A 104,764-nucleotide genomic window follows, 5' to 3' on the forward strand; every position below is an offset into this window, starting at 1 on the left:
ACCGTATTTGTGATAAAAAACATATTTTGCCTGTTATCTCTGAACATTTGATACAAGTACATATAGATACCATTCAAGTGTCTACCCTCAAATTATCAATGATGAGCTTTCAAATGAGACCATGACCATAATTTGTAAGTCACGTTTGACCATGACAAACATTTTCAAGGTGAAGAGAGAAAGGCTTACATTCTAGCTATTAAGATATTTAAGAGTTAAAAAAGCCACACATTATTGCTAATTATATTATAGCATTACCAATTCCAGTGAATTTTGTGACGTCATCGCTGTACATTATTACTGATAATGTACTCCATTATTGGGCATCGCGGCCCCGGAACGAGCATAACAATACAAGCTTATGTCCGTAAGGCAATAAAGGTGTGGGTATTTAAGAACAGGGAAATTATGGGGTAAACACCATAAGAATTTATTTTAAAAGATTGAAATTAAAATAAAACAAATTTGTGTCCACAGCAGTTCATTGAAGTGTATATGTATGTGTACGTGTACGTACGCGTGTCGCTATGATTAGTATTCAGCTTCCGGGCCGAACGTGGCAGACGATGTTCAGCGCTGTGTATATTATACGTTGTTTTGTGTTTCTCGGTCCACAAATTCACTGGAATTGGCAAACCTATAAAATAATAACAATAATGTACGCCCTCCCAGTCCATAATGGACTATTTGTCAGTATTTTTTTTTTCAAATGTAACCATTGAATAACAGGACCCAGGTTGAAAACCGAGAATGAGTTAGTATTCAAGGCAAGGATACATGAATTACATGAACATGCATGTAAATTGCCTTTCAAGTTGCTGAACTGACATGCTCTCCCACAACTTTACACATAGGACTTTCAGTGTTTGTGATTACCCATGCATGAAGTGTTGACAGTTAAGATCTCAAATGTCAACAGCCTTTTAACTGATTACCTGTTTACAGACAAGGACAATCTCAGCAATGAAATCAGTTAATGCTGAGAATGAGAATATTGTGATTTGTAAACAGACTATTCAACTGATGTTTAAATGACATAATTTGATGGGTTCTTTTTCAGTTGAAAGGTTATGGATAAAGGTGATTGATATGCCTGGTTGAGTTATCTAGACAGTGACAGTAGACAGTGTTTTTGTAAAGGATGATACATAGGTCAAATCTACCTAAGTTCCCAAAGTGTTTGACTGGGTTTCCCACCCTATTTGTGAGACAAGGTTTGGATATGCAATTGGACCATATCTCCTCCCAGAGTCCTTCCCCACTATCTTAACAGGGTTCCCAAACCATAGTGAAATACTGGTAATGCTGTACCTGTGGAATAGAAGGTTTGCTTCATATGTGATCACATATAGTATGATGTGTACAGCAATAGACAGACCATGGATGTATTACTTTCACCACAGACAAGAATCTATTCTTGTCTGTGCTTTCACTAATACATGTACGACCATGGTCAGACAGTCTCAGACAGTTCCCAAACTTGAGTGTGTATTGGATGGTTGACTTTAGAATATTGTACTATGGTCCAAGCACATTTATTGGTAAATTCTGATTAATTACAGGCAATAAAAGTGTACTTATCTAATTAGCTTTTATTTAATTAATTAGCTTTTATCCATCTGTGATTTACATTTTAAACCAGTCCTAGTATTGTAATATTTGTTGTAATGTTATGTTTGTCTCAGCATTGTATCTTTTTAGCATCATGTGTGTTTTGAATCGTTTGATGTGTTACATCAATTTTATCTTTTGCTTTTACTTTTCTCTTGCATTTGCTTTGCTACATTATATTCAATTGTTGTTTTCTTTCCAATCTTTAGTTTTCAAATTTGTTCGCCGCTTTTTATGAGTGCACGTGGAAAGCCAATTTCCAAAGTATTTTTATGCAAATGGCAATAAAGTTATATTATTGTTGTTATTAGGTATGAATCAATATATAAAGTTAAAAAAGGAATCTGGTTTGTACACTAGTCAATAGCTTTCTCTGCCAATATAAAGGGGAGGCAAAGTGTGAAAAAGTAGTGTTTCTGCTAAAAGTTTTGAGTGCCAAAATAAATATTTTCACACTCAGTTACAAAAACTATGAGTTGGGCAAAACAGGATGAATGTATGTCAGTCAATTTGTATGTGTTGTTTGTTGTATTAATTGTGAAGGCTCAATATTTGATCTCTGTCCTATACAGGGTTAGAAAATAGTAGTCCTTCTTAGAAAATATAGTCTTTGTATCTATAAACCTTGATTCAAAATATGACCAGTAATTTTTTTTTACCTCAAAAGGGTCAAAATAAAATTAATAAAAATAAGAGTTTTGATGACATTTCAATCTAGACACTCAGTTCACAAATTGGATCTGATAATGTGAAATTCTGACATGTTGAAATGGGTTTATTAAAAAAAATAGTAAAAGGACATTTACACAGACGTACAAATTTTAAATCTAATGCAAATGATTGACATATAAATTCTGAAAAAAGGTCCAAAGGTCCAATGTACTCAGGAATGCTCAGCTAACTTCCGGCAACTAAGATATAATAATGACTTTTGTCCTAAGGCTGCCTAAAGGCATTAAATTGAAATGTTACCCTTTTCCCCCAAGAGCCAGTATTTCATTATTCCTCATGTGAAAATGCTCTTCACTGGGTTATGTTTATTTTCTTATCCTTTCAGTGCAGTTGAAATGTATGCAGTCGGTGTCTTAGTACTGAAATTTGTTTCCAATCAATTAACTTGGTGTAGAATTAGTATATTAGAAATAGTCAATACTGAGTACAATAACACTTGTGTTTTCAGTGATTTCAATTTCAAATAAATGTAATTGGACAAATTCAATTTCCAAAAGGCTAATTAAATGAAAGTACCTGGTGTAATGCAATATATGTAGCTCTGGCCTTTGACCTGTAGGAAAAGTACAAATCGCGTTGTTCATTTCCTGTGTGTTCAATCCAATCAAAGCTAACCTATATAAATGTACCCTTTGCACTAGTAGATTTGTACTAACATCATCTCCGTGGATCCACGCATGCTTAATATAGATTTATCAGTTTTGTATTCAAACCTAGAATTAGATTATGATGTCGCACATTGAGGGTTCAAACCCAAAATGCAAATTGTAGATATGTCAAGTCCATCGTGAAATCTGTCCCTTTGTGATTGGCTGATCATGTCTACTTATAATGATGCTACTGACAGCATTTAACACAGACACAGTGGGTTGTAGTAAGACTTTGTGCCTGTTTTGTGGCCAATGCTTCATTGCAGTCAAATATTGAAAGAATTAGTCTAAGCTCTTTGGGATTATTTAGACAAATGTAGTTGTGATAATAGTACCTTACATGTATTTCAGGTGTTTGAAAGGATAATAATCTTTCTGGTAGAGTTAGTTTGGGTAACCAATACCGAGGTTATTTGTGATTACAAGTAATAGTAATACATGCATCAGTCATGTTTTTTAACAGAATGATACCACATTTCCCACAGTGCATCATTCAAGATGGTAGTCTTTGCAAATTTCATATAATATGTATTTTTTTTTAAATATAGAAAACTGGTTAATTAATTAAGAAAGCGTCCTGCTACTTCCATTATTATTATGATTGATGCTTTATTGAGTTTGACACTATGACACGCATTCGGTCAGAAATGCAATATATGACGAAAGAAATTAGCAAAATGACTGCTCTGTAATCTCATTATTAGTCGAATGTAATTTTTAGTATACAGTAGGTTTGTAACAAACTTGTTATTTTTTTTACTCATTCCAACGAACACTGTGCGTATACAAGTGTGTTTCGTACCCAATTTGAATCAATAACTCAAGTTGTCACAGCTTACAATACATGTACATGTAATTTCATAAGATGAAATATATGCTCAAACTCAGAGGTCAAAATAATATTAGTAATTGAAATTTCTATAACATTCATAAAAAAATAAAGCCTGAAGGAAATACACATACTAAATTGTTAATAGCTATCCATAAAATGTTCATTAGCCCCAATGAGCATCGCCTGGAGGGGGCTATTATATTGGGTTCCATCCGTGCATCTGTCTGTCCGTCGGTGTGTTCACCCTCATATTTCTGCCATGCATCAGCTGTTTTCAACAAAACCTGGCACAAAGGTAACATGCTGTACATATATCTGAGACAGTATGTACGCCATGTTTTGCGACCAAATCAAATATGACCGAATGCCAGCCATATTTTTGTTGTTTGTGTATTTACCATCTATCTATGCCATGCGCCAACTTATTTCAACCAAACATGGCACAAAGATAACATGCTATGTGAGACTTATATGTATGCACATCACTTTGTTTTGCAACTGAATAAACTATGGCTGAATGGAGGCCATATTTGTTGTTAAATTTCATAATATACAACATAACTTTGTAGGTATAATACATGTATGTAGTGACTCCATTCAAGTGCTCAAACTCATTATCAAAGACGAGCTTCCTTTTAAAACCTTGACTTTTGACCTTAAAAGTAGTTCTTCAAAGTTCAATGTCAAATAGCCAAAATTTTGTTATTCTCATAGCTGATGATATTTTAATCATGACTTGGGTTTGACCATGTGAGGCATACTAGTATGCAGGTCTCTTAATTTTGTGAGCTTGAACTGTATAGCAAAATGAACACCGTATTTGTGATAAAAAACATATTTTGCCTGTTATCTCTGAACATTTGATACAAGTACATATAGATACCATTCAAGTGTCTACCCTCAAATTATCAATGATGAGCTTTCAAATGAGACCATGACCATAATTTGTAAGTCACGTTTGACCATGACAAACATTTTCAAGGTGAAGAGAGAAAGGCTTACATTCTAGCTATTAAGATATTTAAGAGTTAAAAAAGCCACACATTATTGCTAATTATATTATAGCATTACCAATTCCAGTGAATTTTGTGACGTCATCGCTGTACATTATTACTGATAATGTACTCCATTATTGGGCATCGCGGCCCCGGAACGAGCATAACAATACAAGCTTATGTCCGTAAGGCAATAAAGGTGTGGGTATTTAAGAACAGGGAAATTATGGGGTAAACACCATAAGAATTTATTTTAAAAGATTGAAATTAAAATAAAACAAATTTGTGTCCACAGCAGTTCATTGAAGTGTATATGTATGTGTACGTGTACGTACGCGTGTCGCTATGATTAGTATTCAGCTTCCGGGCCGAACGTGGCAGACGATGTTCAGCGCTGTGTATATTATACGTTGTTTTGTGTTTCTCGGTCCACAAATTCACTGGAATTGGCAAACCTATAAAATAATAACAATAATGTACGCCCTCCCAGTCCATAATGGACTCAAGCAAACTTTGCACTCCATAATGGGCTCGGCTGTCGCCTCGCCCATTATGTCGTTCAAAGTTTGCTTTCGTCCATTATGGGCTGGGAGGGCGTACATTATTGTTTAATTATACTGAAAACCCAACACTACAAACATTTGCATACCTGGAAAGTCCTACAAAGCATTTCCATGTTAAAATTGCCAAAATGCCAAGCATCCTACCAAATACAACACACAAGTGGGGGGGGGGGGGGATTATGTTTTCAACTGAAGACTTGTCTCATTGAGCTTAGACAAACAAGCAGTTGTTGGGGCCACAGAGAAAAAAAATCAAATGTTTGAAATAATGGAACCACAGAGCAATGAACAAGCCAATAGCCTCAGAGACAGAAACAAGATTTGTTCAAAATTGCTGCATAATACAAAATTCATGGGCATTTATTGATTTGAGGTTTCTTTAAATTGGAGCTTTACCTAAATACAGAAATGTATCTGTAAATTATTGGAATCAGAATGCACTGGAAGTCTTCAATATTGATAAAAGTGTACAATTTATTCATAGCTTCTAGAAATCCACAAATTGGTTGTTTTATGTATGAACTTGTGCCCCTTTTCATGAAAAATATTTGAAAAATGACAGATGGTAAAGTCACTTAGAATGTTAGATGTAATGTGACTAGATAGTTTATGTACAAAATGTAGTGTCTTATATCATTTTGTGGACTGGCTTCAATTTGAGTAGTTTTAGTATTACATTATTTTACTGCAAACACACACACATGCCCACACTTTAAAAACTGACATCAACTTAAAAAGACAATATAAAACTGTTCTTCCAAGCTGTAATGGCTGTACATCTGATGGAAACTAACCAATAACACAGAGACCATTTGGAAAACAATGGAAAACATAACTACCTGAACTAGACACTAACATGTGAAAAAAAAAATATATATGTAAAAAAAAAAAAAAAAAAAATCTACCTACCCCACCTATTCTAAAATTGAGCGTAATCGGAACCATACAATTTTTTTTTGTTAGGCCTACCTAGAAATGAAAAATTTTGACTTTTGATATGATAATAATTTTTATCTTTAATGTTGAGTATTTCATTGCATTCTTATCAAGGAAAAAATGTTGAGGTCAAGGAACTGAATAAGAACTGAGATTACAACAAACGTATTCCGTAGAGTACACTGAAAATTTGTATTTAAAAGAAAAAAAATTGCAATTCCAAATTTTGGTACAGTAATCTTTGAATGTGGAGTGTTTTGTTGCATTCTGATTTAGGAAAATTCTTTACTTAAAATCAGTTAAAGACATGAATTTACTCAAACAGAATATACTTTGAAAATGTGTCTTTGAAAAAGATAAAAAGCTGAAATTCCAGTACAGTTATCAAATGATGGTCACAAGTCACAGGTCTTGTGATTTTAGAGAAAAAATTGGGATCCACACAGATTACTCGGAAAATCTGTATTGCAAAAAAAAAGAAAAAAAAGCTGAAAATTTGAAATTCCAAATTTTGGTTAACGGTAATCCTTATTGATTATTGCATCAGAAGAGGTTGTGTCATTTAGAGAGAAAAAATTGGGATCCACAGAAGTAGATTAGACATAATTTAGAAGTAATTTATTGTGTTGGAGAAGGACATGAATCATAATGAGTTTCTTTGTTGTCAGATGTTGATGTATTTATCATGCAGATCATGTAGAACCTTAACCATAAATCAGACAATGATATCCATTATGTGCACAGACTGAAATTAGATTGGACTTACTAATACATGTGTGCACACAGCGTATAGTACAGTCACTCACTGATAATGAGTAGGGGATCATTGTGTATGCAAAGCAGGCGTGCCATTTTGATTCTCAGCAGTGTAGTGGAGTAGTTCATGCAAGGCTCTGTAATCCATCTAGTGGGAGTGTGTAAACAGACGCTGATAGATACAACCGATAAAATGGATCAGAATGGCTAGATCCTCACCTAAGAAGGTAAGGGTTGTAATTACATGTAGATTTTCTACATCTCTATTATAATATAAACAGCTGACAGTGATACAGAAATGTTGAACATTTTCCTGTCGGTTTCTACCACCTCCATTTTTCATCCCAAGTATCAAAAAAAATTTTCTCCCCGCCTTATTTTTGAGTACAGATGAGGCGTTTTGTGGTTTGATGTCGTTGTTCAGCAAATTGGGGAAAGAAAATGGCCGTCATTTTGATATTTTGTGTGAAAATTGACGTGATTGAAACCTGTGAGTGACTGACAGAAAGATGTGTGTACGACAGTCACAATGACCTTTGTAGGAAGGAGCATGTCTAGCAAGTGTAGTGATAATACAGATGTAGTGTCACGTAGGACTACTACTAAATTCAATGAACCGTGAACAGGTGAGGTAATTTCTTTTTTCAAAACATGGCTCGTTTAAAAAAAATCACTTCATAATTACCGTATGCTAATTAATTAGCATTAAAAAACATCAATATTTATTATTATGATATTACAAACAGTTCCTCTATATTTAGGATGTACACATGTAAATAGGTACAGGTCATTTTGAGGTCACAATAGAAATGTATTGTTATATCCCAGAAAGACTAGAATACATGTAAATCTAAATTTGTTTTTTAGAGTCAAATTTTCATCCTCATTGTAAAAACGTTTCTGGGTGTCATCATCTATGACCTCATCTTGACTCTGTTGATATAATAATTACTGTACAGTAGTCTTGAGGCTATCATGAGACAATTCTGTGTAATCACCATGAATGACTTTCAAGTTCCCATGTGATTTTATGCTGGCTAATTCTAGGATATTGAAGATTGGATTATAAAGAGAAACTGATGTGTAATGTCCTGTCTCATAGTTTGTATAATAATATGTATGTCGGTCCAGATGTTTTAAGTCTGTATCTCTAAAATTGAATTCTTCTCAATAGACTGGTGGTACTACCTGCACATACACCACTGTATCACAGTTCATAGCATGTATATATGCTAGTGTGATATCATGGCTGCCCCCTTTTCCAATTGCACATACTTTTTTTTAGCACAAGCGAACCAAGTTTCAGTGGTGCTACAAGTACATGTATGGGCATTGTGAATCATGTACAGAGAAGAAAGCTTCATGGATGAATTGATGGATTGATTGATGGATTGATGGACAGATAGATGAATGGACAGATGGATGGATGAATGGATTGAGGGATGAATGGATGGATTGATGAATGAATGGATGGATGGATGGATAGATTGATGGATGGATGGATGGATGGATGGATGAATGAATGGATAGATTGATGGATGGAGGAATGGATGGATGGATGGATGGATGGATTGGTGGATGGATGGATGAATGGATTGAGGGATGGATGGATAGATTGATGGATATGGATGAATTGATGGATGGATGGATGGATGAATGGATAGATTGATGGATGGATGGATAGATTAATGGATTGAGGGATGGACTGATGGATATGGATGGATGGATGAATGGATAGATTGATGGATGGATGGATGGATAGATTGATGGATGGAGGAATGGATAGATTGATGGATGGAGGAATGGACTGAGGGATGGAGGGATGGATAGATTGATGGATGGAAATTGTATAAATATGTAAATGACTTGTAGTCAAAAAGTGCCAGACTGATTGCCAGGGTATTTGTCGATAGAAAGATTTGTTTGCAAATTGTTGATACAAAAAGGATCACACTGCAGGTGTGTGAATTACATGTACATGTAGGTAAAAAAAAGTGAATTTTGGTAAAAACTCTTTAAACTCAGAAACTACGAGTAGTTTGATTTGAAGTGTGATGAAGATGTTTTTATGTTTGTGTAGATAAATTATTTGATAACATGATGACACTAGTGTTGATATATACACATTCAGGTTAAAATGTGATATTTAGTCAAAAATCTTGATTTCCAAAGCTACTTTGCCTATTTGTCTGAAAAGTTTGTGAAGATGTTTGTAGGGATGAGTAAATAAGAATCTTCCAAATCTGCTGGGCAGATTTGGTTGGACGTTTTGTAAGATGTACATGTATGCAAAGTATCTTTAGAAATCAATATTTTCGACTAAATATCATCATTAAATGATTTCTCACCTACATCACCTAAGGTGAAAAATCATTCAATGATTCATGACATGATGACACTCCCCATCAATTATGCAAATTAAGTCTAAACATGTTATTTTTAGTCAAAATGTTCAACTTGCGGAAAAACACTCAAATGGCAAATGTAGGTTTGATTGTTTGTAAGTTATGTTCCTACACTTAATTAATGGTAAGGTAATCAACACAAGGTGATCTGAAAAATGTTATCGTGTGCAATTATGGTATACATGTATGTTGATTTTGGTCAAAGACTGCAAACTTATTGTATTGCAATATGCCATTGGCACTATTTTCAACATTGGTTTTAAGGGTCAAACACAATGTTAGGCAAGTACACATTACTTTTAAATTGACTTTATCTGATAGAATAACAGCTTTTATTGTAGTAAAATTCGTAATTGCTGTGCTTATGAAAGTATTGGCTGCAGAGAACATATCCAACACTCGTTGCCAATACTGAGAATACAACTGTATGTGACATGTCATACGTTGCAGTCACGCATCATGGGGTTCTGATATTCTGCCCACTTTCTATTTCATTGTAAGTGTAAACTGTCATCTTTCATTGCCATATCTCTATTCATCGACAAGGCAGGGTTTCCCTGAATCAACTAATTTGCATGCTGTCTATTCATCAACAAGGCAGGGTTTCCCTGAATCAACTAGTTTGCATGCTGTCTATTCCTCAACATGGTAGGGTTTCCCTAAATCAACTAATTTACATGCTGTCTATTCCTCAACATGGCAGGGTTTCCCTGAATCAACTAGTTTGCATGCTGTCTATTCCTCAACATGGCAGGGTTTCCCTGAATCAACTAATTTGCATGCTATTATCACTGTGACTGCTGTAGTGTCATGAATCACTGTTGATATCATTTACAGTATAGAGCTGAGATGTGCTATTGAGAAGTCTGACATTTTATCGTGTTTAGGCGTGTAATACCCTCTGAAGTTCTTACTGAGTTTTGGAAGGGGTGGGGGTGGCAAATCAGAAGGGCAGAAAGGGGTAGGGGCAGTGACGCAACAATAATCATCCACTGCTCAAGTTTGTTAGCATGGAATAGACTCTACTACATTGGAATAGTTGTGATAGTCTGATGGTACATGTATATGTAAGGTGATGAGCCCACTCTTGAATGTCATTACTTTCCTTTGGAAAAAATGATCTTTCTGGCACACAAAGGTTGTAAACGTTGAGTAAATATTGAAATAGTAGAGTGCCAAGTAGCAGGCTACATTGTATATGGCCATTGGCCAGTACTTAGCGAAAACATCGCCCTCAAGAATGCAAGTTTATGTTAATTACATCATCCACCTCTTAACTCAAAATTTGATACATGCATATACGGTACTACAAAGCAACTAAATGATGAATGCACCACTTAAACTAGGTAAAAGTACCTTCTTCAATTACTTTCACATTACATGTCATTAAGGCGTATAATCATCAAATAAAACCTTCTCACCTTTCTCATTAGGATCTTTTTCCAGCCCAGTGGGTCATCAATTATTTATTTATAGCATCTTCAGGCATTGTGCTAGATTAATATATATTTCATGTCCTCAAAGTGTCAAATTATTCAGGTTGAAATTAAGGAAAGCCAGCATTTGATTAAGATATCCTGATGTTCTTCAGCATTGTGTTGTGTTTGTTTGCTTTTCTCTGCGTCAAACACACCTGTCTAATTTGAAGGGACATGGACCAACTTGAGAGAGTTTTTGACGGAAATGTTAAATACCCATAAAATGTAAACCCATCTACTAGATCTACAGTATTTTAATTACATCAATTTTGAGAAATTTCTACAACTTTATGCATACATGTAGATTTTCTATATAATTCTAATGTCGATAATATTTTTAGTGTGTACCCAAAATGACATCACAGAATTAATCATGTACAGTTTGCCTAAGCTGGTATACATGTACATGTATGTATAGATCTAATGGTGACTAATTATCAAACCTGTTTTAGTGTATGTAAGTAATTCTCAGTACCTGAAATAAAATATTACTGCCTAAGTGCATCATAAAAATAACGAACATTCGATTTCTTGGTCGACACCATAACTTCCGCTCCATACGCTTCACATGCATTAGTATACATGTACAAATGGCGGGTGCACGTGAGAATAAGTCAACCTTCTTGTTCTATTTTGACCCTCTAGCATGAGGTAAAATGCTATTGTACGTACCGAGAATTCGTCATATGTAACTAAAATATCACAGGATGGTTTTCAGACCTTGTCTACTTTAAAGAGCAAGATGTAGCTTCAACTGAGTCTACTAGAGTACATGTACATGTGGTTGGATCTGTGACTCAGATGCCTGTGTTCGTTCATGAATGATACATGTATGGGTGTACTGAACACAGATCCAGCCCGTAGACAGGATAGGAATTGGCGTTTGAGAATCATCACTTTAGGATATTAAAAGGAATTAAAATGTTAAATGGAAGAGGTTGATTTTACTTGTGACTTTTTCTCACTAATACAAAGTATGACCATAAAATTGCAAAATTCTATTCTTTTGCATGAGAAAAGTATATTATGGCTACTAAACCTTAGAAAGGATTGAAAAAAAAAATCGATTTATTACCAAAGAAATAATTATCCATGTTTTTCTGTTTTTCATTAACCAAGTTGATTATGGTATTACTTATAAACAGCTTACATTGTACCTGCTTATAATATCAAAAGGAATTTGATATTATTACATTTCAATTTGCTTGACACAATCAATGGAAGTCATCTGCTGGGTATGTGTTTGAAACTAAAGTAATTTGATATTACTTTCAGCTCCCTAATCCATTTATCTTGCAGCTATTTATATGTAAAATATGATTGTCACCTGACATATCTTGGGAATAATTGAAAAACCTTAGCGAATTCACACATACATATTTTGTGGTGTACTAGCTGTATTGTGGTGTACTAGCTGTTCTAGACTGCAAACAAGGAATTGAGTATAAAGTGCTCTCACTCAAATTGGTGGTATCACCACCTCATAGTACCGTTTCTTAAGAGCTTTGTCCCTTGGTAGTCTGTAGAAGTGCAAATTATGGATGATTTTTCGTATTGTTCAGACATCGAGGAAAGCAGCAGTGCTCTATGGTTAACCAAGTGACCTACATGTATATACCATGTACATGTATACCCCAAGGTACACACAGACAGGAAGTAGAGCGCCACCATGGCAAATTTTGGAAAGGCGAATTTGTCAAAGACACATTGAAAGTCATCTGTTACAATATACAATGTAGGTCTGTGTTTGTAACTAACTAACTAACTAACGAACAGTTAGTTACACGTTAGCAATTTCATTTGATTCTTGAGGGAAAAGGAAATAAAATAAATATTACATGCTGGTATCACATTTTTCTGCAAATTAACTTGCCCAACATATGATGCATCAATCATCATGAACAAAACAAAGAGTCTTGGAGATTAGATGAATTTTATGTTTGTTTTCTACGACGAACTTCTCAATCATTGCCATGACTGAATCGATTGTCACAATAAATCATGTTGTCTGTGTGTTGCAGGAAAATGAGTTCGGAGTCTTTCTGTGTTTGACTTTGAAACTAAATTTTCCAGACAATTATTGAAATAAGGTTCAGAAATAGAGATACATATAAATATGTTTCTTGTGTAAGGCAACCCCCCCCCCCCCTCCATTTCTGGGTAGCGTGAGCATCACTTAAATACCCTCGTGTTGGTCCTTTTTTTTTTTATTTGTCCAGCCCATGCTGCTGCAGTCTGTAGATCAAGCAGGGGGAAACACAAAAATAATCCTCCCTACATGTACTTCAGTGAAGACAATTGCAGAGCCAATCGTGAACAACCAAATGACATCTGCTCCATATACACACTTGCTATTGTATGTGCACTATTACTAATTAAAAAAAACAGGTACTGCCATAAATACATGTAGTACATGTAGATTGAGTGACAGGTTTGTTGAGAATAAAAAAAAACGCATTGTCGCACCACTTTAGACAAAATGTCCTGACCAGAAACAATTTATTTTTTTTGGCCTAATACAGAATGAAAGCCAAGCTACATTTTACACTTGTCATGAAGTAGTTGTGGAAGCATCTGCTTTCAACATAAAGACATACATGTATGTATCATTATGATATATAATGTGACAGTGTACTTAGATTTCTGTTCTGTGACATTTTATCTTCCAGTCGAGGTAAAATTAAAATATGAAAGATATATACGGTAAGGGTTCCCTGTCACTGGTATGAGTCAAACAGGAGTAGTGATAAGACCCGTAGGTTATGAGTGTTTTCTGCTGAATGAGGACAAATATTGAAGAATATACATGTAATAATCATATCCTCACATGAATAAGAAAACCGTAAGGTAAAATAGTGATGACTTGTGTTGTGACTTAGAACAACCATGATATACATGACATATTTTCTGTTTCAATATGTACAATTTGGCTTGCACACATGATATGAATTATTATATCCGTATATAGATTGAATGTACTTCGGTGCTCAATATTTGATGGTTAGGGAAGAAATATCCTTCACAGCAGATGTGTGAGCGACAATTATTCAGAAAACCCCACCCATGCAATTGAAACAAAATTACAAAATTCTCTAGAAATTATTGATAATGCTTTTATTCAATACTGTGAAAAAAGATAACCAAAGCGTATCGGTGCGAGTCATGGGATTGAAAGACTTGAGATGCGTAATATTGACCTGTAACCTATCTTATCACTTGGGATATGTCAAATGTTAGAATTTGTGAGATACAGCTTCTAGGTATAAATTACATCCTATATGCAAATTATCTCTGTTCCTGTGTATGAATTGTTAAATATGTGTGTGTGTTTTTTAAAAACAATGAATATTTATGTTTTGGGATTTGATGTAAGGCTGTATTTAATATGTTTTATTTATTGAATATACAGAATTTCTATGTTGGCGTGATGAACATGAGTTTTGTATGTACATGAACAAGGTAAAATTCATTTTAGACCCAAATGGTGACACATGTACTAAATCTAATAATAGCAACTACAGACCAAGGATACACTTGTAATTGGTAATTTATGGTAAAAACATTGATGAAATCCAGGAATAAATCTCAGACAAATAGGGAAAATGTGATTATTCCCGGGAGAAATTACAAGAATGACATTTACAAGTCTTACTGTGGAATATGCCATTGTTGCTTTTAATGTATTAAAATTTTCTATTTTTGATGTCCCCTTTTAAAAAAAAAATTGTATTACCTGTAATCTATTTTTCACGGAAATATTCTTATCGCTTGTTCCTTTACAATATGACAATGAAAGTGAGGTATTCTAAATCTAAAATCTAGAAATCACGGTACCAACTTTCAATACATTTGAAATCTGAAGAATCTAAATACCTAAAAGCATATTAATGACCCTGCAGTTGTTGTCAAGTTACACGTCAAGTTACACTCTTCCATATAGAAATACATTATTTCACCCCAAAAACACACCATTTTGGTCAGTGTGAAACATGAAATTCACATTATATAGTTTTAGATGCTTATCATCACTGTTTACTGAGAATCATTCATTTTGAAATAGGTCATCATTGATCTCAAATGAACCACCATCTCACCTTTAAAGATGGGAGCGGAAACTTATTGTTGGTATATCAGTAAATGGTTTGTGCTTTCATGATTTTAGGACTCGTACAACACCAGAATTTGACATCAAAATGGCGCTAACTGTTTTTTTTAAATTGTGCTTGATTTTTAGGACTATGACATACAGCAGAAGATTGACCTTGAAATTAAAATGAGAGATGGAATTACCCGTATCCTTGCAGCTTGTAATAATGAGGTACAGTCAGTTGAGGCGTCTAAAGGTCTGCTTACTTCCAATGCCAGGATGAAGGCATTCATGGCAGAATTACAGAAACGTAGAACATCTGAAAGAAGTCATCCCAATACAGACAGTGATGATGGCAAACCATGCAAAGCTACATTAGCAGTCTCAGGTACATACTAGTATATTTTCTAGTCAAATAGTTGATGAATCTGAAAAGCGACAAAATTGTGATTTTAATGAATCTGTTTTTAATATACCGAAAAGTATGTTCTGCATTGTGATAATTATGACATCAATGGAGTTATATAAAATATTCTGGCGCTGATGTGTATAAATTCAGCATTCCGTTAAGATAACCTCCATACACAGCTGTATGGTGGACCTGGCAAGCCATTTCTTAACAGAGCCTGTAAACACAGTAATTCAAATTGTAGTATGTATGGCCACACCTTATAACATACTGTTACTGTTCCTTGCACCATCGAATATACAACCAATGTCATAACTTATTCTACCCATACATGGATGATGTACATACTGAAATAGTCAAGAAGGATACAGTTTCAAAGTCTGGTATTAGCAACAAGGATAAAGAGGATGTGCAAGCTTGAATTGTTAATCTCATCTGTTCATTACTAATACATGTGTTTTATCAATACAGATATAAGAATACCCTTGATGTGGAAAGAGGAGGATCATATCAAAAACAAAGGAGGTATGTACATGTATACATATCAAGTCTTTATAATCAGACAATTATGTATCATTCTCCATTATTTTACTTTGTTCAGCCATTGAAGAAAAATATAAGTAACCTACGGTGTGTAAGGGCCTTGTCACTACAAGTCACGTAGACAAGTAGTGACAAACCCTTATATCACGATATTTTCCAGCTGAATGAAGTAAAATATTGGGAATAAAATAATTATACCTCCTCAAGCATAATTTATGAAAAATTGTGAAATATATTTCGAGCACTGCAGAACCAGTGACATAACATGGGTTGTCTTGACGTAACAACGTAGAAAGACCAGCGTATATAATCCACATTTTCTGTTCAAAGGCAATATCTTGGCCTGTGCATGGTACAATCAATAGATATTTATTTTCCTAGCCCTGAATCCAAACGGTAATATCCACACAGCTATTTTCCATGAAATGGAATCATGACAGTGAATCAGTTCATCTTTCTGTTGTAGATCATAGACGATACTCTGTGTTCTGTCTCTGGAAGATTGGCACTGAAATCTACGATACAGCAATGATACGGAATGTTGACAGGACTTTGACTGATATGTGTCCAGATGATGTCATTGTTTTGTAAGTATCCCTTAAAAAAATGTTTATGCAAATCAGTATACTTCCACAAATTATAAGAGTAGTAGCTTACATTGGTGCATGTGCACATTATTGGTAGAATTTGCATTATTTCATACCTATGTACATATGAGTGTGTGATATTTCCATGTACAAAAAATTGCATTCACTTACTGTTATTCCTTAAAGAAACGTGTGATTTTGGATAGACATATGTACACATAATAACAAGAGAACCTCATGCAGCATGAAGCCAGTGGGAGTACTCAGGGTACTCGCACTTGTGGAGGCGATGTTTTCTGCTGCATTTTTGCCTGGCCTGCTTCACTCATGACAGTATGACCACAGAGAATAACACACTGACCCACTACTAAAATACCCCAAGTATGTCACACAGGCACTCATAGAAGCACTGGCTGATCAGTGTTATAGTTATGAAGGTATATATGGATGAAGAGACCAGGAATTCAACGAACAGCACCTGACCCCCCTCCCTATACCACATGTGTAATCTCTTGTATCAGAGCCTCCTGTACTTGTAGAATTTGAATTGGTAAGAGGTAGGTTGAATTTTTAGTGTAAAACGTACAAAAAAAACCCTAATGTGTGGGCTTTATATACATGCCAATTTGAATGTTTTCTCTTCATTTCAGTAACGATATCAGTCCTGATTTTGAGTGTGTACTTGAGGTGTACTGTTACAATATGCACAATGACTTAACTATAGCAAGTACCCCTAAGAGGATACGGAAGAGGCTCAATACCTTGTCTAGTTCTATGGGTAGAAGTATGGGCAAGAAAGTACAGTCTAGTATGGTAAGTAAGTTAGGAATTTGTACTATACGAAATTCTAATTATTTCAACAATATAAAGATGAGCAAAGTTGTGGAAATATTGAACACTGAAATTTTTTTCTTGAATACATGTTTATTCAAACTTATGTTTGTTTGCAACATTATCAAAACAGATTGTCAACTTTTGTGCTAGACTGTAAGATATGTCGTGTCATTCAGCCCTAATCACTCCTCTCGTTACTGACTGATAGCCATAGCACAACACGTCAAATCTTACAGATTACTTTGGTGTGTGATATGATGTAACAGAAACGTAGTGGTCTTTTGACACATGGCTATTGCTAATTTCAAACCTTGATACATATAGATGGAAACCAAATTATTATGGTACCAGTATACTGTATGGAAAGTAAGTACAGATTTTTGTATTTTGTATAATTTGTATATTCTTGTAATTTTTTTGCTTGTTTAGGAAAATGGAGAAGGTAGTCTTGGTCCCAAATTTACCCTGGTAGCCACTGCCAAGCTGAATATAGAGGATGTAGATAGTAGTATAAAGACACATGACTTGGTCTTAGAAAACACAGGTAGGAAATGACCCAACTACATCCTAGACTCTGACAGTATATTATAATGACGTCATCAGTCCTGGCTTTTCAGCAGTTTGGGGAAAAAGGAGATTAGACCGCACCCACAACGGCTGATCTGTCAGTCTAACTACAGCCCAGTTTGACAACCCAAATAGACTAGCTTTAGATTAGGTTAGCTCAATGTCGACACAGAGTCAGCATGTTGTTAACACTGGGCTGGACTGGCACTAACACCTCACCAGCATGTGTCTGCAATGTGAAATGGCAATGCTGACACCAGCCCAATGTTAAGGTGTTAACATTGAGTTGACATAGGAATAGCAAATGAAAAGTATGTAAAGCTGTGCTTCAGGGCTTTGTAGACAGGGGTGTGTTTGGGAAGTATCCAAGTGGGAGTTGTACACCAGAGTTTGTTGATAAAAGTAATCTTGATCAGAAAATCCATCCAAAGGATTCTGTGTAGGGTTTTGTAACTTCTCATTTTGGACAAATTTGTTGATATTGTGCAACCACATACATGTACGTAAAACTTAAACTTGCCTGGCACTAAGGAACCACCAACATAGTTACTTGTAATTAAGTTTGTGTGATTTCTGTCAAGGCATGTTATTACTATGGAAAACATGCTATCGGAAAAACTAAGATGGCAACAAACTTAAACTTTTGCTGTTGCATGTGGTAAATTACGCAAGTTACTACTTTTATATAATCATAATGTAATCAAAATAGTGTAAACAGGGGAAGTCCCCAGAAATGTGCACTGAAAGATCATGGAAGTGCTATCAAAATGAAACTTCCTGTCAGAGATGCGACTCTCTTGTGTGTGTAATTACTGTAGCATCAATATCCAAGATAGCTTATATGAATACCGGTATAGCGCAATGTTGATTTTAATTCATGTCTATATATTATGTTTGCCTGACGATAGTTGATCTGCCATTGTGCCATTGTCTTATTTTTTCTCAGTCAACTTTCATATACCAATCTACTGCTCCACACGGGGAGTTAGAAAACAGATTTTTTTTTTAATCATTGTCCATTTATTGCATCTGTATTCTGTTCATCCTGTAGAAAATACTCCAGTACATTTACCATTATTTGGACATTTTTGTTGTCGACTTGGTGCTCAGCCAGAGTGTATGGTTCAAGATATCGTCAGTGGTTTTCTAAACTTCCAAGTGAGTCTTTTAGGCCATATGATGATGTACAATGCACCAACACTTAGTATTGTCAAATTTATGTCAATGCATGTCAGTTAAAGTCTTTTAAAAACCATCGTCTGGTACCGTTAGTACAGTTGATGGCATAACACATATTAACAGGAGTTTCCCTACATTTTAGTATATGTATTACTAAATTACATTATATGTTTATCGAATCTGTTTTATACCTGAATACCAGGTTTGAGTTCTGCTGTTATCAAGTAATGAAGTACATATTATATTCTTCCGTAAGTAGTATACTCTAAGTAGGTTTTGGTGTGCAGCAAAAATCTACCCATAAATGCATAAACTCAACAGATGGTCTTGTTGAATCTTATTATAGTATATGCCAGGAGACATGATATGGATTAACGGACTAACAGTACCTAACCCGTCACTTCTCCACGTGATGAATGAATTAAACATGGTTGCTAGATCTAAGGTTCAGTTAGCTTATATACTGCAAACCTAGATATTTTCACTACTACAAAATTTTGAGATTTTACAGTCTTCATCAAGTTCTCAAAGATCAATTTCCTGTAATTACCAGACTGGTACATTGTGTTCATGTGAAAGAAGGCATTTTAGTCTCTACTTATTTTTGCGTCGTTGTTTTTCCAGCGAAATTAGCAAAAATAAGTCTTTAGCGAAAATTTCCAGGTTTACAGTACCTGTTATACAGACACTGCTGAAGAGTTGTTGTAAGTGTTCTAATTTTTACTGACTCTAGGGGGCAGCAGACTGGACTAGGAAATGGTGTGTTCTAAATCAGTCCAAGTTACAATGTTGGGCAAACCAATCAGACAGTGGAATCAGAAAACCTGACAGTACTATCACAGTTACAAAGGTATGAAAACAAATCACTTCATCATATTAGGAGAACGGATATTTCCACTTTTGCTTCTATATCATCATTTGTTTGGGCAAGGCTTCTTGATGTGTGAAGTTCCTAATGTTATTTGCATCCCATAATGCCTTGCCCCAGCATACAGCAGGCTTCCTTTAAGACCAGATTATACCATGCACGAGCCAGGTTCAACAAAAAATATGGAATATATACTCATTCTAAGGCATGACAACTTGCGTCTGTGTCACAACAACATGTGTCTACATCACTGGTTCTGCTGTGTTCGAAATATGAGTCAAAACATTCAAAATGGCCATTAATTTCCCCAGATTTTTCTTTGATATTACTGGCATTGGTATGATTATGTCATTCTCCAATATTTTTCTATGTTCAGCTTAAGAAAATATGAGTTACCTAAGGAGGCTTTGTAACTATGAGTCACTAGATAAGTAGTGACAACCCTTAGGTCACGAGTATTTTCTGCCTGAATGAAGAAAAATATAGGAGAATAACAACTATAAGTAGTCAATTTTACAACTCTATTTAAATGCAGGATTGGTGAAAATAACATTTCTAGTAGATCCCATAAATAAACATAAAGAAATACAGCTAAGGTAAAATCAGCCTCACCTTTTGTTCCCATTTCACATAAAGAAACTAAGGTCAGGTATAAATAAATGTCTGTGTTGTATCCCTTTCTTTGTGGTAATTAACAGGGTAGTCACATAGCACACAGGAATGGATCTACTATGCAAAAACCCAACTCATTTGTCCTGACCTGTCTAGAAGAAGATAAAAAGACACAGTACACAATATCAGCTGATAGCAAGTCAGAAAAAGACCAGTGGATCAAAGCACTGGAACAACAATTCCTAGATACAGGTGAGTCAAATACTCGTGACAATGTATGACTGGCTTCGTTTTAAATTCTCCAAGTAATAAAATGTATCAGTAGCACAAACTATATAATGTAGAAGCAATTAGCAGTTGACTGGCTACGCTTGTTTTCTGTTTAAGTTCCGATAATAATAATATAGTAAGTGCTCAAAGCACTTCACAATTATTACCCCTGTCATGAATCTATAGCGACACAACAACCCTTCATATAACTGCACTTCCCCAACTCCCTGGGGATCATACAATCAATTGCAGCCTCTATGAGTGTATAGGATTAAAGCATTTACAGTGTAACCTCTATCCTGCGGGAGCACAATTATGGTTCAAATCGTGCCTCATTCAGAAACAGACCACAGTGATGAGGCTGGAAACTTAACTGTAGATTACAAACCAGTCACTCTGCATTCGACTAACATTGCTCCACTCAGTAACAAAATATATTACAAATGTAATGGCGCAATTAGAATTCTAAAGATATAAGTTCATGTTAAAGTTAGAACTCAAATTGTTTCACCCAGAGTGACAAATTGATATTCATGAATAGTGTTTTTCTCAACCATAATATTGATAGCTATTACTGTAGTTTATGTAGAAGAGTTTATATTTTTCACTTGTGTGCATTTTGTTTTTGACTCCCTCTACTATTAGCTGCAGTGAACCACTTGATATGCCGACAGGGTTCAACTGTTTACTTGTTAATCTCCTTGTCATGGATATTGTTCACACTTGCTCTGAAAAAAAGACCATAGGGATTACTACCAAACCAAGAAGACTGTAGAGTGTATATTAGGTGATATATTGTCTTTACATCTCATGCAATATTTTTTGTTACGAATTACCAATGTACAGGCACTGATAGCTTGTACACACATGGAATGCTACATTTAATCTCACTGTAAACACAAGTAAACAGTTTTGTCTTATCTGTTTCATCCCGACAGTGATGTAGATTTATGTTCACAATGAGATAAAATGTATCATTTTTGTATATACTTGTGTGTTATCAGTGTCTGTATTTTGTTTTATGTCATTTGTAACAAAAAAACGTTGTGTGCGATGTAAAACACACTGTGCCACCTAATTGAAACTGTATAGTCACTCTGGTTTGGTAGTAAAAAACACCACTCCACCTAATTTAAACTGTATAGTCACTCTGATTTTGTAGTAACATTGTTGCCTAATTGAAACTCTATAGTCTCCCTAGTTTGGTAGTAACACCATGCCACCTAATTGAAACTCTATAGTCACTCTGATTTGGTAGTATTTATCCACTGTGACACCTATACATTGTAATTGAAATGCCATGGTCACTCTCATTTGGTAGTATTTATCTACATTATCTGTAAATCGCTAAATTTGATAACTGCAGATACTAGTAATGCATGTACATGTCTACACAAATATGTTTTACAAATGGTCTGATTTCCCTTTTCTAGCTGCTTGGCAACAAGCCTGTACAGAGCTAATAGATATTAAATCACCAACACCACGGAGACGGCTTCCAACAAGAAAAGGATCACTGTATGATGAAACTACACTCAAAGGTAAACAATACTATTAGTGTAACATAGACATTAATACTTGCATAATTAATAAACATCATTGCTTGATCAAAGTCTGTAGTAGATGAAGTGAAACATCGCAATCAGTTCAGATTTACAGCAAAGTGACTGTATTTTACTTCAAATTGACAATTTTTTTGGTCTTCCACAACACAAGGTCAATATAACCATTAAAATATGTACAAAAAGATAGAAATACAATGCAGGTACATCATGAAAAGATACTTGGAAAATATATCAAGCTTGTACAAGACTACAGGAAAAAGTATATCACATCACAAACACACACATAAGTGTCAATCACAATCACAGTTTGAAATCACCACAAGAGGGCGCTCTCACACATGCTTTACATGGCTAAATCTGGCAATAGATTATTGCTGGTATGGTTTAATTCTATGCCAAATAACACATGATCATCCAGACTTTATGTGTTATAGATCAAACTTCCCCTCTGTTGTCTATGGCACAGACAAGTAAGTACTTGTCTGTGTCTATGGTCAAGGTTCCCTCTATTATCTATGGACAAGGCCATTCAAAGTATTGTCTGGGTCAAACCTCCTCCAGCTGTTGCCAATGGTGAAAGCCATTCAAAGTATTGTCTATTAGATCTAAGTTATGATAGCCAAGACAGACAATGCCTCTATTAAAGCCAAGGGGTCACTGGTTTATTTTTGGAATTCAAGGCCAAATATATGAATAAATGAAAGAAAACATGATATACTTATGAATCCTTTTGCAATCATTCACTGTTGTTAAATCTTTACATAATTTCATGTACGATAATCGTACCTTTTTATGCTTTGAAAAAAAAGGAGAAGAGTTGGTATTTGATTGAAAGGTAACCAATGTACAAGTATGTTGAGATGGTTTCATTTATGGTCATCTCAGGGGGTATCCACAACTACAGAAAATTGTTCACCTCAATTGTTGAACTATCTAAACAATGAAAGTAATATAATAGCAAAACATTCAAAAGAAGTACTATAAATAATTGTATTATTTTTAACTGGCGGGTACTGTGGTATGGCATTTTAGCACGTCTAGATCTGTTGAACTTGTAGGTAATTTTAACAATGGCCTTGGAAAAAAGACAATTTCAAACTTGTGGACTTACTACAAGACAGAAAACAATTACAGAGAATCTCTGTTTCCATTTTCCATTCCATTTTATCACTAATATTTTTTACTTCAGAGTTGCGATTCAAGAGATAAATAAGTTAGAGATATTGTATGTACTTATTCATTCTTTCTCCCTTATTTTCCAATCATTACAAATGCTTCATTCTGTAGATTCAGATAGTGATTTTGAGTAAGTGTATCTACTGCTTTCACTGTGTGCATGCATATCTATGTTGTGTACAATTTATTGACAGCTTGTCTGCTTTCACATTGATACTGCTCTGCCAACTTTCCTACAAACAGTTTATTGAATTTGTAGAACGAATTGTTACCACTGTATTCCTGATTCTACACTGTAACTTCTTCATGACAATATGGCACAAAACAAAAATGTGCTATTATCCAGACCTTTTCACTGTGGGTCTGAGACTATTATGACAGATTCAAAATACAGATAGAGAAGTATGAGAACTCAATTATTACTAGTGTACATGAAGAAAACATCAAATTTGTTCATTTCAACATAGTCTATTAACTATGCGTGTCTGCAGTCTTTTTCTATAATCTCAGAGAGAGAGAGAGAGAGAGAGAGAGAGAGAGAGAGAGAGAGAGAGAGAGAGAGAGAGAGAGAGAGAGAGAGATCATAGAAAAAGACTACACATACATGTATGTATAGTTACTAGACTTTAATATTTCAATAGGATGTTCACCTGATAGTTTGTTATGAAGAACTTACAGTGTCTAAGTGATTATGTGTGGTGTATGCATTTTACACTTGTGTTCTTTTGTAAGTAACCCTGTGTACCATATGGTTGCAATGACTGACTACTTTTGCACCACAGTATGATTTACCAGTGCTGTATGTTTATCTTTTTACGTTTTCACAAAAAGGAACAAAGACAGCATTATGTGAAGTCAACATTTAAATTTAATTGTACCTACTTGTAGTTGGTGATTATCATAGGTCACCTTGAATAAAAAAGCTTCCATTGTAATGGTGTGTGTCAGCTGGTCTTCAGGGTTTGAAAAGGTATTCCTCCAAAGCCCCAATGCCTACCCTGAGGGCACATACATGTATGGCTCAATAAGTACTGATAGTCACCCTGGAGGGAAGGATGCAAAGTACTTTGCAATCAAACTTGTACAGATGCAACACAAACTGAAACTTTGTAGAAGTGCATTTAACCCAATATCTTGGATATAACAATAACCAACTGTTTGATGACCACATTGTACAATATCATCAATTATTTCATCTCTCTATAGTGTATTGTAGACTGCAAGATGTGTCATGCTGTTCAGACCTATCAGACTTTTGTGAGTGGTAGCTGATAGGGAGGCACAAATGCCATATCTTAGACGAGGTCGTCAGAAAGGCAATCATTGTTTGTGTCCACCACCATGTGCCCTGTCCATTTTGATACTTTGTAACCCACATTATTAAAAAACTCTTTTACAACACACTTTCAGTTTATAAATGTAGAAAAAAGTAGTTACCTTTATATATATATATACAACTTCATTGGTAGTGTGTTCTGAGGCTGTTCTGGTGATTTCAATGTGTCATTTGAAACTATTTTATGTAACAGGGACACCTGAACGTCAGAAGAACAATGTCCAGGAAAAGAATGGCACAGATGAGGATGACCCCTTCCTGGATTCTCCTGCTGCCAATACAAGATCTCGAAGAAGAAAGTCCATGCCAGCCAAAGGAATCCCTTATCCCAAGCCATGGATAGTGATGGAAACTGGAGTTTGAAAGATGACGCCATGGATAAATTTATTGAATCTACAAACACTGCACAGACACAACCTGTGTTATGAGATACACTAGTACTGGTTTTCATTTCGATGGCAAATAAGTGAAGTATATTTTGTATTTTATAATGAAACCAGCAGTTGTTGGGTTTGTAGCAGTTAGAGGAAGTACTAGAAATATACAAGGTTAGATGGTGAGAACTTGCTCCCATGAAATCTACAATTAGAGTTAGGAGGGGATTCAATAATTATGACATTAATATTTTTATGGGGAGGGGAAGAGGAATCCCATGAAAGTGACAGTGATGGGGAGGGAGGTTTCTCCAAGAAATTGATGTTTGGTTAGATTTGGATGGAAGAGATGTGCACGAGGGTGAGATAGGATAGGGCAAGGGGTCCCCTTAAAATCCCCAGAAATACTGCTTCACAGAGTGCTTATCAAGGTTTGCTGTTTTGCACTTTTTTCAAAAACCAGATGTACAGAGAAATCTAATAATATCTATGCTAAAGATATTATTTCTTGTGAGAAGGACATAAAGTATGTTTCATACAACTGCCATTTTTACTGAACAAAATTTGAATGTTTTTTAAAACTAACTGGTAGCTGTACCCAAATTCTCAATGATAGTCCTATCGTTTGGAAAGTAAATGTACAGGGAATTCTAATAATATCCATACTAAAGATGTTTTATATTATTTCTTGTGAAAAGGATAAAAGTGTGTTTTATAGAATTGCCATAATTACTGTACAAATCTAAATGATTTTTAAAGCTAACTGATAAAGGGAACCTGAATTCTCAATGATGGCTCTATTGTTTTGATTGAAGCAGCGTTACTTAAATAGTTTCATCAACTTTTATAAAACAGAATGGATTTTAGCTGCACATAAAAGAAAGCAAGTTTTTATTTTATGTAGAAAGTTGCGCACATAGTTTCTTTGATGTTGTGTAATATGTGAACAGCTACAAAGAAGAGTACATGTGCTTGTCAGGCTTCGAAGGGCACAATTTTACAGGGTATCATGTCGATAATTTATGCGTGGAAATGTATTGAGTTTAATCTGGATGATTTACATGTAGCCATGGAAACCAACATTGCGTTCGTTTCTTAACATAGAATGCACCTTGGAAATAATCTCTTTAAAATTGCTGTTACTTTGACTTTGTTCAAGAAAACTCCTACCTATTCTCAGTTAAAATCAATAAAAGAAATCTGGGGTTACCATACAAATTTTTATACCGGTAATAGTGGACAAAAATCATATCAAAATTTAGTCATTTTAGAATCCAATATGGCTGCCAAATACTGAGTTGACAATATTGAAGAATAAAGTATTTATGATTTCCTGAAAACAAGATGGTGGGAACCCCCAAATTTCTTTTATTATTTCTAAAGAACCAGGAACAAGCTTTCATACGGCAAAATTTGGAGAGTTTTTAAGAACTTTTGAGTTTCAGGGAAATTTGTTCCCAAGATGCATTCTACCTTATGTCATAATATGTATTACTAAAATCACAGGATCAAAAAGAATATGATCTTGGCAATTATGGATCATGTTTTACTTGAGCAAATAACAAGTTTTTGAATAGCATGAGGGCAGCATTGCGATGCTTTTCAGAGAGAAGACATTTGGTAGAGTGATATTTCCTATCAACAACACATTGCTATCATTATATGTGATAGTATACCTCAATGTGAAATACAATATTTGGTTTTATCAACTAACATTATTGGAGAAGATATACAGTTTACAGTATGTCGTGGAACTTCTATCTGTGTGGTGTCTTACCATCTTCTATACTAAATTTCAGAATACTGTGCAGGCTTTTCAGTTTGATGCAACCACCCAGAAACCAATAAGAAACTGCATATGCCTCATTTCAACAGCAAGATTGCATGTTTTGCTAAATTTTGTCTAAATGAAATAAACCATTTAAATGTATTGCAATTCCATTTAGACATTCGGGCACCAATGTTTTTTAAAATTTCCTTTGCGGTGTTCATTTGATGTCTGTATGATGTGTAGTTCATTTCACTTAGACAAACTGTAGCAAGAAACTGTACTCATTCTTGCTATCTTAAAGTATAGCATGTCCAGTTTCTTGTTGGTTTCTGTGTGCTTGTATCAAACAGTGTAAATGATAATCACACTGCGTTTCATAATGGCACTGCCTTTACACAATAATCTGTCGTCTTGTATAATTTTCAAGTTGATTTTGATTACCATCTGTCATAGAATTTAGAGTGACCTTTCCCTAGAATCTAAACTTTAATAGTTCTAGAGATACCCATGTAGAATATGTATACAACCATTGAACCTATCAGATGGTCCTTCAGATAATAACTCGCACACACACACACACACACACACACACACACACACACACACACACAACTAACTAAAACATATGGATCTCTGCAGGAGCTAATGATCTCAATAAAAATAATGTATCATAAGTTGTGCAGAAACACCATTGGTGCTATTTGTGTTTTTTGGTCCTGTAACTTTACACCAGCTCTTCTACCTCAATTATGTTATTCAATATTTAACTGCTGTGGACTATGCATCCTGTATAACTTAATATTGTATATGATATCACACAGCTAGATGTATGTGTTCACATATGTAAGGGTTGTGATAACATTGACATGGCAGAAATTGTTAGCATCAATGCTGACACACACACACACACACACACATGTACACATGTATGTATGTATGTATATGCATACATACATACATACATACATACATACATACATACATACATACATGTATACATTGTACTTACATTCATACCTCATACATACATACATACATACATACATACATACATACATACATACAGACATACTCTCTCTCTCTCTCTCTCTCTCTCTCTCTCTCTCTCTCTCTCTCTCTCTCTCTCTCTCTCTCTCTCTCTCTGAGCTGTTGGCAATCTGATGGGAGAAATATAGCTAGATTGCCTTATTTATCTCTATTTCCTTCATATATTGTTGTTTGTTTTCGATTCTTTTTTTGTTGTTGTTCCGGGAGTCAGTGCCAGACAATTATGGAAAGCAAATGAGAGTATATGAAGGAAAAAGTGGTAAATAAAGCAATGAAGCCATATTCCCATATCAGATTTTTATCAGATTGAACCTCTGGCAGAGGATGAAACAGCAATGTTCTTGTCTTAATGTTAAAAACCCCACTAATGGAAGTTTTCACCATACATTAATCCTAATATTGTAATATATATAGAATGAAATATCTCTTATCATTTTGTGTTTTCATGAACAAAATGTGACAATATCTGCTGCCCTGGCTTCCTAATAGAAATAGATTTGTTTTGTAAGAAAAGGAAATAAACAACTTGTAAAGATAAGCTGTGTCAACCTTTGTTTTATTAATATACTCAGAGTAGACCTACACCTGCTGAAATGCTTCAATGTTTAGATTTAGCTATGAATATTATGTTTGGAATGCATGGCATTCATCGTTTGCTTGATTTCTGTATGACTTTGATAAATGAATTTGTTATTGATAAATATAGTGATTTAGTTGACATTATGGCAGAATTTAAAATATGTATGTCATTTCAATCAATCAATCAAATTTCTATAGAGCCGATTTCCAGACCAATGTTCTGTTCAAAGCACACCATATGCTTTGGTGAACAAATAAGTCTTCAGTTTTGTTTTGAAACAAGACAGGCTGGAGGCTTGGCAAATGTCAAGTGGCCATAGTTTGGGGGCGACATACGAGAATAATGAACGACCTCCACGTGACTTGTCTGTTGTTGAAGGCAGATTCTTGTTGATTCTTGAATGTTTTGAGAACAATGCGTTTCATAGTAGTGCATGTGACTTTGGTGGTACATGGTTTGGAATGGGTGTGTGTGTGTGTGTGGTGGTGGTGGTGGGTTGGGGCACTGACATTTGTTTCCCGAGTTATGGCTCAGAATATTTCTATCAGAATACAATAAAATGACGATAATATCGTTAATATTGACGTATTAAACCAACACTATATGAAAGGGGTAAAATTACACTTGTTTCTGTGATCGCGCAATTTCACTCAATTTCGCATTGAGTGAAATTGCGCGATCACAGAAACAAGTGTAATTTTACCCCTTTCATATAGTGTTGGTTTAATACATCAATATTAACGATATTATCGTCATTTTATTGTATTCTGATAGAAATATTCTGAGCCATAACTCGGGAAACAAATGCCTGTGGGTTGGGGGGTTGGAAGAGATCATTGCCAGCATGTTGTCAACAGAAAATATGTGTATAATGATGGGCCTTGAATGATAATCTTCAATCATTTAAAATCACGTCTAATCATCTGATCGAAAATATGTAGCCCTGCATTCGTTACTACAAACCTTGAAACAAACGAAAGTGTGCCTCCTGTCTGACACGTCCCCCGGGAAACGTCCCTCACCCATCGATACATTAATATTCTCGTGTGGTGATTGCACTAATGATGTACCCGGTATATATACCCATCTCTTTTGATGAGCACATCAAGCCATTCTGGGACATGAACCATTAAAACTGCTATTCTCAATCATATATAACTTCAGCTGTGGGGAAAATGATAAAGCCTAGGTAAAGGAAATACAACTAGCATTAATATTGTATCTTATTTTCACATACACACCGAGTCTCGCACTCCCATTCAACCCGGGTCACAGTGTTCGGTTGTCAAGGGCAACATGGCATTATACCCAATATCTCAGCAATGTTTGTTTCGGTTTACAAATCAACCTGTTATGTTAATGAGGGCTATGATATAGAAATATATAAACAGCTTTATCCTTGGGGATTTTAAACTTGACCCCAATAACTGTAAAACGCAGAATTTCATCATAAATATAAAGGGTAGACCGTGGCAGACAAAGGTGCAAATAGCTGATGACCAGCAGGCTACTGCACCGTCCCCATATCACAAGGACTGTGCAGGACAATCCCATCGTCGTAAACCACAGCCTCTTTTACGGCACAGTCCAAATTCCAACCCAACCGTCAGAATTATAGTGGCAGTATCACCAGTGGAGATCGGCCTTGAGAGGCAGTTGATAACCGAGGATTGTTTCCGATCTGACCATCTATTATAATCTGTTAACATCTCCAATTAGCAGCAGTACAGTTTATACAAGAAAAAAACAAAATCATTAGGATTTTCTTGCTTGAGAAATACATTCAGATTCAATGTGTTGTTGCAAACACGTAAAGCCATGACATAGAGTATAGATGGATTCCTAGTCTAGTGCCTATCATACAGTATCGTTACCATTAGGTAGACCACGTTGGCATCCAGACTTAGTCTAATGGATTCCTTGACCTTACAGGTAAATCAAAGATGTAAATGCACCTTAATGTATTATATAAATTCCGTTTTATTTCTCGTATATTATTATTTTATTTCAGTTCTACACTAATGGTAGATGATACACGATTACCGAAATCTGAAACAACCACGGCTATTTAGTGTATTTCCATGAATTTCTCGACTAGGAAAATCCTAGATGTATAGTGTAATTCTCCTGTATTTCTTCGGAAACAAACAAACAAACAAACAAACAAACGTACACGTTACAAAGTGTCTATGACCAATCGCTGGAAATTCTATTTCTGATGAGTATTAGTTCAATGCATTTTGTCATTCGTTGCGAGATTCCTTGTATTACCAGTCGAGCCTAATGAACTTATCTGTACCTTGGAAAATATCTCTTAAAGGGTCTGTTTCTACCCCTATACTAATAAGACACGTACTTTATTCATATTATTTTTATTTTAATACTTTGGGCCCTATGACATTCCTCGTCATCATTTCTTATGCAGTTAGTGCACAATGCACTGTCGATGGGTGTAAAACAAACTGTACACCTGTACATGTAGTCTGGCAGCAATTTTACTGACGTTTTATTTTGCGGTCGCATACATAATAATCACAAAACATCAGAAACATTGACGAAATCATGGATGGGGGGAAATTAACCCATAGGCTAATGGGTCGTTGGACCCGTCTATCTGGCCCTGCTGAGAGTGAAACTTCAGAAAGTACGCAGGTCAAGAGTAAAACTTATGGAATCAATATTTCAAATGATCTTCAAATGTATTGCTGATTTTATAAGACTGTCCTTGTCTATACAGTCTGGTTATCTGTGGACCAGTAACCGCGCCAAATTTGAAATGTGTTTTACTGTGTGGCGTCATCAGTATTTACTGTTTGAAGAGCACAACACGGCATTTCTCTGGATCTGACTGTAAACAGCGTAAATGTAAATAATTATGTAAGTCTTGTATACACTTCATTCATTTGCACCGTACAAAGTTAGCTAATGTTTATGTAGGGGATGGATTAACAAGTGTTTATTAACATACATTTGTATGTTTAGTTACATTTTAATTACTCTTTGCTCTGGATCTCTCTGTCTTTTGATATTGGATTGATAAATTATTGACCTTGAACGATGTCTGCACTCCTGTCGTCATGACAACCATGACCAAGCAGTTATGCAAATAGACTCAGCGAGAGAGCACGTTCAAGGTAAGGTCACCTCCATCGATCGAGCCGGTCCGCGTAGTGTGATAAGCAGAGCGTTGCATCTTTGTCCTCATGTTTGATCGCCTGCGAACAGCCAAACCACATTACTTGGGGTTTGATAATTTCAGCTACAATCATTTGAAGACAAGTGCCTTGGTTTCCATATAAAGGAACCCCGACAGGAACAGTATTTCACAGCTTTCTAGCAACACAGTATTATAGGCGACCCAGCCATGTATTCGTCCTAGCTTGCACCAGCATATTCATTTGTCAGCTGATATAGATGTAAACATGGTGGAGAGAGCGGGATGTAATACTACTTTCGATGACGATGATCATGAGCCAGTGTATGGCAGCAAAACGACAAGTCGTTGGCGTCAACTCAAGCTTCTACTTTGGAAAAATTTCATACACAAGAAACGAAGTCCGGTGAGTAGTTTTAGTTTTATTTATAAGCTTGTGTTAAAAAGTATACAATGAACTTTTATAGACTGATATATAGTGCTACATTGAAAATTTATATATTCTGACCTTTTGTTCATTCATGACACACTCAACTAAAAGTTCGGCTTTACAGATCTAGCCAAAATTAATTGTAAACAGATAGCCACATATTAGTGAAAATATTATTTTCAAATATTGTATCTTTAATAACAGGTGGCCACAGCATGTGAAGTGTTCGTTCCCGTCATGTTATTCTTAGTACTTGCCGGTGTTCGCAGTACTCATCCTAGCTTCAACGTACCTTCAGGTAAACATGTCTGGGTTGAACGTTTATATTGTCCGAAAGTGAAAGAAGTCTTTTGAATAAATTTTAGATTTTGAACAAAATATCCCCAATGAAATGAATTACCATTGTCCACTCTCTAGAATGGTGATTCAGGACAATAGGGGCTTTTTATATGCAATAACCTTCATCTCCAGACACATTGTTGTCTGCTCAAGTGAGCGTACAAATTATACATAACTTCAATATTTACAATTTGGGTCACTAAATTTACGTTGGATACCCCAGGCTGTTCTCAAAATCCATAAAATAGCTAAAGCCACGAGAGTGTTTGTCTTTGTGTTTAGATGCATTTGTTTAAATACCGTACACTAAACTGTGTGTGATGAGGCAATTGTTGTCGTTCCCGCTATTGTTATAAGGTCACTCCATAATAACTTAGTACTGAGAAAATCGATAGCTTCATACCAAATCGAAACTGTTGAGTTGACGTTGAGTTTATCTGTATAGTCTCAGACCACTAACGAATATACAGCAGGGTGGCGTTCACATATCCGTGACCTTACCAGTCTATAATATTTTTTGGACTTTCAATGTTTACACTATCTTGACCATAGGGCGATCTGCACAACAATAAAACATCTGCACAACAGAGGCACCGCTATTACCCGGCTTATGTAATCTACCACATTGAGCAACAATAGTTTTAGATTTGTGTCTTTTAGTAAATGTTGACCTTAATTGCCGGCAGAGTAGTATATTCACAGTGATTTGTGACCTAATACGATATTCAATTAGCTGATATTCTATTCAAGGACGGTGATATACAAAATAATGACATTATTACGTATTTATGAATATTCAAAAAATACCAATCACCAGTGTTTGCATATTGGAAAAGAGTACTCTTTTTGGAAGTTGTTAATGTCAAATTTGCATTTAAAGTTCTATTAGACATTGGTATGTTTATACTCAATAAATGGAAGAGATATTAACATGGATTGACATGGAATAAAAACATATGTGAATAATTACAATTTACATTAAAAAATATGGAAAATTAGTCACTTCTGTGTATTTCTATCACTATAGCGATATCAAATTATGTTATTTTTATTTTAACTCCGGAGCAGAATATAACCAAGCTGTGCCACTGCCATCAGCCGGGTTGATCCCAATGTTACAATTCTTTTGTCCAGAAGTTAGCAGCGATCCATATGGTTTCCCTGACTATCGAAATACCAGGTTTGTTAACCCTATAGTAGTCTATGTGAATATGTTTTCCATGACCAGGTTGATCAATTTCAATTTTGTCATTGACACACCAAATTTGATATTCTTGTCCCTGGTAGAATGAAAACTTGCAAGTGACGGACTGGATGAATTAAAGGGAAATCCAGTCAGATTTATTTCTATCTTGTGTTGATTGCTACTATCTATCAACATACATTCTTAGTATTTGTCAAGACAAAGTGTGCGATAGAGCAAAATGATATCATCACTAGAGGTTTTTCAAAAACCCTTGCAGGAAATCCAGGGTTGTCTTAAAAGATTGCAAAGTTGAGTTAGTTACAAGAGGAGCTATTTTATCACCTAAAATCCTAAGAGTGTACTAAAGGCAGAAATAAATTTGACTGGACTTTTACTTTAAGTTGATAGCAGTAATCAATACAAGTGTACTAAAGCATAGACCCTCCACCCACGTCTATGACTAAAGGTAGAAATAAGTCTGACTGAACTTTTCCTGTAAGTTGATAGCAGTAATCAATACAAGTGTACTAATGGCAGAAATAAATCTGACTGGACTTTTCCTGTAAGTTGATAGCAGTAATCAATACAAGTGTACTAAAGGCAGAAATAAATCTGACTGGACTTTTCCTGTAAGTTGATAGCAGTAATCAATAAAAAGGCAGAAATATACTACTATTCCTGTAACCCTATAATGACACTTTCTTGTAACCTTATGTAATTTCACCCTAAAAATAGAGTATCACTATCAGCATTTAAAGGGGTCAAAGTTATATGAAATAAACAAAAAAAGTATGGTTCACAACTAATGCAGTGTTTTATGTTTTGTATGTTATCTAAAACTCATTTTTATCTTATTTACTGCTTTTACTTTTAACAAAGAAATCATATCCAAGAAAAATTGTACAGTGACCTCCGATTGATCATAACAGCAAACAGTTTATTTCCAAGGCACATGCGGGTACCATGATGACATTATGTAAAAAAAAAAAATAGCCTCTCTTGATGAAATGAATCTGGAAGGCAGAAAAGGATTCAAATATCAATTAATTACATAAATATCTAGTATAGACTAGTAGAGTAATAATTTATGATGGTGGTATGAAGAATTAGGATAAATATACAAATTGATTGATTGATTAATTAATTAATTAGTAACAGATTGCTAAAACCACTTGAATTTTGAACTAGTTTTGAAGCTAAGCGGGAAATTTCAAATGACTTAAAATTGTACAAAAATTTAATTAAATGAACATATATATGCTTACTACATTATTAATTCTTGTGTCTGTCTCCCATAAACAACACAGCAGAAGGTTGACTGAGCACTGATATACCTGTCCTTTCATAGGGCCATACTGTGCCTGCATGCCCTGTTTAATGATGTGTACACAGTCTGTGTTATATAACTGGACATTGTCTATAACACTTGATGGTACCATGGTGTGTGAACAGCAAGGTCACTATGACAATGAATGTGTCAATATGTAGATAAAGGAAAGACCTCAGTGAATAATATGTCAATAAACTTCAATGCCAAACTTTGCAGTTCTTTTGTTTACTGCTTTTTTTTGTAACATACTGAATTTATAGTACCGTAATGCCCTTTCTGAAAAAATGAAACACATGAATGTTGCAATGTTTAAACAGTTACATTATTACAAACAAACTTTTTGGGAAAGACAGGGTATATATTAAGCTCTAATTTTGTAATTATTGTACTCAAAATGAAATGTAAGTTTTGTTGAATTAATAAACATGTTTTGTTATATTAAACTAGATATCCACTTAGTGTACTCTCAGTAATAACATTTTTAACTTTTTTGCTGTTACTTAGTTCAAGAAAACTTCAACCTGTTCTTGGTTAAAACCAAGAAAAAATTATGTCAGCGGTCACCATACAAATATTTAACAAATGCTAAAATGATTATATATATTATATATATATATATATATTAATATGGTCATCGAACAGTCTCTATTGTAGGCTTGGGGTTTTATACATATATGCTTGATGATGATTATATATATATATATATATATATATATATATATATATATATATATATATATATATATATATATATATATATATATATATATATATATATATATATATATATATATATATATATATATATAAAATGATGTAAGCTTGGGGTTTTACTCTTTACATTGTTGACACAGAGCTAGACATATTTCAACTCTAGACTAACAATAACAGAGACACAATAAACACAGCAGGATCCTTTGCCCAATGGCATTGAACACTGATAGACATTGCTATTCTTTCACAGTGCAGTAAAAACAGGCTTCTAATGAAAACATTACACATGGATTGGATGATTTTGAGGGCTGCAATTGTTTATTTTCTAACTGAACTCAACAATTAAACTTGATTACTTCTACATCCCCACCTATGTACACATAATTATTTCTTTTGCATTAGAAGCTGTCTGAGGGTGTGTAATAAATGTCATGTTGCATGAGTGTAACACCAAACCTATATCACAAGAGGACCAGGAACAAGCTTGTGGATGGCAAACTTTAGAGATATTTGAATAAGTTTGTTTTTCATTTAACTTTGTCCCCAAAGTGCATTCGACATTGATAAAAGTTATCATGCTACAGATTATGGTTCCACAAATGTATACAATAGGGTTGTAATATATTTGATTGTAGAGTTCCTGAATTGCTGGAATTTGTGACAGCAGTATATGACAAGTTCCCTGAATACACACAGATGATGGAAACATTGCTGGTGTTTGTGAAAGGTGTGACCGATGATGACAAAAAGTCTGGAAGCACAGAAGGTAATATATTTCTTTTATGGATTTGTGTGAAGTTACATGTTCCATATGTAGACATCCACCATATTATTACCAAATTTAATGAAATTATATTCATATTTTGTATGATTATATGAATCAGTTTCAGAGTATTCACTCAAGCGCACTCATGCTATAAAACTATGACCTTGACCTTCAGAGTCAATTATCAAAATCAAGCTAATTCTTGCATATGGCCAATTTTAAATCTTGTGCATAGGTACTATTAAATCTTGTGCATGGGTACTACAGAACAATTAAGGGGAATATACTCTGTCATGTATTTTTGTTGCTGTATAATCCCAATAACGTTTTACTGAATGGCAATATGTAACCCTGCAAGTGTACAGTTATATATAACCACAAACACTGTACAACAAATACATGTCATTTGGTCCACAATTGTTTACATATATACAGTTGGATTCTCTTTTCTCTTTATTATTGGCAATCAAAACAAACTAGTATTAAACATTAAGAAAAATAGAAAAATGTCACTTGTGTGGAAGCATGTACTTAGGGACTTAAAACCACATCATTACATTGCTACAATGGAGTGTGTTCAGATTTGTCAATTCTTGAGCAAAAAATACAATATTCTCATATGATTATGGTGAGCAATATATCACCAATGAGACCCCCCCCCCCCACCCAAACCAGGTTTGACTGGTTACCATGGTACCCTCATCCTTCATGAATAAATCAGATTTATGAAAGTTGGTTATGTAATCATCTGAATTCTTGAGTTCCAATGGCCATGAGCTGTGAAATTGCAAATTACTCGGTATCCTGCTCATTGCCATCTGTAATAGATATGCACATCAGAGACTTAACTGATCATTAGTGATTACACATCATACCAACTGCTAAATGAGTTACTTAGTGATATGCAAATGAGACATTCAAATGAGATCTTTACATCATTGCCATAATGTGCACATTTCATTGATATTTATAGATGACACAGTAGAACCATAACAGTTCTTGGAGTATTTTAACTCCAGGGTATGGTCTTTTGTAGAACATGACTAAGATATATCTTATATATCAGTCATTTTCATAAGTCATTAGGTTTAGCATAATCATCAAAGTGTCAATTGGTCAACTTTTTTAAAAATGATCATGAATTTCAGTCTAGAATAGCTATGTATGTAGCACAGTATGATTAGTATGGAAACATCAAAATACATGTATAAGGCAATATTCTTTTTTTTTTTCAAAACTACATGTATACATATATGTTTGTCATTTTAAGTTTATATTTATAGATGAACTCATACAAGGGAGCTACTCTTTTGAAATCATGTTTTTCATAAATTTACTACTTAGATATTTTAGTTCCTCAAGGGCATGATTTAGATTGACTTGCTAACATTGACTTAAGCATATTTGGTCTGGCTCTTTATAGCATTATTTGCCACCAATGGGCACAGCCGGGAAGGGGTTTGGGGTGGTCAATGGTGCTATTGGAAAGACTCATATCTATCCATCCTTTAGTATACTGGTATATATCCAAATGTCCATCTATGGTATTAAGCTCCATCTTGATACAGAATTATGTGGTTTTAACTTATCATCAACTTCTGATTAATTACAGATTTCAGCGAAATGTTTAACGATCTACAGTCAGACCCAGAGATTCTCACAATGTTTGGAAATATACCAAAATCATTATTCATGAAGGTGAGTAACAATAGGAGGTAATTTAGCTAGGATGAAAAAGTGCATTATACACATTCAAATGTTAATATAGTATAAACATCTTATATACATAATCAGTACATTAATATAAATATCATAGATATATGCAGATTGATTGCATTTTGCTGAATATTACATGTTTCACACATACACATTGATTTCTGAAGTTTGGCATTTGTATATGTCACTTTTGTAGTATAATCTAGTATAATAGTTTTCATGACAACTTCATATGACAACTGCAAATTAATTTTAACTACCAACGTAACTTTGGATAGCCTTTCATTTTTGTTTACAATTCAAAACAACAACCGAATCCTGAAATAGACAATAGTGGAAAACATACCAAATGCCAATTTTCAACTTTTTTACAGCCTTTTTTCAACCAGGCTGTGAGTTTCCATCAAATACATGTCTGTAGCTATGAAGCAGCAACCTTACAGTCACTTTCCAAGTGAGCAGCCAACTTTGAGCCATTTTATCAACCACATTCTGTATCAATTTTCTAGCCATTCAGGACAATTCTGCTATTTCCGCCAAGAAACAGCTATCACAGCCTGTTTTCAACCAAAATTCACCCATTATTTGAAGTTCTATTTTGACTATAGGGACATCACCTTGAATAATTGGCTTGTCTTTGGCTGTCACCATCTGCAATAGTAAAACCTTTTTGTCTTATTGTTTCCCTCTACAGGACAAGGGTGAACTTGAAGTACATCACTTTCTCCATATATTTCAACAACTGGAGTCTTTTCTCCCTGAAAATGATGCCTGTAATCCCTATAATCCAAATGATACAGATAACGAAGACAGTGACTCGGATACTGAACAGGATGGATTTATAATTGTGGATGCTGACACCAACATTAAAGTGTCTAAGAAACCAATAATACTCCTTGTAAAACTATGGAATTCTGTACAATCTGCACTATGTGGTATTAATAATACTGTAAATGAAACAGTTTTCAATGAACCTGACTGGATTCATAAACTTGGTTTTACAGACACACAAATAGTAAAATTTCAATTCATGGCTTTTCTATTTCTGAATGGACAACCACAAATATTGTATGCACCCAATACAACCGATGTCAATGAAGTCATTGCTAAGGTAAAGAACTGTTTATAGATTTATAAAATAAATGCATTCATTAATAATCCAATTACTTATATTAAATTTAGTTTTTCTATAATACAAAGGAAGAAATTCTCGAAAGAATTGAAATAAATAAATACTAATAACCACAAAACTATGAATTTGTAAATACAGTTTAAGGCCAGATCCAAAGGATACAATAAAACTGACTATAAATGTTTGCAGTCAGTGTTGTACTCATTTATGAAATAAGAAATTATCAATTTTCTAATTTGTAGAAAGGAAATTTCATAAGCGTTATTACCTTCAAATAAAACAGTGAATATATATGTTATCATATTACATATACAATGTACTATGTAATGTACACAATATAAAATCATAAATTGACTGTCCAGAACCTGAAGCTTATGAAAAAACTCTTGATTTCCTAGCAATGGAGCCCTCTTTAATTTTTGTGCTTCACTGATGTCAGAATTCTGATACGTGTATAAAAAATTGAAAACAATAATTGCACATGTGGTAATTTCATTGCTGAAATTATTGCTAATACTACCAGGACTTATTCACATAATGGATAAAATGAAAGAGACAACAATTGTCAGGCTGATGTCAAAACAGGTGCCTATAAAATCAAGTGTAAACTATCAGCACATAACTTTAATTTTCATATATTCTAAAGTTATTTCTTGTCCAGATATCAGAAGATATTAATGTAGGCTTTGTACTTTGTGTAATGAAAGTTAGATACCATAACATTTTATGTCTTTCTGAGAAAGTTGTACCTGGGTTTTGAACATTTGATCAGTTTAAAAATTCTATACCTTATATATTTTTGACAGGCTAATGAACCCCTAGCAACTCTGGACAGCCTTAGAAAAACCACACAGATATGTTTCAATCTATCTTTGCAACTCAGTGAACTGTTAAACAGGAACTCAACAGTTGCATTGTACGAGTCACTTCAACAGGTATGGATGAAATACTTGGGACTTTTACAGCAAGATAAAAGTAGTGAAAACTGTTCTAAACCAGTAAACGTTGTAGTAAAACGTATGTTGAGTTAGTATTCTGTTGAGTAATGCAATGTAATTTCTTTAAAAAACCATGCCATATGTATATCCTGGAATCCATGCAGATTAGATTTTTTACATTCAACTGTGATTGGAAAGACGGATGTAAAAAATCCAATGGCTACACCATGAGTTTATGTATTACAACATGATATTTCCAAAGTATTCTGATGTTCCTAATCAAATGCTCCTTACACATCACATTCTAAACAAATATACATAATGTCCCACATTGAAAATAAGTGTTGGGGTTTAACCTCTGAGAGAAAGTCAATTCACTTCAACTTTCAAATTGTTACTATTTTTTAATATGTTTGTACTAAATAAGCCAGTAGATTGTTTAATTATGGAAGACATCCTGATAATGAAATATCACAGAATTAAGTTTCTTACATTGATTATTTACAGTTACCTATTAGTTTCAAAGTTTCTGATAATGAAGGACAAGAAGATTGGCTGCATGATGCTGTTCTACCAAACCTCACAGATGTCCAACACATGGTGGCCTCACTGACGCAAGTGACATGTAAATGGAACTCAGTGATGTCCAAAGTGAACTTAAATCTCTTCCAACCCTTTGTTGATGAGAAAAGCATGGCACGATATTCAACTGAAGCTGATAGAAATGACAACATTACAGTCATTGCTGGTAAGGAGTCAATCTGATTAAAATCCAACATAGTGTACATGGCACGATTTCTTTTTAGCTGTTAACGTTTACTGTCATTTGTTCTTTTGTGAGTGTCTGTTACATACAGCTGACACAACACCATAGTTTTCCCCGGCCACTCGAGAGCGTTTGGTGAATTCACGCAACGAATAAGAACACATAATGCACCAGAGCAAATGGTAAAGTACTTCAGAGTGCTCTGTTCGAAAAGAGCATGATCACACACGGAGCGTAGACAACATTGTTATCATCATTGTTTGGTGGTTCTCTTTCTTTGAATGTTGAATATTATATTGTAAGACGGATACTTTTTGGCTACTGTCATAAGTACAATAGTGGGTTCCGGAAAAACCCTATGGTATTGTGCCAAATGTATGTAATGGGTGCTCGCAGAAGAACAAATGTCAGTAAACATAGTTTACACATAGCAAATTCGACATATGAAGTAGTTACATGACACTAAGAAATACCAGAAGGAGACATATTGACAAATTGCTCCTAGCAGCCATAACCATGCCCTCAGTAAAACCAAAAGCCTAAGTGTCTGATGCAAGAGAGCAATAATATTGGGTTGGCAAGTGAATAAACATTCAATTACCGTTATTCAACTAGCTACAACTGGGCATTTGTTTTTGCTCTAACAAAACAAAGATACATGTAAGTTCTCAAAAATGTTCAATTTAATACTTATTAAAAGACATTGTACCAGTTAATTAGTGACTGATTTTATCCATAGGTAGTGTAGTGATGGGTTTAAATTTTCAAGAAGTTGAACAAACAAAGACTCCATTTAAATGTCTATACCCCAAAGGTAGCTTCTTTTTATTTCTTGTCCTTTGAATTTGCTCTCCATATTCAAGGTGAAATAGCAAATTGTGAAGTCATGTATATAGAGACACCATTCAAATTTGCACAATAACTTTGCCATAAAACATACAAGTTGGGGGACTAGGTTGTCAAATGAAGGCTTGTTAATACTGCAATTACTTACTTTAAATATTGATGGCAACTAAAATACCATTAAAATTGTGAAATTCTTTATTATCTTAAATTTTTCCATTCATGTATATTTTGTATTTCATTCACTTTTCAGGATTGGTTTTTGAAACTGATGAGAACGGTGAATTACCACACCATACAATCTATAAAATCAAGTTAAATGCTTCTTATGCACCATCTACAATGTACATTGAACCTAAGGCATGGTTTCAGCAGCATGCACATAATCCAAGGAGGTCATTGATTAAATATCTGTTTACAATGATACAAGATGTCATAGAGAGAGCTACAATTGAGAAGAGGGTTGGTTACAGTGCTAGTGAAGTTGGTAGTTACATTCGAGAGTTCCCAAACCCATGTCATGTACAAGATATGTAAGTATATATGATTTTAACTTTATCTCTCTAATTCAAAGGGAAAATAATACCTCATGAATTCACCCCATTTATTAAAATATTGGATGTCAAACAATATAAAATGCATTGGTTTCATTAACTTTAACTTTACATCAATACATAATTGGCATCAATCTGAACTTATGTGGAAATAGTGTGCAGGCCTTGCTTGGCAACTTTCATTAAATGTGTTGTTGTCAACTGTTTCAAGTGTACTTGTATAACCTCTAGAATGGCAATTGATACTTGATGGGGTTGAGTGAAATTAAGTCAAGCTAAATAATAACTTTAATTTTAAGTTAGAATTGGCTATTTAGAGCTTCTTTGTTTAATAAAAATATCTGATATTTACACTTAAATTCAATCCAAATGTTAACAACTAATTTTAACAAATAATGTTTATCATTTCAAAAATGTTTTGTGAATAATTTTGGACATTGGTAAAAATGAATATTTTTTCCATATATCTCACATCAGTTTTATAATTAAAGAATACAATAAATACACCAAATACTATGATAATTAGCAAAGTGGAATATTATTTATTAGGTTGTTTGTTGTTACATGCATATATTTGTGTATGCTAATTACCCCGCTTAAAAAGCTCATTGCTTTAGTATAATTCTGTTTTAAGATGACTGCTTTGTTTCAGGTTTCAAAGGCATGCTTTTCTGTTTTTAAATGACTAATTTTTGTCAGTTTGAAAAGCATCATTGCTTTAATTATTTAAATGACTTGGTTTTTTAGGTTTCAAAATTCAGGTAAAGATGGCTTCAATAATTGTTTTTTTAAACAACTTGTTTTTTTTTGTTTCAAAAGTGTAAACATTGCTCCAATAATTCTTTTCTTTAACAACTTTTTTTTCTATTTCAATGGCATGTAAAATTGCTTCAATAATTTTGTTCTTAAATGGCTGTTTTTTTTTAGGTTTCAAAGGCGGGTTGCTTCATTGATTCCTATTTTATTGTGTATAGTATGGATATACAATGTTGTTACTATCACACATTCTATTGTGCATGAGAAAGAAGAACGATTAAAGGAGGCAAGTCAAAAATCAATGTTTTTCCCCAATAACTAAAATGTGACAACTAAAATATTAGCAGTTTTTTACTTTAGATGTGAGAAGACAGGATAACTTTATACATACAGAATTTGATCTGAAAATTGTTTATTTCCAGCTCGCCCATCCATGCATGCATAATGTGTGTGTATGTATGTGTATGTGTATGTATGTGTGTGTGTGTGTGTGTGTGTGTGTGTCTCCATGGCCAGCCATTATAATCACTGACACCCTTGACTCAATTTCAACCAAACCTGACACAAATGTCAATAAAGTTACATGTAGATCAAGTTAGACAATAAGTCTGTGTTAGTAATGTGTTCCTGTAGGATATTTCTTTGACACAGGAATAACAATTACTGTTAAAATACATTTAAATATGTGAGGCGAGGTGCTGTCTACATTAAGAATGAGTTCCATGTGTAAGTACTTTTGTAAAATTCTCAAGTTTTCATAGTTTATACAGCACGCTTATTTTTGTATGAAAACTGTTCCTTGTTTATCAGATTTTGATTACGTAAAATGTTATTATTTCTTAAAAACAATAAATTACAGATGATGAAGATAATGGGACTGAGTAATTTCATCTATTGGTTGTCATGGTTCATAACTCAGTTGCTACAGATATCAGTTACAGTAACTTTGTTAGTGGTTGTGTTGAAATATGGACAGATATACACGTACAGTGATGCTTTTGTGTTTTGGCTGTTTTTTATGATATTTGCTGTATCCTGTATATTGTTTTGGTAAGTTTACTTTTTGTATTTTAGTTCAATGCATTGCACTTTTCTTTAATCTCTTTAATTTCTTTAGTATTCTTTATCTGAGCACATTGATATCTACAGGATATTATAAAACTTCACTTCTAAAACTGAATTGTTTGTATTTGTTTTAGTTTAGTTTAGTTTCAGTTTTCGGAGTTGATAGTGGCCTAGCGTTAGCTCAAGCACCTCTTATATAATCACCACTGCAGTCTGGGTTCAAAACCATCCGTCATTGGTTGAGGTTGATTAAAAAGATTTCCCAGATCTGTATGTAAGAATTAACCCTAAGGTTGATGCTACGTTTGACCTTACTGAACAACACAAGTTTCCTCCAGATACTTTGGTTTCCTCTTCCTTTAACACATACATACACAAAAGTGGCAACCATATTTGAATTTCCAAATGGATGAATAAAGTTTTTATTATTAGTTAGCCCACAGTAATAAGTATCACACCATGCGTGCAAATAATATACAGTTAAGTACCAATACCAGTATACATTTTGGCTACAATAGTCACTTCACTACAATACAATAGAGATAAAGAATTAACAAAATAAATGTTCAAATGAAAAACCATTTTAATTTACTGTACTAGCTGTACTAGCTGCGACTGGAGTATTACTCTTTCAATTTGAAAATAAACAATATATTCAATGAAAAGTGTTAAAATGCTAATAATTTGACATTGTATTATAATTTGTGTTTGATTGTATCCTGAAAGTACTACATCAGCACGGTGAAATCATGATCAGATTCGGGTGCTGATGTTAGGGTGTGAACCAAAACTCAATTTAATTGGATATATTGCACCATGTAATGCGTACGGCTGCCCAATACATTTACCCCCAGGTGATTCAGTACTGTTCTAGGTGTACAATATTACAAGTAGGTTACTAATATTATGTCTGACAAAATAATTTCTGAAAACGTTCCAGTTGCAACTAGTGCAGGTTTAGCACTTGATTATATGTTAGAATTAACTTTACATATGCAATTGTTAAATGACTGAGCAGCACATGAGAAGGTGAGCTAAAGTGTGCAGACTCGGCTTTTATATAAAGAATGATAATAACGACCAGAAGGGGGAACTGAACATTATCATGTACTATCACTTGCAGTGGGGAGCTTCTAGTAAATATAATTTGTTGGTTGTATAAAGTTTCGAGAAATATTGTATCTTTAACTTTATGCACTTTTTTATTAAAATAGCATTGCTGTAAACTATAAATTAACACTATATTTAAATTTCAGTTTCTTCATCAGTGTATTCTTCTCCAAGGCCAAGATAGCAGCTGCCTGTGCTGGGCTGGTCTATCTTTTCCTAAGTGTACCTTTTATTTATATACAAGACATAGAGAATGTCTCATATCAAACCATTGAAGTTTCTAACAAGATACTCTCTGTAAGTATTGCAAAATCATAGTACAATTTTAATGTTGTGCTTGAGTGTAGAAAAATTTGTTTCAACTTTTTAACACAAAAAAGTATGTTAATATTCAGCAGATATTCTGTTCAGTTATTTCACTTATGATTTTTTGGATTATTATAATATTAACCCAATTAAGTTATATTTAGTATTTTGACTATATCATATATCATTTTTAGTCATGGAAATCTGAAATCTGGAATATTTTAGTATATTATGTCAAATTATGATATGTATGGTTTGCAAAAATATATAACTGAAATGCCTCAGATAACTTATCCATTGAGTAGAATCGTTTATGTGGATGTTATTAAGTGTTGCAAACATATTATCCACAACAAGATCATTTTTACCAAGCCAGTTTTTGATCAATTTGTACCCATTTATGTGTCCTGGTTTGCTTGGTGTTTGCATGACCTGTTTTTTACCCAACAGATCATGAATACATTTGATATAGCACTGACCATAATTTTAAATATTTAGATTTAAGGGGACATTTTACATTTTACTCTAATTAACTGATATTTTTTTCTTGCAGTGTTTGTTATCAGTATCTGGCTATGGTCTCGGACTTCGATACATAATGTTATATGAGTTGCAAGCTACTGGTGTTCAATGGTCAAATCTCAACACACCATGGCCAGTATATCATGGAGATATAACCATTGGACAAGTTATGCTATTAATGATATTGGATTGTGTTATCTATATTTTGCTAATGTGGTATATAGAAGCGATACATCCTGGTAAGATAAAATTGAATTTTTTACTCATACAATGTAAAGTTTGGATTGTTAGAAAAATATTTGCAAATAAAAACAACAATAACACACTAAATGAAATTTGTGTTTCTTGATACTTTTTTATCACATTTATCATTCAAATTTTACAATGGAAGTGTATGAACAGGACAAGGAATATTGCAAACATGTTATTTAAGTAATTATTAACTGTACATGTGAAAGATAAAATCATTATCAACAGTGAAAAAGTATCTTTCACAAGAAAATCAACATGTGATTGTCATATGACTATCATGTGATTAACATGAAATTTATCATGTGGTTTTCATATGATTAATATGTGATTTATGACATTTAAAACTATCGGTATGGAGCAATTTCCTCCAATTTTAATGCCAATCAATATAGCTTTGTAGACATCTTTTTCAGCATCTTAAGGAACTCAACATATCTGATGGATTCAGAAAGTTGCAATGCTTACAAATATTAGTAGTTTAGTGTTCTGGGAGCTCTGACCTAGAGTAACTATACCAGGTTATTGTATTTTTTCTAGGTCCCTATGGTGTACCGCAGCCATGGTATTTTCCTTTCTTGAAGTCCTACTGGTGTAGCAGTCAAAGTGGGGATCATTTGAATGAATCAACAATAAGAAGACAGTCTGGACAGGATGGAGGTTTAAGCATTAAATTTGTTAGAGGTGACTGCTAAAAACTAATTCAAGTAGAGCTCAATAATCCTGTACATGTTTAATTCTGATATTTAATGATTCTGTGACATTTTACAATATACAAAAATATCAAATTGGGAACTTGTCATTCAATATTTCAGACACATGCATTCCTCGGGTCCCACACTTTAAAAGTCTAGATAGTGTATGGTTGCTAACACAAACGTTAACACATGAAAGACTTCTCCCCACGTGTAATTCAACACTTTACTGCAGTCAGAACTTAAGATGAAATTTGAGATAGTATACAATGTATAGTGGTTATAATGTGAAGCAGTGTGTGTGTCGATCAACAATCAAATAGTACTTCTTCCATGTAACAGATGACCACTGAACATTAACCTCATTAAATTTGCCAGCAGGATCACACAGGGTCAATTACGACAATTTTTTGTTTAAATCCAAAATGATAAAAATGTGCACTTATTTAATTGCAGACCATTTAAACTGTGGCATGTATGAGGATGAGCCAGTTACACATTCTGTGGGAGTGCAAATAAAAAGATTGGTGAAGGTAGGAAATATGGTTTGTAATTAACAAAGAAAAAACACAATGAACAAGTGATATCATTACTTGTACAGTTTTTGTGTATTTAAAATAACATGCTTTTATTGTCTTTCAGAATACTGTACAAACTGCAAAGCAAGGAAAGGGCAATTATGATGCAATTTTATAAGGCAATGTGTGGTGACATATATGTCAAGTGATGTAGTGATGTGATATGATTTGATGTACTGTTACGTACTGTGATGTGGGGGAGACGTATGATATAGTGTAATGTCATGTGATGTGTTGTGGTTTGATATAATTTGATGTAATGTGCATGTGTGATGACAATGTGATACTCCGTGCAGTATGATGTGTGGTGACATGACAATTTATCATTACAGCTATATGAAAAAGGAAAGTTAAAGGCAGTAAATGATCTCAGTTTGAATCTCTATGAAGATCAAATAACAGCCTTACTTGGACACAATGGTGCTGGTAAAACAACCATTATGTAAGTAATAATTGATATTATAGAATTGATTCAGTTTTATCTTTACTTGGGCATTTCACATATGAAATTTAATGAATTTAAAAATGGGAAAAAAATAAGTACACTATAATGTCTTCAAGTAAAACCTAATAACTGTGAATGTTTAATATCTCAGGCATCAAATTAATAGTATACGTTTGTATGTGACAAGTTTAAAATAAGAAAATAAGTTACGGTTTCTTCAAGTATTACAAATTTTGCCAATATTCTTTCATAACTCAAGTTAATTTTTAATTGTGAGTACTAACTCATTATGTGTCTTTCTTGGTCAAATTTGCTTACATTTTGCATTTCTAGGAATGATTATTCATCTCTCAGATCATTACTGAAATATTTTTCAGGTAAATCTATGTTCTTTGTATTATACAGGTCAATATTGACTGGTTTCATAACGCCAACTTCTGGTACAGCAATCATAAATGGTAAAGATATACGAAGGGAAATGGTGCAAATCAGACAAAGTCTTGGAATCTGTCCACAATATAATGCATTATTTGATAAGTAAGTTTATTGGCACAACTAGTTTGCATCGTATTCTTTTTTTTTTAAGGTACAAATAAGTATGTATCACTGTCTGAACAGGAAGAGATCAAAGTCAACTTTACCATAGATTTAACACAGTATATTCATCAGACATATTGGATGCCAATATATTTGCATAGTTCTGATAGCATTTTGACTTTCATACAAACACTTGTGTGGTGATCCTGATTTCCACTGGGCATGGGTTTGATTTTTCTTGAATAATGTAACAAGCAAAGGTTTAACCTTTGGTTTCCATAGTAAGCAGTGACATTAAGATTTTCTAAAAAGCACCTGCCAGATTGATCATAGTAGAACACAAATATGATTTGGTTTGTTTTCAGATTGACAGTATTGGAACATTTATGGTTTTATGGTGAAGTTAAAGGTGTAGCAATGGAGGGTTTTCAGGCAGAAATGGAAAGGTAAACATGCATGTTGATAGATAATTTGCATAAATGTAAGGTTCATGATATATTATGATGATTATTTCATTTGGCCAACACATATATATCAACTTCTATTACTGTTAGATGTGTATTTCATTTTGTTTTGACTGTTACACACCAGATTTAGGAAAGGGTATGCATGCATAGTCTGTTTTATATAAAAGTATATGGGCCACTTAAGAATGGCTGCATGTTAATGAGGCTATTTGCATAAATTTAAATTTTGTTCAGTTTCACATTTCAGCAAAAATACCTGTCTTAAGGAAATTGAATCAGATGAAATGTGACCTATAGATTGTGAATATTTTCTATTCAATATGCAGCATACTTACAGACATAGGACTATATAGTAAGAAACACAGTACAATCAAGACACTGTCTGGAGGAATGAAAAGGAAACTATCAGTAGCTGTAGCATTTACTGGTGGGGCTAAAACTGTTATTCTGGATGAACCTACAGCAGGGGTAGATCCATATTCTAGAAGAGCCATATGGGACTTATTGCAGAAGTATAAGCAAGGTAGGTAATTCCTTTGTAAATGTATGGGGGGGGGGGGGTGCTTATTTAAGCCACCATTAAACCACCATTAATATACTGTGAATATGCAGTGCCAAATTTCATTCACTGTTTCCTAATAACCTGGAACAAGCTTCCATATGGTAAGGTTTAGAGAGATTTGAAAAACATTGATTTTCAGGTGAATTGGTCCCTGATCGATGCACATTCTACATTTTGCAATCTTTGCCAATTATGTTGTATTTATTGTTTGGATCGACACATTTTTCCAGATCGTACAATTCTACTGTCAACTCATCACATGGATGAAGCTAGTCTCCTTGGAGACAGGATTGCAATTTTGTCGAATGGACAGTTGAAATGTTGCGGGTCACCACAATATTTGAAATCAAATCTTGGAGATGGATATAGATTGACATTAGTGAAGCAGAACAAACTAAATTGGTCAGGATCAGGTAAGATTTTTCATGTATACTCATTTTGAATTAACAAACTTCAAGCATTAATATTATCATGTTTTTGACACCTATTTCATGCGCTAATTTCATATTATGTAGTCTCCTGGAATATATATATAATATCACAAAATGATGTTGATTTCCAATGGCCCCTGTGTGTATTTGTGCTCTCTTCAAGCCCCAGTCCCCTACCATAAGTCCCCATGCCCCACCATAAGTTCTGATGGCATGTAACCCTAAAGTTTCCAGTGTGATTGTGATGGTAATGCACCATGGTACCATACTTTCAGCTAGATAAAGACATTCTGTATAAATAATTTATGCTAACAACATTTTTCCATTTTCCCAGGTACTTATAAAAACTACCGTGATGAGTCTGGCCAAATGGACACATTTTCATCACCGAAAGTAACCCTATTAATTCAGGAATATCTCCCACCAGCTGCATTGATAACAGAAAATGAAAATGAATTGATATACTTGATTCCAGTGAAAAACATCAAAAAGTCATCCTTTATAGAGTTATTTGATGCATTGTCCAAGAGCAAAGAACAATTTGGTATATCTGCTTTTGGGATGACAGAAGTTACACTAGAACAAATATTTCTTAAAGTTATGGAGACGAAAGGTCAGTTGTTTGTACATTTAATACATCTCATTTATATTTCATGACTTATTGCATAAAACAGCAATATATAGAATTTGAAATAATCTGGGCATGAGATCTGGTTATCACATACTGGCTGGCAGAGATAGAATGCAGTATTCTAAGCATGAGATTATAGTAATATACAGCTATACTGGCCAGAGATAGAATTCAGTAGTCTGGACATGACAACAATACCACAAGCTAAGTCATACGAGATAAAAAGCCAGTGTACCGATAAAAATCTATTAGAGTAGTAGCCTACATGTATATGTCACAGAGTTACAAAAGATCTTATCCCTTGATAATTGAGTTATCATTAATTGACATATAAATGAGTTATCAGTTTTGAGGGTGTTTTATACAAAAACTAAATATAAATTTGACTAGTATCTTCTTGTCCAGTTTCAGCTCCTGACAAAACTACTTTACACCCTAAGCTGAGTTCTAGACCTGCAGATCAACACAAACCTGCACAATCTCAATCAGCTGCACATGTTGCCATTGAAACAAGAGATGAAGATGAAGAGCAGTTGTTTATAGCTGAAAATGGAGGTTATCGTGTTAAATATATTATAAATATGATATTCTAATATATTACTTAGTTCTGAAATGGAATAGTACTGATAGTTGTCAGGGTATCCAGCTGGGGTGTACAATTGTATTATATTTTATTAAGTTTCTTATGCTGTGAATTTGCAATGTAACCATAATACTCTCAGTGAAGAAAGTTTTATCTGATAGTTATATTTGCCACAAATCTCTTGAATTAGTAAATAAAACTACAATAGTGACAATGAAAGGCAAATTACCATAATTTACAGCCAGTATTTGAATACAAAGAATGACATTCTGTGTATGGTATATGCAAATGGTTTTGAAATATATGACTTGAATGTGAGTCAAGTAATTTTAGACAATTAAAAAGATCATATTCAGTTATCACATTTAATTCCAACATTTCTTTTCATTACTACAGCAACTATTGATGGATCAATTCAAAGACTGTCCAAGATAGATCATCTTCTTTTGATGTTCTATGGGTTGATGATCAAACGTCTTCAGTATACCAAACGAGATATCAAGACGTTACTCTCACAAGTAGTCTTACCGGTATTGTTTATTGCTGTGGGAGTGTCGATAGCTGTACTGTCATTGAATATACAGAAGAACCATTCCCTGACCCTAACATCATCCTTATACAGAGCCACTCCTTACTATGTACCATATACCGATGTTCGTAAAACACTTCCGAGTAATCTGACTGAAGGTGAATTTCAAGACACTGGTGTTGATAAATTACTCGACACTTTACACTATCCAGGTGGTTTGGGAGCAACGTGTCTACTATCATCACCATTCAACTCTACTTTAGATGGTTTACTACATACAAACAGTAGTATCGAATTAACTAGTAAGGACTTTAATCAAATGTGTCAGAAGACGATACCAAAGTCATTGAGGGTCACCTTTCCTTATATGGAAAGTACGCCATTAACCAATTTAAAAGGTAAGAGCCAATAATTAGTTGAAAGAATGTATTTTGAAATGTGTTTGTTATCTTTTAGTATATGACAATATTTAGACAATTCTTGTTACCTGAAAGGCAATATTACCAGCTAGACACTAGTAAAAATAACAGTATTTGGATTTCTTCATTGACAGTATGACTTCTGCTACACATGCATTTTTATACATGTGAATGAGAATTTGGTATTTATTATAGATTTTTAATTTCTTAAACAACTTTAAAGTGGTTTTCTACTTGACAATCAGTGAGAAACAGTGTAAACCAAGTCCATGTTTGTAACTCGATAACAAAAAAATGAACTATGCATAAAACATTTATTATTGTACATACAGGATATGATTTGAAAATAAAGTTCTAAACATAAAGTAATCTCTCCTTTGTTACATCCTGTCTGCACAAGCATCTGTCACTTGCCCATGTATTGAAACGTTGTCTTGTACAAAGATATGTGGTGTGCCTGGTGCACCACAGACTGGACATGATGTAGTGATTTACTTATGTTTATACAGTTTATGTACAGATCACTTCCTTTACATACAAAAACAAAATATTTACACTTAAAAAAAAATATTTTGAAACTTATTGAGTTACATACTTGAACTGGTCTATGTTGTCTATTTTTTGACGGAGGAAATAAGGATCCATTTCAGATAAATATGGCCAGTTTAATGTTTGCTGTAAATTTGTAGGTAACCAATCGGATAGCATGTGTAGCTGTAATGCTGACAACACTGGTCTGGAGTGCTCAGATGATGGAAGTGACTTGCCATCATACCAACCTATCAGCAGTGAAATTGTACAGAACGTTTCTGGAAGAAATTTTACCAAATACATTCTTAAAAGTATGAGTGAATACTGGGAAGATAGGTAGGATAAACATAATGATTTTTCTTGCTGGCATGATTTTATTACAAATCAAAGTTATAACTGTTCCATGGTATGGTTATGAATTTGAAGTCTTGTAAGCACAGCTTTTCTGTCAACTTTATAATCAAAGAATTCTCAATTTAGTGTTAAATTTAAACAGATCAAATCCAAATCAATAACTAGTGTTTTCAAATTGAGTGCAGTTATTCCATGTTGAATAGCATCAAACAATAACACATACCAGCAAAGGTAATATACCAATTTATTGTCTGCCCAAGGCTAGCACTCCTTACCAAAAACTTTGATGATACTCATGCTGTTAAAGTCAATATAAAGAAGGATGTGTCATTTAGTTCTGACCAATATTAGCAGACATATTTTTTTCCAGAATTACTCCAGATATGAAACTCTTGATAATTTGGTTTTAACATCATCTACGTTTATTGGCACCTCACCTACTGCAATATTTTATGCTTTCCCACCAGTCCTTGATATACATAAAGGTTATAAATCAGATACTGACTTCTTGCAAAATGTTTTTCTTGTAGGTATTTTGCCCTGGGTTTTGGTTATGTCAGATCATTTGTGCCAAGTAATTTTTCAAGACTTAATGTTTCATCTCCACTGAGAAAGTTAGCCAAAAGAAATGCTGTTGTTGTAAGTATGGTGTTGAGTATGTGCCTAGTTGACCAATTTCCCTCAAAAATCAATGTTCTTAAAAGTCTCTCCAAACTTCCCCACATGAGAGCTTTCATGGTCTGTTTGAAATGATAATTTAAAAAGAAACTTGATTGTTCACCATCTTGTTTTCAAGGAAATTGTAAATCTTTGATTATTCTATATTTTTATTTGTGATGCGTATTAGTAAGACCATAATACGTCTAGACTGTCGACAGTCGTTCGTGCCTTTTTGGCTACGTTTCATCTAAAACAAAGTCATTGCCTCACTCCGTAGAACTGAATACTATCGCGTACTGATAGGAAACTGTGAGCGCTTGTGCCTCTGGCTGTTGCTAATCAGTACGCGGATATAGTATTATTCCAGATCGGAGTGAGGTGACGACTTTAGTTATGGATAAAACTTAGCAAAAAAGGCACAAGCAACTGTCAACAGTCTATAATACATCATATTTAGCTTCATTCTAGACTTTGCTTGTAGAAGATGTTATTTTACCTGATAGCTTGTTGAGGCAGGTCAGAAAGTGTATCGATTTTAGACACGAATTCTGTTCTCAGGGAAGGATCACCTATGGAAATCGTATTCCAAATGTCCATCCCGTCCATGTGAGGGTCTAAAAAAGGAAAACAGCATTTGTTTCAGTATTAATTCGTAGGCAAAGGCCAGAATAATAAAGCAGTGGCTCAAAAATATAAAATTTAAAGTCAACAAAGTTGAGTCAACGGATTTTTCAAAATGCATAAGCTTTTAACACTGTATGAGCAACCACATTTGATTCTAAACTGAGCTGATTTTTACATTTTGATCTCTTTTGCAAACTTTGCAAGACAGCCCCTAATTTTCTTTCTTGATTTTAACTGTGAATGGGTCAGCTTTCTTGATTAATACAGTAATATCAGTAGTTTAAGATGTTTGTTTCCAAGGTGCTTAAAAGAATGTTCACTTCTTGATCTATGAAATATCTTAATTGTTTTCTTACTGATCTAATTTAATTCTCATCCATGTACAGGTGTGGTATTTTGCACGTTCCTTTCCAATTGGTGGCGCAGTGTCTCTGAACATGATAAACAATGCAATTTTGAGAGCCAATATTGATAAAACTACACAAGGCAACCCATCAGCTTATGGTATTACTATTGTCAATGAACCCATTCTCACAGAAAGAGTTCTGAATTCAGATTTTGCGTGAGTATTATGACACTTATCATCATTATTCTTAGTAATCAGTAAACCATATAATACGTTTTTTGTCACGCTTTGTCACATTGCATCCATGTAGTTGATAACGTTTTTTTGGTCAAAGATCAAGGTCTTCAAAATGCATACAAATTAACAAATTATAATATCAAAGGTCATGTATATAAACATGTGAATGGATCTGCTATGTATTACATTTATTGAATTATGGTGTTATTTATATATAATCCCACGAAATCAATGTTAGTTTGACGTCATGCCAAGTATTTTTTGCGGACTAATACAAATTCGAGCTGGTAGGTGAGAATTTGTAGTCCGCGAAAAATATGAGGCATGGCATCTTTGCTAACTCTAATTTCTCAATTCCCATTCTTTATGCAGGAATAGGGGAATATATTTACAAGTTACTGTCTTTACTTTGATTGGTGTGTCATTTATCCCAGCGAGTGTGATGGTGTTTTTAGTCAGTGAGAGAGCCAGCAAAGCTAAACATTTACATTTTATCAGTGGAGTCAGCCCTTTTGTCTATTGGCTATCAAATTATATGTGGGATATGGTAAGTGTTAAAAGTGGCAATACTTAAAACATGTTGAACTTGAATGTTTCCATCTATCTAATTTCACTATTTTCTTATCTTGACACACACACACACACACACACACACACACACACAAACAAACAAACAAACTCTCTCTCTCTCTCTCTCTCTCTCTCTCATTTGTTTGTTAAGTGGTTATCATTGTCAAATCTGTAATACAGCAAACATATACATTCAGTAATGCTCATATGTTAGATGTTGTTAAATAGTACCTGGGTGACTACAATTTTGATATCTTTCAATTTCAGCTGGTATATCTAGTTCCAGTTACTTTTTGTGTCATTATTATCAAACTGTTTGATGTTCCTGTCTATTCTACATCTACAAATCTTCCTGCTGTTTGTGCACTTTTTGTGTTGTATGGGTAAGTGGGAAATATGATATTGATTTTACAATTATTGTAACAAAATATTTAATATTCAAATTAGGCAATTTAATGTGTAACAAAGTGTGTGCTGGTGACATGACTGTTATCATTTTTCTTCAGTAAATGAGGACAAAGGGACTTGAAGCATTAATTAGTTTCACTCCTTAGCTGGACTTTCCAAGACTTTCTTGTATTAACCCATCTATGTAATGGTGTAAGGAGAGAGACTGTCCTAAAATTGATATTTCTGTGCCAGTGTTTTGATGACATTTTTACATTCACTGTTAAATGGTACTTTTGAATGTGTATATTATTTTCAGGACATGAACAATTTTATGTTTTTGAAATTTTTTTATTTTTTTTATTCTGAGTTTAACACATTCAGTAATCTCAGTTTAATGAGATGAATGAGAAAAATTTATTTGGATTCTTTGTCATGATATGCTCACATGTTGAACAGGAAAGAAGATTCATTTTGTGTTGACATTTCTATTAGGTGTCAGTGTAAACTGATATGGCACTGCATCTACCGTCTTCAGATGGAGTCTGGACAGGATTGAGTAACTGCATTAAGTACAATGACTTTGAACAGCACAAACTAGTAATTAGTTTAAATATGACAGAAGAAGCTGAGTTTTTAAGTAGACTAAGTTTTAGATAGATACAAACAAAAACTATTGTCTCAATGTATGGATATAAGGTATGTACTCACAGTAGGGTGGTATTTTTTATGACTTTGATGATCAGTTTTCATTTGGGATCTCTGATGTTTACACTATTTTGATTATTATATATCTATCTGTACAACAAAGGCATGACTATATCACCCACTTGTGTAATCTTAACTTTCTATGGAACGATAACCCCCCTCCCCACCCCCAGACAAATGGTTATTCGTCTTCAGATTACTTTTATTTGGTTTTAACAGATCACATAATTTTTTATCTTTTAGGTGGTCAGTGATTCCTTTGATGTACTTATCATCTAATTTGTTTGATGTACCGAGTACTGCATATGTCATCTCACTTGTAGTAAATGTCTTTGTTGGATTAATTGCCACACTATCAATGTTTTTCATTAAACAACTTGGAAACAGGCCTGTAAGTATTTCATGATGATAGTCAAGAAGTTTACATGTAAAGAAGGGAGAGAATAAGAATGGTGTCATTTGAGAAATATACCAAATAACCATAATGCAGTTTAGAAAGGGTTGGAATGGCACAGCTGATGACAATATTGCAATGCTTCATATATGCAATGTATTAGATCATTTAAAATTTTAATTTTTGAGAGTGATGCACACAATGTTATTTATCATTTCAAGGAGGGAGGGAGGGGGACATGTAAGTACCATTATCAACATTATTTTTTAAATCTTGCATTCTGAGGCACTTCTATCTATTTGGTGGAATTTGGTCATATAGATATTCTTGCTTTATCTTATACTAACTTCTCATGATTGTTTTTATCCTATTCCATGGTGAACAGCTGTTGGATTTCCTTGGTAAAATGCTTGACAAGCTGTTTTTGTTATTTCCAAACTACTGCCTTGGTCATGGACTAATTCAGTTACCATATAATGATATGTTGAACACATTTTATACAAAACTTGGTAAGTTTTACTGTTCTACTTATATATTATCAAAATTAGAATACTTAGTACTGGTAGTATACAAGAGCAGTAATTTAAACACTTTTTACTTTGTTCAACGAAACTTATGATACCCATGCAGTCTCATTAAAAATGAAGGAAAAAACATCAAGGATCACCATACAAATATTTTGAAATAAAGGCCAACATGATATCAAAATTAAGCCATTTTAGAATCCAATATAAAACATCATTATCGTTGTTGAAGAGAATTCCATATTTACGAACAATTGCTCTAAATAAACATGGTAAAAAGCTCCATATTACATACACAGTACATTGTATTGTTTCCAATGAACCAGTGCAAACATTTCCAGTATCACACCCTGACATACTTTGTCCAAATATGGCAAGTGACATCTTCCTTGATGTCTATATCCACTCACTCATTTTGCTTTGATTTGTTTTCACTATCTGTACATTATTGCACATAAAATAATGTTTCATTGTCAGTTTATATAATTGTGTGATTCAAATCATGTTTCTGTGCTAGTTAAATACTATATATAGGACTAACGATAAACTTTTACAGCCCAGATATAGATTTTGCAGTCCTTGGTAGTAAACTTTAATACAGGCCATTCTATTGTACAACCTCAGTCTGCAAAACCCATATCCAGGTCATAAAAATTATTGATCTATTAAATGTTTTTAAGAAGAATAAATTAAGTAACTTACCAGTACAATCTTTTACTTCCTAGGACAATATGATAAAGTGCAGCATCCACTAGAATGGGGCATCCTTTCACACATGTTGGTTGCCATGGCAATAGAAGGATTTGTTTTCTTTGCTTTCACCCTGCTTTATGAGTATAGGTATATTTCAAGACTGTGTTGGTAAGTAATAATAACATTTTGCTGAAATATGACAAAGACATTTCAGTATTAATATGCCTGCACTTGAAGTTTATTTGGGTAAAATTTCTTTCATGAACAAATTTCAGTTTGAAGCATTGTAAGATTGTATCTAAAACATAGCTTGTTTGATAGATGTTTCAATATCTTTATTTTAGCATGCAGCTAGATTTTTCAAATCGAACGTCTTGGAAAAGCCTGCTGAAGTACAAAACAAGTTGTAGTTTAAAATAGTTATTGTACTCATTCAATGCTAAAAGGATACTACTTTAATAAGCTTTAACTATATACTTAAATGGATACATATAAGATGGATTGATGGCTGGTTGGTTGATGAAATTGATGGATGGATGAATAGATTAGATATACATGTACTAAAAAGATAGATAGATAGATAGATAGATAGATAGAAAGATAGATAGAGATGAGTCTATCTCGATCAATCTATATCTGACCATCCATCCATCAATCCATCCATTCACCCATCCATCAATCTCATTTCTATCACAGTATCGTTGAGAACAATTTCTTTGATTTACAAATTTCAGTGTTATGCATTTTTGGATGTAACTAAATCTGATAAAGCATACTTACCATATTATTCTCTGATAGATGTGTCACTATGTTAATTTTAGCAAGCAGATGAATTCTAGACGATGTAACAGAAAGAGTAATAAAAATAGTACTTTGGAGGAAGATAGTGATGTCATAGCAGAAAGAGAAAGAGTATTAGAAGGTTCAGAGGATATCCTGCAATTGATTAATTTGACTAAGGTAATTTTTACACTATACGACACTGGTAATTGAGCCTTTAGTTTTATTTATTATCAGACACAAACTACAAATATGGTCGCAAAATGTTGATACAACAGTGATAAGCTATTGGATGGACATTGGTTTAATTATTGTCTCAGTAGGGAGGCGTCTCTGAAAACTAGTTTATTTAGAGTTCCATGAACTCGCAGTGCTGTTTTGGGATTTCCAATGTTCACACTATGTTTATCTATAGACCCTCCATGTTGGTGGAGGGTCTGTGGTTTATCACAGAGTGATTAGAATGATACAACAGAGGAACCACTATCGCCCACTTGTGTAATCTACCACATTGAAGAATAATAGATTTAGCTTGCGTCTATCTTAGTAAACAGAGGGCTCAATTACTAGTGTAATTATTTCATGAACTGGCGAAATCAGTTATGTTTCTCGTGTTTGAGATTCAGGTGGAAAACTCATTGTTAGCTAGTTTTGAATGAGAAAGCCACACCAGGAAATAAGGGCATTTTTGTAAACTTTATGTTCTCGAGAGTCATTCTATAAAAATATCATTACATGCAGTTACAGAGAAAAAAACAATTCACCTTTTTTTTTTCAAAGGTAATAAACACTTAAAAGTCATGAGTGGAGTGGTATTCCCCTTTGAGAATAATGTGCATTTAAAGAATAGTTTCGCATGCCACATGGGGATACACTTGTGAAAAATCTTTTGAAAGAACTTAATTAACTTACATGATATATGTTGTTTTTCCATAGGTTTATGAGATCAAAAAGACTGGAAATCTTCTTGCAGTCAACAGAATATGTCTTGGAGTAGCACAGGGACAGGTAAGAACAATTTCCAAGAATAATTCTCTTTTCCTGCAAATCACTGACACAGAATGTTGTGGTGTTCTCTCTGTGTGGAATTGTACACTCTGCATTTACTTGTGTTACATCCAGTGATTTTGATAAAGTTGGTATGTAGGTTAAAGTAGTTGTGAGTTTCCTTGGTATTTTATTGGGGTTCCCAATCAAAATAATATTGTAATTGGTAAAAAAAATCTCTATATAAATTTTACCAGATTTCCTTCCTCTTGTACATATACTTTGTATCTTCATCACTATTAGTGTACTAAAGATTACTTTAATCTGCCCATTTTCCCTAACATTTTGAATATGAAGCAAAAGTTCCATCTATTTTTCAATTCTGAAATGCATCATAACAATGGCATTGGAAAAATCTGGAAATTCCAACATTACCAATAAATTTCTTGTGATGTTTCAGATCAATCAGCTTGTAATTTCATGAGATTTTTTTTGTCAACAGTGTTTTGGGTTGTTGGGTGTCAATGGTGCTGGTAAAACAACACTATTCCAGATGTTAACCGGTGATAAAAGTATTACAAGTGGTGATGCCTATCTCCATGGTTACAGGTAAGTATCAGTCAATATTTAATACTTGTATTAATTTTATATGTGTACTTTGGTGTCAATCGTATACTTTCTTGTTTATAACAATTGTTTATAACTTTTGCCATTTTATTTCAGTATTTCCAACAACATCAGAAAAGTATACAGACACATAGGTTACTGCCCTCAATATGATGTTTTGTATGATAAACTGACTGGAAGGGAACATCTCAATTTGTATGCAAGACTTCATGGTATACAGGCTAAACAAAGGAAAGAGGTATAAAGCCCATATAACTGGACTTTCTCACACTTTGCCCCAATCTGCTTACTTCTGATATCTTAAATTCCACTCTATTCCTCTTTCCTCAACTTATATTCCTATTGATCACAATGTTTCCTATGCAGAGTTTGGTGAAATAGTGGATATGTTCATGAATTCATACTTGGATATTACATTCCCAATATTTTTCTTCTTTCAGCCAAGGAAAATATGAGTGACCTAAGGGGCCTTGTCACTACAAGTCACTAGATGAGTAGTGACAAATTTCTTAGGTCACAAATATTTTCTGGCTGAATGAAGAAAAATATTGGGGAAGTAATAATGGGTATTCACCTATGATACTTACATTAAAAATTATGTAGTCAATCAAAACAAGTTATGAAGGTGGTGCTAGCACACGGAAAGGGTAGAGAGATACACAGGAATAGCCAAGAAAGTAGTAACAGCATCTGCAAAGTGTCTCTCTTGCAGGGATTCTGTCAAATTAAGGTGTTAAAGTAAGCTTTATAGATAAGAAGTAACAACTGTGGCCAGACAGAATGATTGACATCAATGACAACATGACCTCAAAGCTGTTGTGGTTTCCGTTCTTTTCTTTTGCTTCCTGTGATGGTATTTTAATGTAACATTGTACATTTTGATTTTCTTTAGATCGTCCATTCAACTCTGAAAAAACTGAATCTATTACACTATGCTGACAAACAAGCTGGTACTTACAGTGGAGGAAACAAACGAAAATTATCAACAGCAATTTCACTTATTGGTAACCCAACAGTACTATTTATGGTAAGTTGTACCATAGATGATTGAAGTCCTTTAGATTATGAAACTTAAAAGGAAAAATCCAGTCATTGACTTAATTTTATATTTTTGTATTGACAAGTCTGCTATATTAACTTACATGTGATTTTGAGGGATAATTAATTCAAATAGAAACTCGGTAACTTACTTAAACTTTAATTAAACCTTGTAAACAAGCCCTACTAAGCTTGACATGTGTTCAGCCATTTTGGAGATTTCCTGCAAGGTTTTATGGGAAAATCTTTTGTGATGACATCACAAACACATTGAGTGTCATTTCCTTTACATATATAGATACAACTTTCTTTTAATACAAGGATGGTACTAGTTCAATTGGTCACAACAATGATATGAATATAATTATATTGTATTCAAATGTCATGAATTTGCTCTGAATTTTATGGTAATTTTTGGCCTTTTAATCACTTTTCCCTTATTAAAGGATGAACCAACAACTGGAATGGATCCACAATCTAAGCGGTTTTTATGGAATGTGATTCACGATATCGTAAAAAGTGGTACATCAGTCATTTTTACATCTCACAGGTAATGGATATTGAGAGCTAACTGTTAACAATTAACTGTTAGAAGGGGAGAACAGATATCACACTAATATTCCAGTGTATGTTTCTTCATTCAGCCAAGGAAAATACAAGTGACATAGAAGGCCCTATCAAAATCCTTAGGTCATGAGTATTTTCTCACTGGATGAAGAAAAATATTGAGAAATTAACCCTCCTTCTTTCAGGCTGAGGGGTGGGGTGTATTTATTAATAGACAAAAAACGACAACTTTGGAAAAACAGGACTAATATATGCATGCGCAAGTATAATTTATGTAACATAAGAAAGAGTACACTATATTTGAGCATTTTGATTCATATTTTGAGCACTACAGTACAGATGCAGCAGTACCATGCAGGCATTTTTGTCATGTAGATGACCAGGGTATAAATCCCATATTTTTGATTGAACAACAAAACAAAGTGTTCCTTAAATTTACATCTCCTAAATTAGCTTGTTTTATGTTTTAAAATCACTACAGATATATTTGTTATTTGTGTATCCCTTTCAGTATGGAAGAATGTGAGAATCTCTGCAGTCGTCTTGCCATAATGGTGAATGGACAATTTAAATGTATTGGTAGTATACAACATCTTAAGTCTAAATTTGGAGATGGTTACACAATCACAGTTATACTTAATAAAAATCAACCAAAGCAACAACAAATTAGATCGTTCTTTCTACAAACATTCCCAGGAAGTGTTATGAAGGTATGGTTCAATTTATAATGAAACAAGAAACTTTTTAATAAGGCCAGTATGGATATTACCACACAAAAAGACAATGACTATATTGATGACAATTTTTGCTCATGTTTGTCACGCCAGACAAATACGACATCACTAACTACAGATGCAGTGAATACTAGTGTCCAAAGTCCAAGACTTTTGAAAACAAACTTGCAACCCTTGTGCTAGGAACGGACTTTGAGAAGACATTTTGTTATAGGAGGAAGCTATATGCAGATTCTTTTGTGATAAACCATCAGATCACTGTCGTCATGCAGGTACCCCTACATATTACATGTACATGTTAATATATATTTTTCGTGTGCGCGCACGCACGCACACACACACACACACACACACACACACACACACACACACACACACACACAGTTGTAGATCATTCACAAATGGGCTTTTGTGTAGGATAGGATAGCAACTGATCTTTCTTGAGCAGGAACATATGCCAGTTTCCCTCAGGATTGTGACTTGCCCCAACACAGATGTTTTCCTGAATGCCGAGCCCATGGGAAACAAAATGCGTAGGGGTGACACATCGAGGAAGCAGACATTACCGTATATATATACCGGTAGTATATATATAAGTACATTATATATATAAGTAAATACTTGGTGAGATTCAATTCGAGTAAATATATTTTTTCTTTATTCACCAATAATGCCAAATGTGTCAAATAAATTATGTTATTTTCTAATTTATTTCCAAATCCACTTTCCCTCTAACAGGATTGTCACTGCAACACGGTACAGTTTGAGATAAAGTCAAGGTCATTGAGCGATATTTTTTCAAAGTTAGAAGCAATGAAAGAGACATCAGATATTGAAGATTATTCTGTTAGACAGACTTCATTGGATGATGTAAGTAAATAAAAATATCCATTGTATTATAAGTGACAGTGATTGGCTGATTAATATCCTTTCAAAATTTAATTGGCGGTTAGAGAAACTGATGTAGTCCTCTTTATGTACAGTAACTTGATATCCTTCCACTGATGCCCGGTACTACTTTGACAGTCAAATGTATATTATATACATAAAGGTAGAAACAACTTGTGCATATGTCTCCAAGCTCCTGTGTATGATTATTGGTGAGTGAGTATTCCAAAAACTATGTTTCATGAGAGCATGTCTCCAATGGATTTGCTCTGAAAAAAGTACAATGCAGTATTTTGTTTTTCCTATTTCATTTTTATGTCACATACCTTTACAGGGAAACACCACAAATATGGCAGTTTGTAAACTGTCCATGATTTTACATCACATACATTGTGTATGATTGTCGAGAAAAACTTATTTGAAAGTCATGCTTATTACCTTCAAATGAAGCATGAAGCAATCATGAATATTTATGTCTTGCACATATGTATGTATTTACTGACTCCCGTGAGACAATGCATGTCAGTGACAGAGATCTGCATGGAATAATGAATGAGGAGTAAGTTTTAACTCATTTTTTCTCAGTAATCATGCACAATGTATGATGTAAAAATCATGAATTATTTTCAGGAATTGCATTTCCCTGTATACAGTGTAGTGGATAAAATTGTTCAAGTAAACGTTTGCCGTCAATAAGTCATGACCATTCATTTTTTTTTAGGTGTTTGTGAACTTTGCCAAACAACAACACAAAGCTTCACAGGTGGTGACAAACCCCACGACAATTGAAAATGAAGAGAAACGTGAATCACAGGAAGAAGAAGAAGAAGAGGTAGAGAACTTACTTCTTCAAACTTTCCCACCAGAAAATGATGTAGTATTTGAAAACAGACAGGTAGGGAGGAGTCTGTTTTCATTTGCTGATGTTTTGTTTGTGAGATTTTTGGAATTGAAAATCTGGGTTTACTCACGAATGTATTGTAAATCTGGCTATCAGCACCTTGGGTAGGGGATGGATGGTGAATGGGTACTGTTTAAATTTGTATCACAATGGGGGATACGTGCCAACAAAAGAGCTATGCCCTCTTTGAGATCCTGTACATATCTGGAAATGGGGAAAATTCTTAGGTATACATAATACATATTTGATTTTCGTAAAAACGTAGGGCCATATTTCAGTCTTCATGTACAGATCGAGGCATGTAAATGTACAGTTACAATACAAAGTTTGGAGAATAAAGAAAAGGATTTGTCAATTTGTCCGACTGTATAACTATTAAGCTGTACATTTTTTACAATTATTTCAATGGTGGCTTACTGCATAGACAAAGTGTATTCCGTAGACAAAGTACATTACATCAGAAGACATGTGTCGTAATTGTAATTGGGTTCATGAAATACACACGTTTGGCAGATGTCCAGAGTGTTCAGTTTCAAGTAAACTATGACAGATATTAGATTCATTTTTAATGAAATCTCATTCAGCACTTTGTTATTGGTGTACAGAGGTTTGAGATCAATTCTAGCACATACACAATACTTTATTACTTTCACGTTATACAGCTTTGACCTTGATAATTCATTTACCTGACAGTTCCAGTACATTAATTATTCATCAATGAATCTCTTTTGTTTTCATTTCAGGGAGCACCTCTGTATGACAACTTGCCAAATTCAACAGTTGTGGTTAAAGTTTGAAATTAAATACCATATTACAGTTTATCAGAAAGACAAGAGATTGTACAGTTAGTCTATGAGAAGCACAGATTTTGGACAAGGAGTGAGGGCCAAGATAGTTGACAAGTCATTGTCATTTCCTAGCATGTCACAGTAAAAGTTGGTTGCATTCTAAACCAGTCAAAGCATCCTGCTAACTCTGTTTCAAATCATGTCATTTGACATTTTTAGAAACTCAAAAAATTGTTTTAGCCACATTTTGTTGGCTGCTTTGTGGACTGTCGTGTGAGTTAAATAAACCGAGCTCACTTTTCCTCATGTGGGACGCCCTCTTGTGACATGTTCTTAGAAACTGATTGCAGTGGGTAACCAAAATAATGAAAGGTTAGTTCTCAGGGTTTTTGTACATTTTGTACTGTCATCCTTCTGCAACTGAGGAAATTGTTTCCTAATGATCAAACATCATCTAGTATTGATATTCATGACTTTTGCAGATATTCGGTTTCTTTATACAAAAAATACCCAAAAAAATTTTCATTAAGGTTTTTCAAAGTTTTAAAATCAGAATGCCTTTTCAATGAAGTCTCATAGATATACATGGATCAGCACTATTTTACAAATACAAGAACAAAACATTTTTATTTTTTTTAATGGCATTAAATGCATCATTATTACCAGTACCAGCTATGCAAGTGTAGTAGAAATAGTGGGTCAATCTGTTGTACAGTCGAAAATTTCAGGTAAAATTTTCAAAGTGATATTTTAAAACACAAGTTAAATGCAGTACTATGGTTTACCAAAACAGATGAATTTCCATTTGAAGTGCAGTAGAAATTTAGTTTTGTAAGAAGTTAACCCTCTACCTGCATTCTATGAACTTAAAAGCTTAGCCAATGTTATGATATGAAAGGAAGACAAGCTGAGATTGTATGGGGTTTTTTTCGGGATAATTCTTGCTACATATTAAAAGTTGTATTCTACTACTGAAGTATACTTAATCACTACTTGCTGCAGCAGAAATTATTACTCTGGGAATTTAGCCTTCGGTTTACTAAGATAAATACACACAGTGATAAGCTGTTGAATGGACGTTGGTTTAATTATAGTGTCAGTAGGGAGGCGTCTCTGAAAACTAGTTTATTTAGAGTTACATAAACTTGCAGTGCTGTTTTGGGACTTCTAAATATTTACACTATGTTGATCACAGGGTGATTAGAATCACACAACAGAGGAACCACTATCACCCACTTGTGTAATCTACCACATTGAAGAACAATAGATTTAGCTTGCGTCTATCTTAGTAAACTGAAGGCTGGATTACCAGTGTCATACTCATAAAGTAGGTATTTGGATAACGATTCAAAGACATTATTTAGTAGACATAATAAATTACGTTTATGAAATCTCTATCATTCCATCAACTTTATTAACACATTTAATGCCATTGAATCTCAAGGGACGCATCAACTTGCTCAAGAAATAATTTTAATCCAATTTTATATATACATTTTAAACAGCGTGAACTTTAAATTTAAATTGAAAGTGTTATCAACACTGAAATATCAGTTACTGCAGGAAAATGTTATCAAAAGTACATTTTGCCGTACTGTATCAAATTTAATTAATGAAATTGTAAGAGTTTTGTTACTGTTTGTACCTACGTGTATTTTTGAGGAAACATGCATAGCTAGTTATTATGGCCTTACTTAAGTGTTACAGGTTAGTGATAATACTGATTACACCAAAAGAAAATTTAATGAATATTCTATATATCAGAATTTATTGTTCATAATTTTTAAGAAAACGAGCGATTTTAATCAAAATATGTAATTATGTATCACATTTAAAAAATGTTATTTGTTTCTATTCTTTTAGTCTGTGTGTCATAATAGTTATGTATGCTAGGAGTATCTGGTTTTGAACTTTGATAGAATAGAATTTTAATGAGTAACCATAAACTAAATAGCCAATTACAAGTGCCTGTTGATATGTTATAGATCATCTCATTATTTCATGTTGTTAACTAGACTCTCTGACAGCCTCGGGAACGTCACTAGCAGAAAGTGGCTGTTTTGTGTGTACCGATATCTACCACATAGTTTGTACTTGTACTCTGTCTAATATCCTTGTACTGTGCGCCCTCATTGACAACACAAGACTAACCATTCCTTGATGTGTTACTGAGGTCATTGCTATAACACGTCAAGGAATGGTTAGTCTTTTGGAGTCCATGAGAGTGCACAAGTATGCGGTAGATATCAGTACATACAAACAGCCGCTTTCTGCAAGCAACACTCCCGCAGGGCTGTGAGAGAGTTGAGTTGTTAATGTGACTTATCTGTTACTTGCGCTGTTTGTAAATTTGCACAGCAGAAATTCTGCCATCTTTTATCGGCAAACTAGGGAAGAATTGGTGGCATATGATATTTCAAGTGTAGGGAATACATATATGCAATTTTATTAATTGTCAATGGTCAATTTGGAAGTTATTTTTTAGAGGATGCATGGTGAATCCAATTTTTTAATAACGTTATTTTTATGAATGAGAGTGTAAATTAAAATGATAATTTTTTTATATATCTCTATTTATATTTATATTTTATTGTAATAGAATACTATGACAGAACCCCCATGACATAGTACAGGTGTGGTGTACTCATGGTATTTGCATGAGTGCTTGCAGTGTTCTCTGCACTTTCATGAGCATAGTGAGTGAAAGTGGCAGAAAACAGTGCAAGCATGAGTGCAAATATCTCTTGTACATATGTAATCAATTAATGTTCTTGTTTGTTGCTGGTAATTAAAATTCACCTTGATTGTGTAAATTTTTCTTGTTTGATTTCATGTAATACAGTACAAACTGACAAACTAACATGAGTTTCAAAAGGACCTCAAACAAAATGTTTGGTTTCCATGTCTGTCTCCACATTTACTATACAAGTGATAGACATACATTGTTGAAGTTATGATGCAAATTAACAAGATAATATCAGTTACAATCACTACATTGCACACAACAAATAGTTGCTGGTTTCTGGAAATACTAGCCACTGGGTTCATACATTCCTGGAATCGCCTGGAATTTCAACGGATTCCTGGAAATCAACTCATGGGAAATTGATCAACTGAATTATTTGAATTACTGTCATAAAGTGTTGATTAGATAGTTAAATATGTATTAAAAAGCAGGTACGTTGAAAAATAAGACTATTTCCTTGGTCAACACTCCTGGAAAATAACTAAAGTTGATCTGAATACTCCTGGAAAACTGATTAAAAACGCCTGGAAAGTCATGGCATTTTATTTGACTTTAAGTGCATGAACTCTGTCTAAGTCAGATGTATTTGTAATACTGGATGATATGGCTGATAGAATGATATGTAAATTCTACTTTGAATATGTTCTGTGTCATGTTCATTCAAATTTGCATCTATTTACATGAACAAGTTCAAATGCAAAATAAATGTGCAAGGATCTCTGAAATGCAACCTTGTTACATGCAAGTAAAAACAGAGAACTTTACATTCATTCAGGAAAATACATACAAGTCACATGGCTTCTCACGTTCCCACTGAGATAAATCATACCATTCACAAACCAGAGCTATTATTTCTTCCAAGATACCGTGAAATAACATCTTGGATGGTGCCATAAAAGAGGCTGTGGTCACGAAAACGAATCATACACATAAATGATTTCTACGTTTCCTGTATACTTCAGCAAGTGAAGAAACTTGACTACAGACATGGACAACAACACGAATAGATCTATCAACATTTATATATACATACACTTTTGTTCCAAAGTTATTTTGAAACCATATTAATTGTATTTTTAAAATGGGGAACTAGTCATATTTTATAATGAAGTAATTAAAAAATAAAATTTTCTATGAGTTTCATAAAATGCATAAATTTCTTTCACTCAAATTTTTAGTAGGGTGGTGTCTTTAGAATACATTTGAATACCACATTTTCTGTTTGTGGGTCTTGGCAACTTTTCAGAGGAGATTTGGGTATATTGTTTTATGTTATCTTAAAAGCAAAATGTATATGTTTGATACAGTGTGTTTTTTGAATAAATTATTGAGTAAACATGACTTGTTTCTTTGTTCTTTAATACACTTTGCCTTGAACAATCCACAAACATATACACCTAGTTGCACTCTACATACATACTACAAACAAGAATCTGCTTACAACAACAAATTACAAAGATATCACACTATGGAAGTCACACATTTTTGCATATTGCTCCAAAACTTTGGAGCTCACTCCCACATGACATTATCAGGCATACCCATGGCATGGCATGGCATACATATGGTGTGATCAAACTGTTCAGCACCACTTAACAGTACAGGGCTCTGGATTATGGTGATTTGGAAATTTGATTGATTGACTGATTGATTGATTGACTGACTGACTGACTGACTGACTGAATGAATGAATGAATAGATGAATGAAAGGATAGATTGATGATTGATTGGAAGTAACCCACCACCAAATTACAAACACAAACACACAGACAGACAGACCGATACATCACCATGTCTACAACACTACCGCACACAAAGTTCATTTGTGCTAAAAAATAAAAACAATTTAGTCTCATGACTGCAGAAAATCATTAATTTTTTTTATTTTAAAGTAAAGATTTGCCATAATCATCTGACAAAAAGAAAAGTGATTAAATAACCTGAAATGCTATACTGTTTGTCAAAACCTGATGTAGTTTATGATAAATGTGTTTCTAACTAATGAACACATATCTGCATTGACACCACACTGTAGTTCTACTTTTAAACGCATCTGTAGTTATGGTTACATGTACTTCCTTCTATTGTGATCCTTCCATATCAAGTGCAAACCTTTCAATATTTTCATTTTTGTACATTTTTTGTCCATCTTTGTTAATAGCAAAGTTAAAGTCCACCGGATCTGCTAGAGCTCTCTCTATCGCTTCATCTAGTGTTTCTAGTGTAATAAATGTTTTACTGACATCCTGAAAGACAAAAATACACAGATTACAACCAACATCAGCTACCTCATTGACTAGAGTGTACTTTACAGTGTTATACACCTTAGGTTGTCCCTATTCATTTCAATATTCCTCATGACCCAACCAACACAGTAATTTGTGGTATATGCATTAAAAAACATTCCCTATCAAAACCAAACTAAGTTTCTACAACTACAAATTTCATGTAAACAATGACAATGTTTGAAACATTAAAGGGGAAAGCCACACCAGGAAATAAATGCATTTTCATAAACTATGGGTTCTGGAGTCATTTCATGATTTTACATCATCTCTCATGAATATTCATTACTCATGTTTATTTCCTTCAGTGTAAAACATATCTCATTAATATTCATTGTTCAGCCATGAATAATCATTTTCTGTTGACTCCCATGAGACAATGTGGTCCACAGAAAAGATGCCCTAGATGCACAAGGTCAAATTGATGATTCTCTTGAAAATGCAAGAAATTGTAGGTGATGTAAAATCATGAAATGACTCCAGAACCCATAGTTTATATTATAAATCTGTCTCTATTTCCTGGAGTAGTGCTCCCTTTAACACTTTGGCCTAACTAAAGTTTGATCTATATTAACGCCCGTAATATTTCTTAAACACTACAGATATGTATGAATTTGCATAAGATGGCAAACAACCAACCTTTTCTTTGCGTACTATTTCTTCTCGTTCTGCCATCAATTGAAGTCTATTCTCTTCCTTAGTTAGTCGCATTGTCGTTCTCTTAACCAGATCCTCTGCAGCTTCCATGGCCTGTCTGGCCTCTCTGTAGGAAAACACAGAAACATAACTTATTACTTTATATTCTAATGAAGAATACTTAACAGATATTCTGATCCTTCTATATTTCCTTTGTTTCAGCTGTGGAAAATATGAGTGACATAAGGAGCCTTGTCAAGACAAGTTAAAGACGAGTAGTGACATAACCCTTGTCATGTTTCTGTCAATGGTGTTGTCATGACAAATTATGACTGGGGTATAAATACTGTATTTTCTGTTCAAATGCATACAACATGGCTTCAAGTTCAAGTGGAATAATTGTATCAAAGACTTTGGATATAATCATTTTTGTTCTCAAATGGTTTTCATAAGACAAACTCATTAATGTCAAAACATGAAAGTGACCATGTCTATGAGCCGATAAATGCTCTGTGAGCAGGTGAAACCTATAGTAAAGAAATTGTTGGAAGTTGTTGACATTATGAAACCAGCAGCATGTTACACTAATGCAAAGAGTCTTGCTCTTTGATGACAATGTATGAGATAGTGTCTAGTAACCTACAGAGCTGACTTTTGTATCCAGTTTTCTTGTTTGTCAAATATGTCTGTAAAATAATCAAATTCAACACATCGGCCAAGGTTTCAAAAACAAACCTTATAAGTCGGACTCTTTCGTTTTCCTGTTTATTCCATTCCATGGCTATCCGGTGCTCTTCCTGGGCTTGTTTCTCAGCATCTTCAAGATTTATTCCTCCCGTCTTCCCCTCCAATTCCTCTTTAAACATGGCACTATATGTACAGAATAATGGTAAGAAACAAAGACTTCAGACACATTGTATGCCTCCATAATGATATCATACTGAAAATAAATACTTACTATGGAAATTACAATTGCATTCAGTTTCAATGATCAAACATGTTTAACAAAAGGCACAGTCAACAAGTAATATGAACAAAACCTTAGATAAGTAACATATCTGCCCAGATACTGAGTTAGCATTGTATTAAACCACAATATGGGATGGGGGGGCAAACAAAGCCCATACTACATGCTTAAGCTGGGTATTTTAATTTCATGTTCACTGTGTATAGTATAGGTCTGGTTGCAACTATCCATCATGCATCATAGCCATTCTACTACTAAGAGAGAGTTGGCTTATCTCAGTTTATTGGTAGTACATGCATGTTACTCTTATCAAACATTTTTGATGATTGAAACTGAACACAATTTCAATAATAATATAATATGGTATAATATACCCAGGACTGTGGATACTGAGTTTTTGTAGAGTTATGTTACTTATTTAGAATGTCCTCTTTCCTGATACATCATATCAATAATTCAAACATTGTTCATTGCATTAACTGTGAGTCCCACATAGAGGTGTATAAATTGACGTTTTGTTTGTTTTCCAGAGTATGCATCAAATTCTGTATGAATGATTCTTATTTGTCACAAGAGGGTACACTGTGTGTGTGTGTGTGTGTGTGTGTGTGCGTGTGTATGTGCGCGCGCGCACACGCGCATTTGTAAGTATCCTAGGCCTAAATCTGGAACCAAGATTTTTCTATTTTACTTTTTTCTTGCATCTTTGCACAATTAATGCTATGGTAATAAGAGTTGCTATCCAATTAAACATGTCCAAAAATGCCCCTCGAACTTGTAGTCTCTATTTACTCGTGTTACAGGTAGGACAATTTGAATTGATTTTAAAATAATTACAACAACAACTACAATAAATGTGAAAAACTACAATATGTATGATTCTACTTACCTTAAAGATTTCATCATGGTACGGTAGTGTTTATATTTTTCTCGAAGGAATTCTGTCTCCCAAGGATCACGCGGAGTTGGTTTTCGAACATAGTTTAGTTTTGATTTTGAAGGTGGTCTTATATTCTTATGAGAACGATAAAGCCGATTTGGGATTATTGTTGATTCTGTCCATGATTTTGATGCAGCTTTCACACACCATTCTCTAGCAAGAACATGACAAACGCGCGTAAACATTTCTACAACGCACAGAAACTTCGAGAGCCGTCAGCTAGCACACGTTGTTCATATGTGACACCGGAAGGGAATCCCTAGTTGTTTGTTTGGAAAACCTCCAATAAGGGATTCCCCTAAGTTGCCGAACTACTAGCCTGGAGATGACTGTGTTGTTCTAACCCGTATATGGCATTTTTTCTGTATTTAAAAGAGTCGACTTATACAATTTGTTCGATTTTAGCTAGTAAGAAGTACCACATTAGCGTTTTATAAATTGGCTTTCCGCTCTGTAGGCAAAGGGAAGTACCACGCATTGGATTGTGGGTAAGAGATTCCGCCATTGCAGAATAGAAAGATGGTAAGTAATTCTATGCTACACACTTTAATCCAACATCATCACATCAAGTAATATATTAATTTGTCAGATACCCACGTGAAAATGTCTGAAATTGTTTCATGAATTACTTGCATAGTCAATTTAGGCAATTCATTTTCTAATCTTCACGCAAATTTGATATCTTGTGTGACTTGCCTCCATGAGATGGCATGATCATGTTGGGGATCGTGTACGTACCTGTCTGCAGTGTAAAATAGAAAACTCGTGGAGACATAATTAATTTTGTGTTGCTGATGCCTACTTTTGGTGCTATGTAGTAAGCACTACGCGTTTTAAATATTGCTTTGATGAAATTCATCTCCGGGTGTTGGGTTTGTCGCTGGGATTTAATTGACAGATTTGAAAGAGTCCATCATTACATTAGCGAAGAACTGAAAATGTACTGACTCATGGTGCCATTAGATAGATATGTCTGGTCGTGTCTTACTATGATATTTCAGCAAATCATGTGCTTTAAGAATACTGCAGAATCGCTGCTGTATAAATTCAAACCTGTAGAAATGCAAATTAAATTGCAACTACATAATTTCATGTCATCTTCTGGCATATAATCACCGTTAACATGTGGGTTCCCTTTTCAACAGACACAATTTTATGGATATCTCTTCAAGAAACAGAAGTAGACATTAATTTTGAATAACAAAACTTCGCAACACAGCTAATGCAAACTACATCAAATGACAACATTTAGTCTTAGATACATGTTTTCACTATACAAGTTACAAATGCATGTGTTAGATTTTTCATGTCATATTTGTATCATTGACTTTTCTTTCTCTTTGTATCCATAGCAACCAGCAATCATCCTCCTCAAGGAGGGCACTGAGGCCTCCCAGGGCAAGTCTCAAATCGTCAGCAACATTACAGCATGTCAGGTGATAGCAGATGCAGTGAGGACAACCCTTGGTCCTCGTGGTATGGACAAACTAATTGTTGATGGTGGAGGTAAGTTGTTTTCAATTTATAATTTTACTTGCATTTTGCAATCATTCATTCATTACTGCATTTTTCAAAGTATATTATTGATGTTGAAATGTTTTGCTTAAGTTGGCGTAACCAGCAAACAGGAGAGATATGAGATGGGGGGGGGGGGGGGGGGTGTAAACATAGCTTTTCTACAGTACCATAATTTATGTTGGGAACCCCAGTACAGTACCCTGGGAACTTTTACCCACCTGTTGCCATTAACTAAAAATGAACACAGATAGAACACCAGGTGGCCAGTGTACAGGATACAGGATACCTTCCATGCAGACAATGTAGACAACAATATGACTCAAGGTGTACAGTTGAAAAGTGTGGTACTGTGATGATCACATTCTACCTGAATAATTTTTTTGCAGGCCAATGACCATTGCTTACGTCCTACATACATTTCTTTCAATTTACAGGCAGAGTGACAATATCAAATGATGGTGCCACCATATTGAAACTGCTTGATGTAGTACATCCAGCCGCTAAAACATTGGTAGAAATCGCAAAGTCCCAAGATGCTGAGGTAAATTGTTTAGTTTAACAGAGTAGAGAGTTTTGAACATATTTCATTTTTGAGCATTTTGGAATCACTACAACAAACGGGAGCACCTCCTGACTTGTGCTTTGTCAATCACATTTCTCAAGAATATTGTAGAGCATGTAGAATGGCGGCTACTTCACAATTACTACAGTTACTGCAACAATTTGCACATAAGCAGTAGTGACTCTGAAGTTGAGTACTAAGCTACAGTTTGGCAATTAGACAACAAAAGTACCGTACACATATGCTAGGATATCAATCTTATTGTAGCCACAATGGCACCACTACTTATAACCATCAACAGTCAAGACCCACATCCACAAGTAAGTCAACCCAGAGGTATGTTTCCCATGACTTTTCTGAGTGTTACACTTGTGGTAAAATAAGGATACTAATGCGATTTAGGACATTGCGACACCGTTCTGGTTTAGCCCGTCCTGAAAGCGGCAGTATTTGTTTTCCTTGAGAGTAGGTACTAGTACATTGTTACTTTTACCATAGTGAGAAAACATACATGTTTTATTTAGGACTGTACTTGACTGTTCAAGACATTCCATTTTCTCTCACCTTAGAAAGATTTAAAGCAAATGGAAGAACTATCTTGTATCATGTACCTGATAAATTTTGCACGATGAACAGAATTTAGCTTGAAATACTGAAGTGATTGGTTTACATCCACACAGGTTGGCGATGGTACTACATCAGTAACACTGATTGCTGCAGAGTTTCTGAAGCAAGTCAAGTCATTCATTGAAGAAAATGTACACCCTCAAGTTATTATTAGAGCTTACAGGAAAGCCACTCAACTAGTCTTGAACAAAATTCAAGAAATCTCCATCAAGATAGAAAAGAAAGACGAGCAGTAAGATATAGGAATAATAGTTCTTCTAGTGTAATTAGATGTTATGCCCCCAGTATTTTTCTTCATTCAGCCAAGGAAATACAAGTGACCTAAGGGGCCCTTGTCACTGCAACTTACTAGACGAGCAGTGACAACCCTTAGGACAGAAGTATTTTCCGGTTGAATGAAGAAATATATTGGAGAATAATATAATTATAATTATATCATTGGCAGTAATATCAAAGAAAAATCGGGGAAAGTAATGGCAATTTGAGCGTTTAAGCTTATATTTCGAACACAACAGAACCAAAGATGTAGACATGCATTGTCATGATGCAGAACAACCAGAGTATATATGCCATATTTTCTGTTACACCTGGCTTGTGCATTTTATAATACTTATTGTACTTATTAAAAGGATTGGAGTAAAACTATCATTTGATGATTTCTCACAAATCAGTACCAAATATACGTGTTCTAACAGAAAATACAGAATTTATACTCTGGTTATTCTTGATGTGCATTTGCGTCATTGGTTTTGTGGTGGGTTGAAAGAGAGCTCATTGTTGTATCTACTGTATAAACTACAGGACCTTCCAATGGTTGAGTTCTAGCTATGTTGCACACTGAGCAGTGACTTGAAATTATAATAATCAGTTTATTTACTCCAAATAAATATAACAGTGGGCAAATAGGGAGTCAGGAAATAGCTTACAGCTAGTCTGGGCCTGTCATATACAGAAATTCACAGCAGGGTACTCAATATGACTCAAAATATATAACATTTATGTACACACATAAATGTCTTATGTATGAAGAAATTCAAAGTTACTGATCACACAACATAGAACAATATGACTCAGATAAAGTTGGCTGAGTACAGAAACAGACCTTTATGATATGAAAATTGAAAATATGCAGTTTTCACTTACAATATTAATTGCCAGTCTTCTGCCCAAACTAATTGTTACTCTTTTTTCATGTTTTTTTTTCTGCAGACAGTTGCGTGAATTGTTAGAAAAGTGTGCTTCTACCACCCTTAGTTCTAAGTTAGTAGCTTCTGAGAAAGACTTTTTCTCCAAGATGGTTGTAGATGCTGTTATGTCACTAGATGAATTGCTACCATTGGATATGATTGGTATCAAGAAAGTAACTGGTGGTGCCTTAGAGGTGAGTGCAAATGACCACCATCTTCTGTTACACTACAACTATCGTCACCCTCTCTTCTGGCCCAGTAGCTGCTTCCATTCCAAACAGCACCCCTTGTGGCCAAAGTATACAATCTTTTGTTTTTCGTTATCGGAATTTTGACATAACGAGTCACCTTCTGTTAAGTTAAGATTACAAAAATATATCTGGTATGAAAACCATTTTGTTAGCCTTCCTAGCAAATATGTTAGTTAATTTGGTTTGGATAACAGGAGTAACAATATTAATCAAACCTGCCTTGTATTCAACCGTTGCTGGTCCATGTCATGATTTGGTTTATTTCGCTGGGTTTCCACTCAGGAGTGAAGGAGTTCGTGTCTAAAGATACGTGTAGATGGGCATGTAGAGACACAACTTTCATTTCCTACAGCAGTGATCAAAACTGGCCATTAATGACCATTATGTGTAACACTATACTCAATTTGTAGACACGTTAACTGTTTCAGCTACAATTTTGTGTTGATTGTCACTAAGACCTTTTAAACTCGGTAGGCTAGATACAATGTTTAGCAGTTTACTGGTAATGTTAAGCCATGCTAATGATATGATGCAAGAATTTCTTGGCTAAGAGGATAATTTTGTGATTTGTGTTGAATCTGATTTGTGTTTTAATTTGTCTCGACAGGATTCCAGACTTATAGCTGGTGTGGCTTTCAAGAAGACTTTCTCCTATGCAGGATTTGAAATGCAACCCAAGAAATATGTCAACCCTAAAATAGCATTACTCAATGTAGAATTAGAATTGAAATCTGAGAAGGAAAATGCTGAGATTAGGCTTGATAATGTCCAGGTAAGTGACATTCCATCATAGTTACTTGCATGTTTGAAGAGGCACAAGCGGAGTTAAAATACATATTTAGGTGTAGTTTTTGTTGCATATTTAGAAGGTACTTGCAGTAGTGTACTTACTGAAGCACAATTAACCTTCACTTACAATTGACAGAACTCAAACCTGGTATTAAGAGATTACTTATAAACACTCCGATGACGTAATTTATGATACGTATCATAAAATGTTCAGGAAATACTTACTATGCAGTCAGCTGTTCTAACAATGCCAGAAGACAATTGTATGTCGTGGAAGTCATGCATCGATAGTGACATTATTCTGGAATGTGGTTTTATTTAAAGATTTTCACTTGAGTAAAAAGCTTATAAACTCAGTTTGTGCCACTTTGAGTTCGAATATATTTCTGTAAGTTTGATATCTTTTGACTTCCGTACACAAGTCTGAAATTAAATTTTTAAAATAGCAAGTGCATCTTTTTGAGGAATTTTATGGTTAAGTGTTTTAAATTATTAGGATATTGAAGGAATCAGAAATGAAATTTTGCCAACAAGAAATAAAACAACAAAACTAAAGTAGTCTAAAAATGGACAAAGGTATACATTGAACTTAGTTACAGAGGGTATGGAAAAGCCCAATGGTGATACTAATTCATCGTATAATTAGATTAATTTGTAGAGATGATAGTGTTTCTCGTTCTTGGGTTGTAAATGTAACTAGAATTGAATAAACCATTTTTGTGCTCGTTAACTGCTGAAATGTTACAATAATGACATTGTTGTACAATTTTTTTTCTCAGGAGTACCAGGCAATTGTTGATGCAGAGTGGTCTATTCTGTATAACAAGTTACAGAAGATCCACGACAGTGGAGCTAAAGTCGTGTTATCTAAACTCCCTATTGGTGATGTAGCTACACAGTGGTTTGCTGATAGGTAACGACCCTTTCGTAGTATTGACCACTTTGCTGATTCCAATGAACAGTTTGATATTGTTCACCAGTATTTGACTTTGTGCAGCCATGAAAAATGAGTGAACTAAGGGGCCTTGTTACTATGGGTAGTGACAAAACCCTTAGGATCACAAGTATTTTCTGGCTGAATGAAGAGAAATATGGGGGATGATATAATTATATGTACACGAGCATAATTTATGAAAAAGTGGTGGGGGGGGGGGGGATAATGTGGTTGTGAAAGTTTGACTCCTATTTTGAGCACTGCATGACCAATGAAGTAGATGTGCGTTGGGATGGTGAACGATCTGGGTACAAATTCCATATTTTTTGTTCAAACACATTCAACGTGGCTTGCCATAGTATAATGCTATGATCTGAAGGAGATCATGACACGTTGATATCTCCAACACTGAGATAAACTTTAAACTTATTCTACTTTAGGAATATTACTTTTCAAGGTCTGACATGACATTGATGTTGACTGTCACTTGATTTTTTTTCACAGAGATATGTTCTGTGCAGGCCGTGTTGTGGATGAAGATCTCAAACGTACCTTGAAGGCATGTGGTGGCGCTATTCAGACATCTGTCGAAAGTATGACGGAAGACGTCCTGGGAACATGTGAATCCTTCCAGGAAGAACAAGTTGGTGGAGAGAGGTACAATCTATTTACCGGATGCGCACATGCAAAGACATGTACACTTATTTTGAGAGGGGGAGCAGAGCAGTTTATTGATGAAACTGAGAGATCATTACATGATGCTATCATGATAGTCAGAAGAGCTATCAAGAATGATGCTGTTGTGGCAGGTATGTTGTAGAATTTACTCAGTTTCGAAATGCTTTGTACTTTTTAACACTATTTGTGTAAAACACGTTAAATACATTCCAGAATAGTGTACGTGTCAATTCACCATTTCAAAAAAATGCATTGCATGAGTGAACATGACTGCTACAATTGAGTATCGACTAATTTGTGTCTTTTCTACATTTACAAATGTACTTATAATATGTTCATCGTTATGTGACAAGTATTAAAATCAGAAAAATGAACCTCATCAATGAAATAATACAACCAAGGTCAAAATTGTGTGGAAAGTACAGTCTATGCAACATCATTATAATTGAATCAACCGTCTATTTCTTTCCATTTGAAAACACTGCTGCAGTCAGTGGGAGTCTGTGTGCCTGTTCATAAGTCTGTAGTATTAGCACGAGTGTAACTTACTATAACAGTGTTTCACAAAAGTGATTATCTATCGAGAGTTCTAGACACAACATCTTCAACCCCAAAACAGTTGGTGTTATCCCAAACAACAAACATACTACATCTAAGACATTCAGAACAATGTATCCACCAAGTAAATCATGTGTGCAAGTGTTACAATGTACTTATAATAAATACAACTATCATTGGTACATGCTACACATATTTTCAATTAAACTTCCCCTAAGCAGCAGAGTCAAAAGTGACAAATTCAGTTCTAATGACTGTACTTTCCACACAACTTTGATCTTGGTTGTAAGTTTTGACACACAAAGCAAGATAACACTCAGTCACAAGTGAAATCATAAATTCAACATGTCTTGTCATCATGAGTGGTGTACTATATATTTGATGTCTTGCTATCAAAGATACACAAATTTATACTTACTATACATTGTAATTTTGTTTACAGGTGGTGGTGCCATTGAAATGGAACTGAGCAGATATCTCCGAGATTATTCCCGCACAATAGCCGGCAAAGAACAAATACTTATAGGGGCCATGGCAAAGGCATTTGAATGTATACCTAGACAACTATGTGATAATGCTGGTTTTGATGCTACTAATGTACTTAACAAGCTAAGACAGAAACACTCACAGGGTAAGTCAACTTGACATATTTTGAAATATTTTGATGCACTGCAGAAATGGAGTAGTTCTTTGGAACAACCATCACAAGACTGACAGCTTTGTCATTGTTTACACTCCTTGGGTCATTGTGTACATAGGAGCACCAACATCGACAATTTTTTTTTTTTTTTTTTTTTTTGCACTAATCCAAGAAACCAACCATTTCCCATTTAATTTGAATATTATGAATCATGTAATTGGAGTGTCTCAATCTGGTTGACCATGTCTTGAGTCAACAAAATGTTACAAATAATACCTTGTTGTGATCCTGTGAGGGAAGTACTCCATGTAAGAGGGGCTACTTCTGAGGCATTAATGCTGTGACCTAAAGGGTCGGCGTGCAAACTTTTCAACCCATTGAACTCATGAGAATGGGCTAAATGGAACTAGTATATTATTGTGACTAATCCTGCCTCATTTGCAGTCGTTTAGGTGGGAACAAAATCTGTGTTGAATGGTCACATCGGGATACTGTTATAGGCATTTTTTTATACCTGAATTCTTCCATATATGTTTTGCTAACGGACTGCTTACATTTGGAATCACCAGTATTTGTAGAGTATAACTCTTTCAAAATCTGCAGTTTCTTACTTGCAGTTTATGAGAGTGGGGTAACCTGAATATGCCGTATTCTGGTATTTCCACTTTTGTCAATCCGAATAGCACTCCAAGTGGCCAAACTATACAATCTTTTGTTTTTTCTGATAACGAGAATGTGTAGCGTATTTTATTCCTCACCTTAATGTCAACTGACAAAGAGTTTCCTTTGTTGCTTTTGTAGGTGGTATGTGGTATGGTGTAGATATCAATTCAGAAGACATTGCTGACAATTTAGAAGCCTGTGTCTGGGAACCAGCCATAGTGAAAATAAATGCTATCACAGCAGCATCAGAAGCTGCTTGTCTTATATTGTCCGTAGACGAAACTGTTAAAAATCCACAGTCAGGGGGTCAACAACCAGGAATGGGAAGGGGCAGAGGTAGACCTCGTTAAGAGTTTTTAGTGATGCACACATTGAGCATAGTCCGAGGTTAAGTGAATATCTTTCTATCTATCTCTATAGACTTGACATGTCTTTGTACTGAAACACCCAGGATTTTGTTCAAAAGAATGTGATTCAAAAATTCTCCTAGAATTTTACCAAGAAAATAGTTCTTAAATTAATCAATCGCGAATACAGAAGGAAAGTGGTGAAGACCTTAAAGTGATGTTTTGTCAGAAAGGCAATCTTTTTTCTGACCTTCAGTAAAAATTATTCCTTGATAGGAGACTCAGATTTGATGAGAATTACCAGATAATATCTAAATCAACTAAATGTACAAGTTGATGCAAATTTATCAAAAGTAAATAGGAGAATGTCTTTTTCAACAGTTCATGGATTCACCCAGATATTTATAGCATCCTCCATGGTACACTGAAAGACTTGTGATTGTGAGCACTCCCCAGTAACCATGAGGTAAACAATCTGTTTGTAACAAGTGATTCAAGAAGTGCATACATACAAACAAAGACCCTTTCAGTGTAGAGCCATGGGATACTATGTCACATTCACAAACTAACCATTCCAGACTATTTGAACTTTTGCATGAATGTGACTTTAAGAAAGAAATTCCAATATTCATGCCTGACATTGTTAACATATTTCATGGCTATGTGTAAAACTATCCACACTTTTTTTGATTGTTAAATGTGTGATGTGTATTTGAGGGTCAAATTCAACTTCATATCGGCTTACAGTGCCAGAACTGTATATTGTGGCTTTGTGGCTGAAAGCAGTTGACCTTTGACTTTCAAAGGTAAATGAGATATTGAGAAAAATGTAATATTATGCACAGTGGAGGGAATACTTGTCTGGTAAGGTATACCATAGACTGATAGATTTTTCACTGTGCACTCTGCAATCAATAGTTTAGCTTATGGTTACCAGCCCACAACGATGGTGAATCTTTCAGTTTATATGTATACCTGGCCTTAAAATTTAATGAAACATGTCAACATTGCGAGACCAGTAGAAATGTTTTGCACAAATACATGTTAACTGTGAAAATATAGACTTAGCATTTACTTTAACACTACCACTGTGTTCACTTTGTAGTATTTATTGTGTCAATTTGCTGTGAGGATGAATCATTCTCTACCTCACCAACCCCAAGACAAGCATTGTTGTACCAAATTCACTCTGCCACGCTATGTACCATTATGAGGTCTTCCATGTAGTTTTTGTGTTGAGAATGTCAGTTGTAGTATTTTTTTCTGTGTTTTGTATAAATATCTGTCCTGTATTTTGCTTTTTTTATTTTCAATAAAAACAAAGGCAGTGAAATGTACACTAAATTGTGTCAGTATTTGATGTGTGGAAGAGTTCGGGAAAATCTTGATGTAACTTATAGAATAACAGAACATTATCATTGTTGCATAGTTCTCGTTGAAGAACTCATATTGCGCAAATGTTGTTTGATGAGCATATCAAACATAATTCATATGGGGGGGGGGGGGGGGTGGAAAGTTTGTGTGGACCTCTTTTGCAGTCATTTTCCAGAAATATTTTGTCTGAATGAGTTTGCTTTTTTGTAGAAATCCTAGTGGATACTTTTGAATATTATTTGAATGTAGGACTGCCAGGAATGATTAAAAACTTTATCCAGCTTGGAGAATTGATTTCTGAATTATGACGTGTATCCAAGCATGATGTAGGAAAGTTCCAGACCCTGACGTCTGAAATTTTATTTTTAATATCACAAAACCTTTAATCCAATTTTCAGGGAACAAAAAGTTAAAACTTAAACCCTACACTTACATATATACACTTAAATATAGACAAGCTGGGGAGCTTTAGCTTGGCTTTCTTGCAATGATATTTATTTGGTACCTTATCTACTAGTACTTTTTTATGGCAGATATTACCCAACATGCCTCATGTTTTGCCATGATAACTGAGGTGAATTCCACAGGTACAGGAAATGTCATCTTGGTGGCACACGTCATGTTATGTCCACATAAATGTATTTTGACTGAAAGATGAACCCTGTCTATTTGTTTCACATTGCATAGTTAAAACATGACATTCCTGATGTAAATGAATACAGTTCATACATTTCTTACTTATTTTAAGCTTGAACTTCACCATCTTCAACAATACAATGTCAACTGAAGTTCAAATTACAAAATACACTCTTGAAAACGTCTTGGGAGGTATCAAATGACTTACTGAATGGAAGGTCAAACTATACATTTTAAATATAACATTCATGTTAAGTCCATTGCCGTAAAATCGCAACCATCAAGTTGTTGTGTTTACACCGCAGGTCTCAGGCATACATACAACACGCTTGCAGGAGTTATTTTCCAGTGTGAGAATGTTCAACTCCAACTATGATGAAATCGGCTTACAGTATAATTAATCACATCCCTATAGAAGCGGTACCGTTGTACTCTCCATGTATGGATCAAGGTGGTCCATTTCAAACATGTTCTCGTGCTGAGAATCAGATATAACATGAACATCAGAGTTATTCTGCTTTAATGCCGAGTCTTCAGCCGCCGTCTTGGCAAAGTTAACAAAGACCTGTAAAACACAAGGTAGTATTAATAAAAAAGACAAAATTTTGCTGTTACTTCGTTCACGAAAACTCAACGTCCATCCTTAGTCAAAATTATGAAAAAAATCTTGGGCCAAAATCCAACGTACACATTTTTTAAATTAAAAAAGTTCAAAAGATCAATATTATATCAAAATTGGCATTTTAGAATCCAATGTGACTGCATCGTCGCAAACCACGGCCTGTTTTACGGCAACGTTCTTTTCGAAATGTAGTGTGGTAGAAATAACAACTCTGTCTTGCGAGAGTGTGTGACTGCCGAATACTATGTTATTAGCCGTGGTTGTCAAATTGTAAAATTGACTACGTGCATTGCGTTTATAATTGAGAGTTGTTTTTGTTATAATTGGCTGTGATGACACTAAAGAAATGGCGCATATACTTACGTCATCCAATGCTGTTTGCCTTACAAAGTAATCTTCAATACTCAAAGTCTCTTTCATTGCTTCTAACGTTGAAAACACCTCACTTAATGATATTGATTTCACTTCAAATTCCACCATGTAACGATGACTATCCTACGATATAAAAAAACAACAACAAAATGATACACTAGTTCACCCTCTTCTGCTTCATCAGCACAGTGCACTATTAAAAGAAATTACTAGTATAGTACGCTTAAAGTATATATATATATATATATATATATATATATATATATATATATATATATATATATATTACATGTATTACCTTTATCATACTTTCAGGAAATGCTTGCTTGAAGTATGTTGCAACATGATCTTGTTCTGGTTTGTGTTTGTCAAGTATAACTGTGATTGTGTACCCATCGCCAAATTTAGACTTGAGATGTTGTATACTACCAATACATTTAAACTGTCCATTTACCATTATGGCAAGACGACTGCAGAGATTCTCACATTCTTCCATACTGAAAGGGGTGAAACATGAACTTGTAAGGTTAATGATACAAACTCAAGAAAGTGAAAAGAATCTTCGCAAGATTGGCCAAGTTTAGTCTTCTTTATTTGTTAGGAATGATAACTGTTATTTAAACTGTATTTGATTGATTCTAAGACACATAAGCTTATAAGTTCATTCGTTAAAATGTTACTGTAACAATGCTTCCATAGAGAGTTACAGAATGGAAAACATATGTTTTTGGCATCTTAATATTTAGACTTGGGGACAAATCTTAGAAAAGGCAGAGCGATATCATCAAGCTTTTATTTCCAATATTCCACTGGTATGACGTCATTTGTACCGCAGTACTTTGCTTTCTATCGTATGGAAAAAAAATTCTCCAGGTGAGAACAAGTTAGGATCTAAATTCAAAAACCGTGGGAATGACGTCATACCAGTGGAAATGGAAAGTGTAGATTTATGATAATACATTAATTGAGAATCGACAAATAGCAGTGGATATTAATGATGTCAAATAATCATAAATTGTATTTTATAACTATAAATACTGTTTACCTGTGAGATGTAAAAATAACTGATGTACCACTTTTGACGACATCGTGGATAACATTCCACAAGAACCGCTTAGATTGTGGATCCATGCCACTTGTTGGTTCATCCTACAAAATACATCGATGAGTCGAAAAGAAAATATCATTGCTTACCATATGTTCTAACAATTATTAAGTGAATATTTATACCACATCTATTTATTCTATGTTATTCAGTCCAGACATCACTCAAGCACATTTTTTTAGATACGGAAAATATCAACAAATTCATCCTTATCGGGGTTCGTTTGAACTACGGCTGATTAAGTACATCTAATATGAGGACAAGTCATCGACCATTATACTAAGTCTTTCAATTTACAAGTACAAGTGCACGCAATTGGGGAGCAAAAAAGTAGATTTACCACTACACCGCCCCGGTAAATGTGTTTGTATACTTACCATGAATATGACTGCTGGATTTCCGACTAGAGAAATTGCTGTTGATAGTTTGCGCTTGTTGCCTCCACTATAAGTATCAGTAAGTTTATCAGCATATTGTACCATATTAGTTGTTTTTAACAGGGAATCAACTACCTGATTACAAAAGAAGAATATCCGAGTTTAGATCATTTCCATACCACAGTTTAACTTTAACTTTATAGAACAACTGCAGAAATACTACACTGAAGTCTTGCTTTTCATTTTGCATTTCTGCAACGACTTTGACTGTTTTCAACGTAGAAGTTGTCTGTATCCAAGAAGAAGAACCAAGGGTCTAATGTACAAAGTGCCAATGTTACCTCTTGTCTTTCCCCAACTGGTACACCTCGAAGTTTAGCATATAACATTAAATGCTCTCTTCCAGTTAGTTTATCATATAAAGCATCGAATTGTGGACAGTATCCAATGTGTTGATAGACTTTCCTTATATCACGGGAAATACTGAAAATGATAAAAGTCATTATATAGAGGTAAGTACAATCTTAAAGTTTTTTTACTCGGTAAAAATAAAACTTTTAAAAAATCTTTGATTATACTGTCAATGCATCCTTTCAGTAGCAGTAAAATTGTTTTCTTTTGATGTTATAAGCATTGATGAGGGTTTTTTGACATTTTAGTATACGCGTACTACGTATATGATATGTCATTTAATCGTGGATGTATTTTGCCTAAATACCAGCTTTGAGTTCTATGAATAGTAAGTGTCAGGTTTTCCGTTCTTCATTAAATAAGTATTACAAATACTTTTAACAAGCAACAAAATTATACCCTTACTCCAAAATTAAACATGTATAAACCTGGCTTACATTATATTGATAGCAAACAATAGAGGCGTTTCCAATGATTACCTACTAAGTGGTTGTGCAGGTTACATTATGTATTTTTCATTTAAAGAAGGTCGAGTCTTCAAAATTTAGTATTCCTCATAACTTGATTATTGATTATTACAAAGCTATATTCAAGAGCATTAAAATCTGCATTTTACCTGTATCCACGAACAAAAGCATCACCACTTGTAATACTTTTATCACCGGTTAACATCTGGAATAGTGTTGTCTTACCAGCGCCATTGATACCAAGCAACCCAAAACACTGTGAAACAAATTAAAAAGATAGACAATCTTTGATACCAAATAAATTGGTGCGACGACCTTTATTATCATCACACCAACTCTCCGTGACCTACATTGGTTGCCTGTTCACTTCAGGATTGAATTTAAGATCCTTCTCCTGACTTACAAAGCTCAAAACAATAAAGCCCCAGGATATATCTCAGAATTAATCGAGGAATATAAACCACAACGCTCCCTTCGATCAGCTAAAAAAAGCCTGTTAGTCCAGCGTACATTTAACAACAAAACCTATGGCGGTTGCGCCTAAAGTTACAACCTGTGCTCCAAAGCTTTGGAATGACCTACCGCAGGATATACGCCAGTCAACAAGCCTGGAAATCTTCAAAAAACGACTGAAACATTATATGTTTATGCGAGCATTCTGTGTAAATTGAACACCATCTAGCGCCTTTTTGAACAATTTGACTTTTTTGAATTTGGCGCTATATAAATTTTTATGATGATGATGACGATGATGATCATGCTAAATTTAGCAGGAGATATATAAAAGCATAACCCAAGTTTGCTATTAATTCTGTGCAGTATTGATACGTCATTGATGACGACACGTAAAGATCAGAAATATTGGTTTCAGAATTAGGGACAAAGTATGTCCCAAGAAGTTATCATGTTTATAAAAAGTATATACTCGAAGAGTGGAATTTGCCTACATCACAATAAATGACCAAATAACTGGCAAAGGCGAAGGCACCATGATTGCTTAACACTGAATAAAGACTTTGTTTCTCTTACCTGACCTTGTGGTACACCCAGGCATACTTTGTTAACAGCTGTCAATAACATTTTTGTCTTTTTCCCTTCACGAAGTTTAGTAGCATTGTATATCTGTGAATGGAAGGGCATTTATAAATATCAGTACTTTCTTGCCAAACGACACAATGAAATGAGTAACTGAAAGCATTAAACATTCAAACTTCCTGTGTTTGTATGTCTTTGGATGTTTGAGAGAGGCTTGTGTAAAGAATGTATATATATTATATATATTATATATATTATATATATTCATTCTTTACACAAGCCCCTCTCAAGACAGTGGCGAATTGGAAGCACGAACACAGTATATATAAGATAAGAATTTTAAATGACACAACTGGACACTGGTAGATTAATACTGACATCCTGACGAATAACGTTTTAGCTTCTGTAGAAGGTGATGTCACACTGATGCATGTCTGTCCGTCCGTCTGTGTCTGTCTGGCTGCCTGCCTGCCTGCCTGCCTGCCTGCCTGTCTGTCTGTCTGTCTGTCTGTCTGTCTGTCTGTCTGTCTGTCTGTCTGTCTGTCTGTCTGTCTGTCTGTATGAATGAAGCACTCTGTGATACATTTTTAGGGAAATGCATGTGAATAAATTAGCATCATTAGCATAATTTAATATGATGAAAAATTGTTTTATATCAGTCTTCCCTTGTGAAAACCTAACCTACAAGAGTATATTTAGTTGAAATACAGAAGATGTTTGGTATTACAATTTTTACCTTTGTAAGGTTTACCAATACTAGTACGTCATCATCTGATCCTCTCAATATTCTCTTCCTTTCATCTACAACTTCTTCGTCTTCATCTCCATCACTATGGGTATTCTTATGAAACACGCCAAATCCAAGCTTCCTGTATAGGAAATACACTTAGATATTGTAGATCGGAACAGTGCCATAAACATATATATACTTACAAATGTTTACATCAATCTCATAAAGCAGGTTGAAATGCTCTCTCTCTCTCTCTCTCTCTCTCTCTCTCTCTCTCTCTCTCTCTCTCTCTCTCTCTCTCTCTCTCTCTCTCTCTCTCTCTCTCTCTCTCTCTCTCTCTCTCTCTCTCTCTCTCTCTCTCTCTCTCTCTCTCTCTTTCTCACTCTCTCGTCGATATTAGTGTATAGTAATTAGCATAATATCGACAAATGTTTGATGTATATAATGATCACGTGGAAGACGAGAAACAAATAAAAGAAAAATCAATACAACTCCGTTATACCAAGCTATACGAAACGACCAGTCACTAATGATGCGAGATTAATAAAACAAACAAAAGTAAAGAACGCAACACAACACAACACAACACAACACAACACAACACAACACAACACAACACAACAATTTAAAACAAAACAAAAACGATTTGTACGATATTGAACATCCTGAAACCTTTTTACCTACCTGTACAACCACTCATCCATTCTGTATTCACAAAGAACAGCAAAACCAAAGAAAACAAATCCCTCAATTGCCATGACAACAAAAATGTCTGTCAGGAATACGAATGGGTGTTGAACCTTATCATAAAGTCCTGCAAGCGAAAGATATTTACATTAAAGTTTACAACTATGCTGTTAATGCGAAATTATATACCAGCAATTATCTATCAAGAGCGAAGAATAAGTTAGTAACCTCATAACCTGTGTTTACCATTATAGTTGAGGACACTCATCACTGATATTAGAATTGATACAGATGTAAGCAAAGTTGTGAACGCAGGTACTCACTTGCAATCACATTTTTTCTATGATACGAGTAATCAACTAACTATGCATTGTAACGTTTTCAATACAGTCAGTATGGGTTCAGACCACTCTTTTCAGTTAGTGGTCTGAGGTACGGGGAAGCGATGTATGCATGCACAGACAGGACGTGGCGTAGTGATTAATAGTATTAAATCAGTTTATTTCCAAATCACTTCCAGTACGTACAATAATACATTTGACACATTTTTTGTTATAGAGTTACAGACACGACTTTGAACTATGTTGTTTCAGACGTTTTTTTAACGTAGAAAACTAAAGTAAAAGTAATAAATATCCAAAAAAAAAATATATATTTCTCTCACTTGGCTACTTTAAAAGGTTAAATAGTAAGCTAGTTGTCTATCCTTTATATTACACACATTTGGTACAGATATTACCATTTATATGGAACTCTGCATGCCTGAAGAGGGCGTTGTTTTTTCTACTTACCTAGTTGTTCGTAGAACGTATTCATCATATCAAGATACGATATCTCAACGAGTCCATATGCAAAGCAGTAGTTGGGGAGCAGGATGAATATCTTATGACACACTCTACTAAGAATTACGAAAATCTGTTGATAATATGTAGATAAAAAAAATATCATTGTATTGTGGAAAGGGAGAGGGCATTTTGTACTGTTTGGATCATTGGAAGGTGTACTATTTGTCTTTGCTTTGAGTTGCGCGGGAAAAGTCTGGTCAGATTTATTTTTGCCTTTAAGTGCACTTGGATATATTACTACTATCAATTTACATAATTATACCTTTGGGTGACAAAATAGCACCTCGAGCGGTAACTTATCACTATGAAACTTTAAGGTCATGACAAGAGAGTTTCCCATAAACCCTTGCAGGAAACCACCATAATGGCTGAACACATGTCAAGCGCAGTAGGGCTTGTTTACAACATTTCAAAAATTGAAAGTTACCGAGCTACTATTCATAACTGTATCAGCCAAAATCATACAGTGTTTAAGTGTCATTTCTATACATCCATGTGCAACTGTTACACTAATTTGTAATTCAAATTTGAACATTTCCAGACGGACAACCAGTGGTTCTTGATACAACATGAATCATGACGTGTATATATTTATTTCATATCAAATAACTTACCTCCCCTTCTAAGATGTATCTCATGAAGAACATAATTACGACAGGTATCATTCCAACTCCTAAGTTAAAGATCAACACTATAACAAAGGCACTACTTGGGACATCAAAGAGGTATGCCATTGGATACATCATTGGTATCACAGACCAACTGTAAAACAAATCAATTGTTCATGTTTTATCGCCCAGATCATTGTTTTGTCTGTAAGTACACTCTGCTCAACATCTGCACTCTGCTTCATTCAAATTGAATCAGGCGTGGACTTTTTTCTCTCTTAAGTTGCACTAGATGCAACTGAACATATTTTTTGAAAATGTTCTGTTAGGTACAATAACTTACTCGTAATATCGTACACCCTGTGGGTGGACGTCTCCTTTCTCACTGTATACAGGATAAATCAAATCAAATTGATTTTGGGGTCCGCACCCCACAAATCAGCGCCCTCATCGGTAATTACGATTTAAACCTCTTATTGCAATACTTATGGATAACGTCATCGACGACTGATGAACATGTATAATGTCTAATTGCAATTTTCAGTGAATAGATTTTGTCTGTCTGATACAAAAAAAACCCGAAAATATAGTAACAAACGAATGTAGATTTAACATGGCGACAGATTCATCGTGAAAGGGAAAAAGTGGCGACTGGTTCACTTATAACAATGTGGCGTAGACCGTACGTTTTGACAAAACTGTGATTTTTGTTGTATGTTTTAGACAAGAAATGCATGTCGTCAATGTATGTCAACGAGTGTAGCTTTACAAGTATTCTGTCGATGACGTCATCGCATATCATATACAGTTCGGGTCAGCATAATAATCGTATTGATGTATCTGTTTCACACGATAAAAACGCGTGAGGCTGTAACAACAGGTCAGTAAGTAGGGATTTGACATAATAACGGTCTGCACTTTTTTAGGTCATTGTGATATCACATCTGCCCCTACCCCACACGCAAGACAATAACAATTGCTCACAAAGTGTTTAAAATTGGATGGATATTAAATACTGTTAAATCCTGTTACATACGAGATTAATTTCAACACGAGGTGTTGACACACAAAAAGAGTAAAAATAAGTAAATAAGCAGAGATTTACAACATCTGTTACACCTTTGCGGAAAGGTTACATGGCCACATACTAATAACGCTTTTTATATCATGTAAGACTGTAAAATATACATACATACATACATACATACATACATACATACATACATACATACACACACACACACACACACACACACACATACATACATACATACATACATACATACATACATACATACATACATACATACATACATAGCAGGCAGGCATGCAGACAGACAGACAGACAGACAGACGTCGACATAGATACTTACGCATAAAATATAAATAGTGCCGCTATAACAGATAGATTATGAGGCGACGAGAATACTGGAACACCGGACACATGAATACACAAGATGCAACAAAATATTGGAACCAGGCAAATGAGCTGAAAATAAGAGACAATATCCATAGTGTTATGATTATGCAAGTCCAACTCAGTCCGTGTGTCTTTCTCATTATCTCAAAAGACACAGTATTAAAAGGGGATTGTAATGGAATTTGGTAGACATTTTAAAAAAAAGTCTTTTAAAGTTGTCGTAACCAGGATTGAAGGAGACCAATTACAACCATGCACCATTTCATGTACACACTTATGTGGCAGTGAGAACTTCACAATCTGCAAAAATCATGCATAGTTACTGTATCATAGTGACGAATTTCAAATTTACATAGAATTATAAAGAGTTTCTGTTCATCGACCAAGTCTACATTTAAAACGTGATCATTATCCGTTACGGTAGTAGACGGAGCGAAACGTCGCAATCTCGTCAAATTTACTATTCCAAAATGAATGTATTTGACCAGCTAATTTCGATATAAACCATGAACAGTGCGTATACGTTCGCCAATATTCAAAATCTTACGAGGGGCATTCAGTTTGTATGTTGGTCATATCTGTACTCACCATATCCCAGACATAATTTGCCAGCCAATAGACAAGGGGTGTAACGCCGCTGATAAAGTGTAAATGTTTAGCTTTGGTAACTCTCTCGTAGACTAGGAACACGATGATACTGGCTGGAATAAACGAAGCACCACACAACATCATATTTGAAATCTGCAAGGATACACCACGTCTCCTGGAAAATGGAACATTTGTATATCTCAAACAGTAGTAGTGCACGTAACATCGCCAGCAAGTGAAGTATTTGTAGTGTATGATAATGACACTTCATCGCTCTTTCCATTTTAGAAAACCAGTGTCCCAAAAACTCTAATGAGGGTCACCCCGCCAGTGTTCAGTGTAAACTTTGCAAGTGACGAAACCTGAGTACCTAGAGAAAACCTGTGCTGTTTGATAGAACTGAATGACACTAGCAGATTTAATCAAACCGCTGGAACCCTTACCGTAGTGGTAAGAGGCAAGGGGTTTAACCATATATGTTGTTGTTGTTGTTGTTGTTGTTGTTGTTGTTGTTGTTGTTGTTGTTGTTGTTGGTGGTGGTGGTGGTGGTGGTGGTGGTGGTGGTGGTGGTGGTGGTGGTGGAGGAGGAAGTGTTGGTATTTTTACAGTTCGCAAACATATTGTCGTAGTTGAATAAAATCGTTATTTAAGACCAACAGCGTGAACCGTCAAAAATAATTAGTAATAAGTGAAAATATAACAATAGTTCATTACATGAATTGGAAAACAAGTGTCCTCTCAGAATGAATCGGTTCGTTGATAGCTGTAATACCATACGCCGAAGGATTGCCTTGAGTTGCTGGGTCCACATTGGCTCTCAGTATAGCATTATTTATTATATTTAGATACAACGGTATACTCTGCTTACTGTCAATATTGTACCATGCCTAGAATGAGAGAAAAACACGAAATATATCAGGTCGAAATATCTTAAACTAAAACTTAGACTACAGATCTGGTTAGAGACATCTAGACATAAGTTATAATCTGACCAAACTGGTTTGATAAAGACAATCCCAAGTCCATGACATTTTTGTTGTTGTAAAAACCAATTTCCTACGAAAACGAAGAGTTTCAACTTACAACAGCAGCATTTTTAGTTTGCAATCTTCGAAATGGGGACGATGGGTTCAATTTTTCCATTATATCAGGAGATCTCGGCCGAACGAAGGATAATGCTCCATACCTGTAGATATATCACACGAAGTGAAATGGTACATTAGGACATACAGTCGTGTACATTTCACACTTTTGAGAGTAGTTTATAAGTTAGTATCACTTGTTATAATTATAAGAAATACGTTATATATTATACGGGGATGGTCATATATGAAAAGGATGATGTAGCAAATAGACGATTCTCAAGATGTCTGAAAATGATTTTGATGTCAAAATATATAGGTATAATAGGAATTGAAAAGTTTTTTATTTTCATGTCAATCCGAATAAAATATTTTTTTTAATCTGTCGATGGTAAAAGGATTTAACGATTAACATCTCTAAATTTGTTACTAAATGTCATGAAATTAAATTTGTTGATTTGAAAAATGGTGAATCGAATGACGTCAAAGACTACTAAAGAGTTTCGGTTTGCTTTTGCATATTTTCACTGATTAACGAACCGAATATGGCCATCTTTGCCATTTGGGTTGTTCATTTCATTTGTACTTCAAAATAGACAATCGTACATCCTAAAAACAAAACATTAATATACTACAATTAATCTAGAGTATTATGACATTCTAGATTTAAATATTGCATGTTTTTCTTTGTTATGTACTTTTTTTAAAGCATCAATGCAAAATAGACAATATTGAAAATAAAAAAGTCCTTGTATCAATCTTGTACATTACATCAAAGAATGAACAAACCCACACCTTGTTTGGTTATACTCTCTAACAGTTTTCATGAAATAATGAGTTAAGTTTCTTCCAGTCACGTCTTGTAATATTTCACTACTGATCACTCGATATTCAGGAACAGGAGTCGTATTCCCATCGTCTGAACATTCCATACCAGTCGAGTCTGCTTTGCAGTGACACACACCTTCTATAAAATCACCCAGAATTCAATGGATTAGAATTGCAATTATTCTTAATTACGTTACAAGCCAGTTGAGGGATATTTCACGTTATGAATTGAAATAAATTGGTGATAGGGAGAGAAAAAAACCTCAATAGGGAACTTGCAATCCAGACTGAGCATGCTCAGATGCAAAGGACTATGGGATTATCTGTGGTTATCGTAATGCCTAATCTGGAGCTACTGATGAAATAACCTCCCACAATTGTCAGGGTAACTATGAATTGATTATATATAGTTACAAACAATGTATCAACATTGTTTACAAAACTAATTGATTAGTATATATTATCACATTTCCCATGATGCAACATTCAACATGGTGGATTTGCAAGTTCCCTATTAAAACTGGTGTATTACAGTTTAATCGTGAACTTATCGAATAAACTTGTAGGGAAGAAATTTACATTTTTCCCACGCTTAATTAAGGTCCAATTTGGATTAAGATTAAAAGCTATTGTATGGCAGATCTAGAGTTATAGAAAAGATTGGACCAGAACAAAAAAATAATCGTGTAACCCTTATGGCTTAAGGGATAGACATAACATTAATGCGAGTACCTGGGATTGAAACCCTGGCCTTTAAACTTTATGTACAAGGTTACTCGTGATGAGATGAAATGGAAATGTCTGACAGGAAGAAGGATAAAATATTTGGTCAAACACTTTCTATAGAATGAACAACACACCAGGAAATAAATTTCTTACCTGGTATATTACTTTGTTTGTCCCTCTCACCGTAAGGGAAGGTTACTTTCAATGACTTTGGTACCGTCTTCTGACACATTTGATTAAAGTCCTTACTAGTTAATTCAATACCAGTGTTTGTATGTAGTAAACCATCTAAAGTAGAGTTGAATGGTGATGATAGTAGACAAGTTGCTCCTAGACCAGCTGGGTAGTATAAAGTGTCGAGTAATTTATCGACTGTGCTATCTTTAATGTCATCACCCGGGAAATTTTCAGTTGGTGCATATTTCATTTCGTCTGAGTATGGCACATATGTTACGTCTGACTTGTACATGGTTGATTGAAATGTTAGGGATGGAGTTTTTGGAAGATTTAACGCTATAACTGATAGTCCAACGGCACTTGCTACGAAGATTACCGGCAACACAAGTTGTAAGAAAAACATCTTTATATCGCGTCGTGAGTACTGAAGACGTTTCATCAACAGACCAGCGAAGATCGTCCAGGTTGTTGTCACGGGCAGTTGTGTTTCCTTATTTCTAATTGCATCTGTTGATCAAACAATAGAATGTTTGATAAGTTGAACAACTAAAAGAAGTGTATGTCTGTTGGTAGCTGAGCTATCGTATAGGGACTCGACTGTGTATATAGGCGGACTCACCGTGACGGACAAAAGGAATCCTTGGTAATAGCCCCAATCAGAGAGTGCCTGACAGGATGGGGACAGGGGTCTAAAAACGGCCCCAATCGTCGACTAGGTTTGTACCTCAATGGATTCACAAACGAAATCTCCAATTGCAACATGGATGGTTTGCGCAAATTAGGAGTAGTAACCGAGATATAAGATGAACCATGGAAGTATCACAAGTCGGTGATACGTCCATGGATGAACTGTATAAGGTTACTACTGGTGACTATTATTTTTTGGTCATCTGATTCATCACTTTATATGCCAACCAAAGTCATCATTCTGTACTCACATAGCATCACCTAATGAACGAGATTTTGTTAATTAGTCCTGGATATCGGTTGATTGGTTGGCAGTATAATTCAAAATCTACACACGGTATTGAAGGGTTTGTATTAGAGCAACACGGGACAACTAACAGCGTACCAATACATAGTTGTGGCGGTCCTCACCTTGACTCCTTTCTGCATGTTCTGTAATCAACGGCACCTCATACATATCGGAATCCTCTTTCACATCTTGAGAATTACTCTCGTTACTAGGTTTGTCATAGGGTATGTAGTTCGCATTGTCTAGATGAGGGGTAGGTGCGTCATCTTTCAAGAAAAAATTACAAGAAATCGCTTTAAATATAACACTTTCTGTGCAATGCACTTAATAAATAGATCTATGAAATTGTCGACCAATAGTTGAACTTCTTTCTCTCACTATTTCAATAACTTCATTCCCAAATTATGTCTCAACATTTCCCATTCGGTATGACGTCATTGTAACTTTGCATAATTAAAGATACACTAAAATCGCATCAATACTAAAGCGTACATCGCTACTGGCAAATTTTTGTCAGGAACACTTTGAATAGGTTGTACTTGTACATACACCGATTTTATTTTGTAAAATTCATTACCACACTAAAGCGTTTGTATTTTATACACCTGTATGTTATCCACAAGAAATTGTTAACTTACCAAATGTTATTTTGAGATAAACTTGCTCCAGTGTAGTTTCTGTCATTCCGTACGAGGATATAGCTAAATTCCTCTTGTGAGTTGACAAGGCTTCGAGTAATTTAATGAAGTGAGATTTAGGGGTAGCTTTTACTGGAACATGGTACAGGAGTTCATTGTCACTTTCTGATTTGAATTCAGCCAGTGGTAAATACTGCTGTATGAATGACGTCACTACAGAGGGTCTAATGTGTGCAGGAGTTAGAGAGCGGTTTGTTCTATCACCTGTAGGATTAAAAGCAAAATGACGCAACAATCAAGTGTAGTATACTATGTTGTGATGTAGTAGATAATCAAGGCTCTCACTTTTCTCAATGATGTTCTTCAAGAATAGCCCAATTGCATGTACTACATATTCTTTCACCCCACAATGTTCAAACACTACCATCGTCACAATAACAGCAGCAGCAACAGCAATAACAAAAACAAAAACAACAACAACAACAACAATAACATCATCATCATCATCATCATCATCATCATCATCATCATCATCATAATTATCATTATCAACAGCAGCAGTAACCACCACCACCACCACCACCACCACCACCACAACAACAACAGCAGCAGCAGCAACAACAACAACAACAACAACAACAACAACAACAACAACAACAACAACAACAAGTGCCGTTTGGTGACAATCCCGGAGTGGCACCACTGGGAGTGGGGGTGGGGGTAGACCAACAACGGTTTAAAGCTGTAGTGTTCAATGCGGTGAATTTACATCAAAATCAGATCAACATAAAAGTACGTGACGATTGCTATGATTATTCTCACATAATTTCAATATGTATAGCAATGTCGAGTTCATTCTCATGTAGTGCATTGCCAAGTTCGAATTCATTGTCATGTCTTGTTCTATGCATTCCAAGAATTATACTTCACAATGTCTTCCCTAAATATATATTTTACTGTACCTGTTGCAAGGTTCTCTTTGTCTTTAACAAGTGTTAACGTGTATCCAAAGCCAAAATTAGTTTTCAAATATTGCGGTGACCCACAGCACTTTAATTGCCCTTTAGCTAAAATTGCAATCCTGTCACCAAGGAGACTAGCTTCATCCATGTGATGAGTTGAAAGTAGAATTGTGCGACCTGAAAAATTGAAAAAAAAAATAATTGCATGAATATGATCGTGTACCACTAAGCTAAGATGAATGCATTTGAATATGCGATTTATACTTTGTTTGCTCAACACCCTTCTATGTCCAATATTTGTCTTCATTCAGCCGGAAAACACTTATAACCTAAGGGGTCATCTAGAGGTTTTGTCACTACTTGTATTCGACTAAAAAGCGACAAGGCCCTTCAGGTCATTTGTATTTTCCTTTCTTGAACGAACAAAAAATATTGGGGAATAGTATTGAGTGTGTAGAGGTGAGGCATCGTCAGGGAAGACCACATTACACCCCTAGGTCAAGGTGAGGCGGTGAACTGTAAATGAAAAATACACAATTCAATAGATATACAACAAAACAAACATTAAATATAATACATATAAAGCAACATAAATAATTGTTATAATTTAGCACAGTACAGTGATAAATTTCCCAAAGCTGTATTGTCCAATAGTAGCCAGCCTACCTTGCTTATACTTCTGCAACAAGTCCCATATGGCTCTTCTAGAATATGGATCTACCCCTGCTGTAGGTTCATCCAGGATAACAGTTTTAGCCCCACCAGTAAATGCTACAGCTACTGATAGTTTCCTTTTCATTCCTCCAGACAGTGTCTTGATAGTACTGTGTTTCTTATTATGTAGTCCTATGTCTGCAAGTATTCTGAAAAATTAATGTAAATATTTATGGATCGATTATTAACATATCCAATGTTGTTCACTCTAGGTCTACTCACAGTACTAAGGCCTAAAAAATCGTGTGGTTCAGATTACGCTCAATTTTAGAATAGGTGGGGTAGGTAGATTTTTTATTTTATTTAAAAAAAAATATTCAGGTGTGAGTGTCTAGTTCAGGTAGTTATGTTTTCCGATGTTTTCCATATGGTCTCTGTGTTATTGGTTTCTTCCGATCAGATGTACAGCCATTACAGATTGGAAGAACAGTTTTATATTGCCTTTTAAACTTGATGTATCAGTTTCTGCATCCACTATTTCTATAAAAAAAAGTTTACGGTCGGCAGTGAAAAACTAGGTGAGGGCGGGTAACCGGAACCTTTCAATTTTTATTATTTAGGCCCAAGGTGTGGTTACCTTTATCGTTTATTTTGCAGAAAACACGCAGAACTCAATATGTTGATATTGATTTAACGTTTATTACCTTTCTGTTTCATTTTCAAAATCTTCCATTTTCGCACCTTTTATTTTACTATAGAACCATAGATGTTCCTCTACAGTTAATCTGTGAAAAGAAACGAATAATGTGATAAGAGATTCCACGTAGTTGCAAACACTATACTTCCCTAAATCAGTAGATCATAGAAACTAAAATCATGCATTATCATAATTATACATACATACATACATACATACATACATACATGCAACATTTACATGAGCATCTTGGCGACTGTCAACTGTTAGCTCGAACGCCTCTTTACCTCTGCAGCCTGGGTTCGAACCCGCCTGGTATCGGCTGGGTTTGATTAAATTTACCACACAGTAAGTAAGAAGAGTGTCGACTCAGCCCCCCCCCCCCCGCCGGGTACTCTGGTTTCCTCCTGTACTAACACTGAGCCAAAGGAGCCTATAAATGGGACTAGTTCCCGTTGGTTATCCGATAAATAAACAAACAAATACATAAATGACCTAAGCTATTCTATTTTTCAGACATAAATCAATATTTTTAATAGCTTCTAAATGATATGATACTTAGACGAGAAATTTGACTCATTCGAAAGTTACTTACTTATCAAATAATGCATTATATTGTGGACAGATTCCAAGACTTTGTCTGATCTGCACCATTTCCCTTTGTATATCTTTACCATTTATGATTGCTGTACCAGAAGTTGGTGTTATGAAACCAGTCAATATTGACCTAAAGGAAATAAGAAATAACGATGAAAAGCTTGTAGTAGATGTGTTGTTGGTTTTGGGGCAAACTCTTCAGGGAGCTACTCGAGGTAGTTTGCCGTAAAAGGGACAGTGGTTTTACGATGACAGAAGAATAATATTATTGATTCACGCTCATCTGTGTAGAATTGTATTACTTGTTCATTGTAGACAAGAGTACGCTACTAGAAAATACAACGATGGCAAGTAAGCTATCGGGGAGCTAACTCAGACACAACCTAAAATCGTACTTGCAACATGTTAACATAAGCTAGCAACTGATGTTAATGTATTATAAATTACACACACAGTAGGGGGGTGTCTGTGATAGCAAGTTTGTCTAATAATTTTCCTCACATCGAACCTTATTCAGTGTTTACATTATCTTAATTACAGGGGGATTACATCTATACAACCAAAGCATCGCTATCACTTACATGTGTAATCTACCACATGCAACAACAATATCTTTATGTCTGTGTCTGTGTCTGTGTCTGTGTCTGTGTCTGTGTCTGTGTCTGTCCTAATTAGCCGATATCTTGCTTTCCATAGTAATACTTACATGAGCGTAGTTTTGCCAGCACCATTGTGTCCTAGTAAAACTGTAATTTGATCTTCGTATAAATCCAGGTTAAGGTTGTTCACCGCTAACACTTCACCATTCCTGTACAGCTGTTCAAATATGAATTAGAGTATGATGTATTACCGGTGTACAGTAATATGTTTACCCAGCGACAGTGAAGTGGAGAGGGTACAAGAATGAATGAATCGCCTAGTACACGTATATTGCAGATCAATGTTATGGAAATACCTTCAGCTGGCTATGAGATGACCTGGAATGTTGTTGCTAATGAAACTTAACAAGTATTTAGACAGCAACCTCGACCTTCATGCAAAATTGATATTGAGTGGACTTAGTCGAATTTAGTCTAGAAAATATCCGTGTTCCGATTCTCTTCGATCTCTCTCTTCTCGGGTAGTCAAATGTATGTAGAACAACATTCCATGCTCAATGTTTAATTACCACCACCACCACCACCACCACCACCACCACCACCACCACCACCACCACCACCACCACCACCACCACCACCACCAACAACAACAACAACAACAACAACAACAACAACAACAACAACAACAACAACAATCCAAATGTAGTGCCATGGTGTTATCACATCAACATGTCACTTACATTCAAACTTGAGGTGACATTACAATGTAAACATAAGTTGCATATCAGGATCATGTTTTGAAAGAATTACGCAATTACAAGTGCCTGTAAATGTGTGATGGGAGAGGGGGGGGGGGTTGCAACTACGGACTACTGAGGCTAAGTCGAATTCCACCAGCGAAAAGGTCTAAGCTATGTAGAAACTTACAATATTGAATTTATGTTTTACCTTAACCAAGTCTTTTATGCACATCCCTATAGAAATGTCATCTTGTGTGGACTCAACACTAACGTGATCGTTTGATTCTGAAAAAAAATTAAATAAACATTATACCTCACTATAATGTCAGACTTCGCCTGTTTACATCATTGCTCTGTGATTCCACTTTGCACTACACTGTATGGTTTGGATGGTATCAACGTTAAAACATTATTCAAATATCCTCTCAATCAAACTGATTGGTCGCAATGCGGAGTGACAACTCTCTGTCAAACTCATTGATTATTCAAATGAAGTCATTATGTAAGCGAACTCGTTTCTCAGATGAAGACAGGAGTTAACATCAACAAAATTGACATACAGTCTAATGTTAAGTAAATTTCTACAAATATGTATTCCCCCATTGGGGGCGTGGCTAAATAAACGGGTTGATGCTGATACTATTACAAGCGGATAGTGACGAGCGAAGTCGAATCACAGAACCACGATGTTGACAGGCTAAGTCAGACTAAACATGAATTGTTTGCATGAAATGAATTATCAAAACATTTACCCGTGTATAATCTAAAACCCGATTCATTGTTAGGGATTTTCAGTCACAATCATCCGGTCAATTACATAATAAAATGTACCTTTAATCTGATGCTTAGGAGGTATTTCTAAATCATAAAGACGTTTCAATGTTATCGACCCCATAACTAGGAATTTTCAGGTGAAGTCAACCATGTTTAGTATAGGGATTTTTTTCGTGATAAGTGTCCCATTGGGCGGCACATACAAATATACCTTTCCATAGCCCCCCCCCCCCCCCGGGGGGGGGGACATCCATATAATTGTGTATCATAACATGGTTTGCACGAAAAAACGCATGGGAGAAAATTCATAAGTTTAAATACTAATTTTGATCTTTCTTATGAGGTTTTATCAGACGAATTGTAAAAAATGAAAATAAGACTTGTTGACCAGTTGACTTGTCACATCTATAATATCTATAATACTCATTTTGGACACACACTTTGTTTTAGCACAACTGAACTGATAAGGTTCAGTAGTGCAGGCATGGTGCAGTGTCTGTCTGTCTGTCTGTCTGTCTGTCTGTCTGTCTGTCTGTCTGTCTGTCTGTCCATCCGTAAAATAACAACATCATCTGGTAGGCAAGTGAGTAAACATTCAAAAAAATATATGCAAATATCCCTAGCAAACCATGACCACGCCCATAGCAACAGCCAAACGATGATTCATTTCACAAAGAATCAATACGGATTAATAGCAAATGAATAAACATTCAAAACACGTATGCAAATATACCTAGCAACAAGACCACGCCCATAACAAATGTCATATGATGTATATCGCAAAGATAGCATCATGGATTCATAGACATGTAAACGAACATTCAAAAAATGTGTGCAAATATGTCTAGCAACATGACCAAGCCCATAGCAACAGCCAAATGATCGCGTATATTGCAAAGATAACAACAGGGCTGGATAGGCAACTGGATAATCATTCAGCAAATGAACACCTATGCTTAGCATCGATCAGCATGTGGATAAACATTTTTAAAAACTGTACAATTGTGCAACAACGCCACTGACGCTATTTTTGATTCGGCAATGTAGACACCTAGAGCCGTTTTTCCGTTACAGTCCAATTTCCCCGATGCAGATCCCCTGTTTGGGAACCCAGTTCTTGCTTCATCGACTGACTCAATTTTCATTTCAAGTTCTGGCCCCGTTATCCACTGGCGCCTATGCACTGTAGTTGCCATGGGCTGACTCTAGTTTTATCAATGAACCCATAAAAATGATACAGAAAATAATGTTAGCGTTACATGTACCTGTAAACCCATTGCTTACAATATCATCCAATTCTTCTTCAACCTGGATTCGTTGATACTGCTTACTTTGTGTGCAATGACAATTAAGACACATGTCAATGCTACCAATACTGGTACCATCAAACCAATAGGACTTTAGAAATGGGAAGTACCATGGTTGGGGGACACCAAACTTTCCTGAAATTTAATAACCATATATATCCCTTTTAGTTAGTTTGGAAAAATCTTGTCAATTTTAAAACATCTAGAATATGACTTTATTTACATCCACAATCACCAATTCTGTTGTCATATTCGGCAGTAAATCCTTCAAAACTGTCAATACTGAAGAATTCGTGACTTTTCATCTGCCCAGAGAGTCGTTGTTCCATCCTCACAATCCAATGCATAAATTTTCCCCTTGTACATCTTGGACGGTAGCACAATGAATACCTATAGTTCAGGAAGTTGCGTTCTCCTTACACAAATTGAGATATTCAATGAGCTACATCAATCACACTGTTAGTCTAGAGGCTATCCATGGCTTCAAATCTTATGATCTCTCTTCACCCCGTCTAGCTCAATGAGAAATCATGAACCAAGTTATTCAT

General features: G+C 34.7%; 5 protein-coding genes and 1 long non-coding RNA gene across 6 annotated transcripts; 3 read left to right on the forward strand and 3 right to left on the reverse strand.

Annotated features, from left to right (window-relative positions):
• Window positions 1-7,188: 7,188 nt before the first annotated feature.
• On the forward strand, window positions 7,189-25,354 carry LOC144446965 (rhotekin-like). Its single transcript, XM_078136828.1, has 11 exons — window positions 7,189-7,302; window positions 15,193-15,433; window positions 15,926-15,979; window positions 16,464-16,584; window positions 17,235-17,397; window positions 17,848-17,962; window positions 19,037-19,143; window positions 19,898-20,014; window positions 20,731-20,896; window positions 22,348-22,455; window positions 25,185-25,354. Exons 1-11 carry the CDS (start codon window positions 7,279-7,281, stop codon window positions 25,352-25,354), a joined length of 1,386 nt encoding a protein of 461 aa, XP_077992954.1. The 5' UTR covers window positions 7,189-7,278.
• A 6,831-nt stretch (window positions 25,355-32,185) lies between these two features.
• Window positions 32,186-65,863, forward strand: LOC144446870 (ATP-binding cassette sub-family A member 2-like). The gene is made up of 39 exons (XM_078136715.1): window positions 32,186-32,323; window positions 32,552-32,645; window positions 33,755-33,866; window positions 36,552-36,682; window positions 38,295-38,380; window positions 39,093-39,509; window positions 40,337-40,465; window positions 40,976-41,216; window positions 42,331-42,610; window positions 45,709-45,859; window positions 46,422-46,629; window positions 47,180-47,323; window positions 47,791-47,867; window positions 48,245-48,354; window positions 48,763-48,894; window positions 49,260-49,340; window positions 49,688-49,884; window positions 50,154-50,336; window positions 50,689-50,967; window positions 51,391-51,540; window positions 51,965-52,495; window positions 53,206-53,383; window positions 53,932-54,040; window positions 55,072-55,247; window positions 55,641-55,815; window positions 56,106-56,221; window positions 57,177-57,324; window positions 57,713-57,836; window positions 58,577-58,712; window positions 59,366-59,504; window positions 60,261-60,332; window positions 60,814-60,920; window positions 61,035-61,176; window positions 61,831-61,965; window positions 62,423-62,526; window positions 63,055-63,253; window positions 64,016-64,147; window positions 64,887-65,060; window positions 65,810-65,863. The coding sequence occupies exons 1-39, from the start codon at window positions 32,186-32,188 to the stop codon at window positions 65,861-65,863; spliced, it is 6,291 nt and encodes a 2,096-aa protein (XP_077992841.1).
• Window positions 65,864-70,484: 4,621 nt separating this feature from the next.
• LOC144446595 (small ribosomal subunit protein mS26-like) lies at window positions 70,485-73,682 on the reverse strand. Its single transcript, XM_078136397.1, has 4 exons — window positions 73,378-73,682; window positions 72,257-72,391; window positions 71,525-71,648; window positions 70,485-70,846 (listed from the first exon to the last, which is right to left on the reverse strand). The coding sequence occupies exons 1-4, from the start codon at window positions 73,611-73,613 to the stop codon at window positions 70,682-70,684; spliced, it is 660 nt and encodes a 219-aa protein (XP_077992523.1). The 5' UTR covers window positions 73,614-73,682; the 3' UTR covers window positions 70,485-70,681.
• Window positions 73,683-73,926: 244 nt separating this feature from the next.
• Window positions 73,927-83,520, forward strand: LOC144446970 (T-complex protein 1 subunit eta-like). The gene is made up of 10 exons (XM_078136836.1): window positions 73,927-73,950; window positions 74,781-74,934; window positions 75,381-75,487; window positions 76,189-76,367; window positions 77,345-77,516; window positions 78,181-78,345; window positions 79,142-79,275; window positions 79,801-80,105; window positions 80,975-81,163; window positions 81,974-83,520. The coding sequence occupies exons 1-10, from the start codon at window positions 73,948-73,950 to the stop codon at window positions 82,183-82,185; spliced, it is 1,620 nt and encodes a 539-aa protein (XP_077992962.1). The 5' UTR covers window positions 73,927-73,947; the 3' UTR covers window positions 82,186-83,520.
• Window positions 83,521-84,118: 598 nt separating this feature from the next.
• LOC144446117 (uncharacterized) lies at window positions 84,119-85,281 on the reverse strand. Its single transcript, XR_013481957.1, has 2 exons — window positions 85,178-85,281; window positions 84,119-84,757 (listed from the first exon to the last, which is right to left on the reverse strand). It is a non-coding gene; the product is annotated as an uncharacterized LOC144446117 (long non-coding RNA).
• Window positions 85,282-86,907: 1,626 nt separating this feature from the next.
• LOC144446872 (ATP-binding cassette sub-family A member 2-like) lies at window positions 86,908-103,030 on the reverse strand. Its single transcript, XM_078136716.1, has 22 exons — window positions 102,967-103,030; window positions 102,344-102,420; window positions 101,503-101,612; window positions 100,795-100,926; window positions 100,207-100,287; window positions 99,515-99,711; window positions 98,849-99,025; window positions 97,887-98,150; window positions 97,371-97,514; window positions 96,249-96,779; window positions 95,337-95,508; window positions 94,543-94,645; window positions 94,174-94,346; window positions 93,460-93,634; window positions 92,825-92,940; window positions 91,458-91,605; window positions 90,790-90,913; window positions 89,996-90,125; window positions 89,318-89,450; window positions 88,576-88,668; window positions 87,696-87,802; window positions 86,908-87,151 (listed from the first exon to the last, which is right to left on the reverse strand). Exons 1-22 carry the CDS (start codon window positions 103,028-103,030, stop codon window positions 86,908-86,910), a joined length of 3,495 nt encoding a protein of 1,164 aa, XP_077992842.1.
• Between the last annotated feature and the right edge of the window lie 1,734 nt (window positions 103,031-104,764).

The sequence above is a fragment of the Glandiceps talaboti genome, chromosome 15 (genome assembly GCF_964340395.1).
Source record: "Glandiceps talaboti chromosome 15, keGlaTala1.1, whole genome shotgun sequence".
NCBI classification, from domain to species: domain Eukaryota; kingdom Metazoa; phylum Hemichordata; class Enteropneusta; family Spengelidae; genus Glandiceps; species Glandiceps talaboti.

What these genes read in the sequence shown, in the direction of transcription:
- LOC144446595 (XM_078136397.1), bottom strand. Translation starts at nt 73,613, where the DNA reads ATGTTTACGCGCGTTTGTCATGTTCTTGCTAGAGAATGGTGTGTGAAA. An exon ending in ACCATGATGAAATCTTTAAG is followed by an intron (nt 72,392 to 73,377) that starts GTAAGTAGAATC and finishes CTGTACATATAG; the next exon opens with TGCCATGTTTAAAGAGGAAT. An exon ending in GAAAGAGTCCGACTTATAAG is followed by an intron (nt 71,649 to 72,256) that starts GTTTGTTTTTGA and finishes GTTTTCCTACAG; the next exon opens with AGAGGCCAGACAGGCCATGG.
- LOC144446970 (XM_078136836.1), top strand. An exon ending in TTAGGCTTGATAATGTCCAG is followed by an intron (nt 78,346 to 79,141) that starts GTAAGTGACATT and finishes TTTTTTTCTCAG; the next exon opens with GAGTACCAGGCAATTGTTGA. An exon ending in ACACAGTGGTTTGCTGATAG is followed by an intron (nt 79,276 to 79,800) that starts GTAACGACCCTT and finishes TTTTTTTCACAG; the next exon opens with AGATATGTTCTGTGCAGGCC.
- LOC144446965 (XM_078136828.1), top strand. Translation starts at nt 7,279, where the DNA reads ATGGCTAGATCCTCACCTAAGAAG. An exon ending in CTAGATCCTCACCTAAGAAG is followed by an intron (nt 7,303 to 15,192) that starts GTAAGGGTTGTA and finishes CTTGATTTTTAG; the next exon opens with GACTATGACATACAGCAGAA. An exon ending in CCAGATGATGTCATTGTTTT is followed by an intron (nt 16,585 to 17,234) that starts GTAAGTATCCCT and finishes TCTTCATTTCAG; the next exon opens with TAACGATATCAGTCCTGATT.
- LOC144446872 (XM_078136716.1), bottom strand. Translation starts at nt 103,030, where the DNA reads ATGGGGTCGATAACATTGAAACGTCTTTATGATTTAGAAATACCTCCT. An exon ending in TACGTTCTACGAACAACTAG is followed by an intron (nt 90,126 to 90,789) that starts GTAAGTAGAAAA and finishes TTTCGCTTGCAG; the next exon opens with GACTTTATGATAAGGTTCAA. An exon ending in TGGGTGTACCACAAGGTCAG is followed by an intron (nt 87,803 to 88,575) that starts GTAAGAGAAACA and finishes TTTGTTTCACAG; the next exon opens with TGTTTTGGGTTGCTTGGTAT.
- LOC144446870 (XM_078136715.1), top strand. Translation starts at nt 32,186, where the DNA reads ATGGTGGAGAGAGCGGGATGTAATACTACTTTCGATGACGATGATCAT. An exon ending in ATTGCAGAAGTATAAGCAAG is followed by an intron (nt 49,885 to 50,153) that starts GTAGGTAATTCC and finishes ACATTTTTCCAG; the next exon opens with ATCGTACAATTCTACTGTCA. An exon ending in AATTGATTAATTTGACTAAG is followed by an intron (nt 59,505 to 60,260) that starts GTAATTTTTACA and finishes GTTTTTCCATAG; the next exon opens with GTTTATGAGATCAAAAAGAC.